General features: G+C 41.0%; 2 protein-coding genes across 22 annotated transcripts; one reads left to right on the top strand and one right to left on the bottom strand.

Moving 5' to 3' along the window:
- Window positions 1-43,924: 43,924 nt before the first annotated feature.
- Window positions 43,925-52,795, bottom strand: RNF6 (ring finger protein 6). 7 transcript variants are annotated; one of them, XM_075139900.1, is made up of 5 exons: window positions 50,256-52,365; window positions 49,320-49,386; window positions 48,675-48,887; window positions 48,022-48,129; window positions 43,925-46,785 (listed from the first exon to the last, which is right to left on the bottom strand). In XM_075139900.1, the coding sequence occupies exons 3-5, from the start codon at window positions 48,865-48,867 to the stop codon at window positions 45,050-45,052; spliced, it is 2,037 nt and encodes a 678-aa protein (XP_074996001.1). In that variant the 5' UTR covers window positions 48,868-48,887; window positions 49,320-49,386; window positions 50,256-52,365; the 3' UTR covers window positions 43,925-45,049. The 7 variants fall into 7 exon arrangements, with proteins under 7 accessions (XP_074996001.1, XP_074996002.1, XP_074996000.1 ...); XM_075139901.1 differs by lacking the exons at window positions 49,320-49,386; window positions 50,256-52,365 and adding an exon at window positions 52,674-52,795; XM_075139899.1 differs by lacking the exons at window positions 49,320-49,386; window positions 50,256-52,365 and adding an exon at window positions 52,377-52,776.
- Window positions 52,796-58,483: 5,688 nt separating this feature from the next.
- On the top strand, window positions 58,484-143,418 carry CDK8 (cyclin dependent kinase 8). Of its 15 annotated transcripts, none has more exons than XM_075139883.1 (13): window positions 58,487-58,877; window positions 86,234-86,309; window positions 97,447-97,557; window positions 100,711-100,851; window positions 120,181-120,238; window positions 123,023-123,154; window positions 125,263-125,406; window positions 127,491-127,560; window positions 128,623-128,695; window positions 135,655-135,752; window positions 137,136-137,214; window positions 137,337-137,492; window positions 142,134-143,418. In XM_075139883.1, exons 1-13 carry the CDS (start codon window positions 58,750-58,752, stop codon window positions 142,257-142,259), a joined length of 1,392 nt encoding a protein of 463 aa, XP_074995984.1. In that variant the 5' UTR covers window positions 58,487-58,749; the 3' UTR covers window positions 142,260-143,418. The 15 variants fall into 15 exon arrangements, 13 of the variants coding, with proteins under 13 accessions (XP_074995986.1, XP_074995985.1, XP_074995984.1 ...); XM_075139882.1 differs by having other exon boundaries at window positions 137,334-137,492; XM_075139886.1 differs by having other exon boundaries at window positions 58,739-58,827; window positions 137,334-137,492.
- The last annotated feature ends 761 nt before the right edge of the window (window positions 143,419-144,179 follow it).

Here is a 144,179-nt window from a genome sequence, read left to right as displayed (position 1 = left end):
CCAGGAACCCAGCCCCAAGAACTCGTGCAAGTCTTAATCCTTCCCTGGCCTTTGTTCTCTACAAACACAATCACATCCTTTAGTAATTATTCCACACCCTTTCAGGATACACTTTTTTTAAAATACATCTTTTACCATCAGATTATGGACAAGAACAGAAGCTTTTAAAGGGTGATTCTTAATGAGGCAGAATACAAGCCTCTTCCCCTCCCCATTCTCCATCTCCCAGATTTTGCTCATTAAGGTAGCCTACACTATTCAAAAGAGCCTGCATCAGCTCTTTTTTGGCCCTTGCGTGCCAAACCTGCTAGAGCAGACATCCCTGCACCTAACAGCAGCACTGCTGCCACTAGTTCTGCATTCAAGCTTCCACTCCTGTTGCACTCATCTAGCTGTGCTGACTCCATCAAAAACATGAACCAGAGTGGGCATTGCTCCCATCCTCATTTAATGTCACTGCACAGTTGCTATATATTTCTAACATAACCTCACATCACACAGAAGTGTAAACTACCAGTGATCAGACTTTTCAACAGTACTAAACAGAATGATTTTCAAAGCTTTGCAGCTGTCCTTACTATAAAATAATTTCAAGTTAAATATGGGATTTCTGTCAGTCTTCCATACATTCTGGATTTTCAAGTCTACATCTACTTTGCTCGTACAGTTCCAAGACTCCAAAGGAGAAAAAAATTTGTTAAAGAAATGCAAAGCAAAACTTCAGTCCAACTGCAAATATGTATATAGCTAGAGTTAACACCAATTTTTTAAAAACTTGAAAATAATTTTTTCCTTATTTGCTCAATTTAAGTTTCTCTTGAAGGTGTCTTACTGTGCTGAAATGAATCTTCAAGGGCATTGCATGTTAGGAAAGTATCTGAACACACTGGCCCAACAATGAAAGAGGGTCTTGAGTTACTACTACTGCTGGCCAAAGCACATATGAGCAAAAATGAGGCTGTTCAGGGACCCCTGACTAGGAGCTCATCTAGACAGGATACCCCTGCCCTAGTAGTTAGCCCTGGCCCTTCCCTAGCATACGCACTGCTCAGGAATGAAAGTGGATAAATGATTTTCAGTGGAGCACTGTGGAAAATCTTCAGTTTAAAGATAAGGCTTAAGTCTTAATCTCTCAAGTTCTGACAGGTCCCTACACACCTAGCAAGAGCACTGGCCACAGCTGAACAGAATTGTTTCAAGTTAGTTTTATACAAGCCTCTTTCAGAGCATATTGTTCAACCACCAAATATTCTCTCTTTAACAGTCTACTTTCAATATAATACACTTTTACTATGATTAAGTTGAAGTTTCTTTCTTAGCAACTAATCAAGCTAACAAAGTCTAGGATTAGATGTGGTAAGCATATCCTAGGGACTGATAGCTGCAGAGACAGATCTGAAAACACAGGCTGAGCATCAGGATGTCAACTTTTTATTTTTTTAAGTTTTCTACTGCATCTTCATGCTTTCATTTTTATTTGTGAAATGCAAATACTTCTGGAGGCCAGAAATATATTTTTGACACATTTCAACACCACATTCACCATCGGGAGTCCTAGTAAAAAGAGCTTTTCCTCCTATAGGCAGGAAGAGATTTGCGCTCCCCGAAGACAACAACTCTGTAGAGAAGTTTGCACTGCTTAACACTACTCGAGTTCAGATTTTATGCCACTCCTGTGCCTATGCCCTCAAATACACAATCACTTCACTGTGTGCTGAGCACCTGTAGCCCGTCACTCCACACAAAGTGAGTGGAGTGCTCAAACATGTATCTACCAGTTGGCAACCAGCGAGGCACCTTCCCTTCACACAGTTAGTGGGACAAGCAGAGAAATGCAGCATAGCACCGGGAGCCGGCGCAGCGCTCACAGCCATGAGCATAGCTCAGAACACTGCAAGTTGTTAGAGTTCCACCAAATGAATAATTAACAATAAAACAAATCTCTTCATTCTTTGTACTTCAATGTGAAAAGCGAGTAAATACATAGGTCAGGTTTCTGGCAAGCCAATGAGAAGGACTACAAGCCAGAAACCAAATACCACAACTGGCTTAAGTGCATTTGTTCCTGCTCTGGTGACTTTGTGAGGACTGGCCACAAACCACACCAATAGCAATTACTCAAGTCTTGTTGCAGCTAATGATTTCTAAAGTCTTGAATGTAGTCCTTTGCAGCTATATTTAGACATAAATTGTATTTGTTATATAACAAATTGGATTCTTAGTACCTTACAACAGAAATATGACATTTTGTTTAAGCACTAAGTTAAAGCCTGTGTTTGAGTAATTTCACAATAGATTCAGTACCACTACAGCTCATGAGAGTTTTGCTGGGATGAACTGACAAGTTTTCTGCCCATTATACCTCACTGTCCCATCCAGTACTAGTTTACCCGCTATTTCATTCTAAATGGTTAAAAAGCTTTAGCATGTTGACTCAAAACCTATCAGATTGGTGGGGTTGCATCTAATTAAAAGATTTAATTCCTTCTCCCTGAGGCTGCTGTTCAGAGAACAGATTGGTTGAACATTGACAACACAGCTCTTGTACTCTTGGTTTGCCACAAGTATACTCCAGTGATTTAAGACCATTTTACTGGTGTGTCAAACTCTACTAGTTCAAGTTCAGTTTTCCCCAATGATGAGATCAACTTTTCAAATGCAGGTAGTGAGCAGGGTAGTAACTGCTACAGCCACTTGTGTTTAAGAGTATTTTCCAGCCAAAAGTTCAGGCACAACCAATTTCTGTTCCTTTGTTCTTAGCTGGATGTTGTTCAAGGTCAGAAACCTGCTCTTTGCCCTCCTCCAGGATTTATCCCTTCAAGATTTATATAAAGCACCTGTTCAAAAGACTCCTGAGGTAACACTTGCTTCAAGCACCAGTTTTATGTTTTCATGATAGCAAACATTGACAGATGCGTGTAGAACTACCTGCAGAGCCAGGAAGACAATTCTTCTAACAGGCATTTGTTAATAATGAAACAGCAGCTGTAGGTTCTCTTTTAAATATATTTCCCTAGCTTGTATAATCAAAGATTTATGTTCTCTACCATAGACTGGGAAGGGAATTAATTCTCAGAGCCACTCAGCAGCTAGGGAGACCATAGCGTAACCTCTAATAATTTAGTAAAAGAATTTTCCGTTTCCAGTTAATTTTTATCAGATCATCTCCAAGCTACTGGTAGCATGCCTCAGAGTCAGGAAACAATAAGCACATGCATGCAAACACAGGCACTACAAACAAGAAAAATCAACTTCCAGCCTCTTATTCTGTGCTCTACTGTTATTTGACTAAGATTAAGGTCTCCAGCAATGAGTCAGTCAATTCACGTTTACGGAACTTTAATGGGAAAAATAAGTATAACTAAAAATTTTTATTCCATAATTGTGCACCAAAGCCCATATTGCCACAAGATCCACAGTAGTACTCTGCTTTTAACATTATATTTTTAAATAAAAATAATATGTACATATTAAAACCAGTAAGCGTGAGATTCATCACCACCTAGTAACCCTCTAAAGGAAGTCTCCCTATATTCTCCTTCTCTGCGAAGTCTTTGACCTGCAAACATTACTTCAAATATTACCTCCTTTTCAAAAGGTGTGACGGACAAATTAAATTGCAAGTGTTTTTCCCAGTGCAAAGTAAGAGCCTTAGAAGACAGCCAGGTTGAGCTACCTCCTGTTTTGTGAGGCATCCCTCTACTAGCATTAAGGTACTTGGTCCCATCTGCTAACCACCTTTGTTTCAGGTCAGTCTTACAGCAGACCTGACTGGAAGTCATCTTTTCTGCTCCCCTACAACCATTTCAGCTGCATCCTACAGGAGAAAGATGCTTGCAAACTAGCTTTTTATTCAAGGTTGTCACAAAACATAGTATCCCAACTTTTGAAAGTAAAGGGTTTTAAAATAAACAGGCACAACAGAAACTAGCTCCTGTATCAGAGGCTTCTCTTTAAAAGTATAGCTGGTCGTGCCCACTAGAGTCACATTTAAACCTCACTTTTTTACATACCACTTTTGTCCCAATGAGAGTGAGGATTCTGATTGTATCCTAAACTGCTAAGTTCCAGCTGGAAGGAGATCTGGATTGTCTCATTTCTCACAATTCGTAACAGCTGTTGTAGTCTTACACCATCCTCTTCCCTCATTTCAATTCCACTCATCTTTCTGCATATTTTCCCTTCAGCCACTACCTCAGCTCTTTGCTATCTAAACAAAGCAGTCAAATCTGATAACCAAAAGCTATAACTGTGATAAAGAAGAGATGGTTTCCATAGTTTTATGTAATAGCTACAACTTCTCAGGGCAAGGTATCTTTTCTCTGATCTCCTTTTGTTCCAGAGACCAATGTATGGTCATTCACCCAGATACCTAGTACACACAGCCCAGGAGGAGAAACCTGATGCTGTTGTGAGATCTGTCCATAAGAAAGCAGAGGTAGCCCAGAAGCATGAAATGCAGCCCCACTGACTTAGCATATGGAAAGAATTGCAGTTGCTCCTCCAGTACACACACTGCAGCCAGTAAGTTTCAAATTACAAACCACAAAAAATAACTGCAGCTTGGAGTAGTTTTCTATTTTCAAGAACTTGGTTCTCCAAGCTGCTGATGTCTCCAACCAGAAATCCAGCAAGGTACTGAAACATTAATTTATCTCAAGAATTTGACTTCAGGCCTCGATCTTAAGGTTTATAGCAAAGAAGCACACCAAGTCCCACAACAAAGAGAATACTTTGACCTGAAGCCTCCCCACAACTTCTCTGAAAGAAAAGCAGCTTGCTGAAGTATGATTTTTCACGATTATTCCCAGTTAAACAGAAGTGCACCATGAAATCAAGCAAACTCTGAAGATAACAAGAATAATCTTTTCCATCTACTACCAAGTTTGTGCTGCTGGCTTACCACTCACTGCATAAGTATGTGTCCCTAGAGGTGTCTTATGGTACAGCTCTAAACACTGTCCCATCTACACATACTGAAGTACAGATATCTTTTAAAAAAAAAAAAGGCATTTTCTAAGACATCTGGCACGCAAAGGAAGAGAGAACAAGCTTTCCATAAAGCTACATTTCTTCTTAAGTTATGTTGGTACTACCTACCACAAGTGCCCTTGACATTTACAAAGTGCTTTCCTTTCCAGAAAGAATTATTCATCAAGCAACTGCAGCCAAAATTAAAAGCACAAACCATTAATTTTATCTTTAAGGAAAATCTGAAAGAGGATAACAGTCACTCATACTCCTATACTAGTGGCTGGAAAAACTCGGAGGCAGACATTAACAGTTATCACAAAGTGAACCTCTGTTCTCCAAGTACTCCAGAGCAGTCTTCCAGTCTTGAAACAGAGGAGATGCAGGATCACATCTATTCTCACTGTAAACATGTCCACATTTGCAGCGTTGCCAACATATGATATGACAAAACACAGAAGCGAGTTGCACTCCAATTGCAATCCAAAGTTGCTTTTATACTTGTGCAGCAAGACCTCCCCTGTTATGTATACTAGAAATACAGCTTTGTCAGTTGAAGTCATCTATGACTATGACCTCCATAGAGACATCCAGGACTACCAGAAGACAGTTCTTCAAATACTGATTTACAAACACTCCGGGGGGGGGGGGGGAACAGCTTTAGCGGGAACAAGTTAGGTCTTATATTTCACTAGCAGGACAACCAGCTTCTCACTCACCTTCATCCCAACTGGAACTGCGCTCCAGTTAACATAAAACCAATGCACAGGAACTAAGCCTTTAAGTAAACGGAAGCAATACCTGTATACATCTATTATCTGAAGCTAACAGTGAATAATTATAGTAAACTATTTTCAATTTTTGTCAACTACTAACCTGACGCCTAGCTTGTGCTCTACTACTAACTTGGGCCACCAAAATGTAAGCTAAAGAAGCATGACTATTAATACATAATCCTTGCAATCCAGTTATCAATGCTTTTGTCTCAATGTTACCAATGCAGTTGCTTCCATATTAAATAGGCTTTTTGCTTTAGAAAGCTAAAATATTGATGTGGATAAAGATGAAGTACTTGCAAACAATTAAATACTATCAATAAAAAGAAAATGCATTTTTCTTCCATGCTTTTACTCAATATCCTCTTGAGTAAACACCAAAAGTCAAGTATTCACTATGTTAAGATAATTCTTGTTTGTTTTAAGTAGCCTGAAGCCACTACAGCTTCTTGCATTTATTTGCACTTATATTAACGCAGCATTAACAATGCTATATAGAGTTGATTTAGTTCATTTTTTATTTCTAGAGGCAAGAACGCTAGATTGCTGTAAATAGGGAAAAAAAATTTAACAAAATGACCTGATAGTCACAGGATAAAGCAAGGAATTGCATTCCTCATACCCTCTGGCAGTAGCACTTTGTAGCACTTAGCCTATGCTTGAGATCACTGCCTTTTAACAGGCCAGAAGAGAACTCATTTACCAGCTGAAACACTGTACAAAAATGCCTTTAAAACTAAAGGCCACACATGCACTAATCCAAAGGGAACTGCTTCACTTACCAATTCTTGCCTAACAAAACCCTATGGCCTAATTTCAGGCCTTTGGCCAAAGTCTAACTCAGAAGTTAAGGATTCAAAGATGATGTGCTATAGTTATAAGCACAGAGACCAAGCACAGCCTTTTCCCTACAGGTTCTCAAGACAGGTTTAATGCAGCCCTGAGACTCTTCTCATAAAACAAATTCTAATGATTAGTGGATCCATAGGAACTCCCTTATTTATGAGCAATCTTCATTACAAACCAAAAACAATTGTTTTTAAAAAAAAATATTCAAAGGAATCTACAGGAGGCCAACGGGCTGTAAGGCAAAGATAGCTCTGTTCTGGCAACTGCAGATAATCAGTGTGACCAGGTCCTGGGGAAAGCTGTCTTCAGCTGCCACAGGGGAAATCTAGCATAGCTCTAACAAAATCCAGATTTGCATTAAATGAAAATCCAGTACTGTGTATCTTCTACCATCATTCAACTTCACTTTCCCTCACCAAGCCTAACTAGACTTGAAACCTGTAAGCCCTATTAATTATTTACACGGTACATCTGCCCTAGACATGCAAGGCATTAGCAGGTACACTCATAACCTAAGTGCTGGTGACCAAGAGGCAGCAGGAGGGAAAGATAAGAAACATCACACAAGATACACCACTAGCAATACTAATAGCACAATGATCACTGTTCAGACTTGGTTAATGAACTAGGCTGCAGATAATTCACTGGATTTGTCAAAGCCAGCTTAGACCAGCCATTTGCTCACTAGGCAGCACTAAGCAGCAGCCGTGAGATACATGGACAGAATTGCTCCTACCCTTAATGGGGTGAGGTGGGGGTCCTGTAGCTAAAAGCAACAAGCATGACAGCAGAGCTGCTGAAATTCCATCAGCAATCAGATTACAAAGACAAGCCCACTGCTTTATTAAATTTTAAGAGCACTGGGAAAACAGCAGTTAGTTCAGGATCTCAGGTTTGGTCTCTTCTCATGTGCGCGCACAGGTTTCGTGGAAGAGCTCAGTACAAAGAGAACACACATTACAAAAGCACTGTTTCTTCAAAGCATCTAATCTACTACGTAGTCACAGGGATGCATATCTTGTTCTGATCAGACATGGGTGATAACAGTATTGGAGTGAATTTTAACAGTTAAGAACAAAACACATCAGACTACAGTCCTAATGCCAACCAAACCAAGCCTGAGCAGGTCCCTCTGCGTCTTGTGACAGATCCTATTGCAAAAGCACAACCAATCCAACACTGTCTTCATCCCACCACTGCCAACTGCTGTCACTGGAAAGGGCTCAACCAACAGAAAGCCAGCCATGTCCTATTGAACCCTTACTAGTGCTACTTACAGCTGCAACAGAGCCACATCTTGAGCAGTGACCTGAGCTATAGCATAGTGAGGTCCACAAAGTGGAACCAGCTTTGAAAAAAGTGGGGGTCCCTCAGCACTCGAGGGCGACTCCCAACTCACCCCTATGAAATCCCCCAGATGTCTCATATTTTACTCCCACATTTGTCCAAAACACCAACATAACATCCCAAACCCTATCAGTCCATGCTTGAGAGGATGTTAGCAGAACATCTTTCTTGAGGAAAACGTATTTAAAGAGCATGACCATGTGGGCATACCCTGAGCATGCCAATACGCCACACAGCACAGCTAAGACTGCCTTTTCAAGGAGACATCTGACTACAAAGTAGGGAATTAAGGTTTAAACAACCTCCCTTGAACCCCAGGGTACCAAATCCTTATATCCCTTATATTGTAAGGGAGAAGAAGAGATACCACCAAGACTGATCGAGAAGTAATCAGGAAGAACTGTTTGATCATCAAGGACTGACTGATGAGTACTGATTAAGCAGTCAGCCATAATCTTCCCTCCCAGCATTTCTTCAAACCACTTCTCCCTGCTTGGCAGCTGTGTCACATGAAATGCAGAAGACAACAGGGAAGGATCACTTGCAGGAAGAAGAGACTAGGACCTTCCAAAGTTCATTCTGGCTCAGCTATTGCAGAAGCAAGGCCTAATTTTACCGCATCCTTCTGTTAGATGAAGGACCTGCTATTCAGTACAGGCTTATGCATCCAAGTACTCATCTTCGAGACACAGATATGCCTTTGGATGGGCATGGAACAGATCCTGCCTGCAATGCTGAGGAGTTTCACTGCTTGCACAAGCCACCAAAATGCCTCTGTAAGGCACTGATCCTACCCAAGAGGGTACTCCAGCATCATACTGCAAGTTCTGAGGATTGACTGTTAAACTAAGAACACCACATTATTAATCCACTATAGCCCTACTATTCTGCTACTTTTGCCTTACTTCACGTGTGCTTAACACAGAACAAAGTAGATATGAAAGAAATAATGGGGAAAAAAATGAAGTTATAGTCTATTCTCCTCATTGAGGCAACATTTTTAAAATAAAAATTATACCAAGTTGTTGATGAAGTACTTCGTAAATCAGATAGAAAACCTGACTGCATGGTACCAAGCACCACATAGCAAGCCACATAGGCTCATGGGGGTTATGTGGCTTACTGTATTTATTAAAGGTTCACTACAACTGTTAGTGAGACTGTTAATGGAACCATTCAGGAGAGGAAATTCGCAACCAATTTATTCTCACTAATTGCAACATACTTTCAGCTATCTTATGTAGTGGCCAAATGCCTTGCAGAAAACAGCATTTTTGTAACTGTCTAGTGTAACAACTAATAAAATTAGGCTATCACATTCTTATTTAACTCTTGTACTAATTTTTCTAATGTAATACCTACTAACTATGTTGAAGTTTGGCATAACACAGGAATAAGATTAACATTGTCTTGTTAATGAAACAGAATATTTTAGCCCTCCACCTTCAGACCAGGGACTGTTCAGCAATCCCAATATGGTGGAGGGGACACTCGACATGCATGTAGAGGACTGCACTGAATCCTGGAGCTATGAGCATAACCCATGCAGACCCATCACTCTGCTCCAGCAAGAGAAACAAGAAATGCCATCCTCAGTGCAGAGTGGCCAACATGGAATCGACTGTTAACAGCAGAAAGAAGAAATAAACCTCAGGCTAACTATTTCAGAGCTCTAGGAGTAACAGATACATTGCAGAGTGACTCTGCTATCCTACATTACCATCACAACACGGAAACAGCATGCAGAGAAGTAGCACATTCCTCAGAGACTCATTTTCTGGCACTAATAGACATTTTCTTCCTTTTAAGGCACCTTAAAACAGGAATATCTATGCTGATGTGAGAATTAACAGCCCTCCCCACCACCAGGTAGTTTCTAGAGGACTTGGAGGCTGGATTGAAATCACCACCTCCTCAAGAGAAGAGTTACAGTAAGGGGCTGGAGGAGTGGGGGTCTGCATTTCAGGTTTCTTATATTTGGACCTAAAAGAATAATTCCTGTACTTCCAGCCTTGAGCAGCAGATGAAGAATCCAGTGCAGAACCTCTTGCATTGCTCAGTATCACCAAGGACTAATAAAACCAGAACACAGATAATAATGTTAAAGGCGGCTTAACGAAGACGTACATCTGCACAAAATTCAGGACAGACTTGTGAACTTAAAATCAGTGTAGGACAAGTTTATTTGTAATGGATGTATGAGACAGACTTCCAAAACAGAATATTCAACAGCAGTTCTATGTTTAACGAAGGACAAGAGAAAAGCTGCCATCACATGCCTCTGCCTGTCCCCTGCAGGAGAACAGCACTACTGACGGATAAGAGAAGCTTACAGGTTTTGCACTATCAGCCAGTCTTATCTCTGCTCTGCAGCCTCAGTCAGAAGATCAGATCAGGGATAGGAAGAAAGCTTATTGAGCTAGAACCTCATGTGGATCTTTCCTTTTGAAGCACATTATATGAAAAAATAGAATTACAACAGCTATTTTAATGCTGCAGTAATAAGTAGTATTTATCCACCTGCTACTGTTATGCTGAAGTCCTATACTGTAAGTATAGCTGGAGAAGTTTTCCCCAATGAAGTATTTTTATTAGAAAATCCCAACCTAATAAGTCTTCTTATGGTAGTTGTTCTTCCTGGAACAGCTATCTTGTCCACAGCATCTGTACTGGGTGAGTTTTAGAAGTATTCTTTCCTCTTTTTTCCCCCCTACCATTTTTTCCCCCCCTCCTAAGGGGAGATAATCGTCTCGGTGGCTTGATCTCCAAAAGATATCTTATAGTGCTTCTACAGATTTTTCTGGGAAGCCAAAAGATCAGACCCTGAACTGCTGCAGACTGGTGATAGTGAATTTGATTTAGGCAGAGTTATGCTGACTGGACCAGCTGGGGCTATGACCATACAGGTCTCCTACTAGGGTTCACGCAAGCCTTGTCTTTGCCGAAACACTAAATGTTTGTTTTCTATCAGATCAGGATTCAGCTTGACCTATTCCATCATTGCTGAGGATTAAGTACATTTATACTGTATCCATCTGTCATTTTTGAGACATTCCAGTACCTGTCTGCAATAGGCAAAGTTTTATTGGAACTGCTACCAGAATAAGCAAAGACAAGAATCACAGACCTTTTCAATATTTAATTATCTAGTATTGCACAGGCTGCTGTGGATTTAGAGGAAATTATGCTTATGACTCACATGCTAGTACTGGAGAAGTTTTTCATAACAAAGTAGCCCTAGGGAAAAAAGGAAAAAAGCCCAAACCAACCACCCAGTGCTGAAAGCTGAACGTCACCACCTAGCTGACTCCATTCCCAATGACTGTGCATCCATCCAGGTACACAAAGCACTACTGTTTCATTCCTAAGAAAGTCTTGTCAGCTAGACTTCAGTCACTCTTTTCTTTCCTTCTGTTCAGTGCAGGGAATGGTTTAAGATGCAGAATCCAAAAGTGGTTCTAAACTCTTCAGGTCAGAGTTTCAGACAGTCTTCAGAGTGTTGAGCTGTATCCATTCCTGGATTAAATACAGGTTGCTCAAATTTCTCATTCCTTCATGAAGGAGACAGAGACACCTTTTGAAAGGGAAGTAGTCATTCCCACCTCCAGTATAAGCTTCACTTTTTTTTTTTTTTTTTAATATAAGTCAAAAGCAACCAGCCAGTTCTCTCAAATAACTACTGGGGACAAATTTCATATAGCAATTTCTTCTGAAAGCCTAAAAGCCTTCTTTCTCTTCCCTCCACAGACTACTACAGAAGCTATTTACCCATATATGAGCAGAAGCCCCCAACTGGTAAGCATCAGTTTGCTATACCATGTTTAGAGGTCTTCAGAAATACTACTGCCACATTATTTCCAGATAGCTGTTCTACTTTGCTGTGCATAGTAGAGCTACTCAATGGAAAGAAATCCCTTCCATTCAGTTACTGTCTTAATACTGAACTCATCATTAAAACAACAGTTCCTCACCACTAGTTAGCCTTACACCCTAATAAATTTCAAGGAGTCTCTCACATTAAGTATACCTCTCACCTTTAATGTAACTCCTACTATGCAGCTGTTGAGAACCACCACTGTAGTACTCATGTCACATAGTATAAGTGCATATGATGATAGCAACAGGAACATAGAATTACCCATAGAAAAGAATTGTTCTGATACAGATTTATAAATTGTTCTCAAAGTTTAAGTTTTAGCTATACTTTTATCAAACAATATCTAATCACAGATAAAAGAACAAAACCATTACAGTAAAAGCAGACATAGGCTTTACTTACTACAAGACTCTCTCTGTACTTCTGAGTTAACCTTCCTATCAGAATTTCTGTACTTATAAGCAAACCTTCCTATTATGAAAACAGGCTTTCAGCTTTTCCACATAGGAAAGTAAAGATAAGAATAGCCAGTCACTACCTCAGAGCATTAAAGATGAAGTCTATTAAACACATTAAAAATACATTTTTTTAATAAATGCAATCTTCCCTCCCCTCAAACCCTAAAATAAACTTACCTGACTAAAATCCAAAGGTGAAAAAGAAGGACAAGCCTCCTATGTACTACAGCTTATCCTACCAAAACCTCTACAGACATGACTTTCTACTTCCTTTCTCCTCTTTTAAAGTCATCTTATCTGTACGCATTAGCTTCTCTCACCCACAAATTAGGGGGCTGGGGCTCATTATTGTAAACAGAGCTGTAATAATTGGAATCAGGTAGAACTTGTATCTAGTTAAGCATACTTTCTTGTGAGTAGTTAAAGCACAACCTATTCAGCTTGCATAGTCACTATGTTGCCCCGCCTGAATGAGAGTTTTCAGACAATTTTACTGTTCCTTTGATTTTGTAAGTCTTGGTATTATCACAGCTGTCTTTTACAGCTTATTTTTTAATTTATTTGTAATAGTATACATGTTAAAACCTGTATAAACAATTTTTTTCTCATATTTTAAAGCTTACTTCTTGATCTCTTAATTGACTACTTATTATTTGAGTCTTCTCTCACAGTTCTTCCTAGTGTGAACTGATCTTCCTTTTTACAGGTGTATATAATAGGAAAACTCCTTAAATATCTCTTCCTATCTTTTGGTGTATGAGACAATTCTAAAGTATCTATTTCTGCTTTGACCTTAGTTTTAGCTACTTGCTTTTCTTTTGTTAATCCAATTCTATTTTTGGCTATAGCCTCAGTCACAGCATAGTCTTCTAAAGGAAGCACTGTCAATCTTCTTAATGTAGGACTTCCCTTCCCCCTTCTTCAGGTTGTTAATCACTCTTCTCAAATTTTAGTCTATAAAGCCTGATTATATCAGTTTTATTATTAGAATTGTTTAGTAGGAGTAAAATAATTGTTAATAAACTATTTAAACAATAAGAAATAATGCCAAAAAACTACAGAAATATAGCTTATAAAATGCCCTTGTAAAAATAAACCTTTACAAGGAGTAAAGGATTAAATAAAATGTCATGCTCTGTGTGTCTTTTCCAGAATATCCACGTGGACTTGCTTTCATGATGTCTGACACCACCAAAGCCAGATGGCAACTATGAAAAAAATGTAACCCTAATGGCTGCAGACTCACCCGACTAAAGAAACTTTTTCGTATACCATCTTCTGTTTCCCAGCACCATACAAATACTGTGTAGGTGCCTGTAATCTTCATATTGACCCTCTGAAGTCTATAACTAAAATTATTCCCTTGCTCCAGAGACACCGATGACAAAATACTTGGAACTGAAGTGAAACAGCTTTAGCTTCCCATGAAGACAGAAGCTACCACATCACTATCGTCCTTCTCCATCTCAGTAAGTTTTGTGGCTTCTGCTTAGAGTACTAATGTTTTATTACTGAATGTTAGTTCATGTACTAATTCTGATGAAGATAAAAAATATGGTTGTTTACAGTTGCTGCGTCCCAAATTAATGACAGTGTACACTCCAACAGAACCATCTGCCCTGTCTAGACATGAACTGGGCCATAGAAATATAAATCCTATCCTATCATCAATGGGCAAAACCAATGTCCTGATTTGATTTGTAGCCTATAACAGAATGAGGCAGGAATTCAGCAAGATGCCTGTGTGTAAAGTGCTGGGTGTCTTAAAAGAGACTTTAATTTAAAAAAAAAAAAAAAAGGTTCCAGTAGGAAGAAGGTATAAGATCTTGCCTCTGGTTGTCAGGGATCTCTCTACATAGGAGAAGGCACTGATAGCCTGATAGAAGAGTTTAATGTGACTTTAAACAACAGCCATCATCAGCACGAATGGCCAGTGCACAGAGCCTGGGAACCTGGCTGTCTAATGAACCAAAAAGTATGAAAAGGAGTAGTAAAATATTTAAATCCCATGCTATTTAGCACTAACACAAATTTGCACTGTCTCAACGAAATCGTATTAGACCTATCATTGCAGCTATTTTAGTCCCATTTTTCTCTCTTTGGGATTTTGGCAAAAAACCCTCAAAGAAAATGGTTTAGGTAATCAGCAGGTAGGCCAAAACTTCAATAAAACCATCCAGTGTTGAGGACTGCAGAATCTTCTTCTTTGGAGCCCTGGATGAACAGTCTTTCTTGATGGTGAAAGTTTAAGATTGTTGAGGTCTGTCCTGCAGTTCAGGCTTGGAACACCCACTGTTCTCTCCCATGCCATGCCACGCGCCAGGCTTTGCATCTAACTCGAACTCCTACCAGAACCGATGTGGGTAAGCACACTTAAGGGAGATGGCATGGAGTCAGCGATGGAAATGGATAGCAATTTAAATGGCAATTGTGTCTACTGTGAGACAAAACAGACTTCCTCATCAGCTGCTTTCAACGGGGATCCTGCAACTAGAGACTTTCTTGGATCTACTGCAGGATCTGGGATTTTGCAGATCTTCTGTCAGAAGAGAGGGAATGGTACTGGGGAGATGCTATGTATGGATGATGCTGCGTACATAATCCCAGCTAACAGAGAGCCGTGATAGAAGAGCACCCTGGCATGCATTTAGGGAAAGCATGATCTGTGTTATAGGGCAATTTTAGGTTGACAGCATACATTACAACTCATAGTAGGAAGCTCTTGATAAACTGGCATTAAAGAGTTTGGGAGACATGAATCTCCCTGAGTAGGTAATGTATAAAACTCCCTTGTGGTTTGATCGCCAGCTGTATCCAGAGGCTGTCCATATTCCAGAGCCAAAAAAAATACACTAACTGGAATTCAGAAAATATAGTCCAGGCAGCAGGACACTCTCAGAGTTTGTATCTCCTTCTGCACAAAGTCAAACTAAAAATATCGAAAGGCAGAGGCTCCCTACTTATGTATGGTTTGTAGGGGCATACGCATTTTCTTTTGTAAGTTCAGACTACTCCCTCAGACAGTCATGGTTGTGCTGCTTGTAGTGACTTCATGTTGTCCTCTTCTGACTTCCAGAGAAGCTGATTTATTTTGTTCCTGTTGGCAGGACAGTTAGGGATGCTGACTCCCTCCTTCCCCTTCTGCCACCGTGCTCTTCCATTATTTTACAGTTCTCATGTTACTGCCTTTATGCACTTTTTGCTATTTTCCAAAACAACTATTGATCATTTCTGAGTAAGAAATTAATCTGAAACTCAAATGACAGCAGACATCACAGATCATCCCAATCCTAGCATGGTAAAAAGGAAGTACTGGAATATACTACGTTTGATAGTTGTTGTAATCAATATCAGATATTAAGTGTGTGTGCTATTTAAAACCTGCTCCTGGAAAGTTCGGTGTATATAGTCTATTTTCTGCCCATGAAGCTCCTGGTTCTACTTGGTGTTTAAAAACACAGACCTAGAAGTAAAAGCCTGTTTAAAAGTTCAGATTCACCTATTCCAGATGATTATTTTATAGTCCTTTACATATACCAATCAAATTCAGTCATGAGATCAAGCTAGATTTCTTTCCCACCACTCCTTCTGGAAAGCTGTTCTGAACAGTTGTCTGATATTTAGAAATATGCTTATTACTTTCAGACTAAATGTCTGTGAAAGTCTGTTCTTGCACCAGCACTATCCTCTAGCTGAAATCATTTTTCTCTCTCTTGACGGTATGTACAGAAACTTAACTGTTTAGATGATAGCTAGGCTGACAGAAGCTTGCATTTGATAGCTGGTAAGTAAAATACCAAAATATTGCGATGCTCACAATAAATATAGAAGTGTTGGACAAACTGAAATAACATATTCTGTCCTGAACAGCTTCATCACAGTCAAAACATCAACCATAGTGGCCCCTTCAGTATTGTGGATCTATATGGTATGTTACGAGATTACATTGCCCCAACCCTCTCCAGAAAATGTATTTTTAATTCTTCCTATTATAGGGGCTCAATGCTCTACATAAAGACCTGAAAATGATGTCCAACTCCGATTTCACAAGGTGGGACATATCTAAAATAACTCTAAAATAATGAGTTCCTTTGCACATTTGCATGTTAATAAATTTACCAATAATTGCACTTTCCTGAAGTGTCTTAATTTGGCATCCCAACCCCCAAAATCTTTTTGCTTTTCCTGTAAGAAATCAACTCTTTCTCCTCAAATCTTTCAGATCTTTCTAGCCACTCCTTTCTTTTTCTGAATACCAATCATCACCCCCTTTTGCTACCCTAATGAAGATTTGGAGGCTTTAAAATCTTTTGAAAGATCGGATAAGCAAATTTCAGATTTGTAAATAAAATTACTTTCATCAGAAATGGAGGGTAAGAACCTTTTTACTACTGAAGATTGTGGGAAAACTTCAGCAAGGGTTGGGATTTTAGTTAAGGAGTGAAGAGTGAATAGTCCCCGCCCTTCAGGCAGCACAGGATTAGGATGTGTTTGATTGGGGGCAGGGAGGGAGAAGGATAGCACTCTCTCCTCCTGTCTGTCTGGTAAGCTCTTACAAAAGCTCTTTTTTCCCCCTATGACCAGGCAGACAAATGGCACAAGGATGGCTTCCAGATGCAGACTTGTATTAGTGAAACTCTGGGAACAAGATTTGACTGTTAATCTGTAAAGCAGGACTGGTCCTCTCCCCAGTCTGGGGAGCACCCGCATACCTTAATTCCCCTATCTTTCTGTCCCTCTTCAAAACAAGGCACAAGGATTGAGGTCAATGTATTTCAGTTCAGTAGCCACGGGACCACTGAAGCAGGAACTATGCTAAGCCTTCCCAGTGATGCAGAAATGTTGAGTAAATGACAACTGGCTTTCAGTTTAAAGCTTCCAGGTCAAGTCCTGATTCCCATCTGTGTAACTGATATGACAAATGCAGATGTAGCCACTGTATCTGTTTCAGAGTTATGATGGTTGCTGTTGACTTTGCACATATTCTTTCAGCATCTTTTGACTCCCATTTACAAATAAACTGCACCTGTTAAGTTAAGGTGATGTTTGCTTAGAATATTTAAAGCCACACAAAAGCCTGGGGTATTTGTTTCATATATCCTTTTTATAAGCATCGGGTTGAACGTTCCTAGATCTCACAGGCACAGGATGTTAGATTGCCTTCACTGTGCTTCGTATGAATAGGCAGAACAGTGCTGGGTCAGCAGGAGATAACACCTGAGCCCTCCTTCTATTCAAAGTAGCAAATGAGTCAGGCCGGTGTTATTGTAAGGAGATAAACACTTTTGCTTTCACTCTTTATGACTACCTACCTATTTAACGAAATCAAATAAATGAGTTGGTTGTCTGCATTAGAGAGATCAGGAATTAAAAATCAAGACCTTCTAGTCAGTTTTAAACAAGATGTAAGGCTGCCTTCTCTCCCTAGTAGAGCCTATACACTCATTTCAGTTATGTTAATACCGATTTACAACACTCTAACTGAAGGTAGGTTCATCAGACCAAACCCTCGGCTAAAACAAACTGACATACTTTGTTAGATCTATTATGAGTTAAAAGTCTGACCCAATCATGGCTCTTCCATTTTAGTCAAGTGGAAGACCAGTTCTCGTTCATTTGCACGTTGCACTGATGCCCCTGTGCAACAATTTCCAAGTTGTTAATTAGAACTAAAAATAACAAAAATATCCTATGTGAGGTTGGAAAGCAGTGGAAATGCATTTAAAAATCTACAGTATGTCTTGTGATTGTTCATCACAACATGAAGGTATTGAGACTAATTTACTGACATTTCATGTTCTTTTCAATTTAAACTGTGCTTATTGCAAGGACAACTACATTGTTAAGAAACACCTCTAGCTGTCTGAAAAACTTCCGCTGAATGTCATATACATGTATGTGACATTCTATCTATATGGATTATGTCACTTCTCTGAGTGCAAATAAGTGGTTTGATTGGGTCATTCATTAAAATCTGTATCATGTCAGCTTTGCCTTATCATGCTTTGGCTCAAAATACAAAACTTAGCGTCTTCTGTTTTCAGGTGTGCTTGCTCCATTCTAGCTTCCAGTATTCAAATTAAAAATGTCCAGAATCAAGAATTACTGCCCTGGTAAGACATGGGTCTCAACCACTGGTCTGAGAGTCAGGAGCCTCCAAACAAGCAGGCAGCTACCCATTCCGTAGGCTGGAAAGAAACTGCCCAGGAACTTTTCTAGTAGACAGAATTCCTTATGAGAAGGTGGCAATAATGCTAATCAAAAATCTGAAAGCTTTCCAAACAAATACCGGAATAACTGTTTGAATAAGAAGTTTTCAATACTGATACTTCATTTTTTATTTTGCATTTAAAAAACAACAAAAACCCTTTATACTATTTTACTTTTTTTCTCCATCTTCCACCATGTCAACAATCTTTCACAAGTTATCCTTTGAGTGTACCAGCTGAGAATCGGTTATCTAAATCTCTCGGATGTCATATCTCGTATACCTGCAACTGCTCCAAAAGGCTTAGCTAGAAAAGATGGGAGACTGAAAGGAAAACACTTATGCTGATGAAAAGGCCAAGCCAAACTTAATTACTGGCTGTCCCAGAAGCAGAAAGCTGTTGCTGCAGCGATGTTCAACTGCCTTTTCAAAGTCTAATATACTGCTCTGCTCTACCAGCTATACATCCGAGAGGGCTTTTGTGATTAACTATCCCTTAAAAGAATCTGTCGGCAATCAGGCTGTACAGATACTGTCTGTAACAGATAATTCTGATATTTGTACTACTACAAACTAATTAAAATGTGCCACAATGCAACATGGTGCAGGAAAACAAATATGAAACAGTAATCTATTATAGTAATAAAGCTAACATAGGCGCTTAGAATATTACTTCACAAGTAGCAAATCGGTCCTCTCAGATTAAAAGATTATTAGAGGGTATACTTGACAGTTCAGAGAAGAATGGTCAAAGGGAAATGAACCAGCTAAGAGTACCACCATTTAGGAAGTCTATGGAGTATCACTTGACAACTTTCCAGAAGAGGAGACATCAATGACATGGTTGTTTATAGGGCCCTCAGCAAGTCTTCACTACAATAAAAATGCCTTGTGAATTGGTAACTAATTGGAGAGTGATCAGTTTGAGATGCTGCCATCAATTTTCAGATGATCATGCAAAACACCATGTAGAGTCAATGGGAGCTGTTAGCTTGGAACTTCTTGGGGAGGGAAGAAGAGTTAATTATCAAAAAAAAAAGAATGCTTTAAATCAGCATCATTTCTGAAGCCATATATTTCCACGTAAAAACGCCCTACAGAGTTGGCAGAGATCGAGACTGTACTCAAACCTCGAGGCAAGGAAAATGAAATACCGAATGACTATTCTTTCTGTCCCCAGTAAGTGCAGTTTCATTGTCTTGGAGATATTCTAGGACCCTGAACAGACAAGCAAGTTTCCTTGCAATGATTTTACTGTCAGATGTTTTAATCCTGCATGGAATTACAACAGCATTACTGCCAAATCACACTAGCAGGGCAGTACTTTTAGATCTACCCAGAAAATGAGGAGGATACTGACTCACCCCGCACAGGGAAGTACACTAAAAGCAGATACTGCTAGGGAACAAAATCTGAAACAAAAGTCCTGTGGAGAGAGAGTGGAGCAGAGAAGGAATAAAATAGTTCCTATAAATAGACAGTACATGTGACTGTTTTCAGTGGAGTTACGAATAAAGTCAAGTAACGTAACATAAGAGAGTTCATATATTGGCTATACAGCGGGGTGGAAATTTTTATTTTTATTAAATACATTTCATTTAATTTAATCTTAAAAAATGAAGGTTAGTTAAATCTCTTCAACTAACTCCTAAATAACTGTGTTCCCCATCATCTGAGTGGTTCGATCTTTACAGGATTTAATCATGATCTCACTTCCCCTGTCACAGTAAGGCAAAAAAGTGTTTCTTCTGCCACACTACTTAGAAGCTTGTTTTTATATGAAATTATTCCACAGTAACTGTGTATACATCATCTTTTTCTAATTCAGTGTCGTAAGCAGATGTATTTTAAATTCCCTTCTATCCTAATGCAAACTGTCACAGCCAGACAAGCTTTAAGTGAGTTAGTTACCCAAGACAGCAGAAGTTCAGGTCGGCCTCCTGTTAGCCCCGTCACTGTCACCACCTCGCTTTACAGTTGAGCAAGATCTCACACTGCTTGAGAAGACTATGCTTTGTGCTACTATAAAAACATAGTAATGTAAAACATGGGGTTTATTTTCATGAGGTCTGGCTGAAAAGGCATAATTGTCACTGGTGTTTATGGAAATAGGATTGGGCCTTTGATGTGATTGAATAAGCTGCACATTATACTACGCTATGTGCCAGTTAAACATGGATGGAAAGAAACGGGAACTCCGTAACACTTACACGTAATTACCACCACACAGTTTGAGTGTGTGCAAAAACACACACGTACTTTAGTCTTCACCTGGAAAAATTTCTCATCATAGGGTAGAATTTCTATGTGCCAACACTATGGTTGCAATTGTCTTACTACATGTCTCTGTAACTCTTGGTAATGCTAATGGGCATTAAATGCATTTGCTGAGGAAGTACACCCCTCTGCTTAGTGCCCACTGCCATTACACAGGCCAGGTACATTTCTCACAGCAGAATAGGGTTTTTGCTCTTAGTTAAACATTTAAATGTTAATATTTTAGGAATCTGTTAGCTCAGCACTACGCGCACCCCTTCCATAGGGTTTGTTTGCTTAAAAATGCATTCAGGAGAACTGCTGATCTGCCTGCAAAATATGAGCACAGGTGACTTGAGTGAGCTTCACGATGAAAGCTTTAGCCTTCACTGTGCTTCTTACACTGTCTGAACCTGGACCTCCACAATACCAAAAAACACCTTGCTGATGTGTACCACTGAGCAGTTGAAAAAGACCACAGTAAATGACATCAAGATCGTTTGTACCTTTAATCCATTCTAAAGTTGGATTTCAAAATTTTTTGCCCTACAAATAAAAATGCTATTGTGTAATCATCCAATGTGTTATTGACAGTTGCTTATTTTTAGTGACTTTAAGGAGACGGGAAGGAGAAGAACAGGTTAGTCTTTGATGTCTGTGGTTCCAAGAGTAAAGAGCTGGAGACTTCTTTGAGAATAATTTAAATTTAATCAATTTAGCTCAGCTGGTACAACATTACAGCAATAAAAAGATTTAGTTGTATAAAGCAGAAAAAAAAATCAATTAATGAGCAAATGCATAAAAAAGAAGACGACTGATCATTTGAGTGGCAGCAGGTGACTAGTCATCTCTAAATTCTCCTTTTCACATCGTCTGCTTTTCTGTGAAGTCCTTTGTACCGGCGCTAAGCAGGTTTAAAACTCTACCAAATACACCAATTACATTTTATACTGTACCAGCACATGTGGAAACCACACTACAAAATGCAAGAGGGTAGAAAATCACAATTGGATCTGATGTGAAAAGACATCATCAGACCATCACAGAGGTACTATTCTTCTTGACTAAAGAAGAACATCTATAAGCTACAGAAATACTTTACACAGTATGAAAAGAAATCTCTGTGACCCAAATTAAAAGCTAATACTTTAAGATTACCAAAAGTAAACAGGACTGGCAAACAAACTGCAAGTATTTAAAGCAGGAAACGTCGTCTCTTCTAAAAAGGAAAGAAGGTAGAATATTCTGATACATAGGTGCCAAGGAAACTGCAGTGGATGAAGACAGGGTTACCTGACCCTAACTAAGGATGACAAAAGGGTGACCAGTCCTCCCTCCACACGATGCACCTCAGAAAGGTCTTCAGATTTTGCAATGCCATCACACAACCACATCTGAACTGCTTTTCAGCGGACAGTGGCTCAGTCTCCAAACATATGCTTTTACAGTTGGGTTCATACAGCCCAGAACCCCTCGTAAGAACCTGTTTGGTCCACACAGACAGCTGGTCTGCACACCAAGCCACAGCATGCTGTGAAAAACAGAGCACTCTTGCCTTTCTATACCTGTTCCCTGCTGCCATTTGAGATCATACTGGCTGGTAGTGAGCCACATCAGCACTGATCCAGGTATCACTGGTATCTACTGATCCAACCATCTGTTGGCTAATGTTGATGCAAGCAAGACAATGGGAATATGCAGGAAGGGGGAAGGCAGGACCTTCTCTCTGGGTGGCAGAGAGATTGGCTCTGGTGGTCCTAAGCCACCAGAGCTGGCTCTGGTGTGCTAAGCTGTGGAGGTATGGCTGACGGAACGAGGACATGGCCTTATCCCTATGAGCAATCCAAACCTTGGACTGTCCTTGACGCAAGGAAAACAAAAAGAACCTAGCGGTGAAGTAAACATTTAATGCAGAACAAAGAAGAGGAGTGAGCATCGCAAGATCCGGGAGTAGGCGTGTAAGAACGGCGCATGGACAGCTTTGTATTCCAATGAGGTTTAGCTTAGGTGCGCGTGGACAATTACTTGTAACCAATAGAGAAGTTGTAGGCGTGCGTGTTAGTGTGGCTGGCTTATAAAAGTATCGCTGTACTTTGAAATAAACGAGAATGACCATACCCATATTGGGAATCATCATTACTCCGGGATTGCCTCCCACTCCGACACTAAGCCAACTACAATCATATCCTTTAATAAGTCTATGTAATAAGTTACACAAACCTCTATTAAGTAAATTTTGTAGGCATTATATATACCTATACTAGATATTACTCTGTTATCCTTCAGAAAAATATTTTAAATAGGAAGTATATTGTTCAACAACTGAGAAGCAGTGATAGTAATGCTAACCAGCAAGACCCATCTTTCTTCAAAGTATGATCTAATTTGGATTTCACTTACATGAAATGCAGGAAACTTGTAAAAGTCTAATGCTGCGTATAAATAAATCCCAGCTGGAAGATCTCAGTGCCTCAGGCATCCAGAGCATGACTGAGGTGTAACTTAACCACCTAGATCCACAAGTATGATTTACAAAAAGCTGAAGCTTAAACTCCTTATGTATTCCATGTTCAAACTAAACATTCTCCAAGTGCCAAGCATTCAGCATCTGGATCTCTTTTGAAGGGTTGGTGATGGGTAAGGGCAGCTATGTTTGGATTCCAAACACTAGGTCGCAAACAGATCTGCCAAACTGCAGCTCTGGAAAGGAGCCTCCCTGCCACAGGGCAGGATTTCAGATCGGACTGCAGAAGTGGACACAACCCCAAGCACTGGAGAGTGGAATCTGCTTAACTGTGACTGTTTCATCTGAATGGCTTACGCTGAAGGTAAGTAAAGCTGGTAATGTGCTAAATCCTAGTCTGAAACCTTATCATTTCCTATGAGCTAGCATTACACACCTCTTTGCTTGGCATCCTGCTTACTTCAGCAGCTATGCAGAAGTCCCTGAGGTTCTGTCCTTATTAGCAAGCAGTGAGGCCAAACAGAGGAATATTAGTAGAGTGACCAGGTTGTTCAGAGGAGCCAAAGGGAAGGTGGCTTCTCCTTCAAGCTAGCTCTAGTCTGGTTCCATGGGCTGAACAGCCACGAGTGGCTGGAGGACATCTTCTAGTTCAGCGTCATCCAAAAGCAACCCAGCAAATGCTCTCCAAGGTGCTCTGAGCTTTAACCCAAAGTAGAGCTGATCAGGTAATGTGCTTCAAAAGCACATTCCTTACTCAAATAAAAAGTGCTGAAGGAGCATTGTACTGCACCTTTACCCACCGCAGAGATTGTACTAGGAGCCTAAATATTTTGCACAGGAATGGGTGTCTCAGCCTTTTACTGGACCTGACTGTAAGTCACAGATAATGTCACTGAGGATTCAGCTATCCCTAAGTAAAACAGATAAAAGTGAATTCTGAATGCCCCTTGGTCCTACAGAAGTCGGTGAAGGTCCTTCGGGACCAGAATTACACCCTGAAAGTATTCCATTTTTGCCTGTTTTCTTATGAACAAGTTGGAAAGCATTTTCTTAAATGAACCTCTTGAGAAACCACATAATTTACCTCTCTGCAAGCTCACTGCAGTGCCGGTGCTCTCCCCACTCCTGACCACAGGACAGAGGCCCCTGAACAGCCTGGCGGGGTGCAGGGCACCCCTGCCTCTCCTCCCCTCCGCCGGCAGTATCACTCTGTGACCAGATGTGCACCAAGGAATTTTCCTGTCAAAAACTATCAGAACCAAGAGAAAGAAGGGGGACAGCACCTTGTCCCCTCAGCAGTGCGATCGAGAGAAGGCAGCACCCCAGGCTGTCCGCTGAAGGTTGTCCACCATCTGCCCTGACCCCGGCGGCTCAGGGAAAGGGTTGGCAGTGCCTGCGCAGCAGCGGGTCAGGCGCGGCATGTGGCTGGGTGCCTGTGGGGTGGGTGCCCAGTGGGATGCAAGGGTCCTGTGGGGTGCAGTGACTGGGGCGGCTGGGGCGTGGGGAGGCCCCGAGGGGTGCAGTGCTGCGCGGCACTCCAGGGCCGGGGTGTGGAGGCGGGGGCAGGGTGCCCGGTGCCCGTGGGGCGCGGGGGCCGGGCGGGCAGCGCTGCACTGGGGTCCGCGGCATCTCCTTCCAGCGCAGAGACCCCGAGGGCGGGGGCGGCACTGCGGGATTCCCGCCGCCGCCGCCAAACGCCCCGGCGAGGGCGGCGGTGGAGGAGGAGGAGGAGGAGGAGGGGGCGCGGGCGGCGGGGCCGGGCGGCCGGGCCGCGGAGGCGCCGTCTCCCTTCCCCTCGCGCTCCTTCCTCCGCCGCGGCGCCTCCTCCCCCCGCCGCTCCCTCCCGCCTCGCCTCGCCTCGCCCTTTCCTCACCAGCCGAGGAGTGGATCTTGGAGGATTTCCGCTGCAGGGACATCCTCAGCGCCGTGTCCAGGCCGGCCCTGTTCGGCATGCTGCGGCCGGGGCGGCAGGCAAAGCCCGCGGCCGGCTAGGGCGGCGGCGGCGGCGGCGGGCTGGCCATGGGCCCCCCCTCACGCAGACGCCGCGCTGCGGCGGCGGCCGCTGTCACCGCCGCGGCCTGGCTGCGGGGGCGGGCGAGGCGCTAAGCTCGCGCCGGGCTCGGCTCCCCGCCGGTGCCCTCGTGAGGAGGGGGCAAGGCGCCGCGGCGGGTGCTGCGTCCTCCTCCACCCCTTCCCTCAGGGCCGGGACCAAAGGCAACCCCTCCGGGCGCGGGGGCTGCCTCTCCTTCCCCGCCCGGCGCGGGGGAGGGCAGGCGCGGGTCCGCGGATCGCCGCCGCGGCCCCCGCCGACACCACGCCCCGGGGGACCCCGGCCTCCGGGGCCAGTGAGGCCCAACGGCCCCGGGCGCCTACCGGACTCCTCCGCTAACGCCACCGGGGCCAAGGCGGGGTGCAGAGCCGGGTCCTGACCGCCTCCTCAACCGCCGCTTACGGAAACAACGGCTTCCCAGGGACAGAATGAACGGCCGGGCCCGGCCCGGCGTTGTTGTCCCGTTTTGTAGGTTATAAACGGGCTCGGTCTGGTTCCCCACTGCCTCACATCCTGCAGCCATCTGTACCTCAGCAAAGCGCTACTCCTCGGGTAACACAGCCTCTCACAACTCCGCTATGAACCATTACATAAGATACGATAAAGTCAGGGCCTGGGGTTTTTTAAAGTTGTCTGTCTGAAACTAGGGTTTTACTGACATTTTAGGCACGTAAAGCATCCCAACAAAGCCCCGACTGGGATCAGGATCAGTTACAAGGGCATCTTTCATCACTGTGGCATGCTGCCAGCCTCTTCACAAAAGATACCATTCCTTCTCAACTTAAAATATCTGGTAAATCAAGGATAAAAAAAGAAATAGAGGAAAGATTAATCAATATACCACTTAACTCTTACAGCGCGTCACCTTTCTGTGCAAAACATTTGTAGCCGTGAGAATTTACCTACCAAGGACAGGCAAAGAAAGGGTAAAATGGAAGGGCAAAAAAATAACTAAAAAGAAGCCTTTTGATCTTTACAGATGCTGGTCTCAATCAGGCATAGCTAGCACTGGTTGCCACATCTTAAGGGGTTTCCTTCTCTACTAGGGGAGCTTCGAGGTAGGATGGTTTAAATGAGGCAGAAGCTCCTGCAGGATGAGGATGTATTGAGTTTTGGGAAGACCTACCGCATAAGAAATGGTCCCCAGTACCTTGAAGGTCTGTGAAAAATGGCCCTAAATCTGTATCTAAAGCACTTTACCATAAGGAGTCAGCTAGCATACAAGATGGGGAATTTGGGTGTTATTTCAAAGATCGTAAATAATGCTAAACTGCTGAATCTTGCTGTACTTTGGTGTCCTCACATATAATATGGAAACTGATCCTTTCCAGCTACAACTTCACAAAAAAGTTGCAAATAGAAATTTTGTTGACAAATCACTTCGTAAATGCAAAGTAGTATAGAACTGTGGCATTTTACACTGACTTCACTGAGTGTATCATAGTCCACCTGGAGACGTTTGCTTTGGGACGGGACTGCTGCAGACACATATTTCTTGGCCTGTGAGGAGCTTTTACTCTTGTGGATTTTATCACTCTGGGAGAAGGCTGGTCCAAGAGCTTTTGCAAATGAAATCATCCGGTATGGTCAATGCTGAATGCTGGCATTCCTGCATGCCTTTCCCATTTTAAGCCCATGACATGGAGCTGGTTGTTTTCATGAACATGACTTTCTCCATCAGCTTACTCTTTTACCTCTCCACAAATTATTTTCTGTTGTGGGCAGTGTTTTTGCACCAGTAGGAATTGCCTGGAGAACAGAAAATCAATTCACATGTGTTGCTAGCTAGTAGACAAATTAAAGCGAAGTTCGCTTTGGGTTCAAGCTGTCAGATCAAAGTCAAGAAAAGTGCTCCAAAACAGGACCAAGAAAGAATGGTAGCTCCTGGTTTCACGTTTACTTTTTCTTCAGAAATTAACCCTCAGGTGAACTGTGTTTACAGTACACTAAAAGTATTGTGGACTGCAAGCTGTCAGCCCTGTCAGCCTGCAAGCCCAAGTAGCAGCGAAATGCACTCGTTCTTTCTCATGCGCTGCCATTGCTTTCACCTCTGCGCCCTCAGTGTTCCCACAGCTGACATGCCATCTGGCTTGCATCTATGCAGGGCTACTCAGTCACGTAAACTTGACTACTCGAACTCCTCAAAGAGATTTAATTACCCAACCCACACTTATCTCAACAAGCCTGAGATGTATCCCTGTAGAAGGCAGATCCCTGAGCATTAGCGACCAGGCATTTCAGTGATGCTTAATGGCATGGAAGAAAGAAAAAACATCTTTGCCCCTGCATAGACTGTGAGCACCAGAGGACCTGCCTGCAATACCTGTCTCCAGTCACAAGTTGATATAATCGTACACTGCAGTCTAATGCGAAGTCGAGGGGAGAAAGTGGACTGCAAAAGTGTCTAAGGCAACCGAGTGTGCAGGATAATCTCAGTAACTGAGAAAGAACCTGACTCCTGCTCAGCAGGCTTAAAAATAGGGCCTGCAGGAAAGCTAAGTGTGAGGTGAGGTGAGTTGGTTGTGTTTCTGAAAGCTCACGTTCATAAGTAACCATCTGACAAGTAGCAGGTTAGCCCTGAGTTTTGAGAAAAGAAACAGATTGTTCAGCTGTGCAGGACTCACCTTTGTCATTTTGTTACGCAACGCCTGTCTTTGTCATAGCGCTGATGTGCAGTAAATTGTATATTATCGGACCATGAGTCATGGCAGTATAATTCCCTGAGGTCTGTCATAATGGCTCCATGGTTTGAATGATGTACCGAAAAACAGGAGTTGGTATTTTTCAAATTACAATGTGCTCACTTTTCTAGTATTTATAGCAATGTACTTTCAAAGAGCTCAGTATGCATAATAATTATTTCAATGTAATAAATAAAGCAAAGGAAGGAAGAATGGTCCTGTGGTTAATGTGCCAGGCTGGGAGACAGGATATCTTTATTCTATTTCTGACTGTGCCAGATACCGTCTGGGACCTTGGAGAGATTGTTAAGCCCAAATTTCCAAAAGATGCATCCTTTGCTCCGATTACTAATGTTACGCACAGAGTTTGCTTATGCAAAAAAAAAAGAAACACACCTTACTCAGAATTTATTATTGGTGTAGAGGAAAACTTAACAGTCTAATCAAAGAACTATTAGGTGAGAGTTAATTACTATAGAAAAAGAAAGAAAAAAAAGAAAGAAAGATACTACAAAAAAACCATCAAAAATAAAAATGCAGTTCATTTTTTTGTAGACACACTCCTATCTGTCCTCTTTTTGGTGTTGTGCTCTCCCTTCCACTGCCCTTCTGAGATGGTGCTGGCCTTCCTCAAGCACCGGATGTCCGGGCTGCGGCTGGTCATTGGTGTCTTCCCAAAAAATTCTTTACTGAGAAAAGTGTGATGTGGTGTGGTTTCTTCTTCCTCCTTTTAGGATTGGGGTTGAGCCTGGGGCTATTTTTATATGTTTTCTAACATGCCTTTACACCTTACTCTTTCTTCATTTGACTACAGCTCCACATTACATCCAGTTTTACTCTATGCGATGCCATTTATGTATGTTACATACTTGTTCTTTGTTCTTTTTGTAATCCCTAAACCACCTTTTCCCAGCTCCCAGGTCTGCACTGCTTTAGCTGTCTACTGGAGAGCTCTTTATAGGCCTGAGCTCGCCAGTGCCAAGGCTGTGCCCCTTTTATCATCCTATGCCTCCTCTACAGTGTCCTGTGTCCCCACATTCAGGGGACTCTGCTGTCATACCAGGCCTGTATTCCTCTACACTACATCATTATGTTAGTTATAAATCTCTCATGCTACACAGTGCAGCTTCTTGTCACTATCTATACAAAAGCTACGATTGTACCGTGCAAAGTTAAGCAAAAGGAAAACAGTTCGACATTAGCTGACAACCACCTGCTCATTAGAGATATTGCTGTTACAGCTAAAGAAAGTGAAAAGAAAGCTGCAGACAGGTCAAGAAAAGCTCAGACAAAACAAGTCTCAGTCCTGAGGCCTTGCAAAGTCAGTACAAAGCCTGTGGCCTCCTACCAGCAACGGTGTTATTGGGCTACAGGACTAGGGTAATCGCACGCCAAGTTCTGCTTGTCTAACTCTGCTGTCTTAAAAAAAAACGCAACAGACTGTCTTGGTCTTAAAACAAATCTTTCTGCTGTGGTGCTTTGCCCTTGTTTACATGCACAGGATCAAAATCAGCATGATGCAAATTACATGCTGAGATACATGGGAGGTATCTGTCACTCATCGTGACATTTTAAAAAAGGTCAAAAAGCCAGCGCTTGCTATTTCTAGATTCATAGAGGAAGCTACTTCCAGATCCAGAAAGTGTACTTAGCATCACTCAACTTAAGAAAATACATTAAATCATTTATGGATCTTCCTCTCAGAGACGCTGTATCTCTGTAGACTGATACGGGACATGACCATTAATACACGAACATGTATTAATGCATGCATGGCCCACCTGAAACCTCTTAAAGGATCCAGCAGTAGGCTCCTCTACTTTCTAGTGCTGAAGTGGCTTCACTCAACAATACACTGCTCTTACAGTTAACCATAGCCCACAGATTTAACCTGAAGGTGGAAGAAAATTATGATGAATTGCACATGCAATGGGTGCATGGGAGGGGGTGGCGGGGTGGAGGATGAGTAAACCATTACCTATCAGTGCAATGGTGGGAAAAAAGGTCAAAGATTTGGAGAGGTAAGTGTTTTAGCAATGTAACATATCTGATTCCAAAGGTAAGCTGAAGGATGGAAAGTGCCATCCATAGTGAAGGTCCTTTATGAGGGAAGATCTGAATTCCAAACACGGCTGTGTAGTAGGCACTGTAGAAGTTTATGTGCAAAGAAGCATAGTAATTCACCAACACTGAAGTCGCAGCCAGCAGAAATGCTGAGGCGATCATATAAAACTTGAAAAGTCCTCGGTGTTGTAAGACGAGAACAACACTGGATACAAAGACACCTGAATGATTGAAATGATTGAAATGATTGAAATCATTTAGTTCCCAGCAGAAATTCAACAACAGATTTTAACCTATTAGCTTTGGAGCTATATTTATTTAATGTATCACTTCCCAATTAGTCACTCATAACTTTACATTACCCTGTGGTGCCCTTTTCAGAGGACAGACAAGAGGATGACTTAATGCATCTTCATTTTTCAAGACCCATTCAAAGCTCATTCAAGGCTATACAGTTCTTTCCTCTTATTTCCAGTGGAAATTTTCCATCCAATGGAAAATAATCAGCACCAGGCACATCAAGGTTTTCCAGATGACTTTTGAATAATGACACATGTAAATAAAATTACAGTGAGTAGAATAGTCACATTGGTATGTTGGAAACTGAAATTGGTACTCATTTTGTAGCAGGAGGTGATCTGTGATTTGCCTGAAAAATACTGAAAAACTGAAGAATACTGAGCCCTTTCTATATTAACACTAATAAAAACAGTGAAACTAAATAAAGAAAAATAATGTAATTTTTTCTAGTATACTCAAGACTAAGTACTTATTATGACAACTGCTGGGGCTTCTTCATACCTGCAAGTTAATTCAGGATACAAACATCAGTGCTATTACTTTACCAGAATAACTCCACGTTTGTATGCTTTTAAACATACATTCAAAATACAGTAAGCTAAATCAGAACAAGCCATTTTTATTCCATGATAATGGAGTCCGCAGAAAGAATTCATCAGGCTGGCAATTGATGGAAAACTGTGTGTAGAACAACCCTTACAAATGCTTTGCACAGAGAGGATATATGTTACAGTAGACAATAATTTAGACATTCCCTCAGCTTGTACTGAGCCAAGCTAATAACTAATTAGTAATGAAGAAAAAATTGGTTTTTTTAAGCAAAGAAGAATACTGCTGAAGAAATTAAAAGCTTAATGAAGAAATGTTTAAGATGAGCTTCATTTCCAGATTGTAAACTATTCTCCAAATGCATGAGGTGCATTGTCATTATTTTCACTCACTTCCCTGTCCCACAGCTCGGTTGCTAGCTAATTGGAGCCCAACGTTATCTGGCTTTGTAATCAATGAGAGTGGTGCAAAGGGAACTGAAGGTATGCATATAAAACTGCCATACTGATTTCATGGCACTCACTTTGTACTGTTGTAAAGAAATGTAGAAAAGCAAAAGTTGGTCCCAATCAGATGTGTTCAGAAAGACTGAAAAGAAGCTTGAGAGAACTGACAGACTTGTTGAGATGAAACCATACTCTGCAGCAAGTGTGTAAATGTTCCAAAATATGTTTTGAACCAGCTATTATGGCCAGGCCACCATTTGATTGGAAATAGAGTTCAGTATATAGTATATTTATAACTTACACATTATTTAAAATATTTAGATACCAGAAAAATTAAAGTGTCATGTGCAACTGTCCTGGTTCCGGCTGGGACAGAGTTAACTTCCTTCCCAGTAGCTTGGGGGGTGTGCTGTGTTTCGGGTTTGGTATGAGAGGAGCGTTGATGGCCCATTGATGCTTTGGCTGTTGCTGGGTGGTGCTTGCACTGGGGACTTTTTGTTTCTCTTTTCGGCCTCCCATGCCCTGCCACGTGCAGGGGAAGCTCTGGGGGAGCACAGCCGGGGTGCTTGACCCAGCTGGCCAGTGGGGTATTCTATACCATGTGACATCATGCTCAGTATAAAAACCAGGTGTGGGGGGGTGGGAGGACTTGCCCCCCCATTCATGACAAGTGGTTGGCGGTCGGTGAGCAGTTGCGTTGTGCGTTGCCTGCTTTGTATATTCTGCTGTTGTTGTTGTTATCATTGTTATTATTACTGTTCTACTTCATTTTATTTCAATTATTAAACTGTTTTTATGTCAACCTGCGAGTTTTCCTAATTGTGCCTTCCTGATTCTCTCCCCCATCCCACCGGGGGAGGGGGGGGACGGGACGGGACGTGAGCGAGCGGCTGCATGGGCTTTATTTGCTGGCTGGGGTTAAACCACGACAGTAACATAGAATAAGTAAAAAATAATTTTAAAACAACTGAAATATAGTTTAATATAACAGAGAGGCATTTTGTGTACTCTAGGAACCAGAACTCACGGCACCCCTTGTTTGCAGTGTTTTGCCTGACCAGGGTAGAAGGCACGTTGCTCTCTGCCGTTCTGCTAGTCAGGAAACGCGTCCAACTCTTGCACTGCAAGCTGAGGTTTCTTCCATTGCTGAGAGCCGTTTCTGCAGGCTGGAAACCTGCTTCTTGGGCACCGGTCTCCAAGCAGCTGACAGAGAGGCAGTATCATCATCCCCATTTCCCCAGGGCAGAGGAGGCAGAGAGAGAGACCGTGACTTCTCTTGGGGTACCCGGAAAAGCAAAGCCCTAACAGGGAACCCGGGTGTCCCGAGCACCGGGCCGCGGTGCCTTCGCCGTGGGAACGCCTTGTTACCGCCTCTGGCCACCGCAACAGGCCCCGTGCGAGATGGCGGGCAGCGGCGGCGGAGCGCCGGCGCCGCTCCAGCACCTCGGAGAGCTCCCGCCGGCCGGGCTGGGGCCGGGGCCTGGTCCGGGGCTCCGCGCCTCGACGCGCTGCCTCCTCCCGCCGAGGGCCCGGGGAGGACGCGGAAGCCGCGCGTCTGGTTTGCAGTGGCGGGACGGCGAAAGGCTGCCGTGGGGCCGCCGGGGGCTCTGGCCGCTGGGCAGAAGCGCTCGGCAGCTGCCGGCGTTTGGCCGCTCTGTTTCGTGCAAGGCCGCTGGCTGTCCGGTGGGCGAGGGCTTGGGGACGCCGCGTGCTGGAGGGCACAGGGAACCACGCGAAGCGGAGGGTGCCGCGTGACGCCAGCGCAGCCTCTGCCCTCCCGCCTCGCACGGCAGCGCGGCCCTGCCCTGCCGCGCGCGGGCGGCAGCAGAGCAGGAAGGGACACCGCTTTTCCCAAATCTTTGCTTTTTGCCCTCCCTGTTAGACGGAGTTGCGGCCCGGAGGGAGGAGCAGCGTGTCCCCCCTCGCTCCCCGGGGCCCACGGCGCACCCCGCACCCCCGGTGCCGTGTTCCCGGGTCACCTTCCCCTTTCCAGAGCGGCCTGTGCGCCGGGGAGCAGCCCCGAGCCAGCGCCCGTTGTCTGGCGCCCTCTTCTGCCGTGCCGCACGTCTTCAGCTGGGAGGCTGAGGCCTTAGTCTTAATTCAGCAGGTCCAGGCAGCGCACGGGGACGAGCCCCGGGCTCCTGCGGGCCCCTGCGCGCCGGGGCTCCGGCCAGGCTTTTGCTCGCAGGGTGCTGCTGTCCCAAACAGTCCGTCTCGTTCAAATTGTTCTGCCTCCCCCGCGTCCACCACCGTCAGAGTTAGAATGAAGCACAACACGGCATTTTCTGGGGTTTTGGGTGTCTCAAATTGCACTACTCTTAGGGGCATCTCACAACCTGGTTCATATAGTGAGGCGGGAAAGGGGCTATAACTTGATTCATGTGATGGGCCAGAGCACAGTATGGACACAGGGGAATAACGGGAACTGAGTGAGTGAGACCAGCCAGGAGGCCAGAATCATTGTTTGAGATCCAGGTAAAAAAATAAATTGGAGTCTGTGGACTTGGAGATGCCTTAAAAAAAATTAGGGGCTAAATTTTAGAAACCTTTTGCTGAAATAACCCCAAACTTGGGTTCTTACTTCAATGCCACATCCAACAGAAAATTTCAAGAAAAACAAACTAAGCAAATGGAATTTAAACAATCTAAATAGGAAGAAGGTCTCAGCTGTCATGATAATGGCGATAGCCCCCAACTGTAGTGTCTATACGATGATAAAGTAGCCCAACAAAAGAACCTGAATCCAGACATGCAATAATTCTAACTTAATCATTACACTATGATGCTTATATTCTTTCCTTATGATTACATGATTTTTCCTGCAGAATTCAATTTATGTATGTGTATATACACTCACACAAACACACACAGACATAACCTACAGTATTAGACAGGGAATAGGACGATTCTTTATTCTCGCTGATGCATATTAATGTTAACTGCTATACACTAATTGTATGCTCATACACATATTGGTATTTCCTATTCTTTCAGTCTTTATATGTAGACTATTAACACTGAACGAATAGAATAAGCTGCATGCAAAATGTGTTTAAGAATCAGTAAAAGGAATAGTACCAGCAACTGAAGTGCTCTATTCATGCACCACTCGCTCAGAAAAGGGCAAGACCTCTGTATTAAAATAGCAACATGGTATGCTTTCCTGAGCACGCATGCTTGAAGGTAAAGGGATGAGCTGTTATTGATGTAGCTCAAACCTGTGTGAACTGCAAAAATAGCTTACAGGCTGTGTAAGGTATGTCAAATGTTCAGCACAGTAGAACTAATGTTGCGTAAGGAAATACATTATAATGGAACTGGCCTAGATGAAGGCTTAATACTAAAGATGAGACAGAAAGGCTCAAGATAAAAAATAAAGTGCTTTTCTTGGAAGTAGGAGCAAGTGATATACTATATCCGTCCCACTTTACTCAGGACAAGAACCCCAACTGTGTGTTATAAATGCCTGAAGTTAAGCCTTTATAAAGGACTGCTTAATATAATGGGAGAAGGTGATCCCACATATCCCATTACAGCTGTTCAACCTGTAAAAGAAAATCAAAGCTGTGTTTGTTTTGTTTTATCATGTATATGTTTCATTCTTGCACTTCAGGCAATTTACATGACACTAAAGATAAATTTAATAGTGGGATAAACACCTTCTGGAAGAAGTGTGAATACCAAGGAGCAACTTGCACGGAGCTGGTGTTTGGTGAACTGCTCCAGGTCTCGTTTAGATTAGTCAAAGTCCAGCGTAAGCCCAGGGAAAGAAAGGAAACGGGAGAAAATTTGCCTTGAGGTACCTTGTGCCGCCGAAAGGTGGGCTAACCCCATTGCTGCTGTGAACGCAAGCAGGCTGAGGGAAGGCTGCAGGATGCCGTGCGGTGCTTGTCTGTTGTTGATGGTTTCTGTGTACAGGCTGAATTCAGATTAGCTGCACAGCATCTCAGGAGAGCAAATGATACGTTTCATTTTAAAGACTCATCTCTGAGTGCTTCCCTGTGAGCGTGCCCATTTCTTTTGTTGTGTGTGCTGCTCTGATGAAAGCTGGGTATGCGCAGCTCCATAGTTATAGCCACAGTATATGACCGGATAATCTTAATGCAGAGCTTTCTGCCATTTGCCCCCTCTCTCCCTTAAAACCCTGCAGACTGCACTGATGTGTGGTGAGTGCACTCAGGAGGAGAGTCAGGTCTCAAAACCGCTTCAGGAACTGGTAAATCCTACAAACCTTCAGTCAACGTAATGTCAGTGTCTCTTTTCAGGGATGTATGTTGAAAGACATAGTCCTTAAATTTTGATGGGATGAGGAAAGGGGCAGGAATACTTGCTATCATTTGTGAAATGATAATCCAAAAATCTCCTGGACTGTTTGTACCCTGCTGCATGGCTCTTCCAGTAGATATCAGAGTGGTTACCGTCCCTCATGAGGACCAGGCCTGTGAATGTGAGGATTCTTCCACTTGTCTGAAGAAGGTCCCACCTATTTCTCTTTCCTGATCAGGTGGTCTGTAGCAGACACCTGCTACACCATCGCCCATGTTGCTCTGCCCACTAGTCCTGACCTGTAGGCTCTGGGCTGGCTCCTCATCTGACCAAGGCAGAGCTCATGCACACGAAGGGCAGCTCCTCCCCATCCCCTTCCTGGCCTGTCCTTCCTAAAGAGCCTGATTCCATCCCTTGCAGCACTCCAGTTGCGTGAGCTATCCCGCCATCTCTCTGTGATCCTGATGACGTCATAGCCCTGTAACTGCACACAGATGTCTAATTCCTCTTGCTTGTTCCCCATGCTGTGTGCACTGGTCTACAGGCACTTGAATTGCCAGTTTCCCAGAGAAGGTATGACAGCTGTCCCCACCATGCTGGCCTGTAGGCCCTTCCTTATTTGTGTGCACACACTTGAAGTTACCCCACTTCAGCACTCTTCTGTTGACTAAGAGTTTCTCCTGTCCACATCACCCTGCACACTCTGCTTCTGAACCTGGTCCACCACTCCCTCATTTGGTCATGGGTTGTCATGTCCCTTCTCACATCATTCCTAGCTGGCCTGGTGGTCAGGTTGGTTTTCTCGCCAGGTTGGTTGGGCTCTGATCAATCACTTGGTAGTTACTACAAGACTGCACAGGCTTACTTCAGCAGCAGCTTAGGCATGGGGAAGCAGCGTCTGCTTTTAAAAATAGAATAGTTACTTCCCATCAAGGCAAAAGCAGGAAGTGGCAGGACATAACCTGCTGTAATTTACCATCTCCTTTCATACTTCCGAATTTGCACGTTGCTAATTGTCGTGTCAATAACTCCAGAAAACTGTCCTCTCACGCATGCCTCTGGTTCCTTTCTTTAAGTACTTACATATTTATTTTTCATACTGATTAACAGTCTGCCTAATATTAATAGAACTAAGCTGTGCAACTCTGCTTGGCTATACAAATTCAGCCATGTTTATGCCAGATCTAAGCCAAACCTTATTGTCATATTTATATTAACATAATTTAATCATGCCTGTGGCTTAGCAAGATGCTTGATGCCAAAACCAGCCTGATAACCTATCCTGTATGTTCCAGTCAAGCTATCATATTTCATGTTCCAGTTTCCATTTAGCTATTGCTTTTAGATGAAAAGGCTACATTTATAATTCAGTTGTGTATCAGACAACAAAACACCTAATTAACTAATTCCCTCCTTGTATTTCTAAAAATCTAAAAACATGAAAGACATTGAGGTGCTGGAGCGTGTCCAGAGGAGGGCAACGAAGCTGGTGAAGGGCCTGGAGCACAAGCCTTATGAGGAGCGGCTGAGGGAACTGGGACTGTTTAGCCTGGAGAAGAGGAGGCTCAGGGGAGACCTCATCGCGCTCTACAACTGCCTGAAGGGAGGTTGTAGCGAGGTGGGTGTTGGTCTCTTTTCCCAAGTAACCAGCGATAAGATGAGAGGAAATGGCCTCAAGTTGCGCCAAGGGAGGCTTAGATTGGATATTAGGAAAAATTTCATCACTGAAAAGGTTATTAAGCATTGAAACAGGCTGCCCAGGGAAGTGGTTGAGTCACCATCCCTGGAAGTATTTAAAAGACGTGTAGATGTGGTGCTTAGGGACATGGTGTAGTGGTGGACTTGGCAGTGCTAGGTTAACGGTTGGACTCGATGATCTTAAAGGTCTTTTCCAAGCTAAATGATTCTATGATTCTATGAACAGAATGACCAACAGAATGACACTGAGTCAAGCAAAAGAGGTTGTGCAACCTGTCATGGCGATGCCACTGCACAAGCCGTAACTTCTTGCATTATTTCGGTTAATTCAGATTAGAGCGTCTGACAAACCTCTCGGGTCACAGCACTGCGAATGTAAGCTGTACATTTTGAGTCACAGTTCTCTGGTGTTGCTTTTCTGGTCTATGGTGCAGTATAAAGCAAATATTGCTGTTATGGTACAAATGTGTCACCAAACCACTATGATGCCCTTGTATTAGTTTTGGAGCTATTCTGAGACACCCTGTGTTCAATAAACCCTGCAAGTGAGACTATGAAAACCAGGAGGAGTGATGCCCCTATTATCCCAAATCTCTCCCCCTGTCTAGACACGTACATGACTCACATGAAATTTTCAGTAGTGCCAGAGGAAAGTGCTTTGCGGAAATAGCCTGTTCCTAAGATGACAGAGTGGAAAAAAGCTTGGAAATGGTTATAGGTGTACAAAAAGATCTCATGAATACAAAAGGGAAGGAAAAGGAAGTTGGGAAGAGTCTGAGGAACGGGATGAAATTAAAACAATTCTGCTCAGTTTGCAGTTATTTGGTAACACAGGAATCCATTTCTACATCATATATTATTAAAGAAGAGACTATTAAAGAGGCATACAGGGCCATATTAACTAGAAAGTCATTGATAGCATCACAGATGTAAGAAATGGAAAAACCTATTAACTCAGCCTGATAGTTCTCTGGATCTTTTCAGGGGCCCTGTCCAATCCAGCTCTCTGGGTCATTTTCCATATTAAGGCTTTCTAAAGAGGTTCTGGATTAGTGCTGCCAGTCAACCTGAATTTAATACTTCAATTGAAATAAATTGTTATTTTTAAGACTTCTACCCACATTTTTCTATTTATTACCCCAGAAATAAATGACTTTTCTCAATGTCACCAATAAAAGTAATTTAACATGTCACTTACTCTTTCCAGAGATAAAGCTAGGCTGATGCCAGTGCCAATAGCTGTGCACCCTGGGCCAGGAGATGACCAACAGAAAATGTCTATTGGAGATCAACCAAAGATGGCTTTGAGGACATTTCCTCTAGTTTGAGGATATAATGCCATTCATCTTTAACATTTCTTTCTTTATTTTTAGCCTTCTTTCATGCCATACAATTATATTTATGTAAGCTACATCCTATTAAATACCTGAATAGAAGACAGTCAGATGGAGAAATAGATGCTCATTTCAAAAAAAAAAAAAAAAGATAGATGAGAAGTAAAATTTCTAAGTACAAAGCAGATCCTTCTCTCACAAAAGTATTGAGAAAATTACCGTGAACAATAAGCATCATGATATAAGTCATGAAGAAGTAGATACTTCCTTTAAAGACAGGAATTTAAAAGTATGGAGTAAAAAAGACTCCTAGGCATATAACAGAAGACAAGGAAAGATTTGCTAGCAGCTCAGTAAGTGAACCTGACCCACTCGGCGCTCCGAGAGAGGCCACATGTGCAGGGAGAGATAATACCAGCATGGAGAGGCACCAGAAAGCGGACCTCAGGTGGCACAGGCAACCTTCATTCTCACATTTCCCAGCTTCGTGGTACTCAACTTCACAACTGCAGCAACGTTTTGCTTCTGCACAGATCTGCGAGTGCTCAGCTGTCTTCTCCCTTGCGCTACGCACCAGTGTCACCAGTGGTGGTCTGGCGCTGTTTGAAGGGGTTCATTACCTCAACCTACGAGCACCCTATTCTCTTGACCTTAGTTAACTATAAGGCTTCAAGTCTTTTATATCCAGCAAATGTCAAGTCATTACTTATTTTATGTAGTCTTTTGTAAGATCTTGCCTTTATTTTAACCTTCACAGTAAGATGAATCAACAGGTTGCAAAAAACTCCAGCCACCCAGAATTGGATGCAACCTCCCTTTGACTGCTAAGACAAACACAAAAGCTCCAGACTCGCCCCACGTAAGCCCGCAACCTGACGAGTAAGCATTCTCAGCCCATGCCGCAAGGGGATGTTGTCACTTTGGCTAGACAGACACCCGTCTGTGCTGCCGATGAAAATATTCTTCCACCTTCTGCACTGCTGGGAGCTGCACCCCCACACTGCCACAGCTCCCACTGCTCCAGCCGACAAGTGCTGCTTCATTTTGAACTGGTAGCACTCAAACCGCCTGCTCAGCAAATTAAACAGCTACTATCACACGCCGAGATGTACCTCCCTTCCCCTGCTCTAATCGTGCTGACGCTGGGCACAGTGAAGACATGGCACCATGGGCAAGCGGCACAGACACCACCTGTTCATCAGTGGGAACCGTAGGGACCTGCTGGGGCCTGGCTACCCCCCCACGCTGCTGCCGTGATCTTGCTGCTGCTGTAACCTGCACTTCCCGCAGGAAAGACACCATAAAAATATCCATCTATATTATGTTTGTACCTTCTGTTGTGCAAACTCTGGGCAGCAGAGCCTTGAACAGACAATGAATCCCAAAAGCTTCTTGTAGCCAAGGCAGGTTCAGGCTCTTCCAGATCAAAGGGGACTATGAAAAATAAAACTCCTGATTGCCCCATCTGGCTATTTACTCAGCTGCAAGTAGAGAGCACACAGCCAAATTTTCAAGTGTTTAATACCTCCGAGTCTAAACTGAAACCAGGCACTAACATTGCATTGGGTTTCTAGGCAAGAGATGAGGAAATAGAGCCTGAGAGCTGGACCAACTGGCCGGCCAACTGGGCCCAGTACCTGGTGCTAGCTTCTCTGACCCCTCCATCAACCTCACAGATTAAACAACAGTCTCTACCTTCACTCTTAGGACCCGTGTAATGCATGAGTGGACACGCACATCCTGTTGCTATTTACTTCAGCAGAACAGGAGCCTCCCGGACCCTCCTGAGAGCATCCCAACGCACTTCAGCAGCTTTGGGGCTCGAGTTTAGGTGCAGAACCAGTGGGAGCGTGAGACGCAGGGCAGGCTGACACCTGCAGAAGATAACCCCTCTCCTGCACTCTCCTGCCCAATACCTCCTGCAAGTTGCTCCCAGCTGCCTTAGGAAGGCCTTTTAAGCTCCACTATGTCACCTGTTTCTCACTACCCCTAATTTCTCACAATCTTCTTGCCTCCCTATCACATGAATGGGGTGGAGGGTTTGATCCCAGCTCAGCCACCTTCTCGGCACACCTGGGAATAGCCAGAACTCAGCACCATTAAGCCCTTTTTCTAGGCAGGCAGCCTTCCGCTGCAGGCCAGGTAAACAAATATATGGTCACACATATTTTCCAGTTTACATTTTTATAGCAGTAAGAGCTAACTTCACATTAATTGACAAGCAGGAACTGCACAGATGAGCAAATCATCACACACGCTTTAAATCACAAGCCTGAGAAGCACAGAATCAGTCCGACAAGTGAATCTCTCATGCAACAGCTGATGCTAGAAATTGTGCACGAAAAGTGTATGGACCTATTAAAACATCCACGTTACATCTACCACATTAGACACATCAAGGCAATAAAAACAGGAGAGCCCAAATTTATTTCGGGGGCTTCTTGTACAGAGTATGGTGTTAAGATGGCACAGCCTACCTTGAGCAGTGTTCCTGTGACAGAGAAACCCGGCTGGGAAGTACCTAGCTCCCGCTGCCTTCAGCACAAGCCACAGTCAGCCAGGAGCAGACAAGATACGTTCATGAAGCCGAGCTCAGCACGGATGACGAATACAGTTCCACAGTATTTGAAGTGTTACTTTGAAAAGGGAGAAAAATGTGCTTAATGGGAGCTGTTAGAACAAGCTGAGAATTTCACTAGGGGAAAACTTCTAACTGGGAGCTGAAAGTCAACTAAATTAAATGAAAACGTCCATGAGAAAATGTAGATTATGCTTAAATTTCAAGAGGAGGAAGGAACACAGTGGATTATTGAATCGTTTGCATCTTAGTGAGAGAGAGAATCGTCAAGATTCACAGGGGGGAGTAGGGGAGGGGGAGAAAAAAAGAACAGAACAAACCTGTGGCATTCCAGAATTTAAACACTTTGGTATGTCTTTTTGTGGAAAAGGACTAAGTAGAACTCAGCTACAAATATTGAAATCCCCAAACTCCAGTAACATGTTAAGAACTGAAATTTTCAAAAACACATTTTGGATAGTACAGGAAATGTTGATCTTCTTTATTCCAAGTAAGAAATGGGATTTCAAATACTTTTGTATTCAATCCATTTTCCAGACATCTGTACCTTTAATACATTTGTTAACAAAAACTTTTTAAAAACACACCTATCATGTGCCACTTTGAAATGTTAAGTGTTTAAACTTACTAAAAAATTAACTGATACTGCAAAAATGAAGCTAAGTGAGTGATCTCAATGTTACTCGTGCGCACTTGCTTTAGTGTCTGACCTCAGGTTATTCCAGCAATAGCAGACTGCAACACAAACTGCATCTCGTTCTTGAAAATGAACGTTATGCACAAATATACTTTGATGCCTTTCTAATTTTATAGACAAACTTGAGCAGACAACGTGTCTCATTGTTGTGCTAATTTACATTTCAGAGATTTTGTTTTTCTTTTAATGACATGTAGTAACATTATAAAGCTGTCCTGTGAAGGAGGATATAGGCAAAGGCTATTGCACCTTTACATGAAATATATGAAGAGCAAGCAAGTCTTCTTCCTGTCCTCAGCCCTTTTACAAGCAAAAGAAAGAATAAAACATGTTATTAGCTCACCTAATCAGCTGGAATTCAGGGATAACTGAATTTATTTAATTTAATAGGGATTTAATAATTAACAAAAAAGCTTCATTCTGTCAGTGCTTTACTTGGATTTCAAGTTCTCCTCAACAAGTATCAGCTTAAGGACAATTATATTTATCTTCTGAATTTCTTCATATTTATCTCTAGTCCCCTTTTTATTAAAAAAAATTCTCACAAATTTACTGATTAAATAGCTAGAAATAAATTGTTAAACCTTGGTTTAGAAGGCATTGCAAATACCTGTGCTATGTGACTTATATACTTATAAATGATCAGAAAAAGAAAATAAATAACAAGTGATAAAATCTGCAAATGGTACAGGATTATTGGGGTATTAGAAGCAAAGACAAATCACGGGAGGCAGGGTGCCCAGGATGATAAAAGGGCAAAGAAAATTTGACTTGCATAACATACAAAATAATCCAAGAGAAAAAAAATGTACATAATAGTGCACAAAAAAAAGCATGCAATAATCAGTTCTAAATTAGCAATTAACATTCAGAAAAGTGATTGTGAAATCTTTTTGCAAAAATTGTTACGGTATCAGCTCAGTGTTGAACAGCAATCAAAAGCAAAAACAGCATATTAGGAGTTATTTGGAAGATCACAGAGAGGAAAAAAGCAGTTGTTATATCACCGTATAATGCCTACTGCATCCACATCTTGAACTCTGCATGAGTACCAGTTCTCCCACTTCAAAAGAGCAACAAAAATAGTTACAAAAGAATAGCTCCTATATAAAAAGAGATTAATTAGGACTCCTCAGTTATTTAAAAAAAAAAACAAACCAAAAAAAAAAAAAACAAAAACAAAAAACCAACCAGCAAGGCAACGGTGAGGCAAAGGCAGGTTTCCACACATGTGGCACTTGAGTCAGGAAGCTTTCAAATATAAAGGAAGACCATAAGGAGACAAGGAAGTAGCAGAAGGCACCCATGTATTTAGATACTGTCAACATCAGGAGTTAACAGAATTAACAGAAAAAAAAAATGTAAAAAATAAGCTAGTTCTGATAATCATGTTTAAATCTCCTCACTTTTTAATATGGCTGAGGAGGCACTCAAGAAAAGTGTCAACAGTGTTCGCAATAACTAGCAGTCCAAATCACATCAGAAGAGATCTTAATCATATCCTCATCTAAATCTCATACAGACAATTTCTCAGAACTACTTTTAGGAATTAAAAGCAGCACTTTTGTGGAACTTTCGACACAAGATTTTTCACTTGCAAAACTGAAGTAGACATCCGGTAGCTTAACGTAGGATTTTATAGTTTCCCCTTCAAGGATGTCACGAGCAGATGTTTTAACTGAAGCACCTGGCACAGAAGCGCATTTGTCAAGGCCATCTGTAGGCAGAGAAAGTCAGTGGGACTTCTTCACTTTAAGTATTCTTTCTACTGCTCAGAATATACACACGTAAGAGTATTGCAGAATTCTGCCTTTCTCTAAGGATTGAGATGCACATTGCTCAGCAAACGAGCTTTGTAATGTTCAGCTTACTTCCAGAAGCCCCAAGAGTCCTTTGCCTTGCATTTTTATCTACCGTAACAGCTAACACACGCATTGTGGAAACACAAGTACACAGCTGGGGAAAACTGGGGAAAGAATAAAGTCAAAACTGAGACGGAACATCGGGAATGATAAATCTTCTTACCAATCTACAGTAATTCACACAAAGCCTCAATTATTTAGTTTGCAACTTTATTTCTTTATAAGTTATTGGTATAAAGTTTAATATCTAATTATACAGTAATCTGGGAACTTTAAGGGAAGCTTATTTTTAGTGTCTTTTGCCATTTGGTCCTCAGACATGTTTTACGAGGACTAATATTATAAGTGTACCTTAAATTTCTGTACAAAACCACTTCAAGCCTTTGTTTTGTTTTTCTGAGTAGGATGCACAACTCATGCATATTGTAGATGATATAATGGTCAAGGAAATACTTCCCTCTTTAAACTAAGTCAGTTAAAACCCCATGAATATCAATTGAGTAATTTGGAAGAGTAAAAAGGCTTCCTCAGTGCTCATATATTCTTTGAGCAAATATCATGTTCAGTAAGACACACCCTCTTGGAATTATTGTTGATCTGATTGCTGTCTGCATTGAAAAGACAGCGATTGTCAAAGACAGCATTTAATTATGTACATTTTATAATGTCACTAAGCCATCCACTTTTGAATATGAACTCATCAGCGTTAAGCATTGTGTAAAACCACATGCAAAAATTGCCATAAAATTTTTTAAATAGAACCAAATTGGCAAGTTTTTGGAAAGGATATTTCAATGTTAAAAAAAATATACTGTCTATTAAAATGAGCACTTCAAGTAACTTAAATATCTTTAGCAAACATGTCCAGCAAGAGACTCTCTGTAAAAGAAATTGTTCTTAGAACAAAAAGCTAACGAATGGCTATTTAGACACTAATTTTTCAACACAGTGGTGGGTCTGTGTGAAACAATTTGTAATCTAAATAAAGTGAGTCCATTACACTGTTAAAAAAACATACATTAAGCAGGACTGATTAACTATTGCATTTCTGTATTTACAAAAGTGCTTAGCATAACAAAATTACCTAAAAAAATATAAACTTTACCGATATCATTTGGTTCTATGTGTACTCCTAGATCTGCACTTGGAGAAAAATAGTATTTACATTGCTAGATTTAGACAAGTTTCCTATTATTTTTAAAGAAATTTAACAAAACTCCCCACACAAATGGTCCCCTATGTAAGTCAATTCATTCCATCTGGCTCATCATAAAGAGAGCAGAAGCAAATCCTTGAGTACTGAGCAGTATAAATAATTCTAGCCATTGTCTGTGGCATTAGACCCCAATACAGGCTGCCGACAAATTGGGCAAGTGGAGTTTTCAGAAAGCCAGCGATCAATACAATGAATATGAAACTCATGCATACAAGGTAACTGCCTTAGCTTATTCCCTGTTACGTATTCATTAATGCAAACACTACATGTTTTACTAATTTCATTTTCAGTGTGAATATCCCCATAGTTTCGGGTAGAAAGATTGTCAATCTGCTCTTTGGTTAAACCTCTTAAACGATCGTCATCCTCATCTTCATTCAGCAGGAAGAAGTGGGCAAGTCGAAGTATGGGCAGCGTTCCATTTTCCACTAGGTTGTTAGCATCTTGAGACTGCCTGTTATCTTGGTTTTCATTATTGCGACCATAGCGTTGAGTATCATCACCCTGTCCATTTGTTTCCCTGCTGCCTTCTACTGCATGCCCATTTCTAGATGAAACCTCACTTGGATCACTGCTGCTGTTTGCTGAACTTGAGTTATTCTGCTCTGACTGTACATCCGGTAAGTGATGACCACCTCTTTGCACTTCTGAGTTAGATTCAGTTTCCATTAAAGAACTCAGTTCTCCAAAGCCCGTCATAATTTGTCTAAGGATTGATCGAAGAGCCACTGATGAAGGTTCACCAAGCCCAGTTTCTGAAATCCGACGAAGAGGTATCCGTATAGTGCTAACGTAGGTTCGAATACCCGCACGTTCTGATCGTGATATCGTACGCCGAAATCCCCCACTGTCACTTTCAAAGGTAACTGTGTTTTCTGCCATTCCTACTCTAGAACGAGTTCTACTGGCAATACTGTCCCGATCTCTGTTTTCTCCAGGACGAATTCTTCTCACCTGAAGATCTAATGTAATTGTTGGATGCCTTCTAGCAGCAGCTACTGGCCTACTAGATTCCTCCTCTTCCAAAGTTATGCCCAAGGACGGGGCTACACTGGAAAGCTGAGAAGTCTGATTGTTACCTCTTGCTTGTTCTTCAGCAGACTGCGGAGAAGGCTGAACTGTTTGTCTTCTACCTCTGTTGACTTGCTGTGCATTTCTATCCTGCCTCTGCCCATGCTCCTCAGAATGAGCAGTATTGCCTTGCCTTTGCAGCGGAGAGCGGCTTCGACTACTTAAAGTAGACCTCAGCCGCAGAATTTCTAGTCTTTGGTTTGTACTCATCCGAACACTAGTTCTAGCTCTACCTCTTGTGACTCCTGTAGAAGTACCTCTTTCTGGCGTTTCTCTTTGTTCACCAGTAACCGCAGAATTATTATGTGTAGTATTTGTTTGGGAAAGGCCTGTCAACTCCCTCGTTCTACTCCTGAGCCTCCCTGAGATGGGATCAGAGGCTGCTTCAGAGCTTTGTGCCACGGAACTTCTTACAGACCTGGTCCTTGCAGTGCTTGAAGCCTCACTGTTTGCCTCTCTTGCAGTCCTGCTCCTCGTTCGTGGGGTTACTGGACTGACAGCTCTTTGATGTCTTCTTTCTAAATACATTCTGCTACTATCTATACCCACATACTCCTCACCAGCCGTTTCAAAACTGTTATGCTCATGATTTATGTTGATTTCAAGGCTAAACCGAAACTCCCCACTGTTCGGATTTGTTCGACTCACGGCTCTCCAGGTTTGGTTCCCACTCTGTCCACTGCGAGTGGCATTTCCTGTGCGACGAAATGTGTTCAGCCATTCAAGCAAAGAGTCACCATGAGAGTTTTCTCCAAGAACATCAGAATCTGAGAGAAACAAAGAATTGCAAACATTCATACACCTGCATGCTCTACATACTACGATGCACTCCAAATCCTCTATGCTTGCTGGGCCCTGACTTCAGAAACGTTACAGTAGCAGGACAGCTACCTTGCTGTGCTAACGTAATTTTGCGGAAAATATGCTGTATGTAAAAACTTCAGCAAAACTCATCAGTTCAACCAGAATTTTTGTCTCACCCGCAGATACACAGAGAAATTAATATGCCCAGATGGCCTCTTCTGAGAAAGTGTTCAGATTTAGGTAGTCCAAAGTTAGTTGTATTTGTCCAATATCTGTCCCTTGCTTAAACCATCAATTTGAAGTGATCCTAGTCAACTAATTTTGATAAAGCAAGGAAAAGTATGATAGATTTTGTCTTCTTTTGGAAAACATTTTAAAAAATTGTTTTCTATAAGCAGTGGAATAAATAATGCATGGTTTCAACAGATTTGCTCCTTTTGTGCAAATATATTCTTTTCCTACTACAATATCCACAGCTCCACTCGTAAATCCCCTCCAACTACAAGCTCAAGAACAGACACAATTGCTGTGGTTAGTGCTAACTATGTGTATAAAGCAAGCCAATGCTCATGATCACAGCGTTTTCCCTTGAAGGGATCAGATTAAGCTCTCCCTACTCCATCATCTCCCTACTTTCATGAAACCTGCAAGAACTTTGCTGTCTCAGTTGCAGAGTTGACAGTTCCTCTCCTAAATCTGACTAGAATTGGCCAAATGATTAAGCCAATATTGCTGGGGAAGTGAAGACAGAGAGTGCACATAATACAAGCCTCACTCCATTAAAACAAATTGAAATCAAATAACAAAAACAACAAAACAGTGGAGAGGTTAAGTGTTTCCCAATTAACTTCTCTTCTGTTCCAACATCTTTAATACGTGATAAAACCTTTTAAGAATTAGAAGAATGAAAATTATTTTTGTGCTATTAAGTTTACTAGCAAAGAGAAACCAGGAAAAGAGGAGAAAGTAATTTGTGGCTGACATTAATCGGTTTTCATTTAGTATTTCAAGTTTGTTTTCATATCATTAGGAAATCTCTCTTACTTTTAAAACAATCCACAGAGGCACAATGAAAAAACCAAGACTTGAAATGGCTGGTACTGATATCCATCAGCATTTCTCTTAAATATCTGTACAAAACAATATTTATGCACCACGTACTATGTGTATCTGTGTATATATAAATGAAGAATGTTTACCTCCAACAGTTCTACCTTCACTTTCTCTGTTATCCAGATCAGTCTGCGATGCCAGACGCTCCTTAGCCCCCTCCAAGCGTTGCTGCAACTCTTCTGCTGTTATTTCCCCTGAAATAATTTACATGTTGATAATGCTGTTAGATAAGACATTATTATTGGCTCAACACAGCCATGCAGAAATAACAGTATTTTCTATCTTGAAGTAAGATCTTCAGAAGTAAGGTAAAATTAATGAAACTAAAAAGAAAACAGCACTAGTGTGAGATAACAGAGAAAGCAGGTACTGGGGTGGAGGAAAAAAAGATGCTGAATGTGTGTCAAGAGCATGCCAACTTCCAGTAACAATTCAGAGGCCCCCAAAATTGCCACATACAGATATACTTCAGTGTACCAGATGTTAATTGTTTGGATTTGGGTATTACCTACGTATGGAGATGTTGCATTTGAAAGAGTTATATTTTTATTCCAGCTTTAGTATCTAAGTTGTTAATTTTTAGTGAATATCATAAATTTTGAAGGGAAATTGAGTGTTTTTTCATTTCTACAAAGCCACACACATCAGGCTACTTGAGTCATACAACCACATGCGATGCCTGACAGCAGGAGCGTTACTTCACATTACATCTTTTCAACTGAAGGTATCCACATCTTACCAGGAGTGCCAAGCAGGTTGCGGTCCCTCATTAACCTGTAGTCTTCTTCATTGAGTTCATTAATGAACTGGTAATAGGCCTCCTCCCTACTGAGGCGCTCCAGCTGTCGTTGTCTCTCATCTTCACCGTGACTATGCTCTCGTGAAGATGCCTGCTCATTGCCATTCCCTGCACGGTGCCGAGAGCGATCCATAATGATAATGCCAGGCTGTCCTGAACAAAACCAGAAGGTTAGACTGCACAGTAATTACAGTAAGAATTTACCTAATTTACAGTAAAAAGTTCCCAGCATTTGCAATAAAATTAGCTTATTAATAGCTAAAGATGATTAAGGTGAACCAAGCTCCATGTTATTTGCCAAGTCAACAGTGTAGTTTATCATGCAAGTATTTTGCTTCTAGCTTGCTCAAAAATAGCTAGAAGTCCCCTTTGCTCATGGAAAGGGCATACCAGGTGGTACAGCAACTTTAAAATAAAAGAGCAATAACAGATTTTTATTTTTTTTTTGCTAAATAAGGATATTCTCGAAAGTTAAAGGAATAACATCAAACCTATTTCCTTTCTCCCAAGTAAAATACAACAGGAATATTTTAAAAGCTAAAATGTCAATAAAACATTGTTCTCTAGTTATTGGACTGTAATTACCCAGTGTAGACTTCTGACAACCACAGCTACTGCTTTAGAGAAGACTATCTTCCACCTGAAACATTTACTGATAAGCAGGTAAGAGTACATTAGTATCTCAGTCGGTACCACCCCCCACACAGCACAAAACCTACAGATACATTTTTGGCAGAACTGACTCTTGACATTCTGACATTACTGGTATATTTTTCTTGTGATCTCTAATCTAATTAGCTAAGAAAAGGATACCTATCTCCAGGAAACTGGTGTAAAAAAGAAAGGGCTATATTTTACCCACAGTTCTTCAATATTTTCTAAATATTTAACCAGTGGGACCACACTATTAGAAGGTGTGAATAACCTTCTAGTAGCAGAAAGACGCATTGTCTTTGTTGATTTCTGTGCCATTACCAGCTCTCCCTGGCCCAGGATTGAGTCCTAACCAATTGGCTCCCAGACCACTCCCCAACTTTTCTATTTCGTAAAGAAAACCTGTTCTTCAACATTCAGTTTGGAAGAAGAGACAGTGAAGTGTCACCCTTTCAATGGGGATTCCCGTTTAGCAAAAGCCATCTGTAATACCTGCTGAGGCAGATACCTGACAAAAGAGATCACTTCTCTAAAGAGGAGATCACCAGGTCAAAAAACCCAACCATATGGCATCATTCTGCTTACGTGTGAAAGAAAGTTATTGGGTAATTTTTTTTGACAATTCACCAACATATCAAAGTTACTTCAAGTATTCATTATGGGGAAAACACAGAACAGCATTCTCAGCACACTCCTGATCAGTAATTAGACTTCACAGGAAAGGTGGTGAGACAACAAACAGACCAAACCAACTAATTATTAGACATACATTCAATAAAGAGTAAATCTTTATCAATGCTGCCAACAGATACGAAGAATCAGAAAATGTATTTGCCAACAGCAGAAGCTGGCATACATTTAATATACCTTTCTTATGTTGTTTGTGGGATCCATTCTGATGCATCCTTGGTCTCCTCATTTTCCACCACAAATGCTACTTCTTCCCACCCCCCGCAACAGGTAACTGCACTTCTGAACAGCCCTTCACAATCGTATCACTCATCTGCCTCCTGTGTCCAATATTGCATTTCAATGTATTTAACACTTCCCTCCGAGCTTTTTAACTCACTTAACTGAAAAGAAATCAAATCTGAATATCTCCCCTTCAAGACGTTTTCTACTCCCATATTTGTGGGGGTTTTAAATTTGCTATCACCCTCTTGGCTCAGCCTCACAAGCTGTAGGTAATCACTGAGTTCCATTTCCCACACGGGCTATGTTCAAATCAGGTCACTTCTCGTATCACATTTCTAAACACACATTTCTCAGCCAGCTCTTTGTCTTACTACCCTGGTTTCCTCAAAACAAATCCAATTCCTCCCTCCTCAACAGACAGTAAGCACTGTTATTACCCTGACAACACCCATCACTTGACTATTACCATGAAAATGCCCAATCCATTCTGCACTGAATATTAAAGTGCCTCTGTCCCAGCTGACTTACAACTTGAGACAAATCAAGCAGGGAGGGGAAATAGGACAGTTAAAATTCATTTAGTTTCATGTAAGGTTGCTATTTAGGTGAAAGCCTTAAACCAACTAACGTGTTACTGTTTGCCCGACAAGGGCCATAGTAAGTTAACGGACTTTCTGGATGTATCGCCATATTGCTACACAGAAAAAATGACATACAAATTCTTAAGATGAAAAGTCCACCACATGTAGTCCCCCTCAATCTAAATTTAATCTGTTGTTCAAAAGAGAGGTTCTTTACTTCTCACTTCTCATGCACAGAAAATCTGGAAGTCTCTTCTTCAGATTTTGTGGGTGGTAGAAAAAAAATTACTGTTTTGTTGACAACTGTATGGTAGGATGATTAGTCACACTCTTTAAATGACTCACTTAGAAACAGTAAGAAGTGTGAAGTGTTCGGTTGTCCCATCTGTTTAACATAACTACAAGGATGACAACTACAATCCATATTTATCAAACGCCACCAAAACTAAGTACTTTGGCACTTCAAATGTTTCAGAGTAGTGAAATTTGAAGGGTATTAACTACATCAAAATGAAGTAATTTGGCACGTAAAATATTTCAGAGTATTGAAAAGTTGAAGGGTATTAACTACTAAGATGTAAAAAACTGAAATCGAAATCCAGTTATGACTCAGGATTACTCTTCTTTTGCAAAGAAACAGATGCCACATGCCAACAGTTTATCTACGTTTTCTAGAATTTTCAACCTAAGGCTAACTCCTTTAGTTCTTAATTCGTAGTTAGTCTGGCCCATTCTCGAAGATTTACACTCATTTTTATCTAAGCGATATATACCTTAGGCTTTTAAGTGTTGGCCTCTTTCCATGAATTACTACCCCCAATTCAATTAGTTATTCATTTTCTGAAAGACTACCACCTGATAGCAAGCAAGACGACTATGGAGTTTAGATGAGGAAGCCTCCCCGAACGACAGGGCTATTTAGCATTTCTGTCACATTGCAGCCTCCAGGCGAGATGATCTCACCGAATTTGAGGAAAAAAAAAAGGGGGGGGGGGGGAACCCAAACCCAGAAAACGCCACAGAGCCTGGCGAAGGAGAGGAAGGGGAAGGAAAGACAAAGGAAGAATCAGAAGGTAATTAAGAAACAGGCCGCAGGACACCCAAAGCGATCCAGCCCAGGGCCTGGGGCCGCGCGCCTGCCCCCAGCCCCCAGGCCGGCAGCAGGGCCTGCAGATCCCAGCCCCGCGCCGGGCTGACGCTCTCCGGCCCTTCCCCAGGAACGGCCACGGGCCGAGCTCTGCGCCACGGGGCAGGAGAGCCGCGGGGCACCCCGGCGGGAGCAGGGAGCCCCCGGCCCGGCCGCCCCCGCCGCCCCAGACAGCGCTTGTTGCCAGACGCCTGGGGGAGGGGAGGATGATGGGAGTGACTGACACGGCTCCCGCCCAATCACCTGGCCGGCTCGCGGCCACCGACCAATCACGACAGGGCAGGGCAGCCCATGTCCTCCCGCTTCTCTCCGCCCCAGATTCCCCGGTCAGGCCCCGCCACTAACCGCCACCGGTCGGATCGACTCCCTCCAGCGCTGCCCGCACCCCCGTCTCCCCTGCCCGCCGGGGAGCGGCATCACCCGCTGCGACAAGCCGGGGAAGCGTCCATGCCACCGCCTGCCCCGGGGGAGTCTGCCGAGAGCGCAGCCAGGGAGACCCGAGAGCCCGTCCCTGCCTGCTGTCCGCGCCGCCGACCGGGGCGGGGCGGGGCGGGGCGGGGCGGCCCGGCTCAGCCCCACTCCGCGCTCCCCTTCCGTCCCGGCGGCAGGAGCAACCGCCGCCTACGCCGGAACGAAACCGACCCCTGGGTGTGCGAGCGGCGCGCTCCAGCCCCGATTGCGGTCCGGGCGGCTGCCGGCAGCCGCGAGCGCAGGTTCCGTGCGCGCGAAGGCGGCCCCGCCGGCAAGCACCGCCCCTCCCGCACATGCGCGCAGCTGCGGCGCGCGCGGCGCTTGGGCGGTGCGCGTGCGGCGGGGTCAACGGCCGCGCGGCGCGCGCAGGCCCGCGCGGGTGAAGTGGAGACTGGGGCGGGCACCTGCTCCCCCCGTCCCTGTCGCCGGCCCCGCCTGCGCGCCGGGCCGCGGGCCTCAGCCCGCTTACGGCACAGGCTGCCCTCCCGCTTAACACCCGCTCCGGCAGGCCGGACTCACTCGCGGCCTTGCGCCGAGACCCGCGGGTTGCGGCCCGGCTCTCTGAGGCGGCTGCGGGTTAACGAGCGCGAACAACTTGAGGAAAATGGATAGCGCCAGCGTTCCCCATCTAGTCTCCAGCCGCTCCTCAGGCTGATCCTTCCCAGCGGACCCCGCCGTCCTCGGCTGGCCCTGCCGCGGTCCCCGAGCAGCCCGCGGGGTCCCCCCTCGGTGCTGCGCGGCTCTCCCTCCCCTGTGTTCTCACTGAAGCTTTGGATTTTTTTGTTCTGCCTAACTTGCCATTCTCCGCAGCCCGCCCTTTTAAACACGTAAAGGAAGCCGTTTCAGGTACGGCGTTCCATTAGCAAACCCCGTTGTTGGTCAGAGCTCGCATGGTTATCCCCGCCCTGGTGGGTGTGAGCCTTCACTGTAACGGTGGATGAACTTACACAAAGAGGATTTCACAATAAATCGCTTCTCAGCTGTAGAATAACCGCAACATATTTAACCTCATAAAATCAATGACCATTATTATATTTTACCAAATCGGCACAAGGCTGCAGCTTCAGTTACTGGTTTGATACTTTATAATAAATCACATAAGGAATAAGATTATAATCACTTTTCCCCCCCGCTTTCTCCTTCTTAGGCCTGCATTTTTAAATGGGATGCTTCTCCCATTTTCCATTACTCTGCCTCTCCTTCCTTCCTATTTACCTTCTGCAGGAATCTCCACCTTCTCCATTTTTGAAAATAAACCATTAATTGCTCAGTGCTGTCACAAAAACTGTTGTGTTTCAAGCTCTGATTTTAGTCATTTTGATTTGCAGAGCCTTAGAAGTTTTTCACACAAGATGCAAACCCTTTTACAAATTTCACATACGCTAATTGCTGATATGCTGATAGCATACACGAACTTTCTTTTCTGAGTTGCTTCTGCGGATTGTCTCAACACATGGCGGCAGCTGGCAGGCTGTGACAGGGGAGCGCGTTTCACATCTTACATAAACTATTTGAATTGGCAAAAAGAGGATTTCACGAGAAGGATGCTTTAACTACGTAAAAGCACCTCATCCCTAGAATATCCAAACTGCTCATATTTCTGTTCAAACTCGCTTGCAGAAATAAACAAAGTTTGGGTATTTTTTGTGCAACCGGTCTTGATGCAAAGGCAAACCCTCGCTAATGAGTGAGGTGATAGGAAAGGCTCGGGCTGGTGTCCAGGAACATACCTCCACTCCCCACTTCAACTACTCACCCCAGGATTTCTTTATTCTGGCTGAGAAGAAGAGTTTACATGGTGTTACATTTAGGTTTCTTGTCAGTTTATGCTCCTTTTGTGCCAGTACGTGGTTTCCATGAGACAAATTGACAGTGAGGACACATTCTTGGCACTGGGCCATGCTGGGGGCTACTCCTTCCTGCTCACCGTATTCAAAAATGGAACCCTCGTTGTTATTCATGTTCCTTGTCACAGTATGAATAATTAGTATTGTATTATGATTTCCTTTGCCTGGAGCAATTAGAATATGTCCTTCCTGAAGATCAATTTTACTTTCTTAATAAAAGTCAGAGTATATAAAATAGTGCCTGGATCCCTTGAAAAGTCAGTTTCTTCCCACAGTTAATTTTTGTCCTATTTTTGAAATCTTTTCCTCCCATAGTCTGTTTTTAGTAATCATTATTCCACAGTCAAACACAACAGCTTCTCCAGTATCAAGCCCACATATGGGCTGCTCACCCAGAAGAAGGTTGTAATATGGTTTAGATAGATAAATGAACCCGTATGTCCTTACTCAAAGCTTGTACTGGATTAGTTTATTTTCCACTGACCTGTCCTCCAATGCAGAATTTTGTGTTCATGTCCTGTTCACACTGATGTTTCACAACAGTACACGATAACGAAGTAGAGTCTTTGTTTATTTTATGCTGTGGTGTTAATACAAAATAACAATAGTAGATCTTTCCTGGAATATTATTATTATTGCACTAATAGCAATGCTTTCCACAATAACATCCTATCTTTGGAACTATAATAAAAATAGCCTATGGAGGGCAGCAAACCTCAGGCAATTACTAAGTTTTGTAATAGAAAATCTGTAACCCTGGTTTTAATTTGATTGTTCAGTCATTTAAGTTCTTTAGAAAGTAACTTTATTCTATTCTATTCTATTACTTGATATTATATAAGTAAGGCAGAACCACATACTCAGTTTTTTTAAACTGGATCTTAGTACGTGCAGATGACACCAAAGTGGTGACATTAAGTGGATATGCTTGAGAGGAACCTGGCCAGGCTGGAGGAACTGGCCATCAGGAACTTCACAAAGTTCAACAAGGACAAACGCAGAGTCCTCCACCTAGGAGTGACCAGCCCTCTGGGACAACACTGAATGGGGGCTTACAATTACTGAGCGACTGTCTCTGCTGGAAAGGGTGGGGGGTCCTAGTGGGCAGCAGCTGAACGGGAGCCAAGAGCGCAGCCTGGCAGCCATGAAGGCTAGCGGCATCCTGGGCTGTATCAAGAGGAACACAGACAATGGATCATTGGGAAGTGACTGGGAAGTTATTATTTCCCTTTACATGGCTCTTGTTCACCTGCATGTGGAATACAATGCCCAGTTTGGGGGTCTCCACTAGAACGGTACTGATATGGAAAGTTATTGATAAACTGGAGTGTGTTCAGCCAAGAGCACTGAGAGGGTCATGGCTGGAGCCCTTGCCGTGTGAGAGAGGCTGTGGGCACCAGGGCTTCTTCGGCTGGGAGAAGGGGCAGCCTGCCAGTGCCGACAAGGAGGTTACTGAGAAGACAGAGCCAGGATTTCTACCAAAGTGCACAGTGGGAGGAGAGACAGTGATCATAAATTTGAAAACAGGAAGGTTCAGAGTAGATAGAAGGACAAAAAATTTCACCCTGAGGACAGTCAGGTCGAGAGAGGCTGTGGAATCTCCCTCCACAGAGGTTTTCAAGACCCAAGTGGACTGACCTGAATTTAACAGTAGCCCTGCTTTGAGCAGGATATTAAACTAGATAACCTCCAGAGGTCCCTTCCAATCTTAACATTTCTGTGATTCTGTTGACTGAAACAATACAAAATAATAAAATAATATTCAATATCGGGTTTATTTCCCCTCAGGTAGGACTCTCTTCAATAACAAAAGTAACCATGAGTTCATAGGCTGAATTTTCAAGGTCTCTCGAGACTCTTGAGAACTGATTCTCTGGCTGCTTTGGGAGCATGAAGCAGTCACGCTGATAATCACTGGTGGTGATTAGTCTGGGTGGTCCTGAGTCTGGCAAACAGATGTTTCACAGAACGCAAGCACGACTCTCTCCCGTACAGGACCTGGATGCAGAGAGCTCATTTATGTTTGTTCATAACTTCCGTTCCTGCCAGAATCTAGAACACCTTGTGAGATCAAGCGCATCACTAGTCTGATCACCTTTATAGTAATTGATCAACTTTATAGTAAAATGCAGTTAAGTGCAAAATAAAAAAAAAACCACATGGCTTTACATACGAAACTATTTGTAGAGCCACCACTTTACTTACCTGCTTTAAGTAAACTGCATCTCAGGTGCTGCCAGTATTCAGCTGACTCACTCATCTGCACATTAACGCTGCAAGGTTTCTGGAAAACAATCAAACTGTGCAAGTATGATAGTTTATTTTTCTTTACACACATAAAGAAAAAAACCCACATTATTCTCTTGCCTTCAGCTTTCCCAGATCTAAGCAAGAGTGGAAGATGTATAGCACTTAGCAGGACTGGCTGTTTTTCACTCAGCACCAAGCTGGGAACACCTCAGTCACACTGCTGAAGTGTCCCTTTGGGGATATGGAAAACATTTAGCAGGTATCAGGAGGTGCTGAACGTGGTGGGTTTGGCCATGCAAGCTTGGTCCCTGCTGTCCCTGGAAGTCCCCAAAGCCAGGTGTCCCCGAAAGCTGCTCTGCCCTGGGCTGAGGTGGATGAATTTTAGGAGGTGTGTGGCATCTGCCAGACTGTTTAATCTTTACGGGCCGCTGGGCTGCCCTGAGCTGTTTCTGGTTGATTGGCGTAGTGAGTCGCCGGGCAATATTCTTGTATAACTTAGTTGGGTTGCTGGGCAAATAAAATTTAGTTTTGCTGCTTCTACCAATTGCACATATTTTTCCTAACACCTGCCTAATAGCTTTATCTAATATACATTATATCTCTCACAATTACATAGCAACATACCATAGCAAGGTCAAACTATGGGCATCTGACATCAGTCTGATTGAGTGATGCCCGCTCAGGATGCTGGCACACCCCTATCCCCAATTTTCAGGAATCAATTTTAATGCGTAAATGAAAATGGGGATTTGTAAATTAAAATGGAGGTAATTTCAGAATGTTCCAGAAAATGCTGTTTCTTCTTTCAGAAGCCCCCACATTGTGTGATATTTTGTCTCTAAGTTAGGGATTTGAGTGCCCACCTACTTACCCACATTGCGTTCTTGAAATGAAATGTGAAGTGTACATGCACGGTTACTAAAAATGCCAAAAGCTGGGCTGTAATTAGAAAGATTGCTGTAGCTTTACTTTAGTCACAAGCTCTCTGTTCTATAAACTGACCAGCTGCCTTTGTGTTGGTTGGTAACTACAGCTCTGTGAGCCAAGGAGAGGAATTGGAAGGTGCCCGGTTACCGGTTAGGTGCGAGGGCCTTGCTAAAGACAATGCTTTTGCGTTAAATGCCAGGCGCTGTGTTCCCGACCTGCCTCTGCAGCCACGACTGCAGTTCTCTGCGTCTGTGCCCAGAGTCATGGAACCATCTTAACGGCAGCGACGTGAACAGGCGGCCTGGCAGGTAGAGCAGGCAAGGGCCAGCTGTGTCTGCCCTCACCAGTCCGGAGCAAGCCGGGGACCCTGTGACGACGACAGCCGCTGCGCGTGGCGGCCCCGTGCCCCAGCTCCAGCTGCCCAGCTAGCGGGGCTGGGCCAGGGCAGCCCGCGGGTGGGGGCCCTGGGCTGCACCTGGTGCCGGCAGCCCAGTGAAGGAAGCCTGGACCTGGGACAGGGAATGACCACACATACGGCCTGTACCGGGCCCTGCAGCCGCAGCTGCCCCGGGCGCTGGCCGGGGGCCGTGCCCGGCCCGCTGCTCTCCCCAGCCCTGCCGCGGCCTGCTCCCCGCTCTGCCCAGGGACTACAGCTCCCGGCAGGCAGCGCGCCACGTCACCGCTGAAGACTACACCTCCCAGCGTGCCTCGCGCGGGCAAGACTACAACTCCCAGCATGCCTCGCGGCGCGCCGCGCCCCACGCCTGCCTCCCGTCTGTACTACATCTCCCAGCGTGCTGCGGCGCCCGCCAGGCATGCCGGGACGGGCGGGGGCGGGGCTCTGGCGGAGGTGGCAGCCCTCCGCCTTCCACGTGGTGCGCTGCCCGCCGCGCCCGGGGCTGGGGAGGTGCCCGCGGTTTGCGACGTTTCTTTGCGGCAGTGCGGCCAGGCGCGGCCGCCGTATTCCGCCCGGGAGACCGGCTGTTGTGCCGCTAGCTGGCGGGGCGGGGAGGGAGCAGCCGGAGGACGGGGCTCGGGAGGGAAGGGAGCAGCCCAGCCGCCGCCCGCCCGCCCCTGGATGGTCCGCGGGGCGGCTCGGGGGCCTCCTCCTCCTCCTCCTCCTCCTCCTCCTGCTGCCGCCGCCGCCCGGTCGCGGCGGGGCGGGGCGCGGCGGGGTGCGCGGCTGTCGGGGGCGGCTCGGCGCGGCGCGGCGGCCGCTGAAGATGGACTATGACTTCAAGGTGAAGCTGACCGGGGAGCGCGAGCGGGTGGAGGACCTCTTCGAGTACGAGGGCTGCAAGGTGGGCAGGGGCACCTACGGGCACGTCTACAAAGCCAAGCGGAAGGACGGGTGAGTGAGGAGCGGGGCCCCCCCGGCCCGTCCGCGCGCTCTCCGCGCCCCCTCCGACCCCGGCCCGTCCTCGCCCTCCTCCCCCCGGCCCCTCCGAGCCCGCCGCCCCCGCTGCCTGCCCCGGCCGCCCTGCCCTGCGCCCGCCGCCTCCTGCCCCCCGGAGCCGCCGCGGCCCCCGGCCCCCGCGCTAGTGCCGCCCTTCCTCCGGCCCTGGCTTCTCCTCCCTCCCGGTGCCGCGGCTCCGGCCGCCGCCCGGTGAAACCCCGCGTTTTGTCGTCCGGGGTGGGCTTGGGCCCCCGCAGGTCACGCTGAGCCTTCCCGTCCTGCCGGCGTAATGCTGGGGTCTCGTTTCGGTGCCGGTGGGTTTTGGGGAAAAAATGATGTAGGTGAGGAAAACGCTTAACGGGACGGATTTTCGTTGTGAATAAATGAGTAGCCACTTACAGTGTTCAGCCTGACCATCGGCTTCGTATACAGGGTTTGGTTCTTTTTTTTTTGTAACGCTTTTTTGTCTGATTTATTACTTGTAGTCACCATTTTGGGTATTCTTGCTGGCTGCTTCAGGAACCGAAGTCTGCTGGTCCTTTCGGGGCTTTAGAATGCCTTAAAGGAGCTCTATCTGTCACCAGTTCTCGGCACAGAGCTGAGTAAACGAATTTCTTTGCATAAATGTTTTAAAGAAAGATCTAGCAAACTGTCATTTAGGTTTCCCTCGTCCATGACATGGCATCACTTGCTGAACAGCAGAACAATGGGAAGCAGGGAGCAGAAGAAGCAGGAGAGGCTCGGGTTGTGACTGTAACAGGTCCTAAATTTTAAATTGCATCCATTCTTTCTCTTGCAGTCTCCTCACAGTGGTGCTCTGTATGCTGTCATTCAGATAATGTGTATTTGAAAAATCTGGGTGTTATTTTTACATTCGATAAATAAACTTTGAAAGCAGGCTGTAGTCAGTTATGGCTGCAACACGATCTGGTTCTGTTTACATAAGCTTTAATTCTAGAAGTGCTTTAGCCCTTACCTACAGAACGGTTGCAGTGGGTCTGGTCGCACCTTATCTTGTCTGTGTCTTAAACATGATGATGTTAATTGCAGCACAGTTACTTCAGTGTGAATTTTGTTTGCTGGTATGAGTCAGCTAACTGCTTCTCAAATTTTACATTTGGATCCTTCAGATAGTTCATAGGAGAAATTCTTATCTTGCCTGAATTCTTTTTTTTCTGGGAGGGGAAGGGGAGTAAACTGTTGTGTGATAAGCTATTGCCTCAAGTCTCTTTACGTGCAGGTACTAACTTTGCTAGTACAGCCAGCCCTGGTTTCAGTGCCGATAAAGAGACCTGTAATATGAAAAACAGATTGAGGTACTGAAAGATACTGACTACATTTCTAATGTTCGTGTCAGGCTCTTTGCAGCTGTTCAGCGTGTTGGACTGCAGCAGCGTGTAGGGCATTCAGCATGTGATACTGGTGAAGCATATATTCAAACGTATTTTTGGTGAAATCATCAGTCTGCTTGGTGATGCTTGGGAGGGTGTGTTTAGAGCTGCTGGTGGTTTTGTCATTTTGAGAAATTTCAGAAAAATGGAATCGTGTGCTTTAAAAATAGATAGTTACTCAAAGGTGGCTTTAAAGTAGAGTTTCCTGTCGATTCTTGAACATGTATGATATTAAATCCGCCCTCTTCTTGGTGAGGGGGGAAATCAAAGTATGGTATTTGATTAGCGTTTGCAAAAAAAAAAGGGTGAGTAATGTATATTGTCTCCCTTTTTTGCCTTATTGTTCATGCAGTGCCTCCTTTCCCTTCCCTTTCCCTAGTACTTCCATTTCCCTTCCAGATTTCTGAAAACTTTCTCTTTTAAATATGCTGTGTAATTGCCCTTGGACAATCACTAAAATACTTAAAATAGAAACATCCATAAATGCTTTTGTAGCTTATAGTATACTTGTACATATGTGATCTTAAATTATGTGGGTGGAATTAGGATTGAAGTTAAAGGTTCCATTTACATCCCTTTATCCAAAGGAATCAATTAAATTGCAAAAACAAATGTGTGATAACATTTCGTTTTCCTGAAGCTATGTAATGTATGGATGGACGTTGTGTCTTGCAGCGGGGAGCGTATGAAACAGAGTTCAATGTTTGTATATTGTTATATGCAAATACTGAAAAAAATATTCTTACATTGTTTCAGTATTCCTCGAATGGTACATACTGGTGGATGAATAACCTGCTTTTTGAGTTGTTTGTAGTATTTACACAGCTTGAACTTTCCTTACATATGAAGTTGTTTGCTGTCTTTCAGTTAATTTTCATATTTTTTTCCCTTAAACTTACAAGTTTAAGGCAAACTTTGTTACCAGGACAATGATTCTAATTCTTATTTTAAATAGCACAAATCTTTTAAGTCTATTAATATACATCATGATTTTTAGAGTACTTTGAAGAATGGGCTGCAGAACTGCAAATGTTTTGTTAAAAGTATTGGGGCAGGTTTTTCTTAAATGACATCATTTTCTACATACGGATGCCTAATGAGTAGAAGAAACACAGAAAAGAACTAAAAATGTGCAAATGTATGTTCTAAAGCCCTCGGTGATAAAAATCCAGTTTGAGTAGTAGGAGCTAGTGTCTTTAGTATGATGCAGTCTTCACCTCTTTTTTTTTTTTTTTGATTGCTTTTATAGCTGCCTCTGAGGTGCAGTATGGCAATTGAAAACTAGATAGCAGCTGAGTGTCCTAGTTGTAGAAGTTAATTGTATGTCATTAAAACTACAAGGGAATGTTTTGGAGGACAGTCTTACAGGTATCTTGATGGAGTGAGAATCCTTCTAGTGAGTGAAAGAGATGTTCTGTAGTGTGTGCTTTAGTGACCCGCTCAGGGCGTAACCTGGATTTCGTGCCCTGCTCCAACAGCAAGGCCAGTCCAGCCCTGCCGTGCCCTTTGCCACAAAGTGAGGCTTGGGGTCTCGACTCGTCTGTCTCAGAGCATCCCCAGGTACGGCTCCACGGAGGTTTTCTTACATAGTCGCCGCCAAACTTGGCCCAGCTGAACATCAAATCAGCTGAATAACAATGTCAGGCATCGCAGCTGAGCTCTACCTGGTATGCTGCCTGCAGCAAAATTGCATTCTGTTCTCAAGTTGTTATTTTGATCCCTCTTATTTTTAAGTTTGTGGTCTCTGTGGTTGAAAAGATTCTTCCTGGCTTTTTACTGAATGGTGCTGTCTTTTTTTTCATCAGTGCAGTACCTGTAATGGACTTTAAAACCTGCTTAGAACAAACTCTTATGTGAATTGATGGGGTTTATTTTTATAGCAGAAAGGTGTACAAGAAGGGAATTGACTAACGGCAGACACCGGGAAGGGAACGCAGGCATGGCGTGTTGAACATCAGTCTCCAGATAAAGAAACTGTTGCTCATGTCTAGTGGTAGGGTAGTTTACTTTTTTTTTAATCCAGAAAATGTCAGTTATTTCCTGCATAAAAGCTGCTTTGCGTGCCATTTGGGTGCTCCCTCAGGAGTGTTGCTCAACCCAGATACTAAACCTATGTATTTGACTTATGCCAGACTTGGAAAATATGCCGGCAGTTTTTAGTTTGTTGGACTAACATAGTGATTTGATTTATTTTTTATTTTTTAATTGACCAGATCAGACACCTTCAAAGCTCACTAGGAACCGAGTGCCAGGTACAGGCAGACTGAGGCGGCAGGACGCTAGGGGCTGCTTGTGCGAGCCTGGCCGCTGGAGCTGCCAGGCTGGGCTTTCTGTGCTGGCAGCACGCTAATGCCTGAGTGGTACCCGGTTTCAGTGGGCTTGATCTTGCACTGCTTTCTTTTGTTCACTCTCCTCTCCCTTCTGTTTTTATGATACAGCTACGGTCAGAAATCTGAGAGAGAAGCCTATTTTGTGGAGCAAGGCTGCCTGTTTCAGTGGCAGTTTGGAGTGTTTCCAAATATTCATTTTTCCTGTTTATGGATGTGGTTTGGATGAGAATAAGAAACTATTGATGTCACTGTTAGGCAGTATCTAACTTTGTAATTACAACAGTAAAAAATGGTATAATTGAAGATCTCGAGCTATAGTAACATCCCCTGGTGCTTTATTGGAAGCTTTTCTTATTCTCTCAGAAAGAGACTTATGTGGTGAGACTCTGTTGGTGGGGAACCAACAGTAAGCAAGGTCATACTCTCCTAGTCGCTCTCAGAAACTGCAAGAGGTGATGTAGGTCCCAAACACAAGTGCAGCTGGAGAGTTTTTTAATTTCAGGTACTATAGTTCTGTGTTGGAAGTATTGCTGTAGATGGAGGGACAGATTCTTTCATTTGGACATGCTGACACATTGTAATTGAAGCAATGAAAATACATTTATGTGTTGGACTTTGCCTTGCACACTTCAATCAATCAAATCTGTATCCACTCGTTTTCCTTGAGGGTCTGTATGAGTTGCATAAGAAACAGAATGGTGGAAAATTAGCGCATGTCCAGTAAACTACTGGTTTGCTTCATCTGTAATACGGTATGTCATAGTCTCTACTTAATGGTGGAAGAATATTGCAAGAATGATGATGATTCTCTCTCAAAAACTGGTATAAAGAGAAACAGAGAGATTGGGAGTATTTCCCTTGGGAAAAAAGAGAAGGCAGAAGATGTTTAAGTTAGATAAAATAATGAATGGTTTGGGTAACGTATAAGATGCTGGTGCTATTCTTGTTTCACAGTATTTGAAGAGGGGCACATAGAATTTTTTTGGTGAACAATAAGGAAATATTTTTATGCAACATAGATAAACTGCATAACCTGTTGTCAAAGGAAAAAGATAAGTCAAGAGCTTAGTGTCTGTTTTGTAATGTTATCAAAAACAGTCACTTCTGACTAACTGTTGTAACAAGCTGAGTGCTCTTCTGCTCTGTTAGAGGTCAGGCCAAGCTCTGCAGTACATGCAGAAGAGCCCACCTTTGTTTACTTCAGGAATTTTGGGTTTTTTTGAAACACTTGGCCCTTCATAATATTAATACCAGATTAGTTCCAGTTTGTCTGTGTTTATGGGTATGTATTGATTGAGCTACTTCAGATCATAAATCACTTACTTTATCAACGTTTATATCAAACTGATTTTTAGTCAGAGGTATGTTGAGTTTGGGAGTGCCACAAATAGAGGTAATTAGGCCAGCGCAAAATTTTACTCGGCAAGAAGTGAAACAACAGATCTGGACTTAACAGTTCTGTATCGAGCCTTTGCAGGAGTTGTATCATGAAGTTCATGCTGTTAGTTTTCACTATAAACTTCCGAACTCTTGTCTTCTCTCAGTTTACTAGACATGAGGGGTTTTTTTTTTGGCTGACTGTTCATGTGTGTTCATTTTAACTCTTTTGAACCGAAGCAGTTGGTGCAGATTACAAGCAGGCGGTGAGAGCCGCAGAGTTGGCATGCAAGCATTTGGCTTGTGACTCCTGTCGACAATACCGTGGAGTTTCTAAATGCCACAGACTTTATTTATGTATGTAATATGTGGTAATACCTTCTTAAAATATATGCCCTGAGTCTCTTTTGAATCCATTACCATAGTAGTTAGAAAGTTTCTAATTAAACTATATCTACATAATGAGGTGTGCATGATGTATTGCATGAAGTCTTGTGCTCTTTAATTTTTCTGGTAAACCACGCATATAACTGTCTTCCTGTCTGCTTCCTTCCCTTCTCACCCGGTTAGGTGGCTCCAAGCCATATCGGTTTTTAAGGTCATGCAGTTGAGTGAGTCCTTCTGTGGCCCTTAGACTTTATTTGGTGTGATCTTTTGTTATCTTGTCACAGATGTGTTGATTTATTTTCATAGCCAATAGCAAAGGTGGAGCTGGCATAGCTGTGAGTTAGTGTTTCATTCCTACCAGAAGCCTTTGACAAGGGCAGAGAGGATGATGTGAGAATAGTGTTGCAAAACACTAAAGATCTGGATCTGCTTTTTTTCTGGATTTATAACTTAGAATAGTATGTGTAAGTAATCAGGGCATGTACTGCTGTGCTTGGTTTCTCATGAGGGAATAGGGGATAGTTTTTGAGGGTGCTGATTATAGAGAAGGTCCACATCATCAGAGAATGCTGCTCTTGGTCAAATGATGGTGAGGAAGTATGTTTGCTCCAGCTCCTGGGTATTCTTTGAGTCTTCTGTTTTAAAGTCTTTTAGAAGTTTTTTTAAAAAAAAACAAACACAAAAATCCAACCAAACCAAACCAAAGAAACCCCAAAAACAAACACCACAAAACAACTGAGATGTTCTTTATTACCATTGGAATCTGAAGAGTTGTAATTTACAGACTGCCGTAGCAGAAACTGCGAAAGATCTCTTGTTTCTTAAGAATAGATTCTTTTAGCTATGCTGAAATTTGGAAGCTACAGTGGAATCATAACAAAGGTACAGTGGCTTGGATTTATGTATGGCAAGGTTGTACTCCAACAGTATGCAACAACAGCAACCATGGTGATGGGCACTTCCTAAGACCCCCTGGTTACAGCCCAGATGTGTCCATTTTGGCGTTAAGAGGTGATTGTTGTGCCACTGTGAGTATCAAAATGATTATAAAAATCTGGCTTTTTATTGAACTTACTGACTTACAAGCCATTTATTGGTGTGTCTGATGTAGCAATAGAAGCAGATCATTCTGAATAGCCAGTTAATACTGAGATGCTTCCATCTTCCACCAAAATAATTTTCTGTAGACAAGTAGCAGGAAAATGAGAAGCAGGATATCAATTGCAAATGTCTGGGTAGCAGCACCTTCTAAACAAAATACTACTTTTTTTTTTTTTTTTAGTTCCACTACCCCAACATTCCTTTCTTGGGAACAGGATTCTTTCTTTCTACTATGGACCCTTATCATTGTGGAGTTGTGATTATGTGGGATGGAGACTGGGCTGCTGTAATTAGATGAACTGAGGGTGTGAGGCAGTGCACAGGCTGTTGGTGTGGACTGTGTCTTCTCAGCTCTGCTGTGGTTAATACTGTTAGGTGCAGCTCCAGTTGCAGAAGGATAGTCTCCTTTCATCTTTTATTTGGATTTAAACATAAAATTAGTTTAGTAAGAACTGAAAAGCAGGATCATGAGTATTGGTCCTAACAATTGGCAACCAGTATCTTTTTTTTTTTTAGCAGAAATACTGGAGTGCTGGGCTCCAGCCTGAAAAGGAGCTGTCCTCATGTCCTTCACAGGATCTCCTTTGTTCTGTGCTTACAGAATGAGTGCGATCTTCAGTGTTTACCATGTCTGGTGTGCTGTTTTTTCGTCTTAGAATGAAATGTTTGCCTTGTCTGTATTTTTGCTGTACAGCCGTCTTTCAAGCTTGGTTCTGCTTCTTAATTCCAGAGGATAATCCTTTCATTTCAAAATGTGATGTTAATCTGAATTTTCCTACGGGAATCTGTAATATGAGTGATAGGTGGACTTCTCTGGCTTCCTTTCATGGCTGCCTTGGAAGAAGCAGGAGCGTGACAGTTATTTGTTGCAGTGGTGCTCATATAGAATATGCTGATCGGGGGTGGAGGGAGGGACATAAATAACTGAATGGTCTGGTAGTGTCTTCTGTTTGGAGAGTGTGTGTGTGGGGGGGGAGAAGGTTACAATTTTTAAAACAGAAGTGGCATTGATTACAGTCAGACAACTGAAGTTTCCCAAATAGTCCTTTGCCCTCTAGACTCCTACAAACATAACTCCCTATTTCCAGTGTCAAGCCTAATGCCATCCTAGTTTTTGCATGCATTAAGCTAATATGTAACTGAATATGAAAAGAATAAAATGGAAATGGCTGGTAAACATGAATGACTGCAGAATGTCAAGACAGAAAGCAAACTGTAGGGGAGAGTTGATACTTATGTTTGTTTCGTTTTAATTGTCCTCTCTTGTATGTGCTAAAAATGGGTTCTCACGCATGTACTTTTCAGTAAGCAAGAGCTTTTTTGATGGACTGCTGCAATATGCTAGGAACTATTGTGTTGCATTTTTCAGTCACCTTGGAGAATGATTCCTATGGGGTTTTGTATCCTATTTATGTTCATAAACTTTTGAAAAATTCAGGGAGAACTTCAGGGCAGAAGAGACCGCTCCATTTTTCTTGCCCACCCACATGAAGACTGCATATAGTCATCAACAGTGGCTGGAAGAGTGGACTTGGGAGTGACATTATGCAGTAGAAGTAAGTGGTGGAGGTGAAAGGCAAGCATGAGCTATCCATAGATACCAAGATGTCTAGTGGCGTGCTAGAAACAACGTTCTGTGCTGTCTGCTTCTGGGACGGCAGTGCAGAATATGTGCGGTTGTTGAGTGCACTGAAAAAAGTGATGGATGCTATGGGCTATGTGTTGTTAAGGAAGAGGACATGAACCTGGAGCTAAACTGTTCTTCAGGGGAAGGTGAGAGAAGAGGTGGAGGTGGCTGGGAGGCTCTGCAGGGCTCAGGAGCTCAGGGCTTGGGCATAGTATCTGCATGGGAAAGCACCTCTTTGTACAGTTGGACTAGGTGTGGACTCTGACAGTGATTTCTTGTATTAACAGTCTAGAGACAGGGAGAAAAACGACAGAGTTGGAAGCTTTCCTGGGGCTGAAATCCGTGATCAGTGTAGAGCAGCACTGGAGTTCGTTCTCAGGGAATGAGTAGAGAGGGAGAGGTGATTCAGGAAACTTGGTCCTGGAGGTCTGGACCAGGAGGACAGATCTTGCAGCTCTTGTTTCCAGCACTGAGTTTTGAGAATCCTGATAGAAATTACTGAAAAACGCTAGACCTGGCCTGGAAGGGAACCCTTTACGTCTGAGAGCAGGAATAAAATAGTAGCATTAAAGGATGAATCTGATTTTGTAATTTTGTGCATTTGAAGAAAAGTACTTGAAGAACAACTGTTCAGGTAGATAAGCAAGTAAGTGGTAAGTACACACAGTGCAGGTAATTTGCAGTGCAGTAGCAGTTCTTTAGTGTACAGGATGAAAGCAGATTTTGAGAAAGCGTTTCCTCATATCCGATAAAGTTGTGTGTGGGTTTTTTGTTGTTTGTTTTTTTTTTTTTTTTTTTTTTTTTTTAAAAGGGGTGGTGGTGGTGTCTCCCTTGCTTTTAAGGGTGAATGTGATGAGGCTCTAACATCTTTCATGTTCTGCAGGACCTTTGCTGGCCAGTACAGATTCTAAAAGAATAACCTGTAGTGGATGAATATCCAAATGTATTCCTTAACCTTTTTGCTGACTTTAAACAATATGGTTTGTGGTCTCTGCATGTGATAACTGTTCTGTGGAAAAATACAGCTTTCAAATATTTCTGCTAAAACATCAGAAATGTCTTAACCATAAGGAAAAAAACGAAAGAATATTAATTTTATAGCTACACGTACTGATGACCTCCGTGTTTCTGAAACTGTTAAAACACAAAGAATTCTGTGGCTCTACAGAGTCCTTCTATAAGATCTGAGGTACTAGCTGCTTTTGAGATACTGGAAAATTGAAGATGGACTTGCAGCCTTGCTGTCTTGAAGTCACACAGGCTGCACTAGTTCTGGTTGCAGCTTTTTGTAGCTTGCACAGTAGTTGTGTGAGTAATGGCATTTATAAAACCTGTTTTTATTTTTTTTTCTCCCCAAGGCCCTTTGCTTTATTGTGGAATTACCTGCTGTCTAAATGCAAATTCAGGTTGGAAGTATACTTGCAGCTAGGGCTCTCTCCTTGGATGAGGTAAATAACGTGTTGTGCAAAAGTTATAATCTGCATGTCTTCTGCCAGTCTGCTGCCGTGAAGAAGATTTGATCAGCTCTAATGATTTGAGGTAAAAATGTTGTGTTTTCTGGGCCTATGTTGGGGGAAGAGGAACTACCAGATTTTAAACATTTGAAATATGACAAAAGGGCCCATGCTAAAGGGATGTCAAATCTCATTCAAAAATCTCATTTTGAAACTGGGTAAGCCTATGAAGATTATGTTTAATCAATATATAATTGGCTGTCTCTTTTATGCTTGTTTAAATTATTAACTAAGCCAGCCGGCAGCTTGTTTTGTAATATTATAATATACTCAAAATTGTGAACTCTGACTTTACGTAGAGGATGGTAATCAGTTCAGTTCACCCTCCTCTGATAATTTCAGTCTTGGAAATGCTCTTTAAGGTTCAATACAGAGAAAATTTATCCAAGTTTGTTCAAGTAATGAAGCTGATGCAGGAACATCAAGATAAGTAACTTTGCTGCTAATAAAAGGCTTGCTTTCTTTCTGGTATCCTTCCACTGTAAAGCAGTCTTGAGTTTAGAGAAGCCCATCGTGAATGGATGGGAATAAGGTTTCAGTTTCAGACTTCATCCCGTCAATGCTCTAACTCATGCTCCTCTCCCCCGCGCCGCCCCCCATCTTTTCTTTGTGAGCTTGGCAAGTAATGCTGCGTGTTACTGCTATGTGCAGGCTGATAACCATTCAGGAGGGTTTTGTGTTCTGGCTGGCTAGCCTGCTGTTCTCTCTTGTCTCCTCGGAGGCTCAACAAATGGTTTCTGAGACCTTGTCAAGCCCCCATAATAGCACATTTGGGATTACAGCATAGCTTTATTCATAGCTACAATTTTTTTTTTAGGTACAAGGCCACTTGTGAACTAGTTGCAAGCTTTTGTGTATTGCAGGCTTCCCATTTGAGAAATAGCTATTTGAGTAAATATACTGAATTTTATACAAAAGCATATGAAGTTCTTAATAGTTTATATAGGAAAGGTACTGGATATTCTGCTTTTTTCGGAGAGTTCTACTGATGTTGCCCTATTGCATGTGTTTTGCATATCCTAGTGAAAGAGTGACTTAAGCATAAGAAGATCAGGATGCCAAAGAGTCCTTGTAAAATTATATGCAATACTTGAGCAAAAAGATACTGCTGTTAAGGCAACAGTTTCTATTCAACTGCATCTTAACTACCTTGAGTGTTAAGTGGTAGTACGGCAAAACATATTGTGCAGTCAGTTTAGAATTTACAGGAAAAGAACTATAAACCAGGATTAAAGCTGCAGATATTTTCTTTAAAGCACAAAATGTTCGAGAGAATATAGTGATTTTCTCCGCTACAGATGATAGCTTAAACATTCAAAATTAAAATTAGTCTTGAAAAAATGCACATTTTGCGAACGGGGAGAACACAACTAAAGGTCACTGAAACAATCTGCCTGTTTTTCTGGGAAAGCTCTATGCCGTGCGCTCGTAACACCTTGCATACAAGATGTTGACATTTGAATAAAGGACACTTGAGACTTGCACTAAAAAAGAAGACTCAATTCATTACTGTCTGTGTGAATAATACATGCGGCTGAGAATTTGGAATACAAAAGGATCTGAATTGCAGCAAACCCCTGATTCCACCTTGTGTTTCTGGCCAAGGTGTGTCTTCTGGGAGAGGCATAGCCTCACCCTGTGAGGGGGAGCCCGAGCCGCAGGTGTACTTTCAATTACAGTTTGCATTCAGGCACAAGGAAGCCTTGGAAAGTCAGGTTTCATCAACTCTGTTGTTCTCATGGAACTACTGCGCAAGGTGCGGAGCATAACAAAAGCAAGTGGAGCAAGCTCTACCTGGGTGGACTTCAAGACCGCAAATTTGTCCCCGAGTGTAACTTGAATCTTATCGAACTTTTTGTACTTGAACTGCTTAGAGTTCAAACTCTTTCTTTTCTTTTTGGGTGAATGTCAATCCTGTTTAAGCAGGGTTGAACAAAACAACCCCTCACACGTAAATGTGCTAACAGTGCCATTCACTGTTATGTTAATTCAATTTTATAAAAGCTCAACTGGAAGCTTATATGACTCTGCCAGATGAGTGTCAGATACCGAACAACTCAAAAAAGAGTAGCTATTGCAACACTGAAAGCTCTATGGGTAGAATTCCAGGCATATGTAAGGGGGAAAAATAGCGTAAGGACTGCATTTTCATCTGCCTCACGAGTTTGCCTATGCTGTGTGAGATCAGAGAGCCTACAAAGCAGAAAATACGGCAATGAATGGCTCATTAGCCTCATTTCACTTAGGTGGATGCTCTGTCAGGAAGAGGTGCCAAGACAAAACTTTGGGACAGTGAGTAGCTACTTACTGAAACAGCTAGTCAGGGCTCCCACAACAGGAGAATCGACTTGGGACTTGGGATGAAAGAGCAGATTCAAACTGTTACTACTGAGGGCTGTCTGTGGCAAACATGGTGTGTACTTTGCTCTTGGAGGGATGCTGAATCTGTACAAGGTTAAGAAATCTGCTTGAAGTACCACTTCCCTTCAGCTAAAAAAAAAAAAGGGGGGGGGAGGTGGTGGTGATAGGAAGAAGCTTCTGAAAGCTAAAAGAGAGCCAGGTGGAGTTCGAGATCCTTAGGGCACCAAGGAGGGCACACAGAAAGCCCACTATCCTGGAATTCAGGAGAGCAGACTTTGGCCTCTTCAGGGATCTGCTTGGTAGAGTGCCATGGAACAAAGCCCTGGAGGGAAGAGGGGCCCAAGAAAGCTGGTTAATATTCAAGGATCACCTCCTTCAAGCTCAGAAGCTATGCATCCCAACAAAGAGGAAATTGGGCAGAAGCGCCAGGAGGCCTGCATGGATGAACAAGGAGCTGCTGGACACACTCAAACAAAAAGGAAGCCCATAGAGGGTGGAAGCAAGGACAGGTAGCCTTGGAGGAATACAGAGAAATTGTCTGAGCAGCCAGGGATCAGGTTAGGAAAGCTGAAGCCCTGGTAGAATTACATCTGGCCAGGGACGTCAAGGGCAACAAGAAAAGCTTCTATAGGTATGTCGGGGATAAAAGGAAGACTAGGGAAAATGTGGGCCCTCTCTGGAATGAAACGAGAGACCTGGTTACCTGGGATATGGAGAAGGCTGAGGTACTCAATGACTTTTTTGCCTCAGTCTTCACCGGCAAGTGCTCAAGCCTCACTGCCCAAGCTGCAGAAGGCAAAGGCAGGGACTGGGAGAATGAAGAGCCGCCCACTGTAGCAGATCAAGTTCAAGACCATCTAAGGAGCCTGAAGGTGCACAAGTCCACGGGACCCAATGAGATTCATCTGCAGGTCCTGAGGGAACTGTCGGATGAAGTTGTGAAGCCACTATCCATCATATTTGAGAACTCGTGGCAGTCTGGTGAAGTTCCCGCTGCCTGGAAAAGGGGAAACATAATCCCCATTTTTAAAAAGGGAAAAAAGGAAGACCTGGGGAACTACAGGCCCGTCAGTCTCACCTCTGTGCCCGGCAGGATCATGGAGCAGATCCTCCTGAAAGCTATGCTAAGGCACATGGAGGACAGGGAGGTGATTCGAGACAGCCAGCATGGCTTCACCAAGGGCAAGTCCTGCCTGACCAATCTAGTGGCCTTCTATGATGGAGTGACTACATCAGTGGACATGGGAAGGGCTACAGATGTCGTCTATCTGGACCTCTGTAAGGGCTTTGACATGGTCCCCCACAACATCCGTCTCTCTAAACTGGAGAGGTATGGATTTGGCGGGTGGACTGTCCAATGGATGAGGAATTGGTTGGATGGATGCATTGAGAGGGTAGTGGTCAACGGCTCAATGTCCAGATGGAGGTCGGTGACGAGTGGTGTCCTGCAGGGGACCATATTGGGACCAGTACTGTTTAATATCTTCATCAATGACATAGACAGTGGGATCGAGTGCATCCTCAGCAAGTTTGCAGATGACACCAAGCTGAGTGGTGCGGTCGACACGCCTGAGGGACGGGATGCCATCCAGAGGGACCTGGACAAGCTCGAGAAGTGGGCCCGTGTGAACCTCATGAGGTTCAACAAGGCCAAGTGCAGGGTCCTGCACCTGGGTCAGGGCAACCCCTGGTATCAATACAGGCTGGGGGATGAAGGGATTGAGAGCAGTCCTGCCGAGAAGGACTTGGGGGTACTGGTGGATGGAAAGGTGGACAGGAGCCGGTAATGTGCGCTCGCAGCCCAGAAGGCCAACCGTATCCTGGGCTGCATCAAAAGAAGCGTGGCCAGCAGGTCGAGGGAGGTGATTCTGCCCCTCTACTCTGCTCTGATGAGAGCCCACCTGGAGTCCTGCGTCCAGCTCTGGAGCCCTCAGCACAGGAAAGACATCTCTGGAGCAGGTCCAGAGGAGGGCCACGGAAATGGTCAGGGGGATGGAACGCCTCTCCTATGAAGAAAGGCTGAGAGAGTTGGGGTTGTTCAGCCTGGAGAAGAGAGGGCTTTGGGGAGACCTACTGCAGCCTTTCAGTACTTAAAGGGGGCTTACAAGAAAGATGGGGACAAACCTTTTAGCAGGGCCTGTTGCAACAGGGCAAGGGGGAATGGTTTTAAACTAAAAGAGGGTCGATTTAGACTAGATATAAGGAAGAAATTTTTTACAATGAGGGTGGTGAGACACTGGCACAGGTTGCCCAGAGAGGTGGTAGATGCCCCATGCCTGGAAACATTCAAGGTCAGGTTGGAGGGGGCTCTGAGCAACCTGATCTAGTTGTAGATGTCCCTGTCCACGGCAGGGGGGTTGGGCTAGATGACCTTTAAAGGTCCCTTCCAACCCAAACTATTCTATGATTCTATGAAATGTTGCAAGCTGCTTGGGAACCATTTTTGCAGCTTCTCTGGGCTCTTAGTGAGTATGTATCATTCATCAAGACACACTGTAAAACCATCAGTTAAAAAAAATCTGACGTGGCCAAATATTAGAATAAAGGAAGCCCTTGGGAGTGAGAATATGGTCTTTGAAAAATTAAGTGTTCTGTGAATGATGGATGTAGAAAAGAAGGTAAGTGATGGTAGGCTAAGTGTAGAAATGTGGTGCGACAGCTCCCCTTGGCAACCTCTCACCCATATAAGCCCTCAAAACCACACACAAGCTCCTCCCACCCCTCCCCAACCTTGAGAAACTACTTGAGAAAGGAATGAAACTAATCTGCCTTTCCCCCCTTCTTTTCTGATGCATCAGTAGCACAATGCTATCCGTAGGACCAGGGACCACTGAACTACAGAAGGAGTGTTTAGAGAAGGTGAAATGACAGTGGGAAAAAAGCTTTGGTTTTGTCTCTCTATTATGAAGGAACTTAAAGAATTGGTGGCGAAGGAATGCATCGGGGGATCTGTCTCCAATTGCAGTGTTTGGGGAAGGGGCTGTTTGAACAAACTGACGTGAAGGACAGTCAGTTGTCAAGATGAGATGTGTTCACACGTCTGAAGGAGTTCAAGAATGAAATAAGCAAATTACTAATCAGAAAATATAACCCAATGCTTTAAATTGTCCCAGTCATAGAAGACTGGAAAGGGGCAGTGGTGAGGTCAGTTTTTAAAAAGAGTTATTGAAAGAGTGGAAACTACTAACTAGTAGGCTGAACTAAGAGCAGAGATAGTGGACACAGAAAGGTGCTGAGTTGATTCAGCAATGACATTCAACTTCTTCTAAGTCTATTAAAATCCTTTGACAGAGTTAATGTGATCTATCTAGATTTCCAAAAGGCATTCTGTAAAGTCCTCTATCAAAGATTTAAGCTGAACATAGAGATGGTCCTTCTCTGAATAGAGAAGCTAGTTAAAGATGGGAATGAATGGTGAGAGGTCATTAGTGGTATCTCTCAGGAATCTGTACTGCTCAAAAGTTTTGTTTGGAAATCACTTGTTATAAATAGTTGGGAAACAGCTTTGCTGATGAGAGTGAGCTACTTGGGATAGTAAAGGCAAGGACTGATTGTGAAGGCTTGGCCCTCAATATCCCAAAGTCCTTCTCCAGTAATACATCATACTCATTGATGTGAAGTGGTGTGTATGGGAAAATGGTCCCTTCTTTACTCGCCCAACGGTATCCTCTGAATGTATTATTACTTAGGAAAAAGATTTTGGAGTTTATAATGACAGTTTTGTGAAAGTGTGCCAGCTCAGTGCAAGTAATTGCTAAAAAGCAGAGAGAATCACAGGTCTTATAGCAATGGAGCAGAGCACAAAGCATGGTGTCATTGTTGCTGTAAATCCTGTTTTCAGTATTGTAGGCGCTTCTAATCCCTTCATCCCAGGCAGGATATAATAGACCTAAGGAGGGCCAACAAGGGTACTCAGAAATGTGGAGCAGTCTCTATGAAAACTTCAGTGGTTCCCATAGACGAGGACTCTTGCATCTGTGAGAGTGAGGGACAGGGAGAGTCTCTAAAATCCTGAGTGTCTTCCTGAGTGAAGATAGGAAACAGTTGTTCAGTGACTGGATAAATTTATGAAAGATAAATCCATTAAGGGCTGTTAAATAAGAAAATATCATCTGTGAACATGTAGCTCCTACAGTAGTATGTTTGTGACTGTTAGGCAAATTTGTGACTTAAAAGCTTCTCATCATAAAAGTTTTTTTTAAAGCAGCAAATATGTTGTTTCCAAGTAACTTCATAGATTTGACTAATTGAAGAAAAATGTACCAAAAATAGAAGTTACCCAATGAAATTATGGTTTTCTGAAGTTTAGACTAGTGCTTTAGCCCTGTCATTTGCTTTTCAGAACAGACACTTTGAAATGCTGTGCTGTCTTTATGCAACTTCTAGTTTCTGAAGTGGTACAAATATTGAGGTGACTTAAGAGCAATCTGAGAGAAGAAGGAAAGTGCAAATGAAATACAACAATCTTTTCCTTTATAGAGAATTTGCATAGGTACTTCTTGTGTTGGTTTGTATAAAAGTACTGGTAAGACTGCCATGTCCTTCAGTAAAGCAGCATGGAGCTTTGAGTCCGGAGTGGGGTATTGCTGCCCATCAACTAGTCTCCTTATAGGAATGATCTTCATAATTGTGTGGTTTTAAAACTTTTTTTTTAGGCTGGCTGTCAAATTACAATTTTGTGGGAGAAGGGAGGAGAAAATACTTAATCAAATCCCAGGGATTCTTGCTTCTGTGGAACTCTTATGCTGGAGTTAATTGCAGTGCTAGGTGGGGCGGTTGGTTTGTTTTTGAATGTTTATTTATTTATTTATTTTTAAATTATGTCCAACCATACTCCTTGTGGTTTCACCACCACCAGAAAGCAAGGAATGAAGTGAGTGATATCTTGCTTTTTTTCCTCCATCTCTATTGCTCCTCCACCCATTCCTTCATTGTCTTTTGCTCTTAACACATACTTTGGTGCTGGTTTTGATACTTATCATACCCCACTGTAGACTAACAGAATTTGTTAACCCAGGAAAAAAGAAGAGGATAACTTTTTGTGGAATGCGGGAAGTGAATCATGTCATGGAGGAGTGTGGCACAGATCAGAACTGGCGTGAGGGGAGGGATTTTCTGGCTAGAAGCAGCAAGGCAGAGATGTCAAGAAAAGGCTTTTCTTTGACAGCAGCAAATTCGTAGATCAGAAGAACCACATGTACAGTGTATCATTGAATTTACTTGGTTACTTTGAACTTCTTGCCAAACTACATGTTGTGGTGAAAGGTGTTAATGTAAAAAAAGAAATCAAAGAACAAAAGGAATAAAGTGAATCAGTAATTGCCATTCACCACCATAGTATCAGAAGCCCTAGTGTTTATTGTCTTGCTGTTGATGGTTTTTCCTCCAGCTGTGGAAATGACCTTTTCTTTACCCATGAAAAGGTCTGATTACTGAAGGATTTGTTTTGAAGTAGAAAATATTCTCAGCATACGCCTTGCTATCTGATAAGAATAATGATGCTGTTCTGGTACAGCAGTCTTGCTGTGTCCTGTAAGTATTTTGGGGATGGAAAAAGAATAAATGCCTGAGTGAGACCCTTAATGAATTCAGTTCTGTTAGAGCATCTTCCCCTGCAATACCTTCTTTGTGTTAGTATTTGGGTGAGTAATATGCCTTTTTATTTTCACATGACATCTTGTAAATTTAGATCTGAATCCATTAAATGTGCTTCAGTCACAAACTCTGTTCCTTGTACTCTTCTATCCTTTTGTAAAGGGTTTTTTTGTCTTTTTCGTAAAGCATGCTGTATCTAAAAATTGCATACTAAAGTGTTAGCAAGACTTAGTCATGCTGAAGCGTTACTTTTCTTAATGTATAAAATGTATGTTTCTGAGAAGGGTGGCTAATAGCAAAAAGAAAGAGCACAAACTGGCTCTTTTCCTGCCTCTGAATGTGCTGTTTTACCTCTTTGCATTTTTGTGCATCATGTCCATACCTTTAAAAGGAAAAAACCCTAACCATGCAAATTTGTTAAAATGTTACCTTAGAGATAAGTCTTTACACTTTCTCTTCTGCTAGGTTGTTTAGTATTTACATTTAAATGTGATTTTTCTATTAGTCCTTCTCTAAGTTAAATTTAAATTCAGCTAGAAATTATTGACAAACTTGAAGATAATCATTGCCTGGCATTAAGATAGTAATATATTTTTGTTACGTCTCTGGAAGGAAAAGAGAAAAAGTAGAGAACAGCAGGATAAATAAATTAAGTACGAAGTTTCTGTCAACTTCTGAGTTTTGCAATTTATTTAAGTTTTATGATATGACTATGCAAACACTTCCTAGGGCTCACCAAAACTTGCTGTGATCATACAGCACATTGATTGGAACTTGGATCGATGTAGCTGTAATCTACGACATGCCTTTATAAAATTAAGGGCTTTATAAAATTAAGGAGTATTGATTAATAGGAGCGGTTGCTCTGGATCTTATGAAAGGTCAGTCCACCTGTCTTTGACAGTTAACTAGCTGATTTTTAGGAAGTAAGACGGGCAAGCATGTAGCAGTGCTTTCCTACTGACATGCTTCTGCTTCATCTGGCATGCAGAATTACTATCTTAAGGTGAAATTGAAGTTTGGGGTCCTGGATTTCCATTGTGTTCTTCACCTGAAGTTGTTCTTGCACTCTTTAGAAGCAAAAGAAAAGGAACCTTAGGAGATGAAGGATGTGATGCTTTTTTTTTTTTCCTTCCCCTTAGACTAATTTTATTCTGTTTTAGTCTGTCATATTCTCTGTATGAAACCTGGCAAGATGTAGCCGTTCTTCCTGATAATAGTTGCATACCAGTATCATTTTAGAGTCCCTGCACACCAGAACACTTATAAAAATGAGGACATGCCCCTGGAATCGTACGGATTGGAGAAGACGGTGGCTCGTCAGGGGTTGGTTGCGCTGCTACCGTGTGGGTGTAGGCTCCCAAGGTGGTTGGTGGTGTTGGCAGGGGAGTGTGCCAGCTGTGTGCCGGCTGTGTGCCGGCTGCCCCCTTTTCCCAGCCACTGCCTCGGGTCACTCGGAATCTGCGCCAAGGCAGCTCTGCTCCTGGTTGTGCCTGGAGGTCTGGTGCGGCAGGGGTGCCGTATTGTCTGCGGGTGGCTGATCCAGCTCTAGCTGATTCTAGACGTTTGTTCACTGCATATTTTTTTAAACATGCTTCCATGCATTTTTGGTTCATGTTTTTCTTGCATATCTGATGTTTGAAGTTAGAGTAGAAGTAGACAACACTTACTACCGTAGGAATATGGAAACAGTCTGAAATTTCCCCTTTGGGAGCGAGCACTGTTACAAAAGTGTGTGAAACTGTAAAGCACATACTGATGCCAGCAGCCATGTTAGAACGGGTGCAAGGCACTGCTTGTGGTGGCAACCCCTAATATTTAACAAGTCGCACTACTTTATGAACTGTATTTATCTTTGTCTGCAGATTAAGTAGTACCAACTGCTCTTTATTCTTTTTACCTGTTCCTGGAAAGTCTTTACGGGAAACTTTGTAGAGGAGAGAAGAACAGTTGTGAACTACTCTTCCAAGCTGAAATCCTCAACAAAGTAGCTCGGACTCCCAGCTTTTCCGACTGGGTTGCATTATTCATGATCCTTTCTCGCTTATTAATATATAAGAGGCTTTCATGACAGAATCTGTGTTTTTATCTGATTTTTGGCAGAGTTGTTCTGTGAAAAGAACAAGCTAGAATCTGTGATGGGATAAACTTTAAGCTGGTTGTAAATACATTTAAATACTCTGGGCTTGAATAAATCTGAACTTTTAAAAATAGTCATGCTTTGGTTGTGTAGTAGGCAGTTTATAATAGAGAAGATAATGTTAACCTATTTTCTGTAGGTTTAATGCATGTTATAGGACTACCCCATTTTTCAGAATGTTTTTAAATTCAGTCAAATGAAGAAGCAGTAATTCGAACTAGTGTTTATCTTCTGTCTTGCTTCATCCAACTTGTTTTAGCTAATACAACTAAAATGTGTTTTCTGTTTGCTCTCAAAACAACAAAAAAAACCCTCCCACAACAGGTGGCCTTTGGAAAATTAAGTATTTTTAGAATAATCTCAAATGATTTACTGATGGTTTATGTATTATATGTAAGTAAAATGACCCCCAAACAGCTATAAGTGAATGACATAATTCTAGTTTATATTCTTTGCATATTTTGAAGAAGTCTACTGTTTTAGAATGGTGAGCTTTTTTAGTCAATAGAATTATTTCTGCAGCGGGTGTAACACTTAGCTGCAGCTTTCTGGCAAAGGCGGGTGTACTTGCCTCAAGCTGGCGTGGAAAGAAAGTACGGGTTAGAAGATTAACTTCACCCTGAATGTGGACAGAAACCGCTGTGCCTCTGCTACGTCTGCTCTCTGCCTTTAGACAGCTCCGGTGCTCATCTGAGCATTCAGCAGGGCCATTTCAGCTCACTAATGTGGCAGAAAGCATGCCAAACAAAAAATGGGAAATACTTTTCCACTCTCTGAATAAGCTCATCTCCATCTGAAAATAATGCCTGGGCTCTAGCGCAGAGGGACAAGAGTATGTCTGGGGATGAAGATGGGGTTCTTTCGGCAGCAAACCATTGACTTAAAGCAAGCTATTGTGCAAAACTTCACTGTTAGTTTTCAGTTCTTTTTATAAAAATAATTGTAAAACATTTAAATGTATGAAACCCAGCAGGTTTTGTAAAAATGGAATTGCAAAAAGGTGAAGTGGTTATCATTGCATCACTGTTAGCTCAGATTTTTTTTTTAGGGAATGACTTATAAGATTTCGCTCTTTATTGTAGGTTTACCTGAAGGTATACGGTCAATGATCACACTTACTGTGTGTACTAATTATTTTGACAAAAGTTTTGACCTAAAATGTGCTTTCTGGGAAGTCAGGTGCTTATAATGGAATTTCTCAGCCTTTGTACCAAGTTGTTAGTACCAAATTGTTTCCTACGTGATTTATTTTCTGCTGATGCGTATCATCTTTGCTATTGTTGCATATCATCTTTGCTATTTGGGTGTTACCCTCTATCCTCACAGAACTGTTATATCTCATTCTGCACAGGTATACCTGTCCAGCTTTGTACATTTAAATGTATGGAATGATAACCACTGGGTTTCATACATTTAAATGTTTTACAATTGGAAACTTTTTTCAGTCTCAGCCAGTTGGACTGTGACTATAAACCTGAGTAAACTTAATACTTCGGTGTGTTCTTCAGTTGTCAAGGCTATATATCTTGGATGTGCTTCCTGAGGTTTAACCCCGGTGGGCAACTCAGTCCCACAGAGCTGCTCGCTCCCTGCAGTGGGATGGGAGAGAGAATCGGAAGGGTAAAAGTGCAAAAACTCCTGGGTTGAGATAAAGACAGTTTAACAGGTAAAGCAAAAGCTGCGCACGCAAGCAAAGCAGAGTAAAGAATTCATTCACTACATCCAATTGACAGGCAGATGTTCGGCCATCTCCAGGAAAGCAGGGCTCCATTACGCATAATGTTTATTAGGAAGACGAACACCATAACTCCGAATGCCCACCCTTCCTCCTTTTTCTACCGGCAGCTTTTATTGCTGAGGATGACATTGTACAGTATGGAATATCCCTTTGGTCAGTTGGGGTCAGCTGGGTGCACAACTTCTTGTGCACTCCCAGCTTACTTGCTGGTGGAGCAGTCTGGGGAGCAGACTGAGGAGCAGTTATGTTCCACTTGTCCACCAGGACCCCAGGTCTTGCTCTGTAAAGCTGCTTTTGACCCGCTTGGCAGTGTGTCCGGTCGTATGGGGTTATTCCAAACTTGAGACAGGTCTTTGCACTTGTCTTTGAACTTTCTGAGGTTCTTGTCTGCCCATTTTTCCTGTCTGTTGAGGTCCGTCCGAATGGCGGCTCAGTTCCTCAATGCATCAACCACTGTCCCCAATTTAGTGTCATCTGTGAATTTGCTGAGGACGCTTTCCATCTCATTGCCCATTTGTTAATGAAGATGTTATATCAGCCCCAGTATCTGCCCCCGAGGGATGCACTAGTAACTGACAGCCTGTTGGATTTGTATCATTGATTACAACCAATTAAGTCTGGCAGTCCAATTGATTTTTCATCTGTTTTGTAGTTCAGCTGTCCAAGCTCTCTCTCTAATTTGGCTATGAGTATACTATGAGATCATGCCACAAGCTTTGCTAAGGTCAAGGTAACATCCAGTGCTTTTCCATTGTCCACAGAGCTAGTCTTCTCATATAGGACAATCAGGTTCGTAAGGCACAACTCATGCTTGGAAAATCCTTGCTAGGTGTTCCCAGTAATTTCTTTTCCTTCATGTGCCTGAAGATAGCTTCCCAGGAGGGTTTGCTGCATAACCTTTTCAAGGACTGCGGTGATGCTGATGAGCCTATAGTATCATTGAACCTTTTATCCTTTCTTGAAGAGGATCCTGATATTTGCCCTTTCTAGTCGTCAGGAACCTGCCATGATCACCGTGACCTTTTGCAGATGATAGAGTGGCTTTGCAATGACATTTGCCAGCTCAGTTAAACATCCTTGAATGCAGCCCATCTCCTGGTCACATGGACTTGTTGTGTGTCCAGTTTGTTGAAGTCATCCCTAATCTGACTTTCCTCTACTTGCTTTCACCAGGACTGTGCCACTAGCCTTGGGAATGTGGTAGTTGCACGAGTGGACCATGATTGAAAACCAATGCCAAGGCGGCACTGAGAACCTCAACCTCTTTTGTGTCCTTTGTCACTTGGTTCTCCACCACACCCATTTTCTGGGTTTGTAGTTAATAGATATAAAATGCAAAAATAAATAGAACTCCTGGTATAAATATCTTACTCTGGCAGGACTATTTGGTGCCATAAATGTGGTGTTGGAAGAGGAAAAAGAGGTAATTCTGTTCTTCCAAGTCATCATTTGAATGCGTACCGGTCTGCTCTCATCTTGCTGCACTTTCTAGAAAACCATGTATTGTTTTAGCGTGTATATAAGTGTTGTACTGCTGTGTATACAGCAGTTCTTTTGGCATTTAGTATAAATGTATAAAATCTTTCAGTGTCAAAAATGAATTTGTGAATTCATATACTTCCAAAGAACTGAATTACTATTCTTCCTGTAAACTTCACTGAATGTCATGTACGTACCAGGCTGATTTTAATTTATTTAAAACCAAAAAACATCGTTGCTATGACTTGGGGGAGGAGGTAGGGGATGATGCAGCAAAGTGAAAATGCCAAGTCAGTCTCCTAAATGTTGTAATTTGCTCTTGCTGAACATATTTATGCTTAAAGTATCCTTCTAAATAAAGAGTAGAAATACCACGCATTTTAATACTAAAGCTTTGCAATGTGGTCACATTCAGCAGGCATCCTCTTGATTTTTTTTTTTTTTTCCCCAGATAGACTGAATGTTTCTTACGGTGCCATTGTACTTCAAAATTCAGTAGAACTTAAAGATATTAATATGTGGAAACAGCATTTTCATACTTACTAGCTTAATTCTCTTAAAGGTGGTGGTTTCGGTTTTAGTTTACTCAAGCTGTAAGAACAAAACTACATAGTTACGCTCTTTTATGGTGATACTGCAGGTATATTTGTTCTTGTCATTGAAGTCCACTGGAAGTGGTGTTGCAGCTACCCATTTTTTTCAAGTTTATGCCTCTGATGTTAATGTTGTCCCTCTGTGGAAATGACATTTTTACACAAGGTTATGCAGCTTGGATGTGACTACGATAAATGTTGCTATTTCCAGCAGCCGTGTACAAAGTGGGTTTTCTTATTCTTACTGCTCTCACAACTGCCTGTTATTAGAGGGGAGTACTACTGTGTTGAAGATGCCAGCCTACTTAAGTGCAGGAAAGTGTGAATATATTGGTATGAAAATAAGATGGCAGATTGACCTGCTTTTCTAAGCCTGCTGGTAGGTGGAGGAGCTGCTGAAGTTACTTAACGTCTCATTCCCAGGCAGCAGAGAAAGCAGACAGGTTTTCTCAACAGGACCTCTCTGTTAGAAGGAAGAAATTTAGTTGAATTATGCTTTGAGTCTTACTGTGCCCTTAAAAATGCAAGCTGCTAAGTGGCCAATTTTGTTACTTACAGTTGGCTGTGGAACATGTTTGTAAACACGGTGTTTTTTCACTTTTTTTTTCCTTCTTGTTTGCTTTTTCCTGTCTTGTCATTGCACACCTCTTTATCTTCAGAGAAGGAAATTGCCCATATCTGAAGCCATGGGGAAGCAGTTTGGGCTGTGTTGTGATTCTAAATAGACTATTGGCAAAATGTTTTTGAAAGTTCTGTAAAATAAGCTTGGTCACTCTGTTTGGCCTTCCTTTTGGCTTCATAACACTTTGTAAAGTTTGAAAACTAACGCTCCCTTTGAAGACTATTCCCCCAGTTCCCTTGGCTCCCGAGGAATTACACTAAGTTTTATAAAGAAAATCTCGCTTGGCTCAAAGGCAGAAGTAGGATTTTCCTACTTCTGTTAATGGAAAAGCTGGTAGTAATGGTGTAATGGGTAACCATGGCGTTACCAGCCTCAGTGTAGAACAGATGTTAGAGAGGGTTAGGAATTGGTTATTACTTTGTGTCTCAACTGTGCGTGCACAATTCAGAGAATTTAAGTCTTGCAAGTCTTTGGTTATTTTTTCAGGTTCTGGAGGAGACTGTAGTGTGGTGCTAAAAATGTGCTTTATCCCTAAATTGTAATTTCTTTTCCTTCTTTTTACTATGCTTATATTTCTTCTAAACTGCTTGGGTAGGTGGAGGACAGGGCAGAGGCCACTTGCTCTTGGCTCCTGCACGCAGCACCCGGGCAGAGCAAACGAGCGAGTGGTTAACTCCCCACAGCCCCGGGTTGCTGTAAGGGCAGAACAAGGTTGGGCATGGGATCTCTGGATCTCGGTTCTTTAACTGCCTTTTAATGTGTGAACATTAATTTTCAGAGACTTCCTATTTCATCCATTGTTTTGAAACCAAATGCTATGTTCTTAAACCCCCCTATCAAATTTCAGCATTAAAGCAGTGATTGTAAAAGAGTTAACATACCCAACTAAAAGTGTGTTCTTCCAGTTTTGTTCTAGGAAACAGCCGCAGTATTTTTTTCTAAAAATTTCCAGAGCAAGTCTGCCATCTGGTGTGGAGAATTTTAGTCCAGACTTAATTTGGCAAAAATTTGATCAATTAAAAATAGTCGTACAATCTTAAATGCAAAGCAGGCTTCATTGTAGACAGTGCTACCAGAAATGCTTGTAATAATACCAGTTGTATGGTAGCATTTCTCATGAAATAAGGATCTCTCCAAACGCCTCGAAAACTAAGTAGATGAGCACATAGGGTGATGAGAATAACCTTTAGTCCAATCCATTTTGGTTCATATTTGTATCCAGTAGTGGCCGCGAGCCATTGCTAGCTAAGGCAGATAGAGGGCAAAATTACTTTTACCTGAGAGAATTTCCCTGTATGTTTTTTTTATCAGCAGCATTGGAAATCTCTGTGCTGGAAAGCAGACTGGGGTTATATTCAGTAGCTGCTCATGGAGTGGTCCATAACTCCCCTATCCACCATAAATTTGTGTAATTTGATTTGAAATCCATTTATACTTTTCATCCCTATAATATTCTATCCTCATGAGTTGCACAGTTTAATTATGTGCTTTATACCATAATGGTTTCTTGTTTTCGGGCTTCATGCAACTTGTTTTCCTCTAAGGTGAAAAATAGGGGATTGTTGTTCCCTATTCCCACCTTCTTTTGGCCATGTATGAATTTGTGCTCAGCATTGGCTCTTTCTCTTCCAGACAAGGAAGTTTTAGGTTTTTGTTATATGGAAGCTTTTGTTGTCCTCCCTACTCTTTCTCTCCTGTTTGTGTCAGATCCTGTATCGTTTCCCCTCTTTTATCTTGCCGAATCCATGTAATTGCCCTTTTACTGAAATCGGCTCTCACCCACTCGGTTTCGTTCTTCCTCTTCATTAACTGTGTTCAGATTTTGTCGATTAATCTCCCACTTTTTCTCTTCTCTGTGTTGAAAGGTTATTGCTAACAGTGTGTTGTCTTTGAATCCCATGAAAAATCTCTTGGACAGGACCTGATAATTTGAGAGATTAAAAAGGTCGTGATGGGTAGGGGAAAGTGTGTGTTTCAGGTAGGAATACAGCAATTCAAAGCCTTGCAGATATTTAGTGTGAGGTGGAGGAAACAAGTACATATGTTTTAAATGCTTAACTACAGTTTTGTTTTATTTAGGATGTTTGAGTTGCATTTTTTTCAGGGTGGCACTTCACAGCTGTGGAAGCTGGATTCATTAAAAATTAATGAGGATTCTTATGTAACCCAGAGATTTGGGGCTATACAAGCACTCCAAATATTGAAGGCAATACTGTTGTTCAGTGCCATGTCCCTCAGGAGTGCTGTGGATGCCAGCCCAGAAGTGGGAAGGACAAGCACTCCATCTCTTAAAAATTTGAGCTCTTTGAGGCTGAGGATGGGCAAGAGTTCAATGTTGTCAATGCTGCAGTGTATCTCCTTCGTTTTGCTTTTGGGAGCCTACTAATAGGCTTGCATTTTAAATAAATGACTGTAAGGTACATACTGGTTAAAGTACAGGGTGGTGGTGGTGTTTTTAAGTGTTATACATGTTTAAAGCTGAACAAACATTTCTCTGGATTCTTCAGATTGCAAAGATGCCTTGTGATTTTTTTATCAGTCTTGGTAGTTTTATTAGTTTGGTAGGAACATAATTTTAGGACACATTTTGTGACCTAGAGGAAAGAAAAGGTAAGATGTTACTGTGATGTTTCTTCTGGGCTACTCAAGAATTCATTAAAATACGGGGAAGACTTGCTGTGTCCCAGAGTAATACATTTGTGGGAGATGTATCCCTAGCTAGACTTATTTCTGGTATGTACTAAATGTTTTCTTTGTTTTTTTCTTAATAAGAGAAGGAAGGAATGGAAGAAATGTCGATCCTTGCATTTAAAAAAGAAAGTTTTTAAAATTCCCTATTTATGTAGTGAGAGCAAATTAATATTTTAGCTTTATTAAGCTGGTGTGATCATCTTACGGTTTAGCTGGGTATCCAGACATTAAACTAGTAAAGAATCAAAAGAAAGTAAGATGCAGAATTTGTATTAATTAGAAACTGTCCTCTGAATGGTGGTGAAGAACTCACTTTGAATTCATGGTGCAATTTTTTAAAAAAAACTTCTTTTCTTCTTTCACAGGAAAGATGATAAAGATTATGCTTTAAAGCAAATAGAAGGTACTGGAATTTCTATGTCTGCATGCAGAGAAATAGCAGTAAGTAACATTAGTTCTTTCTACTAGCAAACAGACTTATTACAAGTATTAATTTGAGTGCATGCTGTTTTTTGTTGGCTGAATTATGTTATTCTACTATGGGTGCTATATTTTTATCATGGAGGTATAAAGTAAGTACAAATGTCATAGAAGATTTTGTGCACCTGTTATGTTTGCTGTCTAAAAATGACAGTGTTTTTAAGTTACCATTTACTGCCTGCCTTGGGGCAGATTAACTTTAAATACAGCAGTTTAAAAACATGATTAGAGTCAGTGGCTTAAATTATGTATTTGATCTGACTTTTGCATTAGTACTTCAGTTATTTTCCTAAAGACATTAGTTCTTATTGGCTCATAGTGATTAAAACATGTTAGCTTCTATTTAAGTGAAAACTTCAAACTAAACTGGCATTGTTGTTGCCTCGGAGGCTGTAATACACCCATGAATATTATTCAAACATTTTCTCAAGTTATTCAGGTTTATATTTGTATATTCCTTGTTGTTAGAAACTGGTGAATAATGTGGTCTAGTTATGGTTTGTGATAAGCTTCCAAAGAAATACTGGTAACCCCTGTATTCTGAAGTTTAACTGTTGTATGTTCTTATGTTATACTGCTGCTTGGGTTTATTTTTCTTAACGTTTCAACTGAAATTGCTTACTAAAAGGAACTGCATGTAACTTACGTGTGTGGGGGGGAAGCAAATAGTTTATTTTCAGTCCTTGTTCCTCAAGAGTGTAAAACTATACCTACCCTAATTTCCTTTTTATTGATTGAAGTGAGTACCAGGCTTTCCTACTTTGTCAACTTCCAGTTGGCTTTGTGATTTCAAACACGTGAGTCCGTAAACCGAGTGAGGTGAAAAAAAATGAAGTGCAAAGAACATTCTTCAGGAAAAGCTCTTCCTGTCCATTGATGACGGCTGAGCCTCTCTGCCGTTGTAGACACCCACACTGAACTGAAGGAGCTGAAAATGGAGTCTTAAATTTTTGCTTATTTCATCCATTTTGGCAGAAATTTTCCAAATACTGTGACTTCCTCAGGCTGAACGCTTCTGAGAAGTGTCAGCTACCATTTCAGAGGGATTTGGAAAAATTTTTTGTTCGTCTTTTTGCAGTGATTTACCTAAAGAGTTTTGAAGAGTTTTTTCTGCTTGAATTTGGCAGGAGACGCTTGGCTGGTGTTAGGGAGGTGTCTCTGCTCTGGATATGACCCTTACTCAATTTCTATCTATTAAAAGAGAATCACTAACTTGGCTGACAGCCGGGAAGGGTTTGGCCTCATTGCCTGACTTGAGGACTCTTGTGTAGTTATTCCTCTTGGGCTGCAGCGTCCCCGGTAGTGATGGAAGAGGAGCAAGAAGCAGGGAGGCTTTCTCCTTGCTCTGAGCTGCTGCAGCGTGTGCCCTTTGAAGAGAACAGCAGTACGACGCAGGACCCACGTGGGAGAGGGTTAAGGGGGGAAGAAGGGGAATGTACTGAAGAGACCAAAGATACCAAGAAAGCAGGCATCAAGAGCTAAGAGGGGAGTGGAGCCCAAAAGCAGGTGTAGGGGTAGAAAGAGTAACCGGAAGCAGCATTTCTTGAGCTGTTGTTGACTATGCTTACGGTTATGCTTCCAGGCTTGCAACTGCTGATACTGTGGTTGAATTTTCCTGCAGTTGAATTAATAATTCACCATGGACTTCTAGGGTTTGAATCTCTTTTCCTTACTGTTCTTTTGATGTTGCTATTTGGAGTTAACAGGAGAATTTTTTCCCCAAAACGTGTTGTTCATTTTAATTCTGTTAAATAGAATTTTTTCCCCCTTTCTATCAATTAATATTGTTAATGGAAAAAAAGGAACCTCATGTGGAGATGGATCAATTTGAGGATAATAGCCATACTGTTTATATTGATTATGTGAGTATGTGTAATGTATATATGAAAATGCTGCTGAGTTAATCAGCAGTGTTGTACCCTAAAATGTCATCTATACATCTAATTAATAAAATTATTTGTTGTCATACTTAAAAAGTCAAGGCTGAATGCCAGACTTTATTACAGTGTGTTCTGGACTATCCCAATTAATGCATTTTATGAGCATGGTGGTATTAAAAGGAACTAGGATGACTTGGTTTGCATATGAGATGTATCCATTTCAGTTTCTCTGGAGAGCTGAAGCTTGTATATTTTACTCTGTGACTACCTGGGAAGAGTGCAGTTTGATATTAATCCCAGTGAAACTCTCCCTCGTTTTTATAACTCTGCAATGGTTTTTGTCTTGTTTATGACGACTAACTTGAGTTTTGGCCTGTTGAGTAACTTATATGTTTAAAATTGTCCATAACCTAGGCTTCTAAGATGTCTATTTGATGCAGACACCTGCGCTGAAGAACAGTGTCAGATCTTCAGAAAAATAAAATAATTATCGAAATACAGCAATTACGGGGGTAGGCTTGAACTAGGTCAGAGACCTGAGTTGAAATGGCTGACTCAGTTATGGGAGGAGCTCAGCCTATATATGTATATGAAAGACTTCCTATGTTTCAGTACTTCCTGCAGCATGAGAACTTAGACCTAATGTTCAAGAACCTAGCCAGTCTCTTACTCTGTCGAAATAAGAGGGTTTTTTCAATGATTTTATGTAAACCAATTGATTAACTGGTAGAATTAACAGTTATTGTGCTAATTATAATACTTGAATCAGTATCTTTAATATCAAGATAGTTGTAGTGTTATATTCTTCCTTATCTTTCCCCCATTCATCCACCAGGGTAAGCATTTGTGAATCCTGCCTCTTCCAGAACCTTAACTGAACGTTTGGCTGCTCATCTCTTGTTCTCTGCAGATGTGTGCAGTGCCTGGGATTCCGGGTATCTTTTTTGTGATCTGTACTTGCATTTCTGAGGATTTAGGCACTAAAAACTGCATGCTCATCATACCAAGAGGTGGATTTGTGTTAGATGGGAGAGCAGAGGGATAGAATGATGAGAAGATTTGTATAAAAAATATACAAAACATACAAGCCCAAACACTCGATTCCTCATCTCCTGATGCAATCACAAGGAAGGAAGTCGTTAAAGCCTATCACCTGGAATAGTGCAGCAACTGCTACTTCATAGTTCGCAAAGCAGGAGAATTCTTCAAGGCTGTGGGAAGCTGGAGGAGTTACCCAGGCCTCAAATAGAGTTTCAGGATTTTGGGTTGGGCAGTTTCCTATACAGGAGTCTTAGGTTTTAAAGTAATTAAGTGACTTTCTGACATTTTTCTTGTTGATTAGCATTTTTCTTTCAGTTTTAGCAGGCTTGCAAGTACTTCACTTGCCTATGCTTCCTTTGGCTAGTGAGAAGTTGCTTGGGTGGTTGTTGGGGGTTTTTTTGTTTGTTTTGTGGTTGGTTGGTTTCTTTTTTTTTTCTTTTAATTTTTGCAGGACTTCTGTGTAGCTTTGGTTTTTTTGGTGCCTGGTTTGCTTGACGGAAGTATCACTGAAAAGCTTCTTTGTATGTAAAAACACCACATAGTATTTTTTACATGATAGCATTAGTTTGTGACTTGGCTCTGAAGAGGAACTGCTAAATATTGTGGCAGACACTCTCTGATGGAAATGCTGAATGGGACAAAGTAGAGCTGGGGTGGACAATGCTGTACTCTGGCTGTCTCCTGTCTGTGTGATGTCCTTCAAGCACCATAGCCAGCTTGTACAAGTTAGAACAGCCTTGAGCCTACTGGAGCTGGGACAGAAAACTACAGAACAATAAGTAGCTGGCTTCTCTATTTCCACTCTTTAGGTCTGCCTTGGAGGCATTTGGGCATTCCTAGGATTTTGTGGTTTCCTAAATGCAGGCTGTCATCACAAAAGGTGATGTCTTCTGTGTTGGATGTAGTGATAGTGTGGGTGTAGGATGAGGAAGTTCATCTTCACTGAAGGGAAAATGAACAGTTTTGTTAGTTTTTTGTTGCGTGAGCATGCTGAGTTGAACCATCCTTTGGTCACACCGTTGCTTAACGTGGCTCACAGAAAGTGGTAGGAACCTGCAGGGGTGCTCTGGGTATAATGCAGACTTGTACCCTAATGTTCACATGTCTGAGCTTTAACAAAAGAAAGAGGAGTTTTGATTTTTGTCTACCAGACAGGAGGCTCAGGGCCCCGTACAGCTCTCCTTCCATCAGGAACTTGGCCGGGTTTGCAGGGAGCAGGCACACGGTACCCGGGCAGCGTGAGAATAAGCAGAGAGATGGCTGGGTGATGACTGCCGCTCCTACCTGAAAGGGAAAGCCTCTGCAGCAGTCCTGCTGACCTCTGCAACTGCTTCGCCCTGGCTTTCAGCTTCTGGACGGGCAGGTGGCAGAGAGGTAGAGGCAGAGCTAGAGCAGCAGGCCTGTGCCCTGGGCAGCTGAGAAGGGAGCTGCCATTGACTAGTGGTCTTGGCCAAGCTGACCTCGGTGGAGGAGGCTGCTGTAGAGGTGAATTGGTCCTCCTTGCACAGTGGGGCTTCCATGTTCTGGGTGACAAGAACATGTCATTATGTGATTATCGGGCTTCTTTCTCCTCTGCCAGTGGAGGGGATGGAAGAAGAGCTTAAGGGCTCTTTCAGAGCCGGTCTGAGGGTGACCAGGGACTCTTGAGGCAGCATGCAGCAGCTGGAGGGACCCCATGAGGCAGAAGCTGAAACTGGGTGACTCCAGGATTCACTCTGTTCAACATCTTCCCCTGGTAAGGAAGTCCCAGTTAGCTTGCTGGAAGAGTCCTGTATCAGCTATGCGATAAGGAACAGTATTTGGGTGCAGGTTCCTCAGGTTGTGGGGGCTATTATGTCTCTTCCACACTAACAATGAAAGCAGTTTCCCACAAGACCAAACACCGAAATCATTTAGATGAGTACAATCCTCCTGTCAGAAGACAAGTAATGGTTTATTAGCAATCTTTCCATGTGATGAAAGGTGGCAAGATATTGAGGAAGACAAATGTTTGATTTGACTCTCTTTGGCAAATCTAATGACTCTCAAATGCTTTAATTTAATAGTAGTATGGTATGTAAAATGTAAATTGTGACTCATCATACAAGATGGGTGCTTTATCGACTCATACTATAGGGCTACAAACAGTATTCTTGAGAGATGTTGTATAAAAGGAGGGTAGTATTATTTTTAGTTCTGTGAAAGTGGGACAAAGATACTGATTAAATGTTAGAAATTGGAATCCTTAGGAATCATAATGTTTTCTGTGAACAGCAGAATTTGACTAAGCTTGACATCCAGTGTCTGTCTCATCTGGATTCTTCATCCACCTCCTTACTTTCAGAGAACCTTTAATAACACCTCTTCTAATGCTTTGTTTGGACATAAGAGTTGCTAATATATATTGACTTGTATGTGTGATCATGTAAGACTCATTTGTTTTGGAAACCACAGAAGTTAAAAGCATAAATGTGCATTTTTTTCCTCTTGATATTTTGTGTTGTCAGGCTTCTTTTTGCAACATTTAGGACTTAAAAAATAAAAACAAAAGAATAAAATAAAGCAACAATTTCACGTGGTTGTATGTCTGAAGAACTGGAGCTTTAAAAATGTATTACCAGCTTCATAATAAATTCATAGAGTGAGCAGTATTACAACTTTTTCTGTTACATTGCCTTTGTAAGCTTTCATGTGAACACTTTTGAAAGGAAAACAGCATGTACTTTCAGCAGGTATTTTGTTCTTTTTTAGTACTGTGGAATATCTGACTCATGAGAATATAAAACTTTAAAATCGTTTTTACATTGAAACAAACAGATCTTGAATGTACTGGATATCTGCTAACCAACTTGGGATTTAAGAACTTGTGTAACAAAATTTGGGTTTTAGTTTAAATATCAAGTTTGAAGTATGTTAGTAGAGCTCCAATTTTTGATAGGAAACTAAGAATAGTGACTTGAATTTTTTTTTTTAGAAATTTATTTTATGAATATAGAATTGGATGACACCTCTGGAGTCGTCCTATTCTGCGCCTGCTCTTGCAGACAAGCAAAGTGCACCTTCAAAAATTTAGCAAACTACAAGTTAAACTTGTAAGGAAAAGAAAAATCTCTGAAGGCAGTTCCTGAGTCTCATTCTAGTAATGACTCTATTAACATTATTCAGCCTTTAAGCCACAATTAATCATGACTAGTTCATACCCATTTGTACTTATGATAATTTTGGGAGACAGTTAGAATAGCTCTTCTCTCCTGCTTTCATTTTAAAGAGAGCAAGAGAGACTGCATCTTTCTCTGGCTTTGTTTTGGCAGGTTATAAGGATTTTGTCTTGACTTGCTGTTTTCCTGTTGTGTAGTAGGCTCTCCCTTCCCCTGGGTGTAGGCTTGGGCTTTCTTTGTCCTGTTGCAGTTGGAATTAATCTTCCCCGAATTGGCCAGAATTGCGCATAACATTTCAGGTAATGTCTCACTACTGCCTATACTCATCTGTTGTAGCAGTAGTTGCACTGGTATCTTGTCTGTTACAGGATGACTAAATCTTTGTCAGTCATCTTCTGGTCTGAAAATCACCTTATTCTCCATCAACCGCAATCTGCTTTGTTCCAAGTCCCTATTTCCCCATTTTCCATCTTAAGGCTATGGTGTGATTATTCATATACGATTTGTTTGTTGCTGGATCACTTGGTGGAACTGATGTGAGCCTTTTTCAAGCATGAGATGATGATTAGGTTTGGAATTTACTCCATCAAACTAGCAAGATGACACAATAGTGATTTTTGCTTAAGTGAAAGGTTTGCTTGATAATTGCCTATGGCTTTGTGTCTAGCCACTTTCTGACCGCCCTAAGCTTTGGGAGAAGCGTGTTGCATAGCACTCATAGGAGGGCAGTGGGAGCAAGGAGTTGCCTTTTCTAAGATAGCTGAAGTCCTGAGACAGGACATCAGAGAAACTCCTCAGCCAGCTCACCTGGCCAATTGCTCTAGCAAATGACTCTGTGCTTAATTATAGAAGTAAGTATGGTAGTATTGCAACACTTAGCAGGTTACAATCCTGCAGACCACATGTAGTAGGAAGCGTCAAGCGTGGGGGTGGAATGACATTTGCAGTTAAGCTAGAGATCCTCGCTTAGGCAAAGCGTGCAGTGTCTTGGCTCATGAGAAGTGTCTGTAGTGGTGGAGAGCTGTATGGGAAATGCGGAATATCACCGGAGGAAGGAGATCATGTTCATCAAGACTTGTGCTGAGTTCAGCTCACATTTGATGTGAAAGGTGATTATTGTTAGTGTCCCTGTGCAAGATTTGCCTTAGTCACGCGGCAGTTTGCCAGGCTGCCTTAATGCTGCTGATTATTTAATAATGTCCTGTCTTACCCCACTTTGTCCTTGTTCGTGAAGCAATTTAACAATTTTATGCATCGTTAGGACACTTTCATTTACTGTCCCCCAGCTGCCCCATGGCTGCGGAACGAGTATTTCTGCATTTGAAGAGGGAGATGGAGGAACCTTAGTGTGAGCCTGGGACGTGCACGTGGGGATGCTGTTTCCCTTCCTGTGTGGGGACACAGGAAGGGACAACGTGGGGTTGTAACACTCAAGTCAAACCAGATGTATCAGCACCTTCATCATTTGCTGATTTCTGTTTCTTTGAAGGTCAATTGCATCTCCTTTCTTTATAAGGGGCACCCAGACCAACTAATTTAAAGGAAACCTTTCTGGTTGTAGAAATGGATTTGAATCATCATGTGATATGCAAATGAAAATGAAGCTAACTTACTGAGAGCCAAATGCATAGTTTTTGTCTACTTTCTCTTTGTGTTCTGTAGAACTGAACTAGGATAGACAGAAGCAATTAGGTATCAGAGTCACGAGGCCAAAAAATGGCCTTTATCGTTAGCAGGCATCGTACTGGTAGTCAAACCGTCTTTCTTGCAGTCTGCTTTGTCTTCAGTGAACTCTGTCAGCTGCTGTACCAGAGGCAAGTCATCTGGTAGGAAAGGCGTGTGGCATATGGGCTGGAGAGGCCTGGTTCATGGAGAGTGAGGTTGATGGAAATGCTGTTTACAGCCCATGTGATGTGTTATCATCTGCCCGAGCTCTTTCTGTCCTTCAGACAGCGTTTGCATTTGTCGCTCTGCGTTATCGCTGTCCTGGAGCGTTTCAGCCTTTCCAAGACAGTGATTCAGGGATCATCTGTCACCACTGCAGCAATCATTTCCTTATTCTGATGGTTTTGCTGATATATATTAGCCATCCTATTCACTGGGGTGCTTGTGGCTGTCTAGTTTTGACCAAACCCATTAGTTTTTTTGAGCGGACTGGAAGAATATGTGGTTAATGGCTATTCAGCATAAAAGGCAAAGGCAAAAACCAAGCAAGAATGATAAACTGAGCACACAGATGCACAAATCATAACAGCTGCTCTCAGTGACAGTAAGAAAGGCCAGAACGCTTAAAACACTGCTGATGGGCTGCAAAAGGAACCTCTTGCCTGTATCCTGGAAGGCTTTGTAACAACCAGGGCTTTGTAACAGATGAGAAGGGAAAGCAGATTGCTATGGATCTTACCGGAGGATAGAGGTTTTGTTGGGTGTTTGAGGGGGCTGCTGGGACTGTGTGAAACTTACTGTAGGACATTTAGAGGAAGGATGAAAGGTAGGAAAGGGAAGGAGGTGAGCTACCAGGGAGAGCTGTGTGAGTGTTCCTGTGTGTGATTTGCCAGCGAACTTCAAGCATGTGGAGGAGGAGACTGAAATCTGGAGAGACCCGACGCCGGAGCTGGAACCTGGATGAAAATGCGCAGTGTCTGGGCTTGGATTCTGAACAGATGTGGGGTCTGAAGGGGAAAATTACATTATTTTCTAGAGCCCGGACTAGTATTTGCCTCTTTCATTGAGAAATAGTCTGTTGTCTGATACAGGTGTGTCATCAAGCCACAGGAAATCTGATAAAATTTTGGAATGGACACATAGTTGCTGGACTATGTCATGCAATCTCCTGGGTAAAGTTAATTCATCAAGACGTTTGGCATAAATTTAAGCTGTGAATTTATACTGATTCAACAAAAAGTCCTTTAAGGACTGGCGCAACGTGTCCTTAAACCCTATAACCTTATTCGCTATTAAGAGGCTGACTCCCACCGACACTTTTGCTGTACTGGGTCTGGCTGGGATGCAGTTAATCTTCTCCATAGCAGCCCACGTGATGTTGTGTTTTGGATTTGCGACTAAAGCAGTGGTGATAACCCACCACTTAGTGGGTTTTGGCTATTGCTGAGCAGTGCTTGCTTAGTGTCCAGGCTTTCTCTCTTTCCCACTCTCCCTTTGGGGAGGTAGCCTTTGCTCGGAGACTGCCTGGGCATCGGTCTGCTTCTGGGAAGTGGTGAGTGATCGCCTTTGCATCACTTGCGTTGTAGTTTTTTTTTTTTTTTAAATTCCTCTTTCTGTCACTTATTAAAGTCTTACTCTCACCCACAAATATTCTTGCTTTTTTTGCTCTTCCTTTCCCATCTGACTGAGGGGGGTGAGCAAGTGGCTGTGTGGGGCTTAGCTACTGGCTGTGGTCAACCTACCACAGATGGCCCCCACCTGTAATTGATTAAAAAATTGCAAATAAGCATTTCTTGGTTTTCCCCATGCTGATCTTATGCTTTGTAGGAATTACAGGCGTTTACAGAATTCCACACTTCTTGCAGATCCTGCCTTAAAATTCCTCTATGTAATGCTTTTGCAAATCTTAAGATTAAGAGGTTTAAAATGCTGAAACAACTACCTTCTGCATTGATTTGTAGTGTTGCATTGTCTCCTCAACCCTTTGTCTCCCCGTTTGATCTCATACTTGAGATAAAAGCTCTGTGGGCTACGTCCTCTTGCTCAAGAAATGCCACACTGAAGACTCTGGTCAGTGAGCAGACAGGTAGGAATCTGTCTCAAATGAAATAGAAAAGAAGGAAGCAAACATGTGCAGATGTCGAGTCCCGTTTTACTATCTCAGTAGCAGCTAAAATGTTACCACATGTGACAAAGGTATCTGTAGAAAGGAATGAATTTTCATTTTTCCTCTATTACGTAGTGGGAAAAATATATTTTATTGAAAATAGATTCAGTCTCAGAAATAAAATGTTAATTTTCTATTCTATATTCAGATTGTCCTTGGCTTTCAAAAAAACCCTAGCCATTCCTTTTATTAAGAATGTCATCATTTCTGGCAGACTGAGCTGGCAAGAATTCATCTAGTCTTGGGTAGCCACGCTTGACATAGTTTGCTTAGATAACTTTTTTGTTTCTTTCTTAGCAATTGTGTGAGTACAGTATAATTGTAACATGACCAGTAGAGCTCAAATAGATGCTGATGCTGTCTGCATTCAGTTTTTGTGCTATATCTCAGCTATGTGTTCCTTTTGGTGGTGGTTAAAGCTATAGTTTCTACAGCAGCTGAGTTGCTTTATTGGCTCACTGCTGCTGAAAGAAGTTCTTGCTCCTAGCTGTGTCCCTTTGCTAGTGCTGGGTCTGCTGTTAGTGCCGTGAGTCATTTCAGCTCAGGAATTCAGCAGAAAGTTAACACCTTTGTGTGTCTGGGTTAGTTTTCTCCTGAACTGGGAGCTGTTTTGTGGATGGCTTCTGTGAGTGACGTAACTGGTGTAATGTATGTTGTGGGAGGGAGTCGGACCTCCTTCCGTAGTTGATGGTGACCTTGTAGATCAGCTGACTCCATCTTACAAACCACATCTTCGTTTACCTGACTGCATTGACAGGCTCTAAATGAGTCATCCCATTCAGCCTTGAATGGGTGCAACCAAAATGCAGGGTTTTCAGATAATTGGGAGTCAGGAGAAAATTGGATACCCTAAATGGCTCTATCAAAGATTACAGCCTATGGGAGAGGGCAGATGCCACAGCCGGCTGTTTGCAGAGTCTTCTTGATCCTGGATCATAGTGAGGCTTACACAGACTTCAACTTCTAGGAAATGAATAGGAAGTGAGTGCCCTAAGAGGGTTATGACCTGCTTTCAGTGTTGGTTTCAAACTAATGACTGGTTCTTTCATTAAAAAGATACATGCTGTTTTCCATGACTTGCAGATTTCAACTTTTCTTGTTTGTATTGTAGAATACGTAGCAAAGACTATTAAAGTATTCAGATTTCCAGCCCTTTCACAGCTTTGGATGTGTAGATATAACTGTTGTGGACTTTCTTTATTTTGCAGTTGCTGCGGGAGCTCAAGCATCCAAATGTCATTTCTCTGCAAAAGGTGTTTCTTTCCCATGCTGACAGGAAAGTGTGGCTTCTCTTTGACTACGCTGAGCATGACCTCTGGGTAAGGTGAATTGCTTGTAGGTACCAGGTTTAGAGTTTTAGTTGCAGAAAAAAGGGACAAGGTCAGAGAAGACATGTTGGTTTAAAAACAGTATAGCCTTTTGCCCTGTGTTTGTTGGAAACATTTCAGTACTAAAGGAAAAGCAATGGAAAATGTTGGGTAAGCACGCTACACAGTTAATCTGTGACCTCTTTAAGAAGATTAAAATCTGCATTCAGCTCTCAGAAGCTAGAAATCTAGTTAAATAAATGCAGATATAACCCTCCATTACAGCTAAAGTAGGGTGCAGGAAAATGTAATTGATTATGCAGGTGGATTCCCTTTGAAAAATGACAAACTTATTGGCTGAATAGGACAGTTTAGAGTTTTAGTTACATTGCATGTCATCCGTGAATACATGAAGTGAGAGTAATGCCACTGCATATAATTGAAATTTAATTCATGTGTTTCAGTGGGAGAAGCTTTTTATTCAATTCATCTGCTGAAATTTCATGTATTTGGGAGGAAGGCTCTTTATTCCTAATTACAAGATACAGCTTTGAAATATAAACACGTTGAAGGCAAAGTAAATTTGTTTTAAGATATATATCCTTTTCCTCTGTTAACTTAGTCTTTGTAACCTTAACATCCATTTGGAATGCTTAAAAAAAAAAAAAAAAAGTAGCAGCATTGTAAAGAATCCAAAATCCCATGCAACCTTGACTTCCCTGAAAAAAGGTATGTGTTTTCCTTGAATTAAATCTGACATACATTTTGAGGATTGCTCTTAATGGAACAAGTATTGTAATACTAAACTTAAAAGATATTAAGAAGATTCATATCAAAGGGTACAACAGAGGCAATTTGGAATGAGATGGAAATTTTGATGTGTGGATTCATGTAAGACTTGAGTTGTATGAATCATGAGTTGTTTTTCCTCTGCGTGTAGTTCAGACAGCTAAGGTGTACAAACCAAATTAAAACTAATTTCTTTTGAAAATGGTGTTCCTTGTAGTTGGGAATAATTCAGTAGTATTTGCCTGAGAACTAGTGTGTCAGTTTCCCTTCAGCTAAGCTGAATTGAAGATATTTTCTCCCAGTTCAATGTCTTGGAAATTCCGATAGTTAGTATTGAGATTTCATTGCCAAAATAAAATTAAGGCAAAAAAAAAATCAAACAGCTGAAATGTTGAGACATTCTTAAGGCTAACGTACAAAACAACAACAACAAAATCTTGCGGAAAGGAGTACAGCTTTTTGCTAATGTGGTGAAAACACAAGCACATTCTTTTTTTCACTGCTCCCCTGTATTTTGATACGCTAAGCTGCAGAAGCTTAGGAATGTGTGAGGGTTTTTTTGTTTCAAAATGTGCTGCAAGGCTTTGTATTTGTTTGGAAGATTGTGACTAATAGTGACCTGTCCTTGTTTGTATTTATACATTTCTGCATTGCTTCATACTTAACCAAAATCACTGTAGAAGCACCTCTGTTAACGAAACACTGGTTTGAATATCGGTAACTTAGGAATGACCCTCAGTTTTGACCTTGATGTTTACATGCACATACCTTTATAAACTCCAGAACTCCCCAACTGTACCAGCTCCTGGTTGTTCACTGTATTTGGATGCCAGAGACCTAGCTGCAGTGACTGGGCTGGCTCCATGCTCCAGAGAGCTGGCCATGGACCAAGTCCTCCATTGCTGAGCATATCTAGCGCAGCAGGTCTCAAACAAGGCTGGGAAAAGGGCACAGAGTATAACAGAGCAGGACAAAAAGGTCCAGGAGAACCATCTGTCTTTCTGTCTGTCTCTGAAGAGTCACTTCTCTCTGGCCACTGCATGAAAAATAACACTTGCTTTGGAGTCAGTGGAAGTGGGAGGCGAGAGGAGGTGAAACTTGTAGCTCAGGGTTAGGGATGCTCGTGCACGTGGTGCTTGGCTGACTGGGCAGGGACTGTCACTTTTTCATCAATATTTCTCTCCTTGCAGCTCCATTTTTACCTTTGGCAGAGCAGGGATGTGCCTTTTCCTCCCAGGAAAGCCAAGCTTGATGCCTGAAGCAAAAGAGGGCAAGCTGTATGGAGCTGGGCTGCAGCAAGAGCGGAAAGGCAATTTCGCAAAGGGGTTTGAGTAGTTGGGTACCTAATTGGCACCTGGAATATGAAAGCTCAGGAATGTAGGGAGAACACGTGATAGAAGTTTGGTGCCAGATTTTGATGATCTCACAAGTGTGAGCCATTACAGAAAAGAAGTGTAAATGCATGAAAAAGTTTGTTGTAGAAGTTACCTCTCTCTCTCAAAAGAAGACAAAGACGGAAATGGTTACCATGACTGTGGCACACCTTATGCTATTGAAGTTAGTGGCACCTGGCACTCAAGTGCTAAGAAAACATATCCTTTTGGACTCCTCATTGTTGCTAGACATCATTGCCTGTGTATACACTTATAATTGTTAAAGGATTTTTCCGTGTCTGGCTTGGTACCTGTCTTTCAGATGGACAGATTTACAGCTTTGCTCTGTCAACAGCTTCTGTTTTGAGAGTACTGTGTTTTAAGGGTGTAGTAAATAAAGAAGGAATAAATCTGGGCTTCTAATTTAGATGTTTAAAACTCCTGATACAGTTTGCAAGAATTTCTGTCTGGCATTAGGGGTTGAATATTACAGTGTCATTATCACTGTAGGAGAAAACGTAAAAGTAAAATAATAGGGGAGTTAGGTGATGCACTTTTATTTCTGTGCTGTGATATACAAGGTATCAGCCTATCTTAACAAAAAGAACCCCCAAACAAAAATACCCCTAAAACCTCCAAACTGTTAAAGATCAGTGATCTGCAAGGGAATTTGCTTTGACAGTTGTATTGGGTTTGTTTTGCTCATCCCACTGTGGGAGAGTGAACGAGCGGTTGTGTGGGGCTCAGCTGCCTGCCAGGGTTGAACCACAGCAACAACTGATTTCATTTTTGAGAGATTTCCTTGGGACAGTGATCACTTTGCCTCATATAGTATTAATTTTCGAATACTTAAGGTACATGTTTCTAGTTTTGAAAATGAATAATGAAAGGTTGAAAAAAAACCTAAGAAGTTTGTGTAATGAATTGCTGGCAATCTTTTTGTGTAATGCCGTAGATCAAAACATTACACTTTTTTATTTTTATTTCTTTTTCCCTTTTACAGCATATAATCAAGTTTCACAGGGCTTCTAAAGCAAACAAGAAACCAGTTCAGTTACCTCGGGGAATGGTGAAGTCACTGTTATATCAGATCCTAGATGGTATTCACTACCTGCATGCTAACTGGGTGTTACACAGGGATTTGGTAAGTGGATCCGCAATGGGTTTTAGCACTGGGATGATGATTGAGGGCAAGGATTGTTTTTTTTTATGAAAAATCACTGGGAAACAAAAACCTGTGTGCTAAGGGCATGTACTAATAAATACATATTTTTATACTGCAGTCAGACAGCCTTGATTAGAAGAGTGAATTTTAAAAGCTGGCTATGATCTGGTATGCTTATGACAGCAAAGCATATCAGATGGCTGTTTTCCTTTTTTGATTTTCTAAATAAACTATTTTTAAAAGTGTTCATTTAAATAACAGGCATGTGGAGGTACAGAAAATGCCTCTGGTAGTATCACTGCAGGCAAGATAAATAACTAAATACGACGTGTGTAGGTGCAGAAGAGAATGACTGGCTGTAAGAACTGCTGAAAAAATAAAACGTCCCTAAAATTATCAGTTTTACTTATGAAGGTAACTTTTGAAGGCCATTATCTTCTCCTAATATTTATAGTCTATCAGAAATATAGCCATGCCAACTTTTGAAGACTTCTGCAGGTAAACTAATGTTTGTCCAAACTACAGTATAAGCAAAACATTTTGAACCTAAGTTAGTGTTTCTTAACCAGCAAATTCTATTAAATGTTTTAAATTCTGAATCTCACCGATTCTTATATATTTGCCTTTGAAATATTCCCGTAGCTGGCTCGGCTGGTTCTGTCTGTTGTCTTAAAATTAGGTAGTTTTTCTGACCCAGTTGTCTGTAGCTCTTATTCTTAGACGGAAATTGAAAAAAATGCTATTAAAGTATGATACTGTCTACATATGATGCTTCTAATTACTGAAATTTCATTAGTGCATGAGAGTATCATTAGTTTGACCTTTCATTCCCATGAGTCAGTATTACCAGTGCTATTCTATGCTTGTTGCAGTAAGTCTGGCTTCCTTATTACTCTTCCAGAGTCACTTTTTGTCTTTGAGATAGCTTTAATAGTGTTCCTGGAAATGTAGTCAATGACTAGTTATTTGTCTTCTATTTTCATGCCCAATAAATGCTTTTACAGAGTGCCAGTCTCTGTTTAAACTGATGGGAAAAGATTTGTCTTTGATAAATAACATTTTCAGAACTGAAATACAAGGAAGCTTTGCTTTATTAAAATAATTGTATGGATATTGTCTCTAATTTGCTCCTGGTTTTAGAAATGGAACAAAAGCCACAGCACTGAGGGAAAAAGTCAAAAAGATTGTGGTGGCTTTGTCATGACTCATGAAATAGTGGAGCAAAAGATAATGTAGAAATATATAGTTCATGTTACTACTTAGACACACTTTGTGTTAAACCAAAACGTAATGTCTTACTCTAATGTTCTGCCTGCAGTAGTACTCTTCAGTATATTTTTAAGAGGCATACAGAAAACAAATGACCTGTCATCAAGAATCTAAATTTTTCTGATGTTTTACTTTCTACAGTTTCAGAAAGCTTATGAACTTAAGCATAATTGAGTTTAAAAAGAAAACCATGCATGTTGTTAACTGGATGGCTCAGGAGATTGGTAATTTATTACAGAGCCTTTCACATCTAGGTCTGTAGCTCAAATACAGTTTAAGTTGGCAACTGCGAAAAACTATTACCATCTCATTTTCTGACCTATGTGAAATGAGTTGGTGGTCTCAGTCCAGCATGAAGTTTTCTTCCAGCAGAAAAACCACCATCACAATTGGCTATCTTTTGATAATCTGAGGAAGAGACCAAAAGCTTGAGGCAGAGTCTGAGGGGTCTTCCCACTGGAACCTTGTCAAGCCGTGTTGGTGAGAATCCTATAAAAGCTGTGCAGGGGCTGCCTGTGCTGCCTCGTCCATGGAAACCTTTGGGCTAGTCGTTTTGAAACCGTCCAGTTTGAGCTGAATTTAGAAGGCACATGTTTCATGCAGGAGAAGAGACAGAATTGTATCTGTCAGATACTTTCTTCCTTTTATCAGGGTCCCTGGGAGTAGCCTGAGTAACAGAAGGGGTTCTACCTAGTGTTTTGTCTTGGCAAGACAGGGGCATATTGGTACAAAGTTAAGCTTGCAAGTTGGGACTTCAACAGCATGTATATTCTGATCCAAAGCAAAATAACTGACGTTAATGCTTTTTCTTAGATGTGGGTTTCTGATCCAGGATACCTGTAATATTAGCCTTCAGGAATATCGGTGTTAAATCCACAATTTTAACTCCTGATTGGATGGCTGGACAAATTTATTACATTTCTCGTACTGTGCCTTTAAAATGATAGGTGTTGCTGTAGTTTCTAAATGTTTTATGTTTTGCTAGATTTAGATGTGTACAGATACACACACAGAGTTGCTTAAGTAACATGCTTGCTTTCATTTCATATACTAGCTATTGTAAGAGTGATGGTGCTTGGGGGTGGTAGGAAGCTAAGGAATATAGTCCTTTGGCAGAAAAATCTATCTTTGCTACATCTCTCTCATTGGATAAGGGAAAGTAGTTATCCTCCATCTAAGTGCAATTTTTTGGTTTTGGGGTTTTCTTTTTTTTTAAGGAGTCTTAATGAAGTTAGCTTTTAGGTAGGTAATGTTGTGGAGTTTTTTGAGATCTTGACTTTTATAATCAGAAACAAAATACAGCATGAAGTAACTCCTTTCTTGCTAGCATCCACAAACCAGGCAGTAAAACTTCATGGCTATTAAAACCACATAAACTTAGACTGAAATTTGTCTTCACAATGGTGGAATCGAGGAATCTTAATTCATTTAAGATTTGTATAAAGTGAGTGTATTCTGTATGAAACAGTAAAAACTGTAGGAAGACAATAATTGTCTATTGTGTTTTTTCTAGTCCTGGTTCGTCTTCTATAAAGGAAATGTATACAAATCTTAGCAATAACTTAACTACTTAAATAGTTAACTCTCTTTGCTGTTTTTTTTCCTTCTTTCACTGCTTACATGAAAGCCAATTCACTATTTCCATCAGAGCAAGGGAGATGTTGATTATATTTGTTATCTTTGAATAGTGCTGTGCTTGAGTAGTTAGCTTTTCCATAAGTCTTTGAAACATACCAGTAAAATTTTTCAACAAATAAATGTCAGTCCTTTTAAAACTTCTTATTTGACTTGCATATCCTTCAGCTTTTTTAAATTTCATGACTGAGAGCAATTGAAAACAGATTGTTTATTCATGCTCTGACTGTAGCAGGAAGGAAATAAGAACACTTAATGTAATTACAACAAAGTGCATCAATTATAGTTTTAATAATATTTTGAATTTAGTTATCAAGCATTCTTGAAAGATACTGCATTTTGCTGACTTCTTTTCCTAGTATTTTTTCCACTTTACGATATCCAGCTATTGGACTTCTTCCTGTACTCAAAGGGCTTATTCCATACTAAAAATAAGCATAAGAAGGCGACTGGCCGTATATCTGTTTTCATCAATCTGCTTCCTCAATAGCATGAGGAAAGAGAGGATAGACTTAGCAGTGTGCTTGGAAGATTTCTTCAAGTAATGGGCTCAAAATAGAGGTCCGTTTGCATGGTACGGCAATTTATATGCCATGCCTGTTAACATTTAAAAGTGCATCTTTATTTGATATTAGTGTGTAGTAGGCTTGTCCTCACAGTCAGGATCCAATCTCAGCTAGGAGTTGAGCACCCCTTCACTGGTTTTGTGTAGTGACAGTAAGATTAGTGTGCAATTTAAATTAATAATATATTAACAAAATATTAAATTAAGAATAGATTTTGCACCAAAACTATTTAAAGAGCTCACATGGTGCAGCAATGCTTAAAAACATTCAACTACCCCCCCGAAAAAAAACCCAAACCCACTCCCAAACAAAAAAAAACCAGAGGAAATCTCATAGCTCTTACTTGTAGTACTGCAGCTGAGACACTATGATGAAACATTTTTTGTTGCCAGATTTTCAGACTAAATTCCCTGGCCTAATTCTTTGTGCATGGTGTGAGTGGGTGCTGAACAGATGAACTGCCACTTGGCAAGCCAGGTATGGAAGTGGGTAACACAGTGCTGGACTCCTGCTTCCCACTCCCCTCCTCCTATCTCCTGCCAAAGGAATGACAATCTCTTAGCCTTTGTCAATAACATCCATGTCGTAGTTAGTCTGGGATTGTGTTGCTGTGGATGTGACCATTTGCAAACTAGCACTAGCACAGGATACTGCAGCCTATTTAATGCATTCCTAGTGTGCAGCTCAGCTAAACTGCTGCTGTGGGATGAGCGCTGTTTTTTAATACGCTTTCAGACGGACAAGCTTTAATACAGTTGGAACGTAGCTTCCTGGGACCTGGACTCTTCCCAAGGATACTTGCTGCCAGGTTTGGGATTAGTGGGAACATTAAAGATGCTCTTTTAACAATAAATGAGGAGAAGCCACTGCCAGGGTGTTTTTTTGTAGACAACATCTTAGTCCCTTTCCAGACTGTGGCTGTGAATCACTTAAGTATGTGCTTTAGGCAAAGTTACATATATGGAACTTTTACCTTGCCAATTTACCATTTTCTGCATTAGAGCTCTTGAATCCAAGGATGTCTCCCTCATCAATATTCAAGGATTACTTCAGAAATAGAAGAATGCCCTTCAGTCTTGCTGTAATGCTCACAAAACTGTGGTCATTTGACAGAATGAATCTGAATGCTTAAAAACAAGTAGTAGGAAAAGCTGTGCACATTACTCAAAAGAAGTTAGCAGCTTTTAAAAGCAGGGTGGTCTTCTACCCTGTTTAAGTATATAAGCAGATATAGGCATTATTTCCCAAAAGATATTGTAATGACTTATTGGTGATTTCCTTTCAAAGGAGGGGAAGAAAAAAAACCAAACCAACCCGATCAATGTTTTGGCTGTCAGCTGTTGCATTTCCCAAGATTTTTGTTTCCAAGGTATTTTTTATTATGTAAGTGCGTGCTTTCATGAGATCACAAGAGAACAACGTGTCTGGCAGAACCTTGTTTTCTTGCATAGGCTGTAATAACATGCTTTCCTGTGAGTTGTAATTTACTATAATTCTAAATATTCTATAGTTAAAATAACATTATCTAGTGTTTCTTAATGCTGCTATTTGCAGGGAACATGATTACTCCCTTGCCTGCCTTTCTAAGCACTTTCGTTATGTTTTAGATTAAACTTTCAAACCAGTAACTAATCGAAGTGTAGAAATGATCAGAAGAGACTGCAAAACTAAGTATTTGATGCTCATGCCAGTGACTTTTAAAAAAAAACAACTAAACAAAAAGAACCCACCCACCTCCCCCCCCCCCCCCAAAAAAAAAAAAAACCCAAACAAACTTTTTTTTTGTTTCCAGAATTGCTGTGCAAATGAGAATCCATTTGGCTTGCTTCCTTCTTGGACTTTGTTGTTGGCATTGGCGTGTTAGGTCAAGCTCTTGACTGAGTAATGTCTGTCAACTTGGTACAAATGCAGATTTGAAGCTAGAAATGGAGAGTATATTGCTGCAGTACTACCAGCCTTCCAATCAGAAAAGTAGAAGGCATACAGCTTAGAGATCTTTGAATTCACCACAGAGAAGCTTATAGAGATCTATAGAATCGTTTGCTTCATATAAGCAAATCATTGTGAGGCCACTGTCTTTGAAAGGTTGTAGCAATCAGGGGAGGTTCCTGAGGGGGAGAAAACAAATGTCACTCCAGCCTTCAAGAAGGGCAAGAAGGAGGATCTGAGAAATTACATGCCAGTCACTCTCGCCTTGATCACTGGGAATGTGATGAATCAAATCCTCCTGGAAGCCATTTCCAAACATTTGGAAGACATGAAGGTGATTGGGAGTAGTCAGCATGGGTTTATGAAGGGGAAATCATGCTTAGCCAACCTGAAAACCTTCAATGACTAGCTCGATGGATGGGGGAAGGCTTTCAACGCTGCATCCCATAACATCCTTGTAGACAAACTAATGAAGTACAGACTAGGTAAGTGCACAGTGAAGTAAGGTGGATTGAAAACTGGCTGAGCTGATGGGTTTATAGTGGGTTCATACTGGAACCGTACTGGGTTCAGTGCTGTTAAACATTGTCATTAAAGACCTGGACAATGGGACAAAGTGCACCCTCAACAAATTGGCAGATGATTTCCAGAGGTGCCTTCCAACCTCAGCCTTTCTGTGAATGTGTTATATCTTCACCATTTGACCTGTCTTGAAAAATTCGATTAGTGCTTTTTTCAAAATCTAAAATCCAGCTCATGACAAATCAATAGAAGAGAAGCTTGGGGGGGGCGGGGGAAGTGGGAGCCGGTGTGAGTAAGAAGAGTATGAAAGATCAAATAGCTCATGTGGAATAAGGAACAATGTGAAGAAAGCAGTGAAATACAAAACCTTTTCAGCGAAGGAGGACATTTTTGCGACGTATCTTGACTGCAGCATGATGAGAGGTAGAACATGGTGCCATTTTCTTTTCCTGAGGAAAAAAGATGATGTATCCCTATCCCTAAGTTTTTTTGGAAGCTGTGTGGTCATAAAATGAAAGATATATTACTACTGGATCATCAAATTGTAACCAACTTTGAGTATGAAATGCTTTTGTAACCACAGTATCTCTAGAGAGAGATACCAGAGTCTTGAGGGATTAAAAAATTTGTCATTTCCATAGGATTAAAGTGTTAGAGATTCATATTTTTAGACCTCTCTTGGATTAGCCCTACGTCTTTTGTTTTTAGCTGGAATACTATTCCTATTGTGCTAAAGGTAGCACTGAAATCAAATGGAAAAGATAAATGAAAATACAATATTCAGTCTACTTTTCCAGTTGTATTTGTGTCTTCATTGCAAGACTTCCTGGTGATTTTGTAAATTGTCCATCTTTACAGATAGTGAACAGATTTTTTTGTTTGTTTTAATTCGTAGGCTACCGCCATTCAAGCAATTCTTGAATATGAATGTAATTTTTCATAGCTTTTTACAGGTTGATCATCTTTAACCTCAGATCCTGTAAGCAAGTGCAAGGTCATTTAACAAGTTTTAAGTAAGGATTGTGAAAGGATAGAGTAAAACTCCCAAGATTTATGATAATGTGTGAGATGAACAGATACACCTGAAAATAATTTTTATCCAAGCAACCAGTGTTTAGCAAAAATGGGAAACCAATCCTAAAAGTTCTTGATAATCTTTTACCACACGATACTGTTATATTCCCATTTATAGTAAGATGAAGTGCTGAACAGGGGAACTTTTGGTAGATGTTTTTCTGATTGCAATAAAAAGCTTGTTTATAAGCTTGATTCAAACAAAAATAGGGGTGCAAGGAGAGGTCAGAAATCTCACAATTTCAAGAACATTTTCCAAATCCACCTCTCTTAGACTACTCCTTTTATTCAAAGCCTCGTTTGTTTGATGGTCAAGTCCAACTTTATCCAAGTATCACAAAGATAAGTAATTTTCTTTTAGCCTTTCATTATCTTCTGCAGGTGTTTCCAAAGGGTCTGACTATACCGGTTTGTCTGGTGTACCGACTTCTGTTACGTTTGTTGGAACCTAAATTTAGTTTATCAATAACTTTCTTGCCTCTCAGCTCAGTATTTCTTTTTCCATAAATAATTCTCAAGATACTTAATCCTCCACAGTGATAAAAGCTAAGTCCCACAGCCTTGTCGTTTACAACTGACAGTGATACTGGCAACACTTTTTTGCTCTATTCATGAACGTATCTTGTTTTGAAACTGCAGTAGACAGTCTTTGTCCAAAGTTTAAATGGAAGATCAAGGTGGAGCAATGCATATATTATTAGAAGAGCGTTGCTAATTTACCTCGCCAATAATGTGACCAAACCTAGGCAGACTTACTTTTAGACTGTTATTGGCTAGAGGAAATGCAGGTAAAGTTTCTGAATTTGGGGTTTCGTAGTCCATGAAAACTTCTCCATCAGAGAAGTACAAGGTGCAAAAAGGAAACAGGAAAAAGTAAGGCTGCTTATTTAACCACCACGTCTTAGGGACAAATGAGTACAACACAGATGAGTATTTAGAGACATGAAGTTACATTACATGATTATTGATATTTTAGTGAGATATTTTTCACTTACCTGCTGCAGAACTGTCAGACAAAAGAAGCAATGGAAGCAGAGTATTTTTTCTATGTCATTGTAAATCATGTGATCTCGGACCAGTTAATAGGTAGTGAAGAACTGTTGCAAAGGGGGAACTTCACATTTGAGGCTGAAACTTGTAGTTTTTCTTCATATGGCTACAAATGCTGTTGTGAAGAGTACTGCTTCTGTTTTCTCACTCCTCCTTCTCCTAGAGCCCTTCAGTGCTAGATGGAGTGTTTCAGGACTGATCTTTATAACCTTTTACATCTTTACCTTACGGGGTATCAAATCAAGGCAGGCCTTTTGAGTGCCTTTCATCAAGAATTAACGTCATTGTAGTGGCTTTTGAGAAGTTTGTCCTTGTTTGTTAGAACATACATTTAATAACAGCACCAGAAACACATCGGTCTGCGTATTGCATACCGACTTCTAAACTGAAAACAAGGTGGTGCTTTGGAGTTTTAGATAGGAGAAACGATAGCATTGCTACTACAGTTCCTAGGAAAAATAGCTGAAAAAATGCAAATAGTGTTGCATGTTCCACAGTAAAAAACCTTTATGTTGGTCTACCGATACTGTGTGGCCGTAGCCTGGCTGCCTAAGGAGACAAAGCTTACCCGGGCATGGCTTTTTTTTTTTTCTAGTTCCCCCAAGTAACTTTTGTATCTGTTAGCAAATTTCAGAGACATTTGGTAAAATGATATGGTATTAAAACAGTCAAATTCTTTCAAATTTAATGAAAAGCAGATGTCAAATAGAGGAGGACATGCATTCTGGAAGAAATACATTGAGAGTTGCACCATTTCAGTTTGGCTTGTTTGCACTCTAAAGATCGCTGGGCATTCATAGTGCACGCCTCTCTCTGCTGGCTCTGTACGCTTGGTCATCGAAACAGATGGCAGGTGGGAAAGGAGGTTGAGGATTCTGGATGTGGGAAAGAAAGGCATAGGAGAGGGCTGGAATGTGGGCAGTGAGAAATGCAGGAGGAAGATCTAGGTCTTAAATGCTGAGGATGTGGGCTTCAAGACCTGCACCTGTTAGAGGACACCTCGTCTTGTTAAGAAGCTCCAAGCAGAAACATTCCGTGATGAAAAAGCGAACAGGTGAATTAATAATACATAAAGTATGTAAAAGATTAAAAAAAAAAAAATCTTTTTTTTTCAGTGAAGTCTTTTAACAAAGATTTCATATCTTTGTTCTTTATTGGAATTATTGAAACCTTACAAGTGTGCTTTACCCCTTCCCCAAGAGAATAAGGGCTGATCAGACTGTAATATCTTGATGCCAATAAGATTAAATCAGCCAAACTTATGAACAACTTCTGTTAACTATGAAGAATGCTCAAAAAGGCACTGCCCATTTAAATTTATATATAATATATCTCTTCAGCAGGATCTCCGAATGAAAGTACGGAAAATCCTATAGCAGACTGATTTAATTGGGGGCAAGGAGAATATGTAGCAAAGCAGAAAGTTAAATAATTGAAAAATTTTTTGTAGGAAAATTACATAGGTAATATAAAAAGTGTTTCGAAAAATGAATAGGTGTTTCCCAAGTAGTATCACGTTTAACCAGAAAATGTCAAGGATTTTTGTGATGAATGTTTTAATAAGAATGTGTAGAGTGAAGAAAAGTTTGTGGTGGTGTTTTTTTGTTTTTTTTTTTTTTTTTTTTTAATAAGGAAAAGTATTTTGTGGGGGATATTTTCGATCCCCATATTGCTTACAAAAGCAATACTACTTACAATTGATGTTGGTGTATATGGCACTTTGTTATTTCTAACTATGTGAGGAAAACTGGACTATTAAGAGATTTTGAAAGGTTTACTCAAGTACATTACTTGTGAAGTTGTAGGAGCTCCTTGTGAAACTTGCCTTCATTGTTAAGTGTCCAAAAGGGTTGAGGTTTCAATTAATGGTTCTTTATTAAGCAACTTTCGCAAGAAAGTGTTTAAAAATGTGGTGTTCTGAAAATCTTCAGTCAGCTACCCAAAATTGTCTGGCAGCTGAGGGATCTCATTACTTCGTATGTGCTGAACTTGGCATTTTCAGTCAGTCATAAATTCATTTAGTAGTTGTTACTGCAGCAATCTCGGAGTCCATTTATACTCCCTCGCAAAGGCTTCAGAAGAGCAAGTAAGTTGTTTGCAAAAGGAGTGTGCGTTAAAACCTGTGCTAACTTCACACTGTCAAGCAGTACAAAAAATGGGAGAGGAGGGGAGGAGGAGCAGCAGCGGCAGCAGGATGTAGCTGTTTGGATGTACGGAAAGATGGTCAGATGACCGTACTCTTCTTTTTCCACCTCCAGATCATTTTCCTGAGTACTTATATTTATGCTGTCATCATAACAAAAATGAAGAATTGTAAGTTTTCTATATTTCACAACGATTTTTTATTGAAATATTAGAAAATATTCTGCTTTCTTCTAGTTTCAGTAGCTGAGGATTTTTGAATACTGCAGGGGAGATTTCTTCCTAGCAAGTGTAGTTACTCATCATTGTTCTTGAATTTCTGCACTTTTCAAAAAGCAGGATGTCCATGTGCAGAACCAACATTCTTTGTATAAAGAGGGCTCACTCCTTAAGGTGCTATTTTGTCAAATTTGGATTTGGTAAAATATTTTTGCTATTGCTTTTTTCAAGCTTAGAAATACTTCGACTTTTTTGAATTCCAAGGCATTTAAGTAGCTTGATAACTGAAGTAGAGTGATGTAGTAAGAATTATATTGACTAATATAATTCATATATGGATACCTGATATATAGATAGTTTTTATATCTATCTGTGTATATATATGATTATTTTTTTTGAAGTCATTTTAATCTGGTTTTATCTTTTTGATAGCAAAAGTCCTGCCTGAATTAGGTGAAATTTTGGGGATGCACATACATTAACTGATGGGCAGACTATACTAGATTTCTTTCTTCTCTGTAGCTTTTAACTTGTTCTTTTGTTACTAGCCTGTTTTTTAATGTGCTGGCTTTCCAAGATGGCCAGATATCCGATTGTGGTGCTGGAAGGAGAGTAATGTGAGTAAGTAATCCTTCGCTGTTTGAAGGCTAGCTCGGTCATCTCAGTGCATTGTCACACAGTAGTGGTAGGTAAACTGGCTGAAATAACTCTTGTATCCAGATATAAATACAAATAGAGGTGAGACTTCTACAGAGGAAAGGCATTCTAGATACTTTAGATCCGATTCCTATCGTAAAGGTAATGAGCTGTACTAGCCAGATGGAAAAAGTATCAACATAACTTTTGGTTCTGACATGAGAGAGAGGTATGGAGGACCAGAAGCCCTTTGATCACAAATGTACCTTTGAAGTAAGCTTAGTCAATAAAAACCCCGCAGTAGCATTTAGTAAAAGCCCTAGAGTATGATTTTTAGAAACACTTAGATGCAGTTTAGTTTTGTTGTTTTTTTTATTACTAAATACCTTGTTAAGGTTGTGACAAAGTTATCACTGCGTAAAATACTGTGGAAGTTAAGAATATAAATTGTTCAAAATACAGAAAGAAGCCATAATGATTGTTTTGTCTGCATCCTGCTGTAGAAAAAAAATGCCATTCTCTATATGAATGATCTATACTCATAATATAGAGGAAAAGTTGAAAAGATGATAAGAAAACAGTAGTTTGATTAAATCTGAGCAGTTGCAAAGTAGCCTGTGAAAAATTCACTGTAAATAGGGCACGCTTATCCCATATAAAAGCTTGCTCTGTATGAACTCTCAACTTTATCTGACTTGCTCTGAACATGAGTGACACAAAATGTAATCTTTGGGGCATTGTTTGAAATATCATTTTTGTTCTGTGCACAAAGGTAAGCAAGAACAAGTAAGCACAAACAAAGCCCAGCCAACCACTGTAAAATGCATAGTAATAAATTGCGTAGGCTTTTACCTTTTTTATTTTGTCTTTATCCAAAACAGGAGGAGTTATGTATTAGTCAATACAGGTAGGGTGATATGGAAATGATTAGAGTACTAGTTAAATGAAAAACAAAAATAAAATAGGGCTGTTAAGGAAAACAGCATGGGCTACCATAACTGCATGTAAACTGAAGAATAAATAAGGCAGTTTTCTTCCTTTGTGTGAAGGTGTGAGATTACAGTACTACTGAATGCCTGTCAACCAGCAGAAGCTGCTCCAACAGAGTGAGCGAGCAAAAACAGTACTCAGTGTTTTTATTACCCATTCAAAATCCTCACTTGTAAGACAGAACTCTAAATTGAAAAAGGAGATGGAATTATATCCGGAATAAAGTAGTACCTAAAAAACAGTTTCCGTGCACGCTCTCCTCTTGCTTTTGATCCTGCTGTGATGTGTCCACAGCATCCAGAGTCGTCCTGACCTATGGAGAGAGTAATCGCTTGTGTAGCAAAACCCGCAGGAAATAGATTTCTGCAAGACTATTTGTTTTAATTTATTAAGTTTGTTGTTACACTTCTGAGTGATGTGTTAATGATATTTGACATGATAGCAGCATTTTCCTGCAAAGTTGCTGGAATAATCTGTTTGCCTATGATATCCACCTTCCCTTCCTTGAACTTAGTACAGAAAGTCACGTCCTGCAGCTTGTCCTGATGTGCATTTTTAGGGAGTGGGAGAGTTGGCCTGAAAAGTATAACTAGATTTTTTTTCTCTCAACTCTAATTCAGTTCCAATGAAAGTAATAGAAACACCTGTGTATTAGGCTGTGCACGGGCTTTAGTAAGTTACACTGCCCCACGTTGGCAGTAATTGAGTGACAGCAACTGAAAGAAATTCTTGGAGTTTGTTCAGAGCATGAAAATGTAATAGTGAGGCCAACAGCTTTCATCAGGCTGAAACAGAGATAAAATATAGCGATGGTAACAAGCAGAAGACTTCCTGGCATAGATATGGCATCCCTCTATCTTCTATCCTATCCAGATACTTTCTGTACTTCGAAAATTTTTAAGCATATGAGCCTTGATAATTAAGGTTTTTGGTTTTGTTTGTCTGATAGTTTTAATGGTTCCTGATTTTAATGAGAATTTATTTAGATGCTTGATTTTTTTTTTTAAACAGCTCTGAGATGGTCTTTATAAGAAGATAATTAACAGGAAGTATTAAATTAAAATAGATTTTTAAAAAATTTTCCAGTGCTTTTCACAACTCATGTCTTTTTAAAATTAATTTAAAAAGAAGATATTAATGTTTAGATTTAATACATGTTGGGTTCTGTGGAGCCATTGTTTTCACCAGTGTTTGTGGTGGTCTTTTGATGATAATTTATTTTAAAGCCCCAGATCAGTTGATAGATGTGACTGAAATTAATTATTTTAATTGTGAATGCACACCTTTGAATTCAAGGAAATAAATTAACTCCAGAAAGGTGCTGATACTGTCATTTGAATATGGTTGCCTTGACACTTTCATTGTGCTAGAGTACTATTTAGCACTGAAGTAGTCAGATTTGTTTAAAGTGGAAAGAAAATTGAATTCTTTTCTTTAACCATAAAATGTTCAAAAAAAATCAGTTCCAATCCCTAAGAATGCAATAGGGGAGCATCCCGTGTTGATAATAAGGAAATGTTTTGGTGTATGTTATGATTACCTGAGGATCAACAGGGTTGTTCAGACAAATCTACCTTAAAAGCATGAATGTTTTGTGGGTCACAGACCCTGAGATGGGGTGTGAATTTTGCAAGGCTAGCTGAAGGCTAGTAGGTTTTTGCTGCACAGTTTTACTTGTCACAGGACCTAACTGGGAAGTGATAAACCACATCAGTAGTTTAGATTTCTACCCCTGTGTCACAAAAGTGCTCTTTCAAGTAGGCTACAATTTAGTAAGCCCTTGCAGTTGTCTTTCAAAACCTTTTTGATTTTTTTTTTCTGTGTCATTGAATTACAAACTTCACAGCAAGACATTTTTAACTTATTTGTGTTTCGTGCTTCTCTGGTACTCGCTCACATACAGCTGAAGAAGTTGAATTTTTTTTTGTATGATTATGCAGTTGTGCATTTGAATCTATTCCTGTATTGTTTAATATAATGCTTTGAAGTCTAAAATATTAAAAAGTCATTCATTCTAAATCTTAATAGAATCATTTTTGAGGCCATGATTGCAAAAGCAAAATAATTTAGGGATAAAAGCACTTTGCTTAGTATTGTTCTTTTTAAGTTAAACGGCTTTTTTTAAGCAAAAACCAATGTTAACACTTTTTTCAATTATCTTGGCTCATCACAAGTAGAAATGGGAGGGACGGGTCAGTTCTGAAAATTGGTGGCACAGCCATTAACGATGCACAAATATTAGTGGTTAACAAAAGTCATTGGTGTGACTCGCCCCATCACTGTGAACCCTCTACTGAGTAATGTTTTAGTAGCCGTACTCTTAAGCATGGGATTGTCCAAATGAAAATTGGTTAGGATGATACTAAAACCTTACTAAAAGGTGCATGATAATGGAGGTATAAAGAGGGTGAGTCTGTTCATAAATATACATGGGACTACTGCAAATAATTAATAAACGTGGGGGGAAAAAAGGTAGCATCTACATTATAATGTCATACATAATTCAAAGGAATTTTGGTTACTCATCGATAGGTATGTTTAAAATCAACCTTTGAAAACTAATGAGTTTAGAAACAGCCTAATAGCAAAAAATATGTGGAGTAATAGTTCCTACAGACCTGGTTTGATGCTAAAAATAATAAATATCAAAGATCACAATGGCTAAGCTGTCCAAAAACGACAGGTTTTTTTCATTACTGCTTTGATGAGTAAAACTTAGTGGAAGGAGGACCCAACAGCAGAATGCCTTTCCTGGAGCTTGAAAAAATGTCCTGTGATTTCCGGACATCTAATATGCAGATAGAGAAAATAAGTAATCATCTCCTGCTCCTATGAATAACTTGCTGTGAGCAACAGGAATGCTGTCTTTTTTTGATATGATCACATCTCATCAAGACATAGATTGCTATAATTTTCATGGTTTTTGCATTTTTATCTTCAAAATAGAAAACCAAGTAAGTTCCCCTCTGAATCAACACACACATTTTCAGTGTATGTTAAGAAGCAGTAAGTGACTGCAATGTTTGTTCAAATGGAACAATGATTAAAAAAAAAAAAAAGAAGTAGCAGTCCTGCAGAAAAGATGTGAAGAAAATGCATGGCTCGTAACCTTAATATGAATCAATAGCCTTACACAGCGAGGTAAAACCAGGTACCGTACTGGGATTGTATAAAGTGGAAGATGCTGTGCAAGGCACGTAAAACGATCCCTCTGCTGTATTTAGCATTAGTGAAGCCTCAGCAGGAGCAGTGCGTAATTTGAGGCACTCGAGTTCAAGCAAATAGGTGGCCCAAGGCAGAACAGCTAGAGGGAAGCAACAAGAATGATTGTACATCTAGAAAACATAACCCACTAGGAAACACGAGCAGAAGAGACTTCTTTTAATCTAGGTGATGGGACTGAAGAGAGATGTAGATCTTCAGAAGTGTAAGAAGTCCTTGCGGTGAAGGAGTGGTTGTCTACTCTTTCTGCTGATGTATAAGAGAAGAGGCAATAGGAGTAACCTCATTTGTTGCGTTAGAAGGGAAGGAAAAACACTGCGGTAGAGAAGGGTGAAAGAGAAAAGATTGCCTGGGAATTGTGCAGCCTTCCTCATCAGAGACTTTAGGATCAGGGTGAACAGAGAGCGGTATCATCTGTCAGGTCAGGCAGATGGAAGAAGGTGACTGCCTGAAGTTCTTCATAGGTCTATGAACCTGTTGGTATAGCCTCTGGTTTTTTTAGCTCCTTTATTTGAAATTAGCCTGCTTCTTAAGATTTCTGTTTGCACTTTGCAAATAATGATTAGATTAGAAGTACCTAAAAATATTTCAGTGAGGATCTTTGTTCCCTCTTCAGTAGTAATAGTGATTAAATGCACAAGTTGAGGATTTGTCTAGAAATCGCACAAGGAGTCCTACAAAGCCAGATCTAGGACAAGATAAGATTTAGTGCTGTGCCGTGGTCCACGAGGATGAATTATTCCCCTGCTGCTGAGGTGGGCTGTTGCGGGGGGAAGGGTGATTCTTCTTAAATTTCCTTCTATGGGGTTGTCAGAAAGTTGTTTTGATGGTCTCTGAATTACTCAGCTGTACATCGCTGCATGGCTCCTCACATTCAGTTTAGGATCATAACAGCTTTCTCATTTGCATTTGTCTGGCATGAGTGAATTGTTTTACTTGAAAGCAAAAGTAAATATGCCTTTATTAGAACAAAAATGAGTGACTTTAAAAAGCTGATCACTTGTAGTTACAAAAAAAATGATAGCTGTAGTAGTATGTATGTAGTAGTGTGTTTTCAGAACACAATATAAAAATTGCTGAAAGATTTTTTTCCACTTGCTCAGCCCAAATGATTTGAATAAGCACTTTAAGCTTTCATTTTCTCTGGATAATTAAAATTAAACTGAAATTTAACAAATTAAACTGAAGTTTGTCCAGATTTCTCCCTTCTGTTTCTAATGACTGCTTATTTTTCTTTGCAAATAAATTTCTAATATGTAATGAGTTGCCCAAAGAGACAAATCTTTTTTCTCCAGATGGTGGACTTGAGTCAAAGTTACCTAACAACAATCTCTGACCCACGTTTTGGCTTTTGTTAGTGGACTTGACTGTTTTTCAGTCCTCAAAATGCTTATGTTTTAGGAACGCCAGTACTGTCCCTATACGGCTTTGTGGTAGATATTCCGCTGTTGAATTTAAATACTGATTAATGGTCTTGTTTGGAAAATTCTTTCAACTAACGATGTTGTTCCAGGCTACTAATGCAATGATTTTAGGAATGGGAACCTTCAGAATAAGACCTCTGATTTTAAATTTAATTTTTTTAAATCTTTAACTGTGATGTTGTATCTCTTTACAGTGATGTGACTATATTTTTGTCTGTAGTAAGAATCTTCTGTTTCAAACAGAGCTGTTTCAGTGAAGGGCCTTTGACTCTAGAAAGAGGTGAACTGCTGTGAATGGTTATTCCAGATCGACTGAGGCTTTTTTTTATTTTGCAGCTTTAGAAGACTCCTACACGGATTTCTAAATTGTCTGTATCTTTAAACGTTTTCTGTAAATCCTGAGAGGAAAAAAAATCTGAGCGTGACTCAAGCTGTAGCTACTTATTTTGCTAACCAGTACTGTCTCATCTCTTTGTGCTTTCTCTTCTCATCTGTACCTACCTTGAACTTAGGGTAGAAGATCTTTGGGGCAGGAATTGTTACCCACTGCTGTGCTGATTAATCATCTGGCATAATGGAGTCTTTTTGTGAATATGGCTCCTTGTCCCTATCGAAATTCAAGTAGTAAAAATATTTTAAGGTAAAAACATCATGAGGATGTTATGAGCATTTTTGTAGAGTATTATCAACCTGTGAAAATGCAGGGAGAGAAATTATACTTTAGGTCAGTGTATTATTTATCTAAAAATTTTAGTGCCTGTGCAATGTATCGTTAACTCTACTCAAAAATATTAATTAGGCATGTAGTTTATTAACATCCCAGATATATTGAAGCAGCTTTTTTAAAAGATATGCATATTTTCTCTTTGAGTCACGGTGAAGCAATGGAATGGTTTATGTGGTGAAATGATGTGTTTTCTTACCTAGCAGTTTGAATTGCTTTAAACTTCAACATTAACTCTGAATTTAAAGATTTATGCTGCTTGTTTATTTCTAGGACTTTTCTAGAAACAATGAAAATCGAATGCTTTGTGAGTTGTGTGCCCACATACAGCATTTGTTTATGTTGAAGCAATACTTACCTGGAGTGTATGGCTTTATTAAAGAAAACAAAACGGGGTGGTGGTGGTGCGGGACGCAAGTTCTTCTGCATATCACTGAGCTAATGCAGCACAAGTTGGATCTGTTGTTACTGCTGTTGGAAGGATAATGGGATATATCTTACCTCTTTGATCACAGTCAAGCTATGGCATTTTCTTCTGTCTTTAACCTGCTCTCAGAGAAGAGATGCAGCACCTCAAATTCCTTTTACATATTTTGTATGTGGATTGTACAGTTTCAGAAATCCGTGTTGGAGCCTTTCATAAGCGGTAGTAACTAAGTTTCTCAAGGAAATTTTTTGCTGGATTATTATTTTTTTTGCACCTTGTTTTTACACAATATGACTTACTACTAGATTGATATCAAATTGTGATCTTCTGTCTCTTTGAACGTGATTACACCAGAGCCTGATAGATTCAGGAAGACTTGAGAATTTCCCAGAATACGTGTTTGGTAAATCATACTAAGATATTAGGATTTATTATATTAACTTTTAGGTAGCCTAAACTATCTTGCTGGGCTACTTTTTTCTTCAGATCAATTTAAACTGGGAAGTCAGAGCAAGAGCTGTAACTCAGCCTTGTTGTAATTCTTACGGTTCACAATTGAATAGGAGCCTCTGTTTTGTCCAGGATTTACAGTACGAGTGAGTATCTAAATAATTCCATTTCAAAACAAGTCTAGCATAAATTTTCAGCTTTAGTTGTGAATTTCCTGACTTTTTTCCCCTCAAAATAAACACTGCAGGTTTGATTTATGTAAACAGTGTTAGCATTTGAGAAATCTTCTTCTGACTGCAGATTCAGAGACTGGATTATGAGAAACAGGACGGCAGAAAATGTAGGATTAAGAAGTGAGTGGTTATGTTTCTAACCAGTGGAACTCTAGCTCAACTTTTTAACTCTCCACGCTACTAAAAGAAAGAAAGGGAAGGTGGAGAGAAAAATAATGTAAAGGCAATGCTTTCCAGTTTTGCAGCTGTCTGAATTGATACACACTTGTAAATAGGAATAATTTAGGTGATTTTTCTCTCCAATATAGAATGATGTGGTAATGTTTAATCTGCATCTCACTCAGGTATTTTTCTTCATGTAAAATGTGTCTGCAAACGTGCCGAATGACCCTGGGCAAAACATGCTGTAGAGCTGGCTTCCCACCCCTGTGCTGGGGGTGCAGGGTGGTGGGCAGCAACGGGACTGCCTCCTGCCAAAAGGATCTAGGGCGATTTTGGTAGAAGTCTTGGCGGCTCGGCGACTGCCAGCTCGTGGGTTGAGGACAGACACCAAGGTGTCAGTTAGGGAGCATGGTGCTGGAGCACACAAGCACCGAAAAGAAACGTGAGGAAGATGCAGTCAGGGAGAGCCTGTGTCCAGGTCCTTGCACAGCTTTACCATGACAGAGAAACTTGTCATTTTTATCAAAACAAAGTTGGTTTAAAACTGGCAAAACAAAGCTTAACTAACTTTTCAGAGACTAATGTTTAGGTTTATCGTGGTATATGTATTGTATATTTATTTTTTTTTCCACAGAAACCTGCTAATATTTTAGTTATGGGTGAAGGTCCTGAGCGAGGAAGAGTAAAAATTGGTATGTTTATATCTTTGATAAGTCCCAGTGTAGCATTTAAGTTAGAATGTTCTGAAGGTGCAGTGGTACCACCTAAAGTAGTCACTGTAATACTAGTATGTGCCTGGGCACATTGCCTAAATGCTGTTTGCTGAGTGACTGGCTTCTTGGTATTAGCCCCATGCACCAGTTCTGACGATGAAATGCTGTAGCCTCATCAATGAAAAGTGGAAAATGTCATTGTATTTTGTTTAAGTGGGTGTTTGTGTGGGGTGGGGGATTTTGGTATGGGGATAAAGATGAGAGCTAGCTAGGGGAAAGGAGGAGAAAGAAATGGGATTTTAAAATTTCCTCCATTTACCTCTGTAATGCCATGACATTATCTTGCTGCTGCTTACAAAATCTAAATAGGGAACTACTCATTACTACAAACGTTAAATTTTATAATGGAATCAAGGGTGGCATTTAGCCTACAAAATGTTCTTGAAAGGGTAGACAGGTCCCTTGGAGATAAACGCAAGGGATCCTAAAGTCCAGAAAACACAGTAATCCAGCCAAAATGCTTAGTGAGAACTATGGCTAAATGCTCAAACTGGGGTGTACCAGAGTAGGAAGGACCCAACACTTTCCCCACTACTGTAACATTTTCTGGTGGGAGTTACTGTTCACAGTGAGAGGATAATTTGTAGAACGTTAGTTGTTTTAAATTAAAGTAAATAAATAAACAAAAATTAACTGTAGTCTAACAGTAATAAGCTATACCACGCTGTGCGTTAGTGTGGCAGTTCTTTGATAGCAGACTGCTAATGCACAGCCTACTCATATTTGTTATGGTAATGCAGCCCCGTTTGGAAGGGTTTTTTTAAACCTAGTTCATCTTTTTCACTTCCCTCTGGCTTTCTTTATGAGATTATTCTTCTGCATTGTTGCTCTGTACTCTTACTGTTTTGTTTATCTGAACTATATTGTTAATCACTAGTATAATGATTCGGGGTAGGATTTTCTTGGAGCGTTCAGTGCTGCTCTCATCCTTCCCTCGCCCTTCGAAATCCAAGGAGCAGACGGGCCAGGGCTGAACACTTCTGCAGATCCTACCCTGAAAGTTTTTAATGCCCTTCCGAGGTTTAAGGTTGACAGTAGAGATTGAGGTCTTCTCCGTACAAAACAGGTACAGCATGGACAGCGGAAGGGAAAATTTCTTCCTATTACCTTATTCTTCAGGGAGCGGTTGCTTCCAAAATTGAGAATGTAGGTCGTCCTCTGGGCATGTTCATGTTCAACTGTGGTGGTGATATTTGCTGTACACAACTACTTGCTAGTAATTGCACATAGACCACCCATTTATTTCTTAATTTATAGTTTTGAATTAATTTGGGAATAAATTAGAGCACAACTAAATTTAGTCAGAGTCTGTTAATGGACAGGTGAAAGATTCTGTATCGGACCACCAGTCCTCTGAGCCATCCGTTCCCAGTGGGGGAAGAGGGAGGGGGACCCTGGATTTCTAAGTGTGTTATCAAAATGTAGATACTTTTTTTTCTTATTTTCTTAAGATGTTACCACAGCAGGAAAAGAATGCAGAAGTTATACCCATACCAAGGGCTTCCACTTTTCCAGTGTAACTAATCTTTCTAAAAAATACATAACTGGTATTTAACTTAAAATAATTTTTGTAGGCTTTTTGTGTCATTTTGAGTCATTCTCAAATTCACTTTCTGCCAACAGTTTTCCTTATTTTTCATACTTACTAGTGACTTGATCATATCTTGAGTAATCGATATTTTAATGTAGAAGACTGTAAAATGTTTCTGTTTTTAAATGCATTAAAACAATCATAAATAGGAACGCATATGAAAAAAAATCATTAAGGATTGTGTAGTCAAGTTAGAGACCCATATTTACACTGCAGTTTTCCCTCAACCAGTGAGCTGTAGCGTGTAGGTCCTTTTCCCTCAGAATGGCTACTCATCTCATTTCATTCGAGTCTTTTTCAGCATGTGTATATCCCTGCACCACAGAGTCCCTCTTTCTTGGGATTTGGGGAGTGGTGGGTCGGGAAAGTGATTCGGTGGGAGAAGGTGCATATTTTGGTGTCTACCCGTTTTTTTCCTGTATAACTTATATTGGTAGTTCAGACAGCTTTCTAGGCAGTTGTATACCACCAATTCTAAACAACAGTTTTTAATGATATAATGCCCCCAAACAGAATTTTAAAATCGTAGCCTAAATGGTATTTAGTACTGGTATCTTGATACTGGAAATACTTCTTGACAGAAAATTAGCAGGGAGGCAGATGCTGTAGGCTTAGTTGCTTTTTTTGTGTGAAGGAAATCTTGCTACAGCTAACTGCATGAAGAGGGAGCTTTTGTGATGTGTGTGTATGTATTATAAATCATTCTAACCTTTGCATTTTGCTCACATTTAAAACGCTGCTTCTTGAAAGACCATCCTGTAATGATGGAATATTTTACCGGACAATATCAGGTAAAATGAGTCAGGATTTACCAGTGTCCTGAGAGAAGTGAGTTGATGCGCTTTTTCAGAACAATGGTTAATTCTTTGTTCTAAATGGCTCATGTTAGTAATGATTTATAATGATATACTTTATAGGTGATGACATCCAGTAACTTCTACAAAAGCTTTAAGAAAATCTACTCACAGAATTCATATCTGCTACAGTCTGCATTTGTGTTTTATTTAGCACAGTGATGATAGCGCTAACAAGTAAACCTAATCAGTTCATTTAAAAAAATATAAATGGTAGTTTTCCTAAAATTTTAAAGCATCTCTCTTTGAATTTTGCAGCTGACATGGGCTTTGCCCGATTATTTAATTCACCTCTGAAGCCTTTAGCAGACTTGGATCCAGTAGTTGTAACGTTCTGGTATCGAGCTCCAGAGTTGCTTCTTGGAGCAAGGCATTATACCAAAGCTATTGGTAAGTAAATTGGATAAAAATTTACTGTTTTGTTCTTTATGCAAAGTGTACCCAAATATTGAAGCATTGATAAATAGTACAAAGGACAGTTGCTGAGTTAAAGGTACGTTACTGATTCTTGAGGAAATACTAAACTTTTACAAATTGTTTAGTTTACTATGGTCTCTGGCTAGATACAGGAATGAAATATTTCTGGGTTTTGGCTCCAAATGCCCTGCGATGCAATAGAATTTTATATGGCTTTCTCACAAGATTTTCATAAATGCTGTTAGAGGCTATACAAAATACAGATGCATCTTCAAACTATTAGTAGAATCCGTATGATGATGATGAGGCACAGTGCATTAATTTTATTGCAGAGGCTTTTACCTAGTGTAATAAATACATGAAATAAGGAACATACAGAATGGAGAATATATTAGCTGCACTAAACTGTAAGAATAAGCTGCATTTTAGCCTCTCTGTGTCTTTTTCAAAGCACAAGTGTGAACAGGAATTGCCTGAACTAGTGCGATGTGATCAGGGCAACGCCACAGACTAAGCTGTGATGCTGCATCAGGCGTATCCAGGAAAAACGAAGCCTCACAGAACGCAGGCACTGTGAGCGTGGCATTAGTTATATCAGCTTAATGTTGCATCCTCCTCACCCCTTAATTCATACTTACTGGTCTGAATTTTAACGCCTTTGGCATGGCGCGGTTGACTTCGCTCTGCCAGTCTCTGCTCTTGCCAGTTTGGGGGTGAGGGGTCGCTGACGGCAGGAGCAGTTGCGTGCTGTGACTGTAGGAGAGGGGGAATAGCCCAGCAGCAGGCTGGAGGGAGGTTCTCCTTTAGTGGATGTGAACAGCTTTGCCATGGAAGGGAGAGAGACTGTAGGAGAGAGGACTGGGAAGTTTTTTCTCTTGCTGGCTGGTTTAAAAGATATGTTAAAGCCTGGCAACCATTTTTGGGGAAATAACTTCCCCTGCAACGCTCCGCTTACTTTGCATGAACGTGGAGGTTGTACATTGGCGTACATGTTGTTGTTTCTGTAACCTGAAATTCTTTCCTGAGACCTTCGCCATTATTTTTTTTTAAATCGTGTCAGTGTTTTTGTCTGAAGTTCTAATGTTTATCACTTAAATGTTTTTTCATTTACTTTTCTGTTAATACTACATTTCTTTTACGGATTAAATACACTTCTTTATATGTTCCTTTAAATGTTCCGTGTATTTGCATGCTCCTTCACTTTACTGGCATTTTCTTCTGCTTGCAGTGTGTGAAACTGCATGGATGGTCATAGCCTTTAGTACATAATTTTTTTTCAGCATAGATAAAAACTGACTGTACACAAGCACTGAGTAATAGGGTTATGCTCTCTGCATCATTTGCTTTTGTCCTTGTTCATGACCTTTTCTTGTTCATTCAAGGTTCAATGTAGCATTACTTTATGTAAGTTAAAAATTGCATTTGTATATACTAGAAAAAAATCGGGAAAACAACTGGGAAAATTCAGGCTATCTGATTTTGCAGATTGGGACACAACAGTTAAAACAGGTTGTTTTTTTTTTTTCTTTTAATGAATGTTATCAGAAAAAGGGGTGAGGTACATGTGCATGGAGCGATTTTCTCTTTCTGCATTTGACTTATTCCGATATTGCTGCTTTTCAACTTGTATTTTCGGGGGCATTTAATACTTGTGAAACCCAGTGGCTGATCAGAGCGGGCACATTTCTTGGCGGGGACAGGATGGCAGTAAATGGGCAGCATGTTGGTTGGCTTTTCTTCATCTGTATTTTATGTGTGAACACTTACTGAAATAGTTTCCTTTGTTTCTTTTCTTAATCAAATTAATTTTTTACAGCAATAAATGGTAACTACACTTTAAAAACCCCACAAAAACTTGTATGATACTCTCTCCGCTCCTGTGTAGTTACTGAATTGTGTACCTCTATCCGTAGCTAAAAGGAAAAATCGAGGAAGTGTTGCACTTCTACAATAGAAACTTGAAATTTTCAATGCAGGGACCTTATCTCTGATAAGCTAAAAACTAACATTCTACCTCACCATGATGCTTTTGGAAAGATTAATTTGATTTTTTTTTTAATTTCTTTTCTCCTTTTTTAAAGATATTTGGGCCATAGGGTGTATATTTGCAGAGCTGCTAACATCAGAGCCAATATTCCATTGTCGACAAGAAGATATCAAAACTAGTAATCCTTATCACCATGACCAGCTGGACAGAATATTCAATGTAATGGGATTTCCTGCAGGTACATACTGTATTTTTTTTTAATCACTGCTATTCAAAGAAACATATCTGTATTGCTTTCTTTGCATATGAAGGTGGCAGCTGATCAAAGCAACAAAGCTGTTCAAACACAATCTTTATTTCATGAGTTATAAATCTAGAATCTAATGGTCATATTAGATATTTTTCCTTTTATTAATGATAGGATTATCTTTGCATGTACATGTACCAATGTTTTATAATTTTAAAAGGTCATGTTTAATGGTGGATGATTAAAAATCAGAAGGAATATTTCTGTGTTTCTTCAGTACTGATTATAGATTTGGAAAGTGACTGATGATTGTATGAAACCTAGCAAAAATCTATACATTTAGTGAATATTACGCAGGTGTTTAACTCATGCTAAATTAAACATAGCGTTTGGAAGTAGGGGAGGATATTTCTGTTTTTTTTTTTTCCCCCCTGGTAGAAAGCTTGTGATACGGAGAAAATTTCTTTATTCCAAACTGGAACAAACCGGTTGCATGAACCAAAACAAATTACAATGTGGATATCACTTGTTGCATTTTCTCCTCAGTGTTGGTCATATCTTGTTTTTCTACAGGCTGTCTTGCATTTTTTCAGTTAATGCTTTGTCTGCTGGTATTCGCATGATTGCAGATGTCAGAATAACAGGGGCCTTATTTTTACGTTTTGGTCATCTTTTCCTCACTGCTTGTAATCCCTGCTGTTGTCCATTCACTATTAATCTTTTTCTTTACTGTTCTGCTGGACTTTCTTCTTCCTATCACATGAATTTTGTGATCTTTATGTTTGTGTGGTTCTAGAATTTTGTTATTAAATTCACTGTTATTTTTCCCTTTGACTTTTTTTTGTCTTGTATGTACTTCATTGCTTCTATACTGCTGTATGAGATTCCTGGAAGGAATATGCCTTTGCATATAAGTAGTTTTATTTTCTTGAAAAATCTCCCTTAATTTTGCTTCTTTAAGCAATACTGTCCTTTTCTGCTTTTAGTGTAGAATTTTACCTTTTTCTTATGCTTTTCTTACTTCATTTGGGTTTTACATTGTCTTTGTATAGCTTACATAAATAGATGATACTCTCATTATTGTTTTCTGATTGGTTTAAATAATCCTTTCTAATGGTCTGCATTTGATTTTTGAAGGTCTTTGGTTCTTACCAAGAATTACTGTCTTCCATTTAATTGCAGCAAATTTTTTGCTTTTTAATTGACTCTTGCCATATTCGAAACTGTTTCACACGTCTTTGGGATAGGGGATAGGGAAAGAGGAGAATCTTTTATTTAAATAAATAATATTTAAATAATTAATCTCTAATTTATTTATTCGCCTAGTATTTTTAAGCTCCCAGTGTTCTGCAATTGTGATAAGACTTAGTAAAGATTTGACTTGAATCAAACTATTTGCCCACAGAGCCTTTTCAGGAGTTACGGAGTGTAACACATTTGAGGCTAGGTGCTGGTAGTGATTTTTTTTGTTTCATTTTTAAATCCATTTCAGACTTTGTCTACACAGAGAAGTTGAGATGAAATATTCTTTAATTTGAGTGTGCAAATGTTACTTTTTCTTAACCTTTTGTTGGCTAGAAGTATTTCTTCTACGTTGAGACAGCAGAAATTTACACAGTACCCCTGAGCATTTTCCTGTAACTAAAGACAGTGCTGTTAGAATGGAAGATCCCTTAGACGGAGACAGCGTTTGCAGGAGTCTTGTGTGCTCCTGTCCCAAGATCACGACTGTGCCTGAATAAATTAAATGACAGTCCTGAAGGGTGCAAGCACAGCGGCCAACATGTTTTTTTCTTCTGGGTTGTGTTCTGGGCATATGGTGATCTTCACTGTAGCTGGCGGCTGTTTTTTTAAAGTTCTTGAGTTAATTAGCACACAGCTGGAACCTCTTAGGTGTTGGTATTGTGAAGAGGTGATGTAGGAATATGAGCCAAGGAGTACAAAGAAATAAGTAACTGCAAGGTTAGAGAAGCAGACTGAAAAAAAAAGAATCAGGGCTATGGAGATACTTGGAAAGCCTTTGTTTTACTGGGGGGGGAAGAAAAAAAAATTATTAATAAATACTGATTTTGCAGATAAAGATTGGGAAGACATAAAAAAGATGCCTGAACATTCAACTTTAATGAAAGATTTCCGGAGAAACACGTAAGTCTGCTTTGAGTTGAGCCTTCTTAAAAAAGCGTATTTTACTTCCTACCCTAATTTTCTTTAGCTCAGGTTGTTTTCTGTGTAGACGCCAAACAAGGACTATGAAATGGTTATGACTTAGATTGTGAAAAAAGAAAAATAAAGTTGTTTCGTAATGGTGAACTTGGCCTGTTGAGGCGGTGTGAATCAGAAGAGTAGCCAGAGACAGACTGTAAATGGTAAGGTGGCAGGTGTGAAACTGGTGATGCCAGTAAGACCCAGCACGGCTCTGAAGATTGCTAAGCATAGCTTGTCACAGCTGCTTCCAAATCTGTGGTACTGGAAATTATTTTTCTGTGGTAGCTGTGTTGCTACATAGAAGGGATCTGGTAACCTTATACTGTTTCCAACAAACTGTGGGTATAATTGTTGGGTTTGGTGTCTAGGGTAGCTTATGAAGGCTAAAGAAAAGAATACCTTTCAGTTTTGTTGTCATATTGCCAGAGTCTAATACCCGCACTTAAGACCCTACCTTGTTGCCTTGTTTCCACGCTGAGGGATTTGGGGCTGTACTGTTACATACATTTCTTGTATCTGCCATGCTGTTGTAACCATCTAGAAACCTTATTTCTGAGCTCCTCTTCAAGAAAGTGAATTCATGGATGTTCTTGTAGCATCCTGTACGTTGCAGAAGAGTGTTAAGATGGGCTTAGTATTTATCTCCGTGTTTACTGGCATTAGAAATATACAGAATGAAACTGTCTAGTAGCAAAATTGCTAAAAGGCAATTTTAAATTGCCTTTAAATCCAAGTGATAGTTCGGTGTCTGTATGTGGGTTAAAAGTGTGCTTTTTTGTAGATGTGATGTGTTTTTACAAGCATGTGAGGGAAACAGATGCATTTCTGTAGCGTCTGAATGTTTTTTAAGCAATCACTGGTGTTGGTAGTTGGGGTTTTTTCCTGCTTAGTGGATTAGCAATGGAGACTAAAATATTCTCATCAGTGTTTCATGGCTCCTAAGAGAGCTTCGCCGTATCAGATTTGCATATTAGAAGTATCACATTTTTTTTCTTTCTCTAGGTATACCAACTGCAGCCTTATCAAATATATGGAAAAACATAAAGTTAAACCAGATAGTAAGGCATTCCACTTGGTAAGTTCTTGCATGCAAACCCTCATATAAGCTGCAGGTGTTCAAGTTGAGAGTTGAGCTGGTGTTAAGTATTCTGTGACTAACTTTATTTTATAAATAAAGTCAGGAATTACTGATACTCTGCAATCTGAAAATTGCAAAACCCCTTTACTTTCTCACATTCATAAAAAGATTCTGTGAGTCATTCACTGGATTAGTTTCTGTATCAAGTATATCAGAAGTTTTCAGTCTTTAAGTCATGCTAAGCTTGTAGTTATATTTGCAATGTTGCTGCAACTCTTACCCATTTTGCTGCTTTGCATACTTTTAACAGCCTATTTTTGATTTTAAAAATAATCCTAAATGCATAATTTCTTACATATTCATTATTAAGTCTTAGGCACTTTTGTTTAAAACAGGAAAAAAAAATTAACTCGAGACTTGAATGTTTAGTTTGGAAAATTTCAGTATGCCTTCCCAGTGGACCAATCCTCTGTAGCTTTCTTATGAAAACTTCCTAGTACTCTTACAACAATTGGTTTATCTCTAGAATGTCTAACTCTCTTTTATTGAGACTCTAGTTAAAATTATACATTGGCTCAGCCCTAGAAGTGCCTGTGTTACACTGTTTCAGATGTTACTCTATTGGGCCTTTTCTGCTGTGTTTTAAAGAACATTCCGGTTTCTAAAATCAACTTTATATAGAAAGAATTTAAGTATGTCTGGTCTCTCTGAATGAATCTGATGTTTCCGACTCAGATTAAATGTTTTCAGGCTAGAATAATATTTACGTAATAAGTTAAATATATTATTTGGGGGGGCAAGAGTGAGGGAAGAAAACAGGAAGCTTTTTGATCTTGGAGATGAGAGGAATAAAGTGGACAAAAGGGAGGATGGTTAAGAGGCCTGGGTGTCTGAGGACCCTGCGGCTTTTGTTCAAGTCATTGGAAGCTGTACCTTCTCTGATGATCAGACCCAAGGGTTTTTAAGCAGCCATCTTTTTTCTGTTCAGTACTTTCCTCCATACAAATTTTGGAATTTATCCTTCAGTCAGAGCAGCTTTGAGGCAATATTCTTCTTGTGGCGTACTGCGTGAGCATTTTTGAATAAGGGTTTCCAAGCAGATGACTTATACTGCACTGGTCTAAAATAGAATGTATATTCAAGGTTCAGATTAAAACCAAAAGTATAACCAGCTGAATCAAGTACTGATTGCAAGAAGTTACCTGGCAGTTTTATCATTATGCATCACTTGCTGTGAAGTGGCTCTGCTCTCTAAAGTTAGAAGTTGGTGAAATGCTAGAGATGTTTACATAAGCAAGGAAACTAGTCCTCTCTGGTAGAGATTTTGGATTTTTGTATCCACGCAGACCTGGAAGCTGCTGAACAGTCTGTATATTTGTATGTAATGCATAAAAAGTTTATGTTGATATGTGAAGAACTGAAGTGCCTGTCACACCCAGGCAAAACAGTCCATCCCATTTTGCCCATAATTCATCCAGTTTTGACCATGTGGCTACTCATAACAGAGCTTCATAAATGCATTTTTAGTATTTAGCAAGATGTTCTTATGTTTTAGTATGAGAATACTCTAAAAAAGATATATTTGACATAGCAAGTAGGTAATATCTCATATTCCTATCAAAGCCTAAGTAATATTTCTGAAAATTACATTACGTAGTTCAACAAGCAAAAAACAATGAACCTGAAGTGTGTGTTGAATATGATGTTTTGCATAGAATGGGGTTTGGATATAAAAACTAGTCCTTGGACTCTTAAGTAAAGCAAATTGAGTGAATTTGCCGATCGTTCTCATCAGCCACTATAGGCCGGTGTTCCACAAAACTATGCAACTGTGTGCATCAGTACTTACCTTTCTAACCCCACCTTCTTTGAGAACAAACATGCTGCTTGTCATCTACAAATTTGACTTGTAACGTATTTGGAGTCTAAAGCTCTCAAAATTAAGCTTATGTTGCTGTACCAAAAGCTGAAAGTGGCTAATTATCACTAGTGGTAATTGAGAAAACTCAGTCAGTTCTGCCTATTAAAATCAGTCGCATTAGATTTTCATATCATACCTAGGTGAGGTAAAAACCTTTTCCTTGCAACAACCTGTATAACATGGCCAGTGACTTCATCTTCAAGTAATGTAAGTGCTTTTCCCCTCCCTCGATTCCTCAACCATTTCTTTCTCACCGCTCTCCAGTCTGCTGGTTTAACACCAAGCTCAGGTAAAAGTGAGTAATTCAGGCTTTGCTATACATCTTGGTGGCCCATAAAAAGACTTTCTCTGAATGATCTATGAGCTGTGAGTGCTCTGGCCAAACTGACCTGAAATTTCTCATCTGCTCTCCTAGTCTTGCAAGTTTAGAAATTGTTTTCAATAGAACAACAAAACTAGACACAAAATAATCACATGAGAATAGCTTAAAACGCTTACTACAGCGTTTTCTCTTCTCCCTGCGGCATCACAACAGGGTGATAACTGTTTGAATGTATTCAGCATTTTTCTTCAGCATGTTTGTATTTATACCAAAAAGCAGCAGTTACATTAAAATGCAAAATTGAGCAATGGTGTCCTTTACCAGGCCACTTGGTCATATCTGTAAGTACTGAACAAGAGGACCAGAAGGGGAGTTCGAGCGTGGGCCCCTGACTGAACACGCTGCTCAGCTGCTACCTCACCCACTCGTCCCACTTTGGACCTCTACCCACCTTCCCTCGACAAAACTGGTAGCGAGAGCGCCAATTTTGTGCAATTTGGATGGTGTCAGTCAGTGTCACGCAAGCTAAAAAGCAGGGTATTTAGTAGTGTAGACGTAGCCATGTTCTTTTGTACCTCCCACAGATATGAATTGTGAGGGAAGTACTGTCAAGTTCATAGTTAATTAGCTCTAATAGAATCTTCTCCGTTTTCTGCTAACTGCTGTCTGTCAGAACAATTCACTGAAAATCAGATCCCATTTAAAAACCCTGGTCTTTCCAAAGTAACATCTTAAAACACTGTTCAGGTGCTGTCACTCTTGTTGCTTGAGGCTAGGCTGAACTGCGGGTGAATGCCTTAGGCCCCTCCACCAGAGCATGAACAAGTTCAGCAGATCTCCTGGTACCAGTTCTTCCAGAGATACTCCAAGATCTAACTCTTCCACAAGCTGTCTCACAGCCCTTTTACGCTCTGCATCAGAACAGATAAAAAACCTGTTTACATCTTCTATTGTAAAATATGCCAGAACTAATAATTCCAGGACTAGTAAGATATTGTTGTCATTGCCAAAAATGAAATGTTTTGACTTCCCAACTTGAATTAACCAGATTTTTTTCCATCTTTACTGACATTCATGCACATGGTCCCTTTTCACCTGCAGAACTGATGTGTTAACATGAGACAACTTTGGCTCCTTCCTGCTTTTGCAGCTTATATTTTTTTCAACTTTCACTTTCCTGATTTTTTTTCTCCTACTTACTTGTTTATGCCCTAGAAAATGGGTACGCAGCTGCTGCTTCTGGTTAATTGAGTCATGTTTCATCTTCCATTTAGTTACTTTGGTCCATATGAACTGTAGTGATTGTCCCATTCATTGCTGATATATAAAGTTTACTGCATTTTTATTATGTCATTCAGCCAGGTGATCTTTTAATTGAACAGTTTTTAAAATAGAATATATTTGTATTAATAAGTGGAAGATTAATTTCTGTGTTGGCACCTGAACAAGGTGGGCAAGATAAGAGTTTTGATCTCCTGTCTGATAATGGTTGTGCAATCATTAAACTTTTCTTGTGGTTTCTGTTTTCTGTTGCTGATTATGACCAGGTTTGCTCACATCTTGTCAGGATGTGATGGACAGCTTTATAACCTAATTGCCAGAAATTATGCCAGAATTTTGCAATGTTTTTTGATTGTGATGTTTTTCAGCATGTTGGCAATTCTTTCTCATTTTTTGCCTTCCCCTTTTCTGGCTCCTGGGATTGCTTTCTGAGCTGTTTGAGAGAACAAGAATTGTTCTGTTCAAACTGATATTCTGCAAAGACTATGTGCAGACTCAGAGAGCTGAAATAACTTATTGTGAGTCCTTGATGATGATGTGAAAAACAAAACTGGATTGATGGTGGTGATACATATTTATTATGTTCTTAACCATGCCATTAAAACTGAAGACTGAGGAGTGAAAATGTACTTTCCTAACTTTAGCTATCTGCAGCGTGGAGGTCTGCATTGTTGTTGTGTACGCTCACTTAATAGCTAGTGAAAGGAGATGATCAGTTCAGACATAGATCATGACACTGGATCTTTATAAAAAGGTGAATTTAATCCCATGAAAAGTATGAATAGCAAATGTAAAATGAATACTATTTGCATATGTAGTTTCTGCATATCTTTTTTTATCATATCCATGATAAAAAAAAAAAGCTATAGGTTGAAAATGTAGCATTTCTTTTAAAGATCATTGTCTTTGGCAATAAGTCATGGTATAGTTTTGCCTTGGACACTGTATTCTATGGTGAAACATGAAGACTCACTATTTTCCTTTTTCTGTGTAGTATATGAAGGTTATCTTATTCTGCCTGTATATGTTGCTTGTCCAGCACAGCCGTATTCCACAAAACTGCTGGATGGATGGGGAGAAGTACATGCACATATACCAGACCTTTTGAATAAGAAACACTTTTAGAATGCATCACTGCTATTCAGTGCTAGAGTTAAATAAAATCCACTCTGGTCTGCTATTCCTAAAACAGAGAAAAATCTTGAGACCTGTGAAGATGGCATGATGTTTCTAATGTGTTTTTTATTGAAAATCACTGCTGAGATGCTGCAGTGACAAATGTATAAAGTCCAGCCAGCTTCTGAAATGTTTACATAGCTGCAAAAAGAGAGTGGAAGAGTAAAAACAGTACAAACAGTAAAAACAGTTTTTAGAATTACCTTTCAATATTTAACATTGTGCTGAATTTAGACTTCATGTCTGTTATTGGTATTTGAAGTTACTCAAGAGGAGTTCCTGGCTATGTATCCTAAGCATTTCTCATAGCATGTCCATTTAAGTAGCAATGTTTGTTACTCTTTTTATACAGATTTTTCACTTTGCTTTGGTTAGGTCAATTTTATTTTCTTAAATTTTCATTTGTGTGTTACCTTAGGATTTTTGTTCTGTTACTGTTACTGAAACATCTTGTATGCCATTTTTTTTAAAGTTGGGCATCAGGCAGCAAATACTTAGCACGCTTCTTAGCCCTCTGTTAACACTTCCCAATGATATTAAGAGGTGTTTTCTCAAAGAGTAAGGTTTTGCTGGATTTTTAGTTGAACTGAGTTCAACTATTTTGGAAAACATTATACTTTGCCTTGTCTTCTGCATATTTATACTTTGAGGTCATCTTCATTGTCTTTAACCAGCAGAGGTGTTTTGGAAAGATTTTTTTTTCATGTAGTTGATATCCAATTCATCAGTTGTTACAAAGATAAAGGCTGAGGTTTTACAATGGTAGTGCAGCAGCACCAGAGCTCAGACTTGATGTGCTCATGGAGGAGGCAACTTATTAGACTTCTCTAGAGTATTTTGCAAAAAATCAACTAAAATTCAAGATTTTGCACATCGGCTCTTCTGAGGATCATGTAGCACACAGATGTGTCTGAGAGTCCATATTTGTCAGAATAAACATGCACACGCTGGAGTGGATGATTGAAAGTGATCTGGCCAGGTGGGTTTTTTGAACATGTTGATTACTACTTTCTTTTATAGCATAAAGATTTTTCTAAGGAGTGACTTCATATAACATCTTTAAGATACTATAGATGATAATGGAGATGTACTAATATGACAATACTAAATAATGAGCAATAATGAGCAATAATGGACATGGAATCACTTTTGTTTGTTAATTGCTAAGATTTATTTGAATTTAGATGGATATGATGTTGCTTCCTGTTAAGTGCAGTGTAGTTGAAGAAACCAGGCTCAGTATATGTGCATGTTACATCATCTTGTGGGAAGTGAACAGACCATTAAAGAGAGAAAGACTTGGGGGTACTGGTGGGTGAAAAGATGGAGACGAGCCAGCAATGTCCACTCGGAGCCCAGAAGGCCAACCATATCCTGGGCTGCATCAAAAGAAGGGTGGCCAGCAGGTCGAGGGAGGTGATTCTGCCCCTCTACTCAGCTCTGGTGAGACCCCACCTGCAGTACTGCGTCCAGCTCTGGAGCCCTCAGCACAAGAAAGACATGGACCTGTTGGAGTGGGTCCAGAGGAGGGCCACGAAAATGATCAGGGGGCTGGAACACCTCTCCTATGAAGAAAGGCTGAGAGAGTTGGGGTTGTTCAGCCTGGAGAAGAGAAGGCTTTGGGGAAACCTTATTGCAGCCTTTCAGTACTTAAAGGGGGCTTATGAGAAAAATGGGGACAAACTTTTTAGCAGGGCCTGTTGCAACAGGGCAAGGGGGAATGGTTTTAAACTAGAAGAGGGTAGATTTAGACTAGATAGAAGGAAGAAATTTTTTACGATGAGGGTGGTGAGACACTGGCACAGGTTGCCCAGAGAGGTGGTAGATGCCCCATCTCTGGAAACATTCAAGGTCAGGTTGGAGGGGGCTCTGAGCAATCTGATCTAGTTGTAGATGTCCCTGCCCACGGCAGGGGGGTTGGACTAGATGACCTTTAAAGGTCCCTTCCAACCCAAACTATTCTATGATTCTATGATTAAAGCTGCTGGTACCTTGTGGTAAATCTTTTAATGTTTTTGTTAGAATATTTGTGACTGGAACTAATTGAGTGGCCTGGGTTTTGCAAGTAAAAATAGCTGTTCTTCGATGGGAAATGAAGTTACTATTTTAACAAGAGAGAAGAATGTGGTTATGCCATTTATGGTTAGGGTTTTGAGTTCAGACTCATTTGTATCAGCTCGTCTTTCAGGAATAATACAGTGAAGTTTCTGTAAAAGGTTTTAGTAATGCAGAGCTTTTTATCTTTTATTTTTGCAGCTTCAGAAATTGCTCACTATGGATCCAATAAAAAGAATTACCTCAGAACAGGCTATGCAGGATCCCTATTTCTTAGAAGATCCTCTTCCCACATCCGAGTAAGTGGTCAGTTTATTAACCTATCTGTACATCCAGAGATGCTTTAGAAATGTGTGCTTTCTCTCTGCTATAAATATGTTTGTGAATATTGAGCTAAATATTACTGTCTAACAGCCGAAGAAAGCTATAACCACTAAAATGCCATTTGTGGTTTTTAAAATTAAGTAGCATTCTTATTAATCTCTTGCTTTATGGAACTTTGATCCTATTAGTCGTAGCACTAATCTTGTTACTCACTGACAGGTTGATTATGCATGCTACAGATCTTTGTAGACAACTGCTAAGTGCCCGCAGGTCCACTTCTCTGCTCCAGAATGCCAGATGACGCTCTCTAATTAGTTTACATTTTTCTGTCTTAGCCTTTGTTGTAAATTCAGTGGGTGGGGGAGCTCTGTGTCTCTGTGCTGTCATCCTTTACAACTTAAATCCATTTTCTGTAGACACTCCTCTTTTTTGTTTGCGCAGGGAGATTTACAGAAGGAAGAAAATTTAGGGATAATGAATGATTTCATTAAAAATTAAGCTCCCCTCCCAAAAGACTAGCCAGAGAAGCATGATTGTGCACCTTTTTAGGAAAGCTATTAGTACATCCTGTGTATGATTCTCTACCATTATCTAGGGAAGAATTTATAGAATATGGTACGTATATTTACACGCAATTAATTAAAAATTATTTCACTAAAACCTACTGAATTATTTATAACAGCTCCTGACCTGCCTCTGTGATTTAATGTTGTCATGTGAATGACTTGCTTTTGCAGAAACTGCTTTTAGGACAGTGTTTGGCTTTTTTCTCAACTTTAGGTTGGCATTTTAATGTGAATACACAATAAATAATGCTAACAGGTGTACAGAGACTTTATTATAAATACATTCTACAGATGAAGGGCAGGTGAATATTAGCTTGCACTAGCAGTAGCAAATCCATGTGGACCGTGAGATATGAATTGACAGAATTTCTAGTTATTCTTAAACATTGTTCCAGGTGGTTTTAGTAATACTCAGTGAGTTTCCAGGGTTATTTTTAGTTAGTCCTGAGATTGTGAATTACAGAATAGCTGGATTAAGGTAGCTCTTTGTGCCCTTGCAGATACCTAACAAGTGGTGTACCTTTCCAGCCACGTTTGGTCACCAGTTACCAGAAATCATGAAAACTATTAGGAGTTTAAATGAGTGTTTAAGAGGCAACTGAAGATTAAAAATAAATGTGAATAAGTTTACAAAGTTTAGACTATGATGAAAGTAAGGCAGGGAAAACTTCTCCAATAGTTACGGGTTGCTGTGGCTCAGGCAACTTGAAACTAGCATGGGTGAAGTATGAATCTTACAGGTCTAACCCTTCTGTTCTAATACAGTGATAAATAGACTTTTTTGGGGGGCAGTGTTTTTGCAGGTTGTCAAATCCCTTACCCAAAACGAGAATTTTTAACAGAAGAAGAACCAGATGATAAAGGAGACAAAGTAAGTACTGGAAGAACAGTATCATCATGCTTCACTGGCTTTCACACTATTTCCTGTTTTCATGTTATTTCATGTACTGCTTTTGAGTTGAAATTTTTCTTTGTGTTTAAACAATTGAGAAGAACCAGCAGCAGCAGCAGGGCAATAACCATACTAATGGAACTGGTCATCCAGGGAACCAAGACAACAGTCACACACAGGGACCCCCACTGAAAAAAGTGAGAGTTGTTCCTCCTACCACTACCTCAGGTGGACTTATTATGACCTCAGACTATCAGGTATTTGTTTTATTCACATATTGTGTATTCGGTTCTCATGTTTGCAACAGTGTTTCTTTAAGCTAAAAAATTAATTCTGGTGAATGTCATTGTATTAACTGGTGGGGGTTTTTTTTGCGTCTTTCAGATGTTTTTTCAGATGCATTAGTTGACGGTTTGCCTGTAAATTGATATGCTGGTGCTTTTTAAGTTAGCAGTTTTAAGGAAATTAGGATCAAATATTATTAGTTACTAATTTTTTACCTTCATATTAGGGAATGCTGATTGTGAACCAAAAGCCTGTTGTGCTGCACTCTGTATGACCTAAAAATACTATTCTGTATTTGCACAAGCCTGCAATGGTAGGAGGCAAAGGATATTGCAATTAACAAGCTGTGAAATAAGAATCTGAACAAGAGTTTTAGTTGGGCAAATGGATGGGAGAGCAATATTTCGGCTGACAAACAGAAGGACTTGACATGATGTTGTCATAATCTGTGTTTGAAGACCAAGGGAGATTACAGGTTGAGTAAGCCCGGTATTATAGATCTGAAGAGACATGTGAGGTGGTGGCGATAAATGTGTGAGGAAGAAGAGGAGTAGTGGAGGAAAAAAGCTTGAGGAAAACTTGAAAACTGTGTTCTAGCCTTCCTACGTTTGAGCTCGTGGTCAAATGTTAGGAAATCAGAAGAGTCTGGAGCAGAAGAATATCTGAGAGTCACCCCAGGGAATGATATCTGAATTTGTGGGTTTGGATGAGGTTACTCTCGGGGACTGAGAAGAGAGTTAAGGACAGTTAATACAAGCTAAGAAATTCCAAAAGAGGGAGCAAGGAAGACTTTTCAAATGACATGCACGGGAGCAGTTAGGTGGCAGATTTTGGAAGCCTAGGGAATAGAAGATTTCAAAAGGAAGCACACTGGTGGAAATGTTAGCCTGCAGGAACTCTTACGTACTGGTTCACATGGAATGCATAGTACAGAAGGCCAATTGGAAGAGAGTCTTGGATGGAATGGGAAGATGGGAAGTCAGAAATTACTGGCAATGTTTTCAGTTAATTTAAAGATTAATATCTAAATCCGGAACCCTAATATCTGTAACCCACTTAGCAATGCTTATATTTTGTAGCAAAACTTAGGGACAGTTAAAGAACAGTGTCAGTAAAACTGCTGCTGTCAACTTGCTTTGCACAGTTTGATACTGTTTCTCCATAAACAGCAATGGGTTTTGAAATCTTATATTTCAGAGTTTGTTCTTGAGAGTACCAGATGTCCTCCAAGGCTGCCTAGAAGCATTATCCTCATCCTTATACAAATCTATATTTCCAGCATTGGCCAAAACTTGAAAGTACTGAAAAATGTAAAACAAGGGCGTTTTCGGGAGCTTTACTGTGAGATCCTTCATATAGTGCCCAACTGCCTTTGCTCAGCTTATCCCAGATCATCAATAGCATATCAGTTTTCAAGTTGTTCTCCTTGAACAATAAAGATTTTTAGAGCTGTTGCAAATAGTAGTCAGCCTTAACTACTGTGCCGCAGTGTGGGGTGCCTCTAAGTATAAACATTCCTTTAGTTGGGTTATGCATCACAGAGCCCTCCTTTACAGGAGATTCATCCCATTCAATTTGGCAAGCTGCAAAATTGATTGCTGTTTGAGCCTTTTAGCTGACTCTTTCTATGACTTCTGTTCTGTGTGTTTATTTTTAAGAAGGCAAATGCAACTCTAACTCTCTTAATCTTCCCCTCACGTTGAGTCACATATCTAAGGAGATTGATGCACAGGTTACATGTACTGTGTCAGGGAGCCCCAATTACGTGCCCTATTACACGCCCTTCACCTCATTTTGCTGCTGCAGCTTGGCAGCTTGAACAAACTTTGGCTTCCACTTCTGTGAGCAAGAACTGAGGTTTGCTAGTTGAGAAGTCAGAAGACTCAGACTGCTTCGGCAGGAGTTAACATTGGTTTGTTTTCAGCTCATGCTCATCAAAACTTTGTACTCTCAGATATCCATCCCAGGATTGTAGCTGGGGGCAGCCTTTGTCAACAAATGTAATTTCAGAATACTTTTGCCTTGAGATAGTGATAACTGCTACTTTGCGCTCTCAGGAGCTCTTTTTGGTAACTTGACTGCTGCTGACTAATCTTTTTGCTGTCTCTCTAGGAGGCAAAACACCTGGTTTAAAAAAGAAATACATCTCCCGTCCAGTCTTGCAAGAAGGCAGCGGGTAGATTTGTTCTGATTAAGGTATCTGGAAAACATGGTAATGAAAGGGAGGAGACCTGAACTGGAACAAAAGCAGTTAAGAGTAGCCTCTTGGTGGTTTCAGATCTCCCTGAAAAAAATTCCTCACATTTTTTGCTTCTGATCCTGCAACTTGAGGAGGCAGCAAACAAATATTACAATACAGCCCTCTGTTTTAATCAAACGTCTGTTCCTTTGTTCTTCATTTAATTTGCTCAAATTCCCCATATAAAGCTTGTGAAGAAGGATTGCCATCTCCTGGGCAAGACACACTAAGACAGTTTCTCCAGCCACTCAAAAGTCAAATCACTCTCTGCAGAGCAAGTTGACCTTGTATCCTTTTCTGCCATGCATAAAAATAGTAGACACATGGCACACAGACTTCCTTGCCTTCTCATTTAAATCTGCAATGTGACACTTCCAGAGGCAATGTGACTAAAAGGCTGGAGCAATGCCACTACTGTGAGCTTTTCCTTGTGATAACCCCCTGGGTGCTTAGTGGTATTTAGAAAGGATTGGATATTTACATTTGTTCTTAAACAAAAGCCATTTGTTGCGCTGGGTATCATGAAAGAATCTGATGATTTTTAATTGCCTCTGTCTTAAAATAAGATCTATTTTAGAAGTCAGGATGCAGAAAGTGTTTACAACTGACGTGAATGGTCAGTTTTTAAATGGTTAAACTTGTGAGTTTCCTACATACAGGAGCCACGCTTGGGCAAAAAGAATATTCAGGGATTTTTGCTCTGTGGAGTACATCGTATATTTGTTACATGGAGAAGAGTGACCCAGAGCCGTGGCACTTCTGTTGTCGAGTGACTTAGTCCATCTCTTAAGACTGAAGGCAAATGTCACAAAAGTGCAGTCACTGTGTTAACGGTGTAGTTCAGCAGTGCTGGTTTGTTCTTGCTGGCCTTAAGTGCGGGTCCAGCCATTTCTTCCCCTTTACACTGTACACCCCTAGAGAATTAGCTCAGTGCTGTGAGCATATGTTAACAAGTGGATTTTGCCTTTTCATTTCTGCCATCATCTCAGCATCCTGATTAGAGCTTCTGTTCTAAATGCTGGATGTCAGGAAAAAAAATGGAGTTGTTATTTATTATTTTATAAAGTCTGTAAAGCTATTTTCATATTTTACTTTTTCAGGATGTTGGTTCACCATAGTTTTGTGTATTCAGGTCTTGGTAGCAATATCCTAGTCCTGGAATATTCACCTTAAGGAAGTTTGCAGACCTTTACTAGAAGCAGCTTTTGCTAACAATCCTTGTGATATCAAGAGTTAGAAGTTAAACAGCAGTTTCTAAACACTGCAACATTTGTGTGTGTGTGTGCAAACCTTAACATAAACGTAACACAATTTCATTACATTACTGTTTTAATTTAGTGAAATGTTAAATGCTACTGAGTGGTCATATGCTTAGATTGAAAATCCCACATGCAGTCCATTTTTTCCTTTATAACACATGATGTGTAAATAAATAACTTTTAGGCTAAAATTGAAGTAGGCAGTTGCTGGTTTGCTCAGAGCTTCTTGCAATGATGAATGCGCCACTCGATAAATAATTGTATAAATGCTGGTTGAAAGGGGCCTCCGGAGACCATCTAGCTTAATCTCCCACTTGAAGCAGGACTTGCTAATGCTAAATCAGGTCAGCCATGGCTTTGTTTAGCCGAGTCTTAAAAACCTCCATAGATAGCATCTTCACTGCCTCTCTGGGCAAGTTCTTCTAGTGCTGTACTAGCCTCTCAGTGAATTTTTTTCCCTAATGTCCAACCTGAACCTCCCAAGCCATAGCCTATGGCCATTTCCCCTTGAAACATCTGGTTCCACTGAGAAGAGTCTGGCTGTTGTCTTTTACAACTACTGGAGGGAGAGTTAGGCTGCTGCTAGATGACGCCTTAGCCTAAACAATCACAGCGCTCTCAGCCTTTACTCCTAGGTCACCCAAAAGGGTGGCAAGCATATCCTTTGTATAGGAAAATCTCCGGAATAATGCAGAGTGGTTCATCAGCAGTAGGATGCACCGTTCAGACCCCCACCCCACATACCTTCGTGGTAAAGGGAAGGGAGCAAGTGGAGAAGACCAGTGCCGTGAGCAGTGGTAGCCTTGTGTCACATGCAGGTGTACCGTAGCCATCTGGAGGGTTGACCGGAGGTTTGACTACGACGGGTGTAGATTCACAGGAGGTAATTGGGATGAATACTGAAGGGTGGTAACTGTCACTTTCTAATCTGGTATTCCTGATGTTCATCCCTGTACCTGCTGTAATCAGAATAAGTGAAAAGAAGCTTGGCAGTGCAGCTGGTTTGAGACTTTGTGTGTTCAGTACCTCTTGACGGAACAAACCGGTAGGTGAAACTGTCTTGCAGTGTACCTGTCACGAAGGGTTGCATTTCCTCTGCTTTTACCCCTCTGCAGCGTTCCAACCCCCATGCTGCCTACCCCAACCCCGGACCAAGCACATCACAGCCACAGAGCAGCATGGGATATTCAGCTACCTCCCAGCAGCCGCCACAGTACTCGCATCAGACACATCGGTACTGAGCTGCACCCCAATAACGTCAATGCACTGTTGCTAATGCTGCAGGACCGGCCGCACAGCTGCCTGCCTGGAACCCGGCTTGGGCCACGAGAATGTACTGTACAACCACACCTCCAACCTGTCCGATCGCCACGATCCACCCCCTTCCACAGAGCGGAGTAGTGGCTCCCAAATTGTACCTGTTTTTGGGGTTAGACTTGAAAAGAAAGTGCTAGCACAGTTTGTGTTGTGGATATGCTACTTCCATAGTTTACTTGACATGGTTCAGACTGACCGATGCATTTTTTTCAGTGACAGTCTGTAGCAGTTGAAGCTGTGAAATGTGCTAGGGGCAAGCATTTTTGTTGTCGTATGTGGTGAATTCTCTTGATGTAACAACTTTATCTGACCAATAGTACACAACATCTTTGAACTGGTACTTGAAGCATACAGTATATGTTACCATGGCAAAAAAGCAGACTAACCGTGACTCTGAGACAATTTTGATAGACATTTATTTTTAGTGACCTTTGTGGATTGGTTCATTTTCCACCTAGATCAATGTTTTATGACCGACACAATTGCTACGATGAGATTTTCTTAAGAACGTGAAAATGTTTGCATTTTTTTCCAGCAATTACTAATGTCCCAAAGATTAATTTCCAACATAAGTTTTTGTTTTTAAATCTATGACTTGACTGGTATTAAAGCTGCTATTTGATAGTAAAATAAGTATGTTGTCATTGATATAAACATGTTTGGTTCAGCAAACAAACTAAAATGATTGTCATAGACAGTGTTTTATTTTTTTTTCCTGTTGGTGTTAATGATTTGTGAGCATGCTTTGGGATTAAAAAAGCATGAATGATATTTCCTAAAAAGGTGCGGCATCCATTCAGATATTTCGTCATGATTTTTGAGAACCAGCTTGGTGTAGTGGATTTTAAATTTTGTTCAGTTAATTTTTTTTTTTTTTAATATTCGCACGTTGTTTAGGGGTGCCATTCCTACAGCAGAGGATCAAGGTGTTAGGAGAGCCTTAGAGTTTATGAGGAAAAACTTACATACAATGTACTGTATCAAACTATTTTACATGAATGACGCAAGTATTCTGAATAAAAAAAAATCAAACATTGTTAAAACAAGGTGTTATGTAATAAATTTATTTTTCATAAATCTGCATATGACCTTTGCCTGTATTCCTTTTTATCAGCGACAACACCCTGCTCCCCCATCGTACTTCTATATCAGGTTGTGTCCTGAGAAACAGTATCTGACAGGAATTTTTCTGGCAAGTGGGCAGGCTTCTATTAACTGCTGAGAAGGATTTTTTTTTTTTTTTTAAATAGCAGGAAAGAATGCCTTTGTAAAACGTCGTGACCCCAGTTGTGTACATGTAGCTGATCAGCTGGAGATACACTGATCGTGGGTTTATTACTAGCTACATTTCATAGATCAGACAGCTCCTTTTCATCTACAAAATCTAGAGACATTCCTGTCTGAATAGTTCTTCTAAGGTTTCTGTAACTCATTCTTATCTTGGTATCTAATACCACACCATGATTTAATGACAGAAAAAATCCGGCATATATTGCATATATTTTCTGCAAGTGCTTCATGTAGTGTGAATATCAACTAATGTGATCCATTCAAATGCACTGAGCTGCTGATGGGGGGCAAAAGAAAAACCAAATCGGTAGCCAGAAACGCAAACCATGTTTGAGGTGAAGATAAAATTATCTGAGTGGAATAAAGGTTTAAGTATTCAGGAGACTTAAAACTAAAGGAAAAAATCTGAGTGCAAAGTTTATGCTGCATTAGTAATACTGTGTGATACCCTCTTCATTTTGACATAGTGTTGTCAAAATCTGGCTTTCCTCGGTTTCTGGAACACAAATAAATAAATAAGTGGGAGTGCCTTAAACTTCTTTTTGGTTTGTTTT

The sequence above is a fragment of the Calonectris borealis genome, chromosome 1, assembly GCF_964195595.1.
Source record: "Calonectris borealis chromosome 1, bCalBor7.hap1.2, whole genome shotgun sequence".
In the NCBI taxonomy this organism is placed as follows: domain Eukaryota; kingdom Metazoa; phylum Chordata; class Aves; order Procellariiformes; family Procellariidae; genus Calonectris; species Calonectris borealis.
This window is presented reverse-complemented; position numbering and strand designations above follow the sequence as displayed.

Excerpts from the sequence above, each read along its gene's own strand:
- CDK8 (XM_075139882.1), top strand. The coding sequence starts at position 58,750 with ATGGACTATGACTTCAAGGTGAAGCTGACCGGGGAGCGCGAGCGGGTG. Across the intron at positions 86,310-97,446 it reads CTGCATGCAGAGAAATAGCA|TTGCTGCGGGAGCTCAAGCA; the intron begins GTAAGTAACATT and ends TTTATTTTGCAG. Across the intron at positions 128,696-135,654 it reads ATAGTAAGGCATTCCACTTG|CTTCAGAAATTGCTCACTAT; the intron begins GTAAGTTCTTGC and ends TTATTTTTGCAG.
- RNF6 (XM_075139896.1), bottom strand. The coding sequence starts at position 49,409 with ATGTACTCTTACCTGCTTATCAGTAAATGTTTCAGGTGGAAGATAGTC. Across the intron at positions 48,883-49,319 it reads TTGTCAGAAGTCTACACTGG|CCTGGCATTATCATTATGGA; the intron begins GTAATTACAGTC and ends TGTTCAGGACAG. Across the intron at positions 48,130-48,674 it reads CAACCTGCTTGGCACTCCTG|GGGAAATAACAGCAGAAGAG; the intron begins GTAAGATGTGGA and ends AAATTATTTCAG.